The 123,772-nt window shown below is 34.7% G+C and overlaps 8 protein-coding genes and 1 non-coding gene across 12 annotated transcripts; 7 read left to right on the plus strand and 2 right to left on the minus strand.

Annotated features, from left to right (window-relative positions):
- Positions 1–6,693: 6,693 nt before the first annotated feature.
- On the minus strand, positions 6,694–7,628 carry LOC145572001 (uncharacterized). Its single transcript, XM_081631021.1, has one exon. The coding sequence runs from the start codon at positions 7,617–7,619 to the stop codon at positions 7,008–7,010; it is 612 nt and encodes a 203-aa protein (XP_081487147.1). The 5' UTR covers positions 7,620–7,628; the 3' UTR covers positions 6,694–7,007.
- A 5,266-nt stretch (positions 7,629–12,894) lies between these two features.
- On the minus strand, positions 12,895–34,369 carry LOC145572002 (sterol 3-beta-glucosyltransferase UGT80A2-like). Of its 2 annotated transcripts, none has more exons than XM_081631022.1 (14): positions 34,059–34,369; positions 30,884–31,065; positions 27,681–27,926; positions 26,331–26,442; positions 22,770–22,940; positions 21,940–22,003; positions 21,719–21,776; positions 21,446–21,623; positions 19,264–19,394; positions 14,796–14,898; positions 14,516–14,592; positions 14,351–14,398; positions 14,115–14,264; positions 12,895–13,257 (listed from the first exon to the last, which is right to left on the minus strand). In XM_081631022.1, exons 1-14 carry the CDS (start codon positions 34,177–34,179, stop codon positions 13,090–13,092), a joined length of 1,809 nt encoding a protein of 602 aa, XP_081487148.1. In that variant the 5' UTR covers positions 34,180–34,369; the 3' UTR covers positions 12,895–13,089. The 2 variants fall into 2 exon arrangements, with proteins under 2 accessions (XP_081487148.1, XP_081487149.1); XM_081631023.1 differs by having other exon boundaries at positions 27,681–27,909; positions 34,059–34,198.
- An 8,021-nt stretch (positions 34,370–42,390) lies between these two features.
- LOC145572003 (putative pectate lyase 4) lies at positions 42,391–46,304 on the plus strand. The gene is made up of 5 exons (XM_081631024.1): positions 42,391–42,863; positions 43,577–43,928; positions 44,344–44,554; positions 44,647–44,715; positions 45,692–46,304. Exons 1-5 carry the CDS (start codon positions 42,545–42,547, stop codon positions 45,926–45,928), a joined length of 1,188 nt encoding a protein of 395 aa, XP_081487150.1. The 5' UTR covers positions 42,391–42,544; the 3' UTR covers positions 45,929–46,304.
- A 4,854-nt stretch (positions 46,305–51,158) lies between these two features.
- Positions 51,159–61,131, plus strand: LOC145570333 (RAF-like serine/threonine-protein kinase 20). The gene is made up of 10 exons (XM_081629376.1): positions 51,159–51,293; positions 51,419–54,641; positions 54,751–54,837; positions 55,110–55,262; positions 55,434–55,597; positions 55,730–55,877; positions 58,650–58,772; positions 58,871–58,958; positions 60,521–60,695; positions 60,792–61,131. The coding sequence occupies exons 2-10, from the start codon at positions 51,936–51,938 to the stop codon at positions 60,811–60,813; spliced, it is 3,666 nt and encodes a 1,221-aa protein (XP_081485502.1). The 5' UTR covers positions 51,159–51,293; positions 51,419–51,935; the 3' UTR covers positions 60,814–61,131.
- Positions 61,132–62,524: 1,393 nt separating this feature from the next.
- LOC145572004 (3-ketoacyl CoA thiolase 1, peroxisomal-like) lies at positions 62,525–68,615 on the plus strand. 3 transcript variants are annotated; one of them, XR_014096666.1, is made up of 15 exons: positions 62,678–63,112; positions 64,130–64,206; positions 64,476–64,560; positions 64,648–64,774; positions 66,051–66,149; positions 66,273–66,340; positions 66,434–66,541; positions 66,641–66,718; positions 66,803–66,935; positions 67,032–67,128; positions 67,492–67,615; positions 67,704–67,812; positions 68,028–68,111; positions 68,232–68,387; positions 68,488–68,615. XR_014096666.1 is itself a non-coding variant. In XM_081631026.1 (14 exons), exons 2-14 carry the CDS (start codon positions 64,160–64,162, stop codon positions 68,309–68,311), a joined length of 1,239 nt encoding a protein of 412 aa, XP_081487152.1. In that variant the 5' UTR covers positions 62,525–62,648; positions 64,130–64,159; the 3' UTR covers positions 68,312–68,448. The 3 variants fall into 3 exon arrangements, 2 of the variants coding, with proteins under 2 accessions (XP_081487152.1, XP_081487151.1); XM_081631026.1 differs by lacking the exons at positions 62,678–63,112; positions 68,488–68,615 and adding an exon at positions 62,525–62,648 and having other exon boundaries at positions 68,232–68,448; XM_081631025.1 differs by lacking the exon at positions 68,488–68,615 and having other exon boundaries at positions 68,232–68,449.
- Positions 68,616–79,061: 10,446 nt separating this feature from the next.
- Positions 79,062–84,552, plus strand: LOC145570335 (uncharacterized). The gene is made up of 4 exons (XM_081629377.1): positions 79,062–79,253; positions 80,494–80,670; positions 82,973–84,143; positions 84,245–84,552. The coding sequence occupies exon 3, from the start codon at positions 82,983–82,985 to the stop codon at positions 84,123–84,125; it is 1,143 nt and encodes a 380-aa protein (XP_081485503.1). The 5' UTR covers positions 79,062–79,253; positions 80,494–80,670; positions 82,973–82,982; the 3' UTR covers positions 84,126–84,143; positions 84,245–84,552.
- Positions 84,553–89,756: 5,204 nt separating this feature from the next.
- On the plus strand, positions 89,757–92,400 carry LOC145572005 (uncharacterized). The gene is made up of 5 exons (XM_081631027.1): positions 89,757–90,357; positions 90,491–90,551; positions 90,671–91,197; positions 91,346–91,547; positions 92,084–92,400. The coding sequence occupies exons 1-5, from the start codon at positions 90,352–90,354 to the stop codon at positions 92,101–92,103; spliced, it is 816 nt and encodes a 271-aa protein (XP_081487153.1). The 5' UTR covers positions 89,757–90,351; the 3' UTR covers positions 92,104–92,400.
- Positions 92,401–108,248: 15,848 nt separating this feature from the next.
- LOC145573379 (small nucleolar RNA R71) lies at positions 108,249–108,354 on the plus strand. Its single transcript, XR_014097422.1, has one exon. It is a non-coding gene; the product is annotated as a small nucleolar RNA R71 (small nucleolar RNA).
- Positions 108,355–112,194: 3,840 nt separating this feature from the next.
- Positions 112,195–115,104, plus strand: LOC145570336 (uncharacterized). Its single transcript, XM_081629378.1, has 2 exons — positions 112,195–113,271; positions 114,700–115,104. Exon 1 carries the CDS (start codon positions 112,243–112,245, stop codon positions 113,269–113,271), a length of 1,029 nt encoding a protein of 342 aa, XP_081485504.1. The 5' UTR covers positions 112,195–112,242; the 3' UTR covers positions 114,700–115,104.
- The last annotated feature ends 8,668 nt before the right edge of the window (positions 115,105–123,772 follow it).

Genomic DNA, 123,772 nt, shown 5'->3' on the forward strand with positions numbered 1-123,772 from the left:
TACCGCATTTAGCTCTGGATTCACTACCTATTACTTGTATGGTGTGGAATGTTCAAGGTGCGGGGAGTCGGAATTTTATTTCTTCGCTTCGTGATTTAGTGCGTGCTAATCAACCTAATGTCATTGCTCTTGTGGAGACTCATATGGGAGGAGATCAAGCAACAAAAATTGCTGATTTATTGGGGTATTCTGGTCATACAAGAGTGGATGCAGTAGGATTTAGCGGTGGAATTTGGGTGTACTGGAAACCTGAGTTTGTCTCGTTAAGTCCAATTGCGCAACACAAACAGTACATTACTATGGAGATTTCAAGGGTTGGTGCAATTCCGTGGTACTTTACTGCAGTTTACGCTAGCCCAGACCCTGCTCAAAGGGTTCAATTGTGGGATGAACTTAAAGCTTTTGCAACTAATCACCATCATCCGTGGCTAATAGCTGGTGATTTTAATGACACTCGCTTTGCCTCTGAAAGAAATAAATCGTGCCAAGAGACTAACAGAAGATCAGCTCGTTTTAATTCTTGGATTGATGACATGGACCTCCTAGAGGTGGAATTCTCGGGTGCTGCTCACACTTGGGCGAGGGGTTTGACTCCAGAAACTCGGCAAAGTGGGAGGTTAGACAGGGCCTTGTGCAATGAAAATTGGGCTCTTCGATTTGAGAAGGCTTCTATGAAGCATTTGACGGCTGTACGTTCTGATCATTGCCCTTTATTCATCTCTCCTAACGGTTTTGTGCCTTTGCAAGCCTTGCATCGTCCCTTCAGATTCCAGGCTACTTGGCTTTCACATGAACACTTCAGTGAATTTATCTCTGCCAATTGGGATGCTAACAGTTCTCTCATGCCTGCCTTGAACAAATTATCTCATGACCTTCAAGCTTGGAATAGAGATGTTTTTGGTAATATATTTAAACAAAAACGAACAATTATTGCTCGACTGGGAGGTATTCAAAAATCACTTGCTGTTAAAGTTGACAGAGGGCTGCTGAAATTGGAAGCGCAACTTCGTAAGGAACTTGATGTTATCCTTGACAGAGAGGAGACTTTATGGTACCAGAAATCTCGCATTGATTGGATTAAGGACGGTGATCGGAATACCACATTTTTTCATTTGAGTACAATTGTCAGAAGATAGAAGAATAAAATCCTTGCCTTAAAGAATTCTGATGGTACTTGGCTTCATGATAAATGTGAAATACAGAATCACATAGTTGAGTATTTTACTAGCCTATTCACTGATGAAGGAGGCCCGAATGATTATGACTTACCACAAGATGTATTTCCGGAGCTTTTGCACCATGACTGGAATTTGCTCACAAAACCATATTCGAAGTTTGAGATTGATGCTGTGATCAAAGAGATGGGGGCTCTCAAAGCGCCGGGACCGGATGGTTTTCAAGCCCTTTTTATCAAAAAGATTGGGATTTAATCTCTTCTACAGTGTGCAAATCTCTTCTTCCCATTCTTGAAGGAAAAGGCATACCTTTGGATTTTAATGAGACCTTTATTGCTCTTTTACCCAAGGTGGATCAACCCGAGTTAGCCTCTTAATTTCGTCCAATTGGGCTTTGTAATGTAGCCTACAAGATTGTGACAGAGGTGATAGTTAATCGCTTGAAACCTGTTCTTCCGAACTTGATTTCCAACACCCAAGCAAGCTTTGTTCCAGGACGCCAGATCACTGACAACATTGTAATCATGCAAGAAGTCCTTCATACAATGAAGAGGAAACAAGGTGCTAAGGGTTATATGGCTATCAAGATTGACTTTGAAAAAGCTTACGATCGTCTTCGATGGATTTTTATAAGAGACACCCTGGTTGCCATGAATTTGCCGATTACTATGATTGATCTCATTATGGAGTGTGTAACCACAACTTCTCTTCGGGTTTTGTGGAATGGAGAACCTTCTCAACAATTCAAACCAAGTAGGGGTGTCCGTCAAGGTGATCCCTTATCACCCTACTTGTTTGTCATGTGTATGGAACGGTTCTATAAAGTCATCGAAGAGGCTATTTCTCTTGATTTATGGAAACCGATCCGAGCAAGTCGTGATGGTCCGATTTTGTCGAACCTTTTCTTTGCGGATGACATTGTCCTTTTTGCAGGGGCCAGTATCAACCAAGCTGAACTTGTGAGATCACGCTTAGCTCGATTTTGTGAGGCCTCTGGTCAAAAAGTAAGCTTACCTAAATCCCGAGTATTTTTCTCAAAAAATGTTTCTTTTTCTGATCAAGAAGCAATTGGTTCTGCTTTGGGGATGGAAGTAACTGATGATTTGGGAATGTATCTTGGGATGCCTACTCTCACTAGTAGAGTCACCAAAGAGACTTTCAGCCACCTATGTGAAAAAATTGACCGACGTCTTTGTGGATGGAAGTCTAAATATCTTTCACTTGCTGGCCGTTTGACTTTAGCAAAATCCACTCTGTCTTCAATGGCTTTCTATTCAATGCAATCAGCAAAAATACCCCGTTCAATCTGTGAGGACATCGACAAAAAAACTAGAAGATTTGTTTGGGGTGGCAATGAAGACACAAGAAAAGTTCATCTGCTGTCTTGGGAGTTACTGCAACGTACAAAAGAATTTGGTGGGGCTGGTTTAGTCTCGGCAAAACAGGCTAATGCAGCCTTTCTCACAAAGCTGGGCTGGCGCGTTTTGACAGAACCCAATGCTCTTTGGTCACGTGTTCTTAAAGCTAAATATTGTAGGGGTCGTTGTGATGTTGATATGTTCGAGTCTAAGCAGGGAAGTTCGAATGTTTGGGCTGGAATCACAGAAAATGCACACGTCTTGGGCAAGGGTATGAGGTCTGCTATTGGCAATGGATCGCACACCCTATTTTGGGATCACTTGTGGGCTACTGACAGACCCCTTAGTGATCTTGCTACAACCCCCATCCCTGAGGAGCTAGCTGGTGCTACGGTAGAGGAAATGTGGGAAATTAATCAAGGGTGGAAGTGGAATGTATTCGCTCCCTTTCTGGACTCAGACACTCTGAAATTAATTCAACACCACGAAGTTCGACCTGATCCTAATATAGGGGATTTAGTCTACTGGAAAGATGGTTCAAAAGGCCGATTCACTATTAAATCAGTCCTTAGTATCATGAGACACAAGACTGACTTTCTTGATGAAAAATGCTGGAGTTTAATTTGGAAAGCTCCCTTACAGCAGCGGATCAGAGCTTTTTTATGGCTAGCCTGTCATGATCGTCTTCTTGGTAACTTGAATCATTTCAAAAGGCACCTCACTGAAGATCCTAAATGCTTTATTTGTGGTCATTCGGAGGTTTTTTCCTCAGATTTTTTTAGCAAGCCTCTGAAGGAGTGGTTAACGCACAATTTACAAGATACAGGTAATGAAGATGATCAAGGGTGGCCAACCTTATTTGGTATTGTTTCTAGGTGGATTTGGAGATGGAGAAACTGCCATGTTTTTAACAGAAGTGATGAGATTCCAGTTGATATTAGGGCCTTCATTCGTATTAGAGTTTATGAAGCTTTCCGTAGTATGCAAACTCCAGGTCCTGATGACAGGTTGAAGCAGAAAAAGAGGCAGAGCTATGTGTCATGGCAGATTCCTAGCTTTGGCTGGTATGTTCTTAACAGTGATGGGGCAGCTAAAGGGAGTCCAGGATTAGCAGGGGGTGGTGCCTTGATCAGAGATCAAGACGGTAATTTTATTTCTGGATTCTCTGCAAAGTTTGGAAGGTGCACAACCTTTAGAGCTGAAGTGCTAGCCCTTACTCGTGGTCTTGAGTTAGCTAAAAATTTTCAGATTACACATCTTGAAGTTCAGTTAGACAACTTGGCTTGTGTGCAAATTTTGAGGCAGGGGAAGGCTCCTAATGGTGAAAGTGTTCATGAACTCACTAGATGCATCAACATGCTGAATGATGACAGTTGGGAGGTGAAGGTTACTCATGTATTTCGTGAAGCAAATCGCGCGGCGGATTGGTTGGCCAACCGCGGAGTCACTCAAGACACTGACTTTGATTTTCTTAATTTTATTCCTGTTTTTTCTTAATCGTATTTTAGAGGAGGATGCTCGAGGTGTGGCTTTCCCACGCCTAGTGCCTCCTTAGCTTGTGTTTGTTTTTCTGTTGCTTTCAGTTCTTTTTTCTTTGTATTTGGCTCTGCCTCTTTTGGATAGAAAAAAAAAATGAAGATCAGAAAAATAAAGAGAACAAATTCTTGACTTGGACAAATAATCCAAATTAAATAAATAACTCATCATACGAAAAGGATTTGAACCAAATAACCCATTTATCAATTATCTGCAAATTGTTTTATTTAGATTTTATATATTTACGTTATCAAGGCATATTATCATTATTTTATACAGTATTATTTTATATCATCAAACATTCTTGCGAACATAGAGTGAATATGAAAAGTGATACTTTGTAATTTTTTTAAAAAGTAAGAAAAATAAACATTAGGAAGCCCTAAATATAAAAAGTGATATACCCATTCCTTATTAGTACCAATATCATCCTCGAGTTTACGGTATGAAAGAATTGCCTTGTCTTTTGCTTCGTATTTGTTATATTGTCAAAGTGGTATACATTAAGCATATGTCAAATGTTAACAACGTCAGTCAATTTATAATTTATCATGTATGTCTATATTAATACCAATTAGAACCGCATTTGTGGTAACCAAACTAATATCTTATTATGATAGATCTTATCAACTCAAACTTAAAAGGTACCTTTATCCATGTTACAAATCAATAAATTTTTATAGTAAATCCATGATCAAAACTAGTTAAGTTTGATGCAAAAAGGCTAAACACAACTACTTTTCAAGGAAAAGTGGAGTAGTATTTTGAGAAAGGCAAAGGAGATACTCCACGAGCGACATATATACGCAATTAGTGTGATTGGTTAATACTTTTAGCTCACTTATGACTAATTATTGTATATTTGCTTCTTTGGTCCCAAGAAACCACATTTTGTTTAAGTAATTTCATTTTAAATTATATACTTCCTCCATTCTTTTATTATTGCACCACTTACCCTATAAAATTTCACAAATATTGCACCATTTTCTCTTAAGGAAAAAAATTATTTATGTTCACAATACAAATACCCAACGTACCTTTACTTTTTCACACTTACTTTTTAGTTTATCAATATGTCACATGGACAATTTTGCATTTTTAACTTTCTCTCTCTTACTTTTTTCACTACCAAAATACATGAGTGGAATTTTTTTTCTTACAAAAATACAAGCTTAATATAAGAGCCCTACCGCTCAAAGGGAGGAGGCACGTGACATAATTGATGGGCTAACAACTCTACAAAAGCAGACCATTTGGCCCATTCTAACCATTCATTTGCGTTTGCAGTAATTGGCCGGGCCTAATGGCTTGAACATTCATTAAGAGAAATTTATAACAAAGAAGACAAAGGTATTATGATAGTATTCCCTCTGTCTCTTCTTTAGATGCCTATTTCTCGCATTTATTACTCATATAATAAAAATAAGTAGGCATAAAGAGAAGTAGGTATCTAATAAAGGGACGAAGGGAGTACAAAATATTTCCTCTACACCTATACAGATACTGTAAAAGTCAAGCCGTTGTAAGCAAATATCTGAAGCCGTTGTAAGCAAATATCTGAGTTAAGCATAAGAGAAGGACTTCACTTTTTGATTTTTTCATCTTTAAGGACTTTCCACTTTTTTTCACCTTTGAAGACTCGTGGTTAACTTTCCGACAATTTAACTCAACTTTAACTCACCGAAGCAAATAAAATAAATAAATTAAAAAAAAAAAAACTTAGGTCCTTACTTAATTTCTATCAATATTATTTTATCAATTCTTTTTTTTTTTTGAATAGATTTTATCAATTCTTTATACATCACAAAGTATAAACATATATCATAATTAATTCATTATCATGCATAAATGTTAGTTCCTCAATCAGAAGTATTTCTTTCTCATTCTCTTAGGCAATTGCTCCACCGACTGATAATTGATTTTTTTTTCCCTTATTTTTTGGTTGATCGGTTTTTTATGGTGTATTATTCGATAAGGTTGATGATAGTTTTGTTTTTTATGGGTTGGATTTGATTGTTTTTGGGTTTATGTGGTTTCAGATTTAATGAAAGTTTATTTTACTACTTCCGTTTCTTATTATTTGTAATAAAGGGTTATTATGTTTGAGATATGTATAAATAATCCATTTTTTGTAAATAATAAGAAACTGAAAGAATTTTTTTTTTCTCATTTTATTTTTGGACAAAGAGACTTGATGAAAGTTTGGTAATTTGTGACACCTGTTTCGGGTTAGTACTGGATTTTGATTTGATGATTCTAGTTCAAAGTTGATTAAATTAAATGATATGATGTTTATTATTAAATTGGTAAATTAATAGAAATGGTTGCAATGGAGGAAGAGGAATTGTTCACACTTAAACTATTTAATTAAAAGTGAAAAAAAATATATAAAAAAATAAGAGGTGCTTAAAGGTGAAAAAAATGGAATGTTAGGTCCTAGAGTTTTGTTAACTTACTTATTAGTGATGTCAGAACTTTATGCTTAACTCACCTTGAGTTAACTTAACTCTATTTTGGTCGGAAATCAAAACTTAGGTCCTTAAAGGTGAAAAAAAAAGTGGGAGGTCCTTAAAGGTGAAAAAATCGAAAAGTAAAGTCCTTCCATTATACTTAACTCCAAATACCTAATAAACATAGAGCCTTATAATAATATTTCTTATTATGGATAATAATCATATTAATTGAATAGATTTATTACATGTAGTGTTTTGGCTTTTTCTTTTGCCTACAAAAAATCTTGGAAGAAATGTGAATTATAGTACCACCAAAAGTACAATCTTCTTTTAGCTCTAAAGCAAGCATAAAAAGATCCAATTTCATCATAACTCTTTTATTATTTAATTTCTCTCCCTTTGCCAAAATTGAAGGCTCCAAGCCTAGTCATAAACTAAAGTTCTAAAATTCTCAAAATACAAAGCCTCCAATTAACCTTAATTTTTTACAAATGCAAAGACAAATCAAGTTTCATTTCCATCTCTATATGACAATCTCTTCCAAAAGTCTCCATATTCTTTTTTAACACTTGCATTGAACTCATATTATTGGGCCCACCAAACCTCAACTCCCTTTGCCAATTCCCCATATTTTGCTCATGGGCTTCTCCGCAACATGATGAGTATGGATTAATTGGGCCACTCCCACCATTGCTATTATAAACCATCATATTAGGAAATCGAGTCGGCCCACCAGGCCCAAATGGGTCACAAAGTTGATTATTAGTAGGAAAATGAGACATGTTGGAAGCATGGGAGGCAATGTACATTGGTGGTGGGGGTGGGCTACTAAGGAGGGCCATATGGGGATGTTGCTGCTGGTGGTTGCCGGAAAACATTAGCGACGACATAGACGATGGTGGCGAGTACGCATTGAGGAGAGAAAATTCAGTTGCTCTCTTGGCTTTTCTTGCTGCAATCCTCTCCTTTTTGTGAGCATTTTGATGGCCTCCTAAAGCTTGTGAGCTATAGAATTTCCTTGAACAGAACATACAAGGGAATACTTTGGTCCTTTCTTCCATATTGTTGTTGATAGTTTCACACTCTTGTTTCTCCATATCTAAACAATTTTTTAAAATACAACTTAGTAAGATCATAAAGTATATGTAAAAGACATTCATATGTACCAAATTTGTGTGCTACAAGTCATAAATTATGTAAAACATAATCATATGTATTTTATGTACCATATTTGTGATACAGGAGTAACGTTAACATATTATGCACATCAAAACTTGAGACAAAAGTTAAAAGACTAGGTGATTTTTTCTTAAATAGTGGGGGATAGGGGTTTAAAGCAAATGCGTCTTATTTTCTATATTGTAACTCGAACTCTTCATTTCAACTTAATACATCAGAGTCCAACCTTCGGACATCCAAAATATCTGGTGCACCTGTTATAGCTTGTAATTCTAATGTAAAAGTATGAGCAACAAATCTACAACCAAAAATATATAAATCACATTCAATGCAACCATAATCCTTTTACTATTTTGGGTGCACTAGATATCAATCAACAAACCGTTTGCCACACATTTCATAATCCTTTCACTATTTTTTCAATGCAATCATTTTTAACTACATATTTGCTTCTACACTCACATATGTATGCTATGCAATTGTGTGGCTAATTTAATTACAACATAATAGTAATGATCAAATGTTCCATTTTCAAGATAAAGCTCTTGATAAGTTGAATTGTAACATCATGTGACACTTTTAGTCTTTTACCACAAAAGCACATACATCTATTTAATTAACATTGCTAAGCTACCTTACTAAATTCTAAACGTTAAGCAACATCTAACATTCTTTCCATGAACGCCTCTGCCCCATTAAAATTGTCCCATACCTTTTTGTCTGTTTTCTAAGAGTTGATTCTTTTGTGGTGCACATGGGTTGTTAATCGGGGAGGGGGGAATTTTCCATTTAAGGAATAGAGGCATACTCGAAAATATAAAGGGCAATGTTAGTGGGACAAAGCGAGTATGAGAATAAAAACAGTCACACATGCATAGACATACAACAAAATAAAATGAAAATTGATGAAAAAGTTGACAAAAAAAAGTAGAATTAGATAGATATATGAACCTGAAGATAAGAAGCAGGGGATCAGACTATAGTTAGTACAGAACAAGGCAAAAAAACCTCTGAACTCAGAATTACTAGGTGTAATATTAATGTTATGTAATGTAGCAGAAGAATTTAGAGAACAAAGGTTTGTAGTTTGTATAGTTTATGAATTGAAGGCAAGTAATTTCAATTTTTTTTGTTGTTGTATAAATAGGAAGTAAAAGGGGAAGGTGAAGTAAGTAGCAAAGCAAAAGAAGGGGATGAATGTATGGGCTTAGGAAACAGAAGAGATAAGACAGAGAGATGCATAGACAGTACACTCAAATGCAGTTGTTCTGCATGTCAGTCTCAGAAGAGATTGGTGGGTTGTAATGTTGAGAGTTGTGTCAACTGAATGTGTGCATGATATGAATTGGGAAATGGAATTTAGCTCTTTCTCTCTACTTTTTCTATCTCTCATCTCTTTTTAGTACTCAGGACACTAGTAGTCTGACATGCAAAGCAATGCTCGACTCATTTGGTAAGACTCTTTTTTACTATCGTGTATTCGTGTAAATGTTTGAATCTTATTAAGTAAAGGTACATGAAAGTGGAGATATTCATCACCTCTTTGGCTCTTCTCCATTTTATTAAGTATCTGACTTGTAAATAATAGACCTAAAAAAATCGTGGGTGTTGAAGCTTAAATTGGTTTATTATATAAATTAAAGAATAAAATACATATTAGATACAAAAAAAAAAAAATAAAGAAAAGAGTACACTAGTAGTCTGACATGCTATCTGTTTTACTTAACTTTGAGTTAATTTCTTTTGCAGGTGCATTCGATAGTGCATTAGTGCCCGCTTCTTCCTCCTTCCATGTCTTTACTTTAGTAGATTGGGTTTCCAACCATCACCTTGAAGAAAGGTATATTGACTTTGTCTTATTGAATTGAGTTTAGTTTTGTAAATGACTTTTTTATTGTAAAGGGAAATGATACATTATAACGGAGAGTGGCTTATAACTAAAGTTTTAAAAGTAGAATTGAAAGTTCCAACTTGACCAGATTCAAATTTATGGAATCTAATTGATCTGCAACCGATTGACCAGAACCAATGACATTCGATAATATAGTCGTCACATCTATATTATTCACACCAAAATTGACATAACATTTGAGTTGCCTCGAGAATTTGAGATTTGAACCAAATTATGTTTTGACTCAAGGTGAACCAACACTCAATGTGAGCCTAAATGTTAGAGTATTGAACTTAAACTTGACTCGAGGAGTACTAGCTAGAGTCTTGATTAAAGCTAAAACAATTTGCTATTGTACTTAAACAAACTCGAATTCAATCTATTGTATTAAATATCAATCTAAATCTAACTCAATATGCCAAGAATTTCAATTTTAACTTGACCTAGTAATGATTCAATTACAGTCGAATTTGAGGTGACCTAAAATCATATTAATTAATATTATAAAGTGTGTTAAAAAAAATGCAGACTTAAGGTCTAGACCATTAGACATATAGTTGGATATAAGGTATATCCAATCTTATTAGACCTAAACATTTGGAAGGGAATAGTAAAGAAAGCTCAACACTAAAGAAACCCTTAATTAAAAATGTTTGATTTCATAACCTCAAAGACACAAATAACAAACATTACCAAGTGAATTCACCAAATTTACTTGTTAGGGTAATTAGTTGACACAAATTTAGAGACCAATAAAATCACTATAGAATTATAGATGTTCTCGCAATTCTTCATGCATGTTAACTTAAACATTAAAGAAGACTGATTAGGCCATTATTGTGTACTCTTAGCAGACTCTTTTACGATCTAATTAAGGCTTAAATCATATGTATAAGATGCAACTGAATAAATTCTTATTGGATGCGTGCTCATTTTATCATATATGACTAGCGAGTTACTTTTGAATGGAACCATATGTCCATATATACCTCCCATTTGTAAGTGTTGAAAATCTTTTACTCCATAGCCCCTACTCAATTTCACTTCTCCACAAACTCTACCACAATTTTTTTTGACAATAACTAAAAAGGGTTGATAGTTGGTTAGACAATTGTCTGTCCATAAATATGGTATGAATGAAATGACCATATATATAGGAACATCAACTATTCCCAAGACATTAATTAATGAGTAACCAATCAAAAAGAGGGAGAAAAACCCAATTAAGAGTAGCTACTTAAAAAAGGGTGTTCAGATAATTTCAGAGCGTGTTGTTCAACGTCCAATATAGACCAAGATTGGATTTGAAGTGTACACTTGAACTTTCTTCTGCATCCATGCAACTGGATTCTGCTACGTCTGACCAATATTAACTACTTGAACAAGGGTTACTGATGAGCAGATGAGTATAAATAAATAGTTATGGGAAGATTCATACACTTGAATAGGTTAATTTAAAAAAACAACTTCTCCCATTCGTCTCAAGTTAAATACTCCATCCGTCCTCGATTTTTTATTCCGTAGAAATATTTCACTTTATTAAGTTTTGGTTGAGTGAAATTGATAAAAGAGAAAAACATAATTTTTATGAGAGTAAAGTATTTGTCCCTATGCACAATAATACTCTGTATTATGTAGCAAAAAAATGTAGTAAATTTTAAAGAGACAACTTCAAAAGAAAATTGAGACAAACAAAAAGAAACAAAGAGAGTACATATAGTCATACAAATACATTTTGTTACGTATACAATTTCATATTAATTGTAATATTATTAATATTTAACAATATTTTTTCTCTCCTATTCTCCGCCTAAAAATCAAGTTTGTACTTCATAAACTTAACGTGTGACAACTAAATTAAAACCGAACAAGTAATTTTAAAAAAATAATGTAATAATGTCACTTTTTTTTATTAGTTCACCGCCTATACAATGAATGTAGTTTGTCTTAATACTTTTTTTTTTTAGGTATAAAAATGGCAGATATACCCATGTTTACACCGTATGTCTTAGTCCACGTGGTAGTATATGATAGGTCCAAGTTAGAAGAATCAGCGGCTCTGTATTGTCACATTTATACCACTGAAATGGTTTGTCATAATGAAAGAGTAAATAAAACAACAAAAAACATAACAAAAATTCTCAGTTCGACAAGGACTAGCAAACTAGTCCACTAGTACCACATGAACAACCAGATTATTGACTTTGTTTTTCGGTGTCAATGAATACGAAAAAAGAGGAAAAACGTAGAAGAGTAAGATGAGTATATCAACAGTATACGAATAATAAGAATAAGGTTCATCGTCCGCTTCTTTAATTGTTTTTTAAGTAAGAAAATGTCCTATACACTAAGGGTCTGTTCTAATTTACTGAATTGAGCTGAACTGAATTGAACTGATTGGAGGTGAAATGAACTAAAATGTATTGTTTATGAAGGAAGGAAATTAGAAACTGAATTAAAAATCTGCAATTAAGTTAAAGAAAACAAACTCTAAAACTATAAACAAGTTTAAAGTTGAAAGATACAATACTTACCTATTACCACTCAAGTCAAACTTTATAAATATTTTGGTAGGTACGTAAAGACGAGCTTTTATCTGTCTAGTTTATGCTTTTCACCTTCACCTTTACCATATAACGGTACATATGCAAATGATAATACGAAGTACTAATTTTTAAATACTTGCAACACTTGTATTTACAAGAAAATTTAATAGAGTTGTGGAAAGTTATTAAAAGTGACATTTTGATTAGCAAGGAAAGGGTTTTTTTATTTAAATTTATTTTAAATACTCTGTAATTGTACTTTGTAGGAGAGGGAAGCAATTAAAAAATAAAAAATAAAAAATAGTGCAATTAGAGTTAAAAGAAAAAGAGAAACAATAAACAATTATTGTCCCATATCAATTAGGGATAATGTTGCAAAACTTAAAAGACTGTAAAAGACAAATGTTGCAAGCATCTAAACTCCTCATCGGAGTGAGATCTGTAAATGAAGTCGTGAACAAGACCGTATCATGACAAAATTTTGCAATTTCTTAATACCAACATTCCTCTTAATGTCCTCTTTCGACGAACAGGAAATGACAATTGACAACCTACGTGAGGGAAAAAAACTTTTGTATTTCCAAATTTTGCAACTAAATCACATTTCCAGCTTCGGCACAAAGAAACAGCAAAAGGACCTGATATTAATGAAACGTACGTTTATATGCCCCAATCTAAAAGGGTGAAAACAAACAGGCTATGAAAAAAAAATAAAAATAAAAATAAAAAAACATTCTCTAATCTTACACAAATAAATAAAATTTGAACAAGGAATAAATAGAAATTTACAGTTTACAGAAAGCGTGAAAAAATTTAATAAGCTTATATAAACAGCCAAACAGGCACTAACAATATCAACAACTTCACAGGACTTGCTCTCCTCTCTTCCCTCTGAGTAATGGTATTGATACATGGACAACTAAGTATACAAACAAAAAAGTCACCCGATACTCAAGCACAACCAAAGCAGCGACTTATCGAGAATGCACTGGATGCCTCAGGAGCTGAATCAGGATCAGCCTTTTTACGAGGAAGCTGCTTGAAAAAGGCCTTCACTGCTCCTGTTACACCATCTTCGTTTTCCATTGCCTTTGCAAGCTCAATTGCCCTCTCTTTCACCTGCATCGTTTATTACATAACTATTATCATACCAAAGCACCAGAAACTTATTTGACCAAATGCCACATGTTGCAGAGCAAGATTGACACTTTTTCTCAGCAGGTCCGTCATAAAAGAACTGTTAGAAGATTCCTACTATGCGCAACCCTAAGGGCCTTAAATTAAATTTTTTAAATGGTATTAATTTTGGAGCTTGTGATCGACCGGTGATACTAATGCTTTATTTGAAGCTTAATAATTTTATCTTTAGCTTGGCATTTTCAATAGTTTTTACACGAAAACAATTGATTGTGAGGATGCATCAAACACTTTTGACTCGGTGCATATAAAGCTCCCTAATTTTAACGGACCTTGAAGCTTTATATCAACCTATTTCTTATCAGGTTTTGAAGGCGTTCATCGTGTTGCATAAATACCAAATGTTCAAGAATGCTTCATACCAAGGAATACAAAACTACAATGAAAATGTACAAATATCAGATTTCACATTTACTATGTGAAAATCTACTTTAAAAGACTAAAGCAGCATCTGAACGTATAATACCAGGGGCAAAAGAGAGCTTCAATGGCTCACCAGGCCAATCATTAGGTATATAAAAAGTCTGGGATAGAGGACAGCAGCAAATTCCAAACAAACAGGAAAATGCTCATGAAACCTCTACAAGATGATGCAGCTCAATCATTTACATAACCTCCTCCTATTATAATACGGAGTATTGATTTAATTAATGAGTGAATAAGCATGGGCAACCTAATTATCAAAATGGCAAAATGTTGAGGAAAGTTCATACCAACAGCTACCATCCTAATGCAACAAGGAAAAGGAAAAAAAAATAGAAAACAATATTTCTGTATACCTGTGGATCCAGCATATACTTTATGGCATCAACCAACTTGTCGAGTGAGAACTCATCAATTAGAATGGGTGGAGGACCTACACCTCTAGCATGCACACGTTCACCCCAAAAAGGTTGGTCACCAAAAAATGGTATGATAGATGTAGGGCACTACATAAAGAAGAGCACATAATTAGGTATTAACGACAATCAAAAGGCATTATATTTATAGATGTACCGAAAGACAACCACATTACCGCAGCTTTGAGGCCTGCAGCTGTAGTCCCTGCACCACCATGATGCACCTAAAAGCAAATAACATAGATAAGAAAATTTATGGTTAATTTCAAGAAACCAAGTTTGTAGACTGGGATCTGATTATCACAAATACAGTAAAAGGTAAAAAGAATTTTGAGCCATACCACAGCTGCACAATGTGGAAACAGCCAATCATGTGGACAATTGTCTAGTAGGTATATAGATTCCTTAGCTTCAGCCACTGATATATAATTGACAAATTATATTAGTACTCGAATAACAGATTATAGAAAGTGGTAATAATGAAGACTACTCCAAATTATTGAAAGTGGTTATTAACAAATTATATTAGTACTCGAACAACAGATTATAGAAAGTGGTAATAATGAAGATTACTCCAGCACAGGACTACAGGAAAAGAGAAATGATGTAGAAACAACTCACAGTCACCCAGACCACCCCAGCCTTTGTTGATGATGCCCCTTTGTCCAGTAATTTCTAGTGCTTCAACAATTATTTCAGTCATTTTATGTGGCTCTTGTACAGGCTGGCACAATATAAAAACAGTCAGCATCAAGTACCAATGCTTTGCGTGAAACAACGTATCAAAAGTGCCTCAAGCAGAAGAGGTTGATGGTAGCTGGTCAATCGCAAAATTAAAATAAAAAACTCAAATATAGAAATAAATTAACCTTGAACACCTATTTGCTCTCATATTTCTCAGTGCTCATGGAATAGACTAATAGAGTAACAGATATTATCTTGAACACTGACATCCTCTCATACAACCCAAAGCCAATTGCCAATAGAAAACCATAAAAACAAACATCCTTTGTGACTTTATCGAAGTATTCAATCCCGCATTCCCCAATTCCAGTATAGATAAAATGGAAGGAAACAACAGAAGGCAAGAACACCCAAAAAAATCTTAATTAGGTTTAAGAAAAAGACCAAACCCACTGAAAAAAAGGCCTAAGTGATGGTTTATTCTAAAACAACTTGGTATAGATGCAGAAGATCGCTGAAGTAATGCGCTATCTCCTGGCTTATATTTTTCAAAATTCAGAGTATGAAACTATCAATTGAAAGTTTTGAAACTAAATCCCATGCACTTAACAAGTCTCCCCTCGCGTGAACCAATATACTGTCTCCAATGCACTACCAAGAAGCATAAAATTTAACAAGCCTTCAAAGGAGATCATCAGAAGCCCAAATTGGTTGACATATGGTGTCTTAAAGGGTGCAAAAACCAAACCAATCTATCAGGTCTAGTATCTGTTGTTAGCAATAGAAATAAGAAGACACAATGACAAACCATTAAAAAGGCCCTTAGTGAGGTTCCCATTTATAACCAGCTGACGATTAGTGAAAATTTTTCGCTAGAAAAAGTGTTAAAATTTCATAGCTTGTATTTCCAAAGTGGGACAATCAATTGAGACTCAGTAAACAGTTACCTTAGATAACAAAACACAAGATCAATTAATAACCTGAATTCAGTGAAGCCCCTTTCATATCATTATTTTCAGGCATACTAAGATTAATAAATCTATCAGGCATACTAAGATGAACAAATCTCTGGTAATATCTAGGCTCATCACCTCCCATCTGCCTAATTCAGATTTCCAACCCGTTAAGTGTCCTATCTCATGTCCGGCACATCATTGCTTTAAGATGATCATTCAAACTAAAAGGAGCTAAGATAGCTAAGCTGGTGGGGGTAACATAAGCCATATAATTCAGATACATGATGACACAAGTTTGAATTAATCTGTCATCTCCCCACTCTCAACACAAGCAACAGCTTTCTGCGGTCATGTTCAGGCTCATTCTCTAAACCATAATCTCACAACCGCCATTTAAGTGTCTCGTTGACTGCCAGCCACATCATTGCTTTTAGGTTGACCATTTTAGCTTAGTGGAGCTAGATAGCTAAGTAATGAGACGATAAAAGCAAGATAATTGAGATACAAGACTACACAAAAGGTATAATAAAGGATCCCACACACACACACACACACACACACAACGAGAAAAGAATTCAAAAGGAAACAAATAAATAAATAAAATTTATATAGAACCAATAAGGTAAGTAGAGAACATTTTCTATCCAAAACATTAGAGCTCTCTTCCTATTAATGCATTTACCCCAAGCTGTTTAGATCCCACCGCCTTTAACCTATAAGTCAATAATGCTACTCATCCAATTGCCAATTGATTTTAGCAGGTTTATTTTCATATCTTCTTTGATATTTAACATGTAATCATTAGGTTTGGCCGACTATTATTCTAGGCTTTCAATCCAGTGGCGAATGTCTAAATGATCTCTATTAGCTGTCTAGCCTCAATGAGGATGGTGCACTTTCCCTTTTAACTTTACAAGGACATTCACATGTGGTAGGTGGAGTTAAGACCCACATATTTGCCATGTTTAGTGAAAAGCTGAAAGCAAACCGTGTTAGCTGATTTTGACTAGTTGATTGTACATACTGATTATATTAACTGATTGTATAAAATCATTTTAGCTCATGTCGTGTGATGTGACAAAGTGTTTGGTAAATAGCTGATTGCTTAAAATTGTACATCACTCGCTGTCATAGGCCTAGGCCTACTAGCTGATTGTATAAAAATGTTTGGTAAATATCTGATTGCTTAAAATTGTTTAAATATGCAAAATGACCAACAAGGACATTGAATAAGTGGTTGAGGTATGGTGTTAGATGAAATAGGGGTTTAATTGTAATTTCACCTAATATACATGAATCAGCTGATGAAAAAGCTCCTCTAAGGAGCTTATTGAAACATGAACTTATTTGATGAAATATGCTCTTTGAATCAGCTCACCGCCAAACACCCCAATCAGCTTATTAAAGTGGCCAATGAACTAATATTGGTCAAATAAGCTAATTTTGCCCCAATACATACCTCCATTATATGAATGTGCACGTGACTCATCCTACATTTGGTTTTGGTAAAGAGGCGAGAGAATAACCACATTTTGTATCAAGGGGTTACTCCTCCATGTGCCAATTGGTTTTGGCTAATACCTCTCTTAGACTAGCCATTTATTTACCTATATGTAATAGATTGAGCTAAACCCTAAGTGGTCCATACCTACCACAGAAGAAGACAAGGATACAGACTCACTCAAGGGTGTGGCACTAACAACAATACACTACCAAGAAATGAGAAGGAAGGACGGCAAGACAAACTCAACAGCCAATTAGGGCATCTTTTTTCTTATGATGTGTATATAAGAAAGGGGAGGAAAAGAGAGAAGGCAAGCATTGTAGTGAGTAAAATCCTTGGAGAGTTGTGAGCTAAACTCACTGTGGAGAGTGATAGGCTAAACCTATCGTTGTAAAACCCTTGTTTCTTGTGAATGAAAGGTGCCATCTTTCTCCTCTAAGTTTACTGTTCCATTGATTTGCTGTGTGTGAGACTGTTATTTGCTTGAATCCATTACACTATACTGCTTTGCTGTTAGCCCACACGGCCACACCCATCATAAAAAGCAACTCAAACGTAATTCTCTCGTTTACTACCATCTTTTAGTTTTCCTACACTTAAAACATCCCACTTCCCACCAAAAAGTGAAAAACGGGAAAAGGTGATAAAATTAAATGCAACTCCCAAGTCCTCAGCAACTTCAATTTGCTATATTGATCATACTCCAAAACACATTTTTTTTTTAATTTTTTCAGCTTCTTCAGGCAACTTTTGACATACTTGGTACCTCTTTATTTGTGTTGAACCACATTCATCATGCCACTTGGTCCATTGTATCAATTAGAAGTTAATTTGATGGCTTCACTAAAAAGAAGCTAATGAATTCGCGTGACAAATAAACTCTAATTTTTATATTGCAGCATCATTCAATTCTAAAATCTAAACTAGCATTGACTTAAGAGTCTAACATCACAAATTTATCATTCCATAACATTTACTGTGAAACTATATTTTAGATATAAGCAACTGAAAGATTTACACAGCAGTCAGTAAGTATCAAATCATCAGATACTTTACCTGTTTAATTGAAAAATCAGATCTTTGTGTACAGTTTTAATCTAATTTCTTTTGAATACATCGGCTCTTCTCTAGCATACCTGAAGCAGAAAGCGTCCACAAAGGGATAACTGAGTTCAAACTAACACAATTTTAATATTCCATCAAGAACTTGGTCACATAACAAACTGATGATCTACAATGGTTTTTCTTATGAAGGCAATAGTTGTAGTAGGTATAAAACTCTCAAAACACAACCAAAGTTAGTGTTCACTTCTTCACCTCCCTCCTCTCTCTTGAAACCCAAGTCTTAATTGTTCATCATGATAGGGCTTCCATCATTTTTTACCAATGTTAATCCCCAATTTTTGTTGTTTATGTACTTTCTTAGATCTGCTGGCTACCATAATGTGTTTCTAAATAATTTCTCTCCATTAGTGAGGATTCTTTACTCTCATCTCTTGATGGGAGTTAGCCTTGTTCTTATTACAGTTATAAGTCTATAATTATAGTTGATTAGGTTTCTTGATAGGTTTCTTCATAAATAATCTATAACAGGCATTAGTTCTCCCACTATTCTAATCACATAAATCTCTATCGATGGAAGACTATACCTGATATGGATAATTGAATATCATGAAAATTTGTTGAGTTTAGAAATTTTATTCAAAGTTTAAGGACACCCTCCTTTTTTGTACCCACTTAGCTTTATCCTATTTTTAGCATACACATTTCACCATCTTACTCCTTTTCCACTACCGCTCTCCTATGTAAAGTGTCAATTTGTTTCCCTAGTTTTAGTTGGTTCTGAGATTGTTATACCCCTTGCACACACGCACACGCGCACACACACTCACACACAAAGAACAAAAAAAAATTGTAAACAGAATAGTAAGTGAGATGCACTTACAAGGCTGCCAAATCCAACATAAATAGGTTTTGGACCAGCATTAAGCCAATCTACGAGAGCCTGAGGAGGTTCGTAGTTTGATGCAAGATCAAGAAAACAAAATCCAACTACATCAACCTTGGGTCCCCAATCTGCAGGCACAGAACATGAATAAAGACAATGTACAGCATCAAAACAAATGAGAAAGCAAAACAAAAATCTTCAGATACTAGAAGAATCAATTTACCAATCATCACTAATGCATTACAGAACTAAGAAAGAGATTAAAAAGCAAAAAGCCAATGTGAAAAGAATTTGACTGACCACCAATATTCAAATATGGCAACATAGAAAGAAAGTAATACTCCTCAAAATTTATAATAATTCATGCTCTTTCGTCATACTACTTTTAAGTTTTAACAATACTAATTCGTAACAGTCAAATAGAGTTGTCAGGCAATATTGCTTTCCTAGACTTATCATATGGTCTTTAACAGCCAAACCCAAATCACTTTACAAAAGTAGGCTATCAATACTGCATTAGTTAAGGCCATGACATCCAAGATATATAATCCTAGCAACATTGACCCATATTTGGTCATTGAATTTGAATTACCGGAATTGTACCTATAACAAGTTAATCCAATATTACCTGCCTTGACTAATGCCTAGCATTTGACAACATAACCGATTATGACCTGAACCAAGATAAGTTGAATCTATCTTGCGCAACCTCAATCCCAAAAGTTTATTTCTTTTGTTTTCAAACATCTAAAATTCTAAATTGTAGTACCCGTGTGCACCTGTTAAGGATCCAATCAGAAACAAAAGTGTTTAGTCACCTGAATATGACCACAACCAACCCCAGTCCGATACCTGTTGAACAAGTCTAAGAAAGCAGCGACAGATGATACTTCCCATAGTTCCTGAATTTATTATGCCACTAAAAATAAGCTCCTATATTCACCAACCATAAAGCCATAAGAAGATGGTGGTACAATGGTACATGATTGTCATAATACTACTAGAAGCTCAACAGTAAGCTCATTTGAACGCTGATTAAGACGTCAAGGAAAAAACAAGGGAATAGGACACCAAAATATCAAGTCTCATATACCAGGTCATAGCAACAGACTTCAATGGATGACATAATCCCTCCATCCCAATTTACCTGTCACACCAAGCTTTGCACAAAGTTTTATGTGACAAATTGGCTTATCTATTACACTTTAATAGAAAAGTTGCTACGGCGGAAAATAATGGAGGAATTTTTATAATACCTCCATTTCTTATTATTTGCAACTTTGGAGGGTTGCACGGACTCCTAGGCAAAAAATTGTTTGTGAGCGTTAAATGGAGAGAGAAAGATAGAGATGCATGTGCAGAGGCGAGAAATGACAACTTAAAAAAGAAAAAAAAATATTGCAAATAATATGAAACGGACTAGTAGTATTAAAAGAGATAGTATTCGGGATCCTAACTTGTATTAGTGGGTTCATGCCATATAAAGAGATGAAATAATTAAATTGGCAAATGAAAAAGGAACTGTGATACTTAAATTGGGGTGGAGCGAGTACACAGCAACAAGAATAAAATCAGAATTTCTAATCCTCATAAATTAGATTGGCTACACAGATTTAGATGTCATCCACTCATCCTTATGAGGCTATCATGTGAGTTCTCCTTCTCAACTTAACTCTAGGTCCAATCCAATGCAATATTGTCCTGGATAGTGGAGAAGGGAAAAAAAATTCCTGTCCTTTTTAGCATCTTCCTTCTAAGTCATCTTTGTCTTCTGTAACTTTTTTATATATACTTAACTCTCCATTTCCCAAAACGGTATCTTTAGGAAATTAAAGACACTGAAGTATCTCTATGAAACTGGATATTACAAAGACAAATGAAGCTATCAAAAACGGTATACAAAGTTAGAGAGACAAAACTCCCTAAATCAATGGTAACAAATGAAGCAATGCAAAAGATAAAATAGAGGTAAGAGTATCCTCTACAAATTCAACACATTAAATTTGCACCCAAGCACTAAAAATTATAATATAACATATATACATTGCAAGGGGAGAAAGTTAAAAAGAGCACCCAATCAACATGAAGTAAAATTTTGATGGACTTTTACAGATTTAATGGATCAAATAGCATAGATAGTATCAAAGTTCTTAGCTACAAAAAGTCAAAGCAGTATCACCTTTAGGTTTAGGAACAAGATGAGGGCTCCAAATATATCCATGTGGAATATCAGATTCTGAACCTTGTGAACCACTCAAATATGTTACAGGGCGCAACTTCAGTTTCTTCTTTCTGACGTCATTTATCATGTCTCTAATGCCCAGCCAGATCATAGAGTCAACAATTTGATAAGAAAGCTGCAAAAATAGGACAAGATTAAGTGCTATGCAGTAACTACAAATATATATATATATATATATATGCAAGGATTGACTGCAAAGGTTGCACGCACTCTATATCCGGCAGGTTGCTTGACACGTGACAAAGGATGTGGAAATTCACTAGTCGGCCTAGTATTTTCCCAAAAAGAAAAAGATAATTGATTATAAGCATACATTAAGTAAATTTTGATAAGAGCAATAAAACGAAGACATGCATGAAAAAAAGTTCAAAGAATCACATACAAAGGTAAAACTGTATATATTAAGTTTTAATCACCCAAGAAAGACTTACGTCCAGGGCATGGTGAAAAATATGTGAATTGGTATTTTTAGTGCCTCAGCCACATGCGTATGCCCTGCAAATTACATGATCTCATCAGCTTGAAACTTAGGTCCGAAGCATTCACAATTACATAAACTAGTAAGTCCATACTTACTCATAATGCTGACTGTATATCAGGAAAAGAAATAGATCTTAAGAATAGACAATCATACACAAAATCACAATCCTATTTAAGTTCCCAATGCAAATTTAAAAATAAATAAATAAAAGTATTATTTTAATAAAGTCAAGTAACTCATCTGAGTCTAGCATTGATTTCCAAATAAATCTTCATCTTACTCAAAAAATTGTGTATTGCCTGACGGTTTCAATACAAACAACTGTTTATTAAAGAAATATAACCAAAAATGTATGAGCTCTTCTGACCTTGCAGCTATCTAACATCCAGACTTTAAGATTTCACCAATGACTCACGTTGCTCCTGCTATGATAACTGTAAGCCTAAAAGTATACCCCATGTAAAGAACATTCATATCTGGCTTAACGAGCCCAAGTTCTTTTTATTCTAGTCCGTCAAAGGAAAATAATTCAAGTTAAAGCCTTCTGGTCTATAATTACATTTATATCCCAGTATAGACATCCTCAAAAAGTAACACGCATGTCTCCCCTCAAATCTAGACACTCTGGAATTTCTCAATCTGAAACCTTTTTTTGGTGCTAAATGTAAACTAAACAAAATTTCAGGGTGCTAAAATCAAGACTAGTAAATTCAAACAGGAAAAATATAAAGGAAATCACCAAAATACAGAAAGAGCTAAACAAAGATAAAGTTGTCAGACCATAAGCTGGGGGATTAGCTATGATAGCATCCGCTTTGAAAGGAACATTGGAATCCATGTCAGGATCTTTACAAGCTGGGAGTAACGAGAATATAATTTCTTTCATCTGATTGCGCTGAATAGGTATCTCTGAAGGTCCAGAAGGCAAAAAGCCTTTATTTTTAACCATGTCTACACAAACAAATCAGCTAATTATAAGAACAATAATATTACATAAAAATCCAAACAAGAGTCAATATAGAAAAACAGAGCTAAATAATTGCTTGTACACACATGTATTATACCATTCAAAATCTCCAACACAAAGGGAACTTGATGCAATCTGTTTAGTAGCCAGCTTAATCAACCCCAACCCCAACCCCTTCCAAAAATAAATACGGAGTATTAAATTATTGACACATAATTCAGAGGAATGAGCCAATCTCCCAAGTCCAGGCCTCCGAACTTCAAAGCCCACACCACCACCCCACCCCCACACACAAAAAAAAAAAAAAAGGTGTAGAACCACCACCCCCCCACCCCTAACGCCATACAAACCAATCATGGGCCTCAACCATTAGCTTAAGCTTTTGGTTGAATTGGTCCTTTAACCAACCAAAGCCTTAAGATGATGGTTGAAGCACAGGATTTGTTTATATACAATATCACAACCAACTAAACAAGGGAGAGTGAGATTTGACATGACAAAAGAACAGGTTGCAAATTGATACTCTAACCGAAAAAAACAAATTGGCTCAAAGTTACTTGCGAATAATTTTAAAATGGAAATTAATAATCCCACTTTTATCATTTCTGCTCAAAACAATCCCCACCTTTTCGAAATCCGGAAACAATCCCACCTTTGACCCCCATATTCTCAAAACGAGTCTTTTATCGGATTATCAAGTTGTTAACTTGTTGATGAAGGTTAAATGCCACGTGTCTCCTTTTTTATTGGTACTATTTTAATTTTTTTAATAATTATAAAAAAATAAAAAACAATAATAATAAATTAAAAAAAAAAAAAAAAAACAGCCCCTCTTCCAGATCCATATTTACAGCACCCCCACCCCACCCTATGCCGCCGTGCCGAAGCACCTACTGCTGGAACACTCCCCTTCCCCGCCAAAAACACCCTCACCCTAATCCCACCTTTCCTCTTCCCCGATCCCCCCCTTCCCCCTTGTCGAATTTAGTATTCTCAGAAATTGTTTTGTAGATATTTTGTCGATTCTCGTAAACGACGGCGGCTGTCAGGGCACTTCCGAGTAATTGCTCCTTAAAATGCAACAAAATCAAAAGTGTTTTTATTGAATTTGTTAGCTTTAGATTAAAATTAAAAGTAATTTGATTTTTTTTTTAAAGGACGTAATTTGAACCTGGTTTTTAGATGAAGATGTGAGTGTGCTGAGTGAAAATTGGAACTTGAGCAAGAACGCCAATCATTGTGTTGTGGATTTCTATTGATTGTTGTTCAACAACAGTTTTTGCCGGTTTCGTAGATTGGGTTGGGTGGGGCGTCGGACCACGTGGGTTAGGTAGGGGGCTGTTGGACCACTTGGGGTGGGGGGGGGGGGGGGGGGGCTGGCGTTTCGCATTAGAGTATAAGGTTCTGGGTTGGGTCAGGTGGTAGTGACAATGTGTCATGATTTGGTGGTGTTGGTGAGGTGGTGGCTATGGAGGAGGTGGTGGCTATGGAGGAGGAGGTGGTTATGGAGTTTTTCAGTTGTCAAGGTAGGAGATGAAGGAGGAGAAAGATTGAAGAAAAAGAAAAAAAATAAAAAATTTACCTGTACAACAAGTTGAAGGTAAAAAGGATCATTTTAAGCAGATGGGGATCAAAGGTGAGATTGTTTCCAGATTTTAAAAAGGTGGGATTGTTTGAGCAAAAATGACAAAGGTGGGATTATTTTGAGTAAAAATGACAAAGGTGGGATTATTAGTTTCCATTTTTCCTAATTTTTATATATAATAATAAATTAACTGAGTTTGAATATTGTTAAGCCCATTTTAGTAAATGAGCTAAGTAATATGTTCGTTCCTATTATGTGCATAAACAACTCGAGCAACAAGATTGTTTGAAAGTTGTTTAGAATTTCAACAACAATTATTTGGAGCTTGTTAAATAAATTGCAAGTCATTTCTTCAATTATGTTTGAGGATAGCTTGTCCATTCAGCAAGCACTCCTTGTTAGTGCTGTTAACAATCTTAACATTTTTTTCTTATCAAAAAGTTATTTACATATATAATTGCAAGTCAATTTTTTATTTTCACCAGCAAATTAGTCATTTCATTTTAATATGTATACAAGATGTTAAGCAGCAATAGACATTACAAGGAGATTGTTGAAGCACACATGCAAATTCAAACTGACAATGATTAGCAAAGATACGCAAAACTTAGCCAAGGATACGCAAAATTCCTAAAAGAACCAAACAAGAACCTTTTTTAGCTTTACTGAAAGCCTTAACTTAACAAAATTAGTTTGAAGTTTGAACACAAACACGGTTAATCTCGTCTAGGCTCTTTCAAACTTATAATTCACAACCTTGCAAGTGAAGTAGATGAAGCAAGAAATGAAGATTGAAGCAAGTGATACCATCAGCACACCAAACAAAATGTTTCTATAAGGCAATTTCAAATGGGATCATAATAGAAACATCTAACCTACAAACACTTTCTATTCCTAAAAAGATAGGTTAGGTACACACATCATTCCCATAAGTCGTTCATACTTGAGGGGAAACCTTGCTCCTGGAGTAAAAACGGGGTAACATATACTAGGATTAGAGTAACCCATTAAGTCTGATTGGAATTGCATCAGAGGGTAAAACTCCAAATAGGCCATCACACAGGACCATAAGGGGAAACAATCAAACAATTACCTTAAATAACATCACATAAGGCCACAGGGGAAAAATAGCAACCCTAAATACCCATTAAGCAATTTCCTCACTTTCTCCTCATTATCATGATACCATCACCATCATTCTCACACTACCACCACCAAGAGAGGTACCACTACAGCACTACCCCACGTCCCCACATCACCACCACTGGTGCTTCTATGAAGCCCAACATGTCATGACCAATGTCACACACTCACACCACATCCTTCACACGATAAAACAAGCCCTTCACCAGCTGCTGCCGGAAAAGATCTCGGACTAACTTGCAGTAGATAAACTCTTGATGGAGTTTGTGACAGAACTTTGCCCCCTTCAGCAGACGATGCAACGTTCACAACTCCCTTTTCTCCACTGCAAGCAAGGCTCCAGTGGCTATTCACTCATATTGAGGATAGGGGAGATTCGGAGAAGAGTGAGTGGGAAGAGTGAAAGAGAATGTCAAGAGGGATAAAAATGACAATGATATTGATATCAAACTAGTGGAAATGGAAAATTTCTTCCCTAGAATAAAATTTTTTGAAATTATTTCCACTTTGAGCAACCCTACTGAAGGATCCACATATAACATATATGCACTACAGTAGAAATCATGCAATTAGAAATGTCACAAGAGGGGGAAGGGGGGAAATATAGTATAGAGCAAAGGAAGAAGAGCCGTAATTAGGTACATACACCCGGCAAGAACCTTTGGGTCACCACCTAAAGGAAAGAACTCCAGTCCAGATGTCAAAACGAAGTCCTTAAAATTAGCATGAGTGGCCAGTCTAACCCGATGGCCATAATCCTGCAAAGAGAAGCTTAACTAAGTCATATAGAACAGAGATTGTTCTTTATCATCTAATAGCCAGAAAATACAACCAACATACACTCTTTTGTGATAAGAGAAATTTATCAGACATATAGAAAAGAAAACAAACAGCTATAGAACAGCAAGTCAGCTACATAATTCTAAAAAAAGAGGGTAACACATAAGACATGTATAGTGACATCAGGATGACTTTATATAGAACATGATATAGCCATCACCTGATGATCCTCACACAGATGGGTGACTTATGGGAAATGAAATAACTCTAATAAATATGGAATGAGTTAGACCATCTTCTGTAAAAACAATATAATTAAATTCTAATAAAACTAACTACGAATAGCACCCTTGTTAGGAAACTAGCTATTAAGAGTATCGACTAATAGCTAACAGGGGATTTACATCATCCGTTCATTAATAAACACAACAATTGGACTTCTGCACTATTCAAATACTAGTTTTACCCACATTATTATACTTCCTCTGTTAAATATTAATTGCAACAAAAGGTGGATTATTTGTGAGATATAAAATATTCCTTTGTTGCAAATTAACAGAGGAAGTACTAAATTAAATAAAATGTCACTCCTTTGATCCCACATCAAAATAATTTGTACACTTTCCCTTTCATTTGTCCTAAATTAATTTTTACACTTCTATTTCAGAGGCCTTGTTATTAGCTTAATACATCTCTTTCCAATACCAAAAAGTTATGGGTTTACACCCTCTCACATATAATTAAAATAAATAAATAAAAAACCCACTATCTTCAATCACACCTATTTTTACAATTAAGTAATACTTCCTTCTCTCCATTTTACTTTAACATCAAGAGTTCCACGCTTGCCAATGCACAATATAAATTGTTATCTTTAGTTGCGTTATGAGAAAAATTATATAAATTAGATATTAATAAAGTAAAATTTGAGACGAATCCAACAAGATCCCACATGACTATATCACAATATGACATAAGAAAAGAGAGTATGAATAGTGAAAAATCCTATTAGTAAAATGGAGTGGGGGAAGTATATACTATCTCTTTTCACAATTTAATTTTTAATAAAATAACAATTGAAAACCAAATAATTAACAAAGAAATATTTTGACACCTCATCCATATAGCTACATAGAGAACTCATAGTACGAGCACACCAACAACAAACATAGAACAAACAACAAACATAGAACAGAGGAATGGATGTAATTCTGACCTGCAACTTCTTACCAATCGCAATGAAAGGCTGCACATCTCCTCGGGTACCAACTATTAGCATAACAATTTGAAGAGGTGGAATGTACTGAAGGTCTGTCGCATCAGGAGATTCTTCTTCATCAGCACATTCAGTATACAGATCAGTTGGTCCACCACCAAAAGTGTGAGAATCAACATCTCCTGTAACTTCAAACTCCACAGTCCCATCATCTTTTACCGTAGCAATCCTGTTCAACAATTGAAGCTGCAAAACTTTCAAGGTTACAATACAAGCCCCAGAATCAAAACCAATCGACAAGAAGTATATAAATTAACTTCAAACTCCTGAGAAAAGAATGCCCTACAGACGAACAACTATGAAAGCTCAATTAAAATAACAGTAGAACCAGGGATCAAATACAAGAAAAACAAAACTTAAAAATTAATGTTATTTTAGGTTAATGAATGTACGTTTAGGCTTTTGTAGTAGTTGCATTGATATTCTAAAATCTACAGCAACCAATGTCATTCCATTAGCATTTTAAAGTGCCCAATGATCTTGCGCAAGTGATCTGGCACTCTAAAGCAACACGAGTGGAGAATTATAAATTATTGGCTAAGATACCCCTACCCACCATCCCATAAATAGGAGCTAAATTGACAAGTGATGTGATATGGAGGAATCTGAAAAAAATCGGATACTCATTTGAGCGGAAAATCTAGCACATACCAAAATAGAGGCAGAAAATTTATGAACTTCCACACTAACCATTCTGTGATCCTTTCCATTGCTTTCAATAATTCCAAAATCTAGAAGGGCTCGTTAAGGGAAACTCCTCAAAACCTCATTACATTACTTTTTTTTATAGCTAACTATTAAGTGTACAATCCAGCATAATTAGAAACTGCATATGCATGCCCCTTCCACCTTAAGTAGCAAACATAGCCTTCGTGTACAATGACTCAATGTCAAAGTTTCTTGAAATCGTGAAAATAAATTTCAAGATGTTCAAGATATTCATCTAAAATTCAAAACTCTAATAAGTTTTACTTGATATAATCAGAATATCTGTAAGGGGTTCCATGAGTCAGATCGCCAACCCCAATTAATAGATCACATCACATTTCACAAAACTCATCTGAAAGCTAAAAGTTCTCATGACTCTTTTGCACGAGCAACTACATCTCTAGTACAATCTATACTAACATATTAAAAGGCGTTCCTAAAAACGTCTATACGCCACGTAGACCCCTTTATTTCACTACATCACTTACTCAACTCTTTATTATGCCACATCATCCACTCAACTCCTCAATATGCCACGTCATCCACACAACCAACAATACTCCATGTTGTCTCAAGTAAATTGAAAAAAATATATGGATGAAAAGGTTCGATCACTTGACCTCTTACAAGAAAGATTATTGTTTAACCAACTAGGCTAATTGTCAATTATGCTTTAACCTTGCATAATAAATAATATTATACTACAAAGTATTGAAGACAGACACAAACTACATACAAACTATTCAATGCTCTTTAAAATTAGCAGTTGCATAGCGCCCGGGCTACTCACTAGTTACATATTAGAAAGAGGAACAGCGGGCAAGAGAAGGAGAAGTTTATCTTTTCTAGTTGGATTATATTGGTCTTGAAGAGTCCAGATTTGAGACGTTAGCTGCATTTGTTAATTCTCCTTTCTCCCACTGCTTCATTACTATTTACACAGTGTTTTTCTTAATCAACTAGGCTTGCTAGTTTCCCAAGATCTCAATAATATAAGTCCAAATTTATACATTTTTTAAATGCTTTAAGAACATAATGACGAGCTCATACTCATTATTGAGTACCTGCTTGTCCAATATGTGTCTGCAAGGCAAGTTGAGGAATCTAAACAAACAAGTTGCTAGCAAAGCTGGTTACAATTGGCTAAAGGTGGCTACTCAGAAGGTTCTTGGGATTTCACTGTTTTGGAATAGCTACAATAACCTAATAACTGAAGACTCACTCCTTTTTACAAATAGTAAACAGTTCACTGTGTGAAAAGTACTAAAGAAGACCTTATTAGACAATTCAACATTTGTTATTTTAATATTATTATACTCACTCTGTATTTGTAGCTGTAAAGACCGTGTTATTGTTAACTTTACTAGCGTTAGCATGCATTAATTTTTGAAGTGGGCTGCTAGAAGCCTAGAATAATAAAGGCTTCCAAAATTCAAGAGATAAGTAATATATGCTGCCAGTGAGACCTCTGTCTACCTAAACTAGATGAGCCAAGAACAGACAATGAAGCATTGTGGTCAGTTCGTTGTTTTGCTGAGGAATTTGAAAGACCAATTCAAGCAAATGACGTCTACGAATGGGTCAGCTAAGGAATTAAAGTGGCTTAGTACTTAGTACTTTTAAGCTGCAGATTTTTCTTTTCCTTTGGCTTGTATATGTTTAGAATTAGTTTTTGACTCTCAGGTATGGCAGTGGATTACTAGAGGTCAGGGTGGTGTTTTCCTGCGGGAGACTTCGGGCTCATCATCAGTTAAGTCTCAAGTGTCTTCTTTCTTAAGAGGACTGCCCAACTTTGTGTAGGATTTTTTTACATTAAAAAGGGGTTGTTCACTTGCAAAAGATAATCCTGGTTTTCTAATGCTTAATTTATTATAGCCATATTACAAAGAGCATTGATCCAATTTCAGCTAATCTCACATCCATGACTGCATGACAGATGACTTGATAGATCATTTGGCATTGTGAGATAAAAAAAACATATTAGGAAAACTCGCAACATCACTTCAAAGATTAGCATCTGAATCACCAACCTCAAAAATAGACGTTCTACACAGAAAAGATAAGCATGAAAATAGCAGTATTCACAGATTCACAACAACAGACTAAACAAATTATTACACAAAACTATAAACACAGTACACATGGCAAGTCCAGACCATCCTTCAGGGATGCACTTTGTCCTTGTTTGTATTGAAAAGAAGAAAGCTTCATTAAACCAATGAGCTTTAAAATTGAAATTATAAGGAACCAATCCACTTTAAAAAACCTATCTCATTTATATTTACATCCCATTACCGAATCTACTAGATCCACCACTACATACAAGCCTGAACCAACTAGTCACCTGACTTCCCAGTGAAATGGTTATGAACAATTAGCATAAAGATACAAACAGATAGCAAATTGCAAGAAGGATCACAGATTGAATATTATACCTTTTGCTGGACAGGAATGTTGTTATCAAAAATTTGTGCCGCTTCTGAAGCGAGTATATTTCTAGGTTGTTGCCTCTCAGTTTTTGATCTTTCCAACTTAGGAGGGAGCACATCAGGCTCTAGTTTACCACATTGTGTCTTTTCTGCCGGTAAAGTGTTCACTCTAGAAAAACTCCTGCCAGCTAACCAAACCAGCAAAAATACAATCATCAGAATAAGCTCACACAAGAAAGATAGTGTAGTGTCAATCAGAAATGGTAGTAATAACAAATCTTTCAAATATGAAAACAATGCAACAGATAACTACACCAAGATGTTTGATAGATATAAATCATATCTATTATCTTCTTTGTTTCTTGTCCTTGTGACAGGTCTGAGTGTTTTGACACCAAATCCGTGTGGTGTGCACTAAATTATTTGGGGACAAGAGCGCAAGCCGCACAAGCGGAGTTTGATGGCACTCTTGCTTATTGGCGACAAGAGTGGAGTTGAAGGTCGTTCAGGGTCTCTAGGGAACTTATTTGTTTTGGGGAGCTTTACCAATAGAAGCCTAGACAAAAACACAAGTATTCACTGGTATCAAACCCTTGTAAAGTACTTCCATCCAAATCATTCTCGATAAGAATTTTTTCCACAACCCTAAAGGCCTTAACCTAGACTTAAGCACCTTATTTTCTCAATTGTACCATAAACCCTTGATTTATCCTCTATAGGTACTATCCTTTTAAAATAATTGAGAATCTTGGAAAGTCTAATGCTGTAATAAAAATACTATTACTTCCCCCTAATACCCGTATATATTAATGTGCTGCTCAATCATACCTTTTTCAAAAAGGTAAAAAACCTTGATTTAAATATAAAAAAAAAAATAGGTGAAACCCTTATAATGGAGAGATACTAATAGGTTATATACACATATTTTGGTTTTAAATTTTCTTTTGCTCCTCCAATTGTCCTAATGACAGGTTTTACAAATAATTCTTCATGACAATAAATATCCCATCCCAAATTACTAAAGACACAAGATACTCTTTTCCTAATAGTTTCCAATCTCTATATTTAAACACACATAGCACCACATAAAGTTTTACACTTTTGACATTAGTTATAAATTCAGCGCAAAGAAAAATGTAAAGATTGGACGATGGTTTTGTTTAGTGGCTATAAAGTGGAGTGCTTTTAGAAGTTGTTATTGAAGTGAGCACTTTAAAGATCACATTGACAGAGTAGAATATTTAATATGGTGCATTAGTGTTTTAGAATTTTATGGTGTGTAGCATTTTTTAAACATCCACATGGCGGCCTTGTAGTCTTGACACAGTTTATAAGATGACTTGTCCTTGTACTTTTTTTATACGAGCAAAGGGCTAATTAGTGTCAAGTGTCAACTCCTTCAACAATTACAATCTTTCCTTAATGACCATCAAGAAGGTATTTGATGGCTCACTGGTATAAGATTTCTTTTTTAACGGTGTGCCCCTTTGATGGTAAGAATTCCAATTCTTTATACGATTAATTAGTGTCAACTCCTTCAGAAATTACAATCATTCCTTAACGACCATCAAGATGATATTAGATGGCTCATTGAGTCATTGGTAAAAGATTTCTTTTTTCACGGCGTGCCACTTTGATAGTAAATTCCAAAATCTTTCATCGTTAATCTTCAGTCACCTCTTAAGATTGTAACAAGCGTAAGTGGTTATATGCAAAAGAAGAATGAGAGTGCAAGCTATGTTTAATTTGCAAAACTAAATCAATGCAATTTAATTACAAAGTTAGTAACAAACATTCAGTAAGTAACAGATATTATCATAAAGGTGTTGGTGCCATGTGGATTTGAATTAATAAAAAATGCCCAGCGCATAAAAAATATAAAGTTGGAAACACCCCGTAGAATAATACAGAATAATGTAATAACACCCCGTCAAAAAATTAAAAAGAGTTTAAAATGTCTTCAAAATTATCTTGATCTAGAGCTTACCCTATAAATCAAAAACTCTACAAGACTAAGTAGGTTCATTCACCTTCTTAATGTGTAGCACTTACAACCCATTTGGTAGGTAGCCAAGCGTGATGTAATGGGAATGAATTTGTAGGTAAAATGTTAAGGAAAATCACAATTCATTCCCATGGTAATGCAGTAGCTCACCCCAAATGGACCAATTTCTTTAGAAATTTTCATTCCCGCCTAATTGGCTAATACCTCCTCCCAAGTGGTAATGAACAAAAAAATGAACAAAACACATGTTTGAGGATGAAATTGCATTACTATGGGGATTTGTTAAACTCCTTCCTAAGTTACCTTTAAAATTCATTTCCATTACCAAAATACCACCATTTATTACCAGCAACCAAATGGACCTTTTTTTTTATTGGGGTTGCAAAATTGACCAAGGTTAGTGGAGGTGGATTATCTTAAAGTTAAGATTGTAAGAGAGGTAGTCATGGATACTTCATGTATAAAGCTAGGGTAAAAAACTTTGATTCTCTTAGGAGAGGTGGCTTCATAGATTCCGGATTCCTACCTTAATTGAATTCGATAGCTACAATAAGTTTGTAGAAGAAAGATGATTTTTGTTGACCGCCAAAATGCAAATTATCACATGATTTGGGGTGATTAAGCCTACTAGTACACTATACACCCGTTCAGTACAAGTTTATGTGCAATCCTTAAGTTCCATATCATGCACACTAAACACCTTGAAAAAATCGATCACATTGTCACCATGGAAAGATAATGACAAATTTCTCAATTGCAAATAAAGTCAAAAACAAGCTTGTTCTTAGACTTTGAACAAACCAATAATTCATGTAAACTTTGTTTTTTTAACTTTCTCTTCAAACACATTAAATTAACACAAATCATAAATGTTATGAAGTCAAACTGAAGAAAAATCAACAAATTGCAATCTAAAATTATATCATGAGGTATCAAAATTACCTGGCCACGTTTTGTTGCTTAAAAACAAATTGCACATTATTAAACAATATGCCAAAAAATTAACAACTCACAACTATCAAGTAAAAACAAAACAAAAATCATCAAAATCAAAACAAAACAATGAAACCTAATTGCAATTTTTGATTAACTTAATGTTCGCGATACAATTTCTAATCAATTAAACAACAAATTAAGCAGAAAATGAAGTTAAAATTAGAAAGTTGAATTAATTACCAGAGGAATCCCCATTGTTGCTACTATTACTTCCAGAATGTTCGAAACTACTTCCTCCAGCAATATCAAACTTAACTTCATCTTGATTCATCGCCGTCTTCTTCGGCGAATCAGCCTCCATCGCCGCCGATAAACCACCGGCGAAGTTAAAGTTTCCGACCGTTTTCTCTCTCCTACTTCTAGAATGTTCTTCGGAAGATATTTGGAGGTTAAGCTGAAAACTCCATTGTTGAATTGAGGAAAAAGAGAAGAGGAGGAGCACGTTTTGAAGGTGAAGGGATGTAAGTGTGTAATGCGGGGGAGAGATTCTGGAGAGAATCTATGAGGGGTAAAATGGGAAATTTGTAATAAGAGGGGAATGATCGAGTGTGGGAAGTTTTTCGTGGAGTTGGGGGTGAAGGTGATTGGTTGGTTAAGAGGAACGGTGTGCACGTGGCTGATGTGGGGGACTGAGTCACTTGGGTAGTTGGGTTTGTGACAGACTGACAGTGGAGTGGTACTTTAGGATTAATGCTGGGCATGGGCCGTGCCGGGCCTACCGTGGGCCGTGCCTAGGCGGGCCATGAACAGTGTCGTGCCGGGCCGTGCCGGCCCACGGTGGAGGCGGCCGTGCCGGCCTTAAAGCTTCCCCTGTCCACGGCACGGCACGGCCCACCGTGCCGGTCGTGCCGTGTCGGGCCGCCCGTCGTGCCGGCCCACGGCTTACCCTTTTTTCTTTTTCTTTTTTAAAAAAAACTTTAAAAAAACTTGAATTTTTTTTATGAAAGAAAAAATTGAATTGAATAATTATACAATTTAATATTTGAATTTAATAATTATTAAATTTTTTATGGAGTTAAGTTATATTAAATATTGTTTAAATTATATTAATATTTATTGTTCATTCATAATTTACTATATATCATATTATTCATATAACTATATAAGTATTAGACAAAAATTAAATAACAATATAACATATTCCATAAAATTAAAAGTTGAAAAAATTCATTCATAAAAATTTATTAAGTAAAAGATAATATGAAGTACAAGTGTACAACTAACAATAATTGATGAATAACTTATTTTGTTATTTTATTATACGGCTAATGTTAATAGAGTACATAGCCAACATAGGAAATACTAACATTTTCACTAATTAATAGAGTACATAGGAAATACTAGAATTTTCGCTAATTAATATTAATTCTCGAGTTGTTGGTAATCTTCAATCAAGGTCTTCATTATCTTCTTCGTCTTCATCTTCGGCTTCATGTTCACTAGCTAATGCGGAGGAGCTAGTTGAACCAGAACGATCGGAACCATCGATGTTGTCGTTGGCCGTAAAAGTACGATCTTGGATGTGTTCTTGGGCATCCATCCAATCCTTCAAGCAAACACACATTTCTAGTGTTTCGGGCAACAAACTTGTTCTTCTATCGTCTAGAACCCTTCCCGAAGCACTAAAAGCTCGTTCGGAGGCAACGGAGGAGGCTTGGATGCTGAAAATATCACGTGCCATTGCCGCCAAAATTGGATGCTTTGTGCTTTGGGATTTCCACCAATCTAGGATGTCCATCCCCAACCTCGAATCTTCGTCCAAGCCTTTCATGAAGTCGTAGTTTAAGTACATTTGCAACTCCGAAACATCGCTTTGTGTTCGCCTTGATGATGATCCACTACCTGAAAACTTAGATAACATGTTAGCAGCTTGGGCCGCCAAACTTTTGCCCGTTTTACTTACGCTTTTGGATGTTTGAGAAGGGGCAAAATGAGTGACGGTTCCATATTTAGATTCATAAACTCTATATAACTCAAAAAATTTATCTTTCACATGATTTTTATATTCTTCGGCACCATCACCGAGTTGCATGCAATCATAGTAAATATCAATTAGCATAAATGTGCCATCATACTTTGATCTAGGATCTAAAATAGAAGCAAACATATAAACCATAGGAAGCTTAGTGTAATATTTACGCCATTTAGCCTCCATTTGTGGAACATAATCATTGTAATCTTGTTGTGATCGATGTTGAGAAAGAAGTTGAGCAAATAAACATGCATTTTGAAGGAAAGAATGAATGCAAGGAACATAAACAGAAGAAAAACAGTGAGTCATACTATATAATAATTGTAAAAATTGCATATATTTTTCACAATTATCCCAATCGGAGTCTGCTATCATGAATTGTGGATACTTATTATTGTAAAACAATGAAAATGGAACTCTATACGAAATTGCCTGACTCAACATGTCATAGGTGGAGTTCCACCTAGTTGGACAATCCGTTTTTATTCTAATAGGCTTTATCTTATTTTGCTTAAGATATCGCCTCCATTCCTGATACCTACTGCTAGAAGACATAATAGACAAAACAGCATTTCGAATTTTGGAATAGTATGGACCAATTGCTTCTTGTCCATCCTTAACACACAAGTTTAAAACATGACAAATGCATCTAATATGTAATGCATCTCCATCCATTATGACATTATGCAAGTTTGGTTTAATTAGATTAGCACTAGCTGTCATGGATGTTGCATTATCAAACGTCATGGACATGATTTTGTCCCTAAGACAATATTCATCAAGAGCACTCATAATACAATTAGAAATATTAAAGGCCGTATGGGGGTATTCAAGCATTTTGAAATAAATAATACGTTTTTGCAATAACCATTCACTATCAACCCAATGACAAGTAACACACAAATAATGTAAACCATAACCACCATCCCATGCATCAGAAGTTATAGAAACTCTTGAAGTAAGAGTTTTAAGTTCTTCAATTAATTTCATTTTGTATTCTAAGTAAGTTTTCATGGCAGCTGTTTTAACGGTTTTTCGGGAGATTTTTTTGTGTTGGGGTTGTAGTGCTCGTTTAATGTAATTGTTAAACGGATCACTTTCAGCAAAAAGAAAAGGTTGTTCGGCTTGGACTATCATTCTCCCAAGTTCATCCCTATCCCTCTCATAATTGTAAGTGAAGCCATAAGGATGGAATTGAGAAATTTTTGGTTGAGTTGGGTCAGTACTAGGGGCACCACATTTTTCACTGTGTCGGTTTAGGTGCCCCGTACCGCCTTTGGCTGGAGCCGAATAAACATTACCACAAGTTTTACACTTGGCTTTTTCACCATCTTTACTTAACAAGAAATATTGCCAACATTTACTCTTTCGGTTTTTCAAAAGGGTCATTTCTTCTTCGGTGTACCATTCAATGAATGGGTTATCAGATGGGGGAATAGTATTTTGGACGGATGGGTCACTAGAGCCGGCAGGTTGTGTGTTGCTTGCTTGAGTTGTTTGATAGTTAAATTCAAAAGGCATATCATGTGCGGAGGCATAATAAGGTGGAGATTGGGTCCTTTGCCATGGTTGGAATGCCCCTTGTTGATCTAATCCGGTGGGAAAACCGGTAGAAAACCCGGGGTGGGTGGGATTGGCCATTGTAGGGATTTGCATAGTAGGGATTTGCATTGTAGGGAGGGGCATAGAAGAGTCTTCCAATGATCGTTTAGATTTGGCTTTTTTAGAGGAGGATTGGTTCGGGTTTGATGTCATGATTAATTAAGTTTATTAACTAATAAATAATAATTAACAACAATATTAACAATTATAACAAATTAACAATTATAAGTTTATAACACTAACAAAGTAACAAATTATAACAAATTATAACAATTAACAAGTATAAGTATAACTAGTAATACTAACAAATTAATAACAATATTAATAACAAATTAACAAGTAAACAACAATTAAAATAATATTAATAATAACAAGATAAAGATAAGAAAGATCTTACAACCGTGCTTCAAAGCTTTCCACTAAACCGAAACCCAATTTTTTTTCTTAATTATTACTTAATTAGTAATTTAGTATAAGAGAATAAGAGATTAAGAAATATTAAGAGATTATAATTTATAAATTATAATATATGAGAATAAGAGAGTAAAAGAATGAGATGAGAAGATGAGTTGTGGAAAGAATTGGAAGTTGAGGGTGGTATTTATAGGTGAAAATAGAGCCGTTTATAGCCGTTGGAGGGAAATAGAGCTGCTGCCAACTAGCCGTTACCCACGGGCCGTGCTGCGGGTCGTGCCGGCGGGCCATTTCACGGGCTCGTGCCGGGCCGTGCCATTTTTTGTTTTTTTTAACGCAGCCCGCACGAGGCACGAGGGGCGTGCCGCCGGGCCGGGCCGGGCCACTCAGCGGGCCGTGCCGTGCCGGGCCATCCTCGGGCCGTGCCCGGGCCGCCCGCGTGCTGACCCGGCCCATGCCCAGCTCTATTTAGGATTTTTAGGTGGTGGTCTTGGTACAATACAATGACTACGGTGTACACGTGTGACTTGTCCGAAACAATAGGGTGAGGTTTTGAAGGAACGCAAAATTGATTTGGCATTGGTGGTGAGTTGGTGACACCGTAGTGGCTCAGTTTGTGGGGAGGTTGTGCCCTCGAAAGGGCCCTCCGGCAGGGTGATCCCTTATCCCCCTATTTGTCAGGGATGATTAGTAAGGCAATGTTGGAACGTCAGCTTCATGGAGTTAGTACAAGTTGGAAAGGGTCAGATATTTCTCACCCTTTTTTTGCGGACGACATTTACTCTTTTATTTGCCAGAAGAAACCAATAGGAATGCGGAAAGATAATTGAGTTGCTTCCAGTCATCTTTAATTATGATAAATCCGAGGTTTTTTTGTAACAAAGGGGTGTGTCTATCGTAACATAATGAGTCAATTGGACTTCTAAATATAAGAATAGTTGAGGAACATGGGAAGTACTTTAGCATTCCCACTATCATTGAAAGCTCCAAAAAAAGATGTTCCTTTAAACTTGTTAAATGTAATTAAATATTTTCTAATTGAGAACAAAATGGAGTGAATTTTTCAAAAACTTGATACATAATTACTTATGCTTGTTTACCTTTTCCCTATCCCTCGCCTCCCTTTCCTTTCCCTCTTTGGCTCCTTTTCCTTCTCATCCCTTTTCCTTTCACTATTGTTATCCAAACATAGTTTTAGTTTGACTTATACCAAATCTCATATCATCATTTGCATATATTTCCTCATTATTATTACCTACTGAAATGTTAATAAGAATATCTTTTATCATGAATGATGACGTTTAGCTATGTTTGCATCTAAGCCTTGAATGATTTGGGGTTTATTAGGTATTTTGTTTGTATGGTCGACTATTATGTTAGTTGTTACGTAATGGAAATTAATTTTGTATGATTGATTAAGCATGCTCTAACCCAACATTTTTTTTTTTTTTTTTGAAAAAGGTAAGTAGAAATAAACACTAGAAAGCCCTCCTCACGAGGGGAATTCCTAATGTATCAGAAGAAATAATAAAAAAAAAACAAACTAGAGTTATTACAAACATCAATATCCATAGTACTACACACTAAGGGCCTGTTCACTTCAACTTAATTTCAGTTCAGTTCAGTAAATGTGAACAGGCCCTAAATGACCTACATTAGCTATCTAATCCGCTGCACGATTTGCTTCTCGGTAGACGTGCTGGACACTCCAATTGCGAAATTGAAAAAGATTAAAACGAGTGTCTTCGATAATATGTTCGATCTGCCAAGGTACAGCCCAAATGCCTTTTATTGAGTTGATGACTAATAGGTTATCACCTTCAATTTCAATGTCCTGAATGCCACATTGAAGAGCTAGTTGGACTCATTTATGAAGAGTCGTACCTCCACTACATGGTAAGTTTTTTTTTTTTTTCTTTTTCTTTCTTTCTTTTTTTCCTTTGATAATACTTGTATAAATTTACTCCCATTATTATCCAGTTGTTTGAAAAAAGGTACTCCGTAACAACTTTAATTTACAAATACATATTATTTAATAAAATATATTATTGAGATGCTCACGAGTTAATCGTGTCAGCTTAGAGCTTGCTCAACTCGAGCTCATTATTTTTTCGAATTGGGGTCGAGTTCTAGACGAATTTTGACCAAGTTTTGACTAAGTCGAGTTGGAGTTGCTCAAGTCGATTAGCAACCCTAGGCAAAAATTCCAAAAGAAAAATATAATTCCAATTTTGACAAATTAAACAATCCCAAGCTTGCTACATTTGTCACTTGAATGAACTAATCATGTTATAACTCTAGTTTTATTAACAAATACTAGTATATGTTTAAAGTGAAAAAATAATAAAGTTTGATCATAAAATTCAAACTTCAGCTTTTTTTTTTCCCTTCTAATTAATAATGGCTTGCGTCACTATTCACAAATTTTATTTTAATTATTTTAGGCGAGTTAGTTTAGAGCATCTCCAATGGTTCAATTATAAGGACTTGCTTGCAATTTAAATAAAGTTCCTAGCTACATGCTTACCATTGGAGAATAAAAAATTGAGCAACATGCTAGCAATTGTAGCCCAACCAAGCTACATGCTTGATTGAAAAAGAGACAAATAATCTCCATTCATATTGGAACATGTGTATAATTATCTATTATTTTTTTAAAACTTTATTTTTTTGCAAACTACAATATGTTGTGGCTTACCATTGAAACAAGTTGTTGCTTAAAAAGTGTTGTAGCTTAGAAATTTATGTGGAAAAGCAAGCTACAAAGCATTGTAGCTTGCCATTGGAGATGCTCTTATTCAATAAGGGTGCTCAGTATACAACACTAGTCACACATCATGCCTATTAATTACTTTAAGTTTTTTTATTTTTATTTTTATTTATTTTTTCGCCTGAAAATATAATAGTTCATCCACATCTCAACCTACCACGCCAATATTTGAAAATGATGTTTCACTAATATATACTCCCTCTATTTCTATTTAATTGCACTACTTTAACTTTGATACTATTCGCACGCATCTTTTTGACCAATATTCATGGTTTATGCATAAGATTAGATATAATGTACGAGTACCGATTAAAATTGTATCAATGCATGGTTTTCAAATATCAATTTTTTTTTTTTATAATTTACAATTACATAGTACTGATAATCAAAAATATCATTGATCAAAATTTCACATTAGCAAAATGTGTTATTAAAATGAGGCACTTAAATAAAAAGGTAAATTCTCAAAGGTAACCACCAACTTTTATTTTTTCTCAGTGGTAAAGTCTAAAATTTATTATTTTTGATGGTAATCACGAACTAATATTACTTAGCAAATAGTAACCTAAGTTAGACAATTTGCTACTTCCTTAACTATAGTTTAGCTATTGAAATGCAAAAAGACACAATTACCCTAAAAAATGACCGCCCTCACCCTTCCCCCTAATTTTCTTCCTTTCTCTTTCCTCCCTCCAACATCAATGGCAGCAAACAATGAATCCAGACGTCAATTAGAAAAGAAAAACACCCACATCCAAATTTTCTTCCTTTCTCTTTCTTACTTCCAAATCAATTGATTCCAAACCCTAACCCTAGAATCAAACCCCCAAATTCTCAATTTTACCCACCTGAAATTTCTCGAAGACCTCCATGAACGCGAAGCTTCAATCTCAGAACTTGAGTCCAAGAAGAAATTCGACATTCCCGAGGTCGACAAACATCTAGATGAATCCTGGCCATTGTCGGATGTGGGTGTTTTCAAAGAGGTGGGCGTTTTCTAGGTGGAGAAAGGGAGGAGGAAAGGGAGAAGGATAAGGAGTAGTTCGGGCGGTGGTCTCTACTGCGACGGTTCAGGTGAGTGACGCTAATGGCTTGGTAGTTAGGGCAGCGCGGAGGAGAGTTAAAGATATAAGGGGGAGAGAGAAGTGAAACAACAGTCTCGTACTGTTATATCGGCGGCAATTAATAACCGGTAATTAGTTCCGGTGACAACCTGCGACTCACTTTTGATGATTTTGACAATTTCCGAGGTGAGAATTGGATTGTTCGTTGTGTTTCGCAACCCCGAGGACAGCACCGATACATTTTTTGACGGCGGATACGGCGGAGATCACAGCGAGGAGAGAGAAAACGAAGAGGAGAATGTTGTAGTTCGATTATCGACATTATTATCTGGATTTTAGGATTTTTTTTTTTAATAATGTGAAGGGTACTAATGTAAAATCATAGTTACTTAACCAAGATTAACCTTGGTTAATTGTTTAATGATGTTTTATTTTCATTAATGTTACCATTTGCTAAGTAATATTAGTTTGTGATTACCATTGAAAATTAAAAGTTTTAGTCTTTACCACTGAGAAAAAATAAAAGTTGCTGGTTACTAGAGAGAATTTCTCAAATAAAAATAGAGGGAGAGTATCCTAGAACCCTACCACACAACCGAGTGGGCAATAACCTGAAACGGCTCAAAGCTCTAACGTCCTACGTAGTATATTCCTTCCTTTGATGTTCCAATATTCTTGTATACCGACATTTCTCACAACCCCACCCAAAACATCTCCATTATCAAAGCAGAAAGAAACCGATTAATTAAAAGCCAAAACAAGAGTTTTTTCCACAATTAAACCCCAACATTAAAATGGTCATTTCATAAACTCCTCCCAAAATTAATTAATTAATTTTGATTAAATGGGTAACTCCCACTTTAACAGTCGCAAAAACCGTCATCATCATCATCATCATCATCATCATCAACAACAGGTGGAACAATCTTCTTCATCAATTCCTCCCACTTCAAATCCCAACTATTTATACCCACCTCCACCTCCCAACTATCCATATCCGTACAATCCTCAACCTCAATCTTATTCTTCTTCAATGGCGCTTACCTTGCCTTACTCCCATGTCGACTCCTGCTTACGCGCTCTCGCTCAACAAGCTCAGGGTTTCGGTCGATTTTCCGTTGGCGGCCTTCACGGTCCCCTTTTCCTTGTCACCACCCTCTCCGGTTCGTCTTCGTCTTTCTTAACAATTTTCATACCATTTTCGAATTTCATTGGAAAAGTTGCATTTCGTACTTTCGTCTTCGTTTTTATTTTGTTTAGTTGCCGCTTTAGGGCTGCATATATCATTTTCTTATCGAACTGGGATGCGTGTTTTAAGATTTTGTTTTGTTTAGATAGCGCTTAGGGCTGCATATATCATTTTCCTCACCGAATTGGGCTGCCTGTGTTACTAAAAGTAATGAATTATGGATTTTAATTGCAATATGAATGTTATAAAACGGGCAAATTACTAATGTCATTTTTGGTTTGTTCTCTGCTTAGTAATTAAGCCTTTTTGTCGTTTTGTTTTTATTTCCTCATTTTATGTTTATTTTCAATGTTTCTATTTAGTTGCAACGCTTGCCAATGCATAATTTAAGCATTGATAAAGAAAAGTTGATATTTTGAAAGTATATATTGTCGAATCTAACAAGATTCTCTCGACTATATTTTTAGTTTAGTAGAATTCATTAAAGACAATCAAAGCATAGTGTCTGAATACTGAAATACTGAATAGTGTAAAAGTTGGAAACGTTGCAGTAAAAATAAACGTAAGAAATAACCTCTTTTGAGAGCTATATAAGATGATTTGTGTGGACTATCTTGTTACTATGAATTTGAGAATTGTTGTGATGAATTGATACGGAGTAGTAATGTGGCTGTTGTGTTGGTGTAGATGATGGACCAGGGTCGCTAAGGGAAGCGTGTCGAAAGAAGGAACCACTCTGGATTGTATTTGAAGTTTCAGGTACCATTGAGCTGAAGTCGTACTTGAATGTATCGTCTTATAAGACGATAGATGGACGTGGGCGAAGGATTAAGTTCACAGGGAAAGGGTTAAGGCTCAAGGAGTGTGAGCATGTGATTATATGCAATCTTGAGTTTGAAGGTGGGAGGGGACATGATGTAGATGGGATTCAGATTAAGCCAAATTCTAAGCATATATGGATTGATCGCTGCACCTTGCGTGATTATGATGATGGTCTCATTGATATCACCAGGCAGAGTACTGATATCACTATTTCTAGGTCAGTCACTAGATCTTGGAACTTATTCTACCTGAATTTTATATGATTGCAAGATCATTTAACTGTTCATTTCTTCCAATTTTATAGAGGTATTTGCTTGCTTCGTATAATGTTTAATATGGAATACCTTGGAGCTCATCATAACTATTGTTTTTGCTGATTAGTTTAATTTTAGTGAAGTGTTTATAGTTTACAGAAAGACCAAGTGTAGTTTTGGAATTGTATTTGCATTATTTTAGTTGAATTCCTGATAAAGTGACTATTTTTTTGTTGCCCAAGAACATCTGTTCATTCTTTTGGGGAGGGAGTAATATGCTTAGCTATAGTTGGAGCAGATCTTTCTCTTTTGTTGCCCAAGAACATCTGTTCATTATTTTAGTTGAATTCTTGATAAAGTGACTCTTTTGTTCCACAGGTGTCATTTCTCTCAGCATGACAAAACAATGCTCATTGGAGCAGATCCATCCCATGTTGATGATAGATGCATTCGGGTGACTATTCACCACTGTTTCTTTGATGGAACCCGACAAAGGCATCCTCGTGTAAGATATGGGAAGGTTCATCTTTACAACAATTACACCAGGGGTTGGGGTATTTATGCTGTCTGTGCCAGTGTAGAATCTCAGGTTCTGAGCTACAACCTTAAAATCAGCTTCTTTCTTGTAGAATTTAGTTTACATGTGTAATAGCTTAACTTATAAAACTACTCTGTGCCCAGATATATTCTCAGTGCAACATTTATGAAGCTGATAAGAAGAAAACAGCTTTTCTGTACTACACAGAGAAGGTAATATATTCCTATTGTCTCCTGCTTTACATGATCTGCATAATATGTACTGTACTTAATTAGTACTTTGTAGTTTCTATTGGGCTTTGCTGATTTTTTGTATCTGTTCGTGTTTATTGATGTTGGATCCCCACACAACCATCTATAATAATGATCCGTTTCATTGCATCAGGGCTGAAAATTGTAATCAGTATAATTGCTTCACTCAGGAATGGAGGTTGTAAGTGAACAAAGAGTATTGTTGGTAGAACCTATGGATAAGGTTTTGGTAATCCATATCTTAGGTTATATTGGCCTTCCAAAAAAGCATAGTATGTAGTACTGATGATTAAATTTGGTTTATATATGCAAGTTTGACGTTTGATTCAATTGTCACGTTTGGATGGATTGAATCTGGGTGGAGGAGCATTTGATTGGGCAGGGTTGGGGACTAGGGTCAGTGGTGACTCTCTGGATTTTACCTCATCTATATTGTCGGTACCTTTCAAGATCCACGATAAACTTTTTTGAGTAAATTTGTTTCCTTTGACAGCTACACCTGAATTAAATACCAGTAGTTTTCTTTCGGCAGATTTTTAGGGGATTGAGAATCTTAAATATACACGATTGCACACAGATGCATTTCACATGCTTAACAGTGTGCTTCATAGTGTGTACATTATCTTCTGTATTGAATGCTAAGGTTCAACTATAAATTTAGAACCGGCAGGCTAGCTCTTGTTACACACCTGCGATAATATATGTGCATTTGCTGAGATGTTGTCTGTCATTTCTCGAGGGATTTATCCTATATGCACCATTATGTTGCTGAACAATAGTTTCTAGGGGTGCTTTGATACTTGTGCATAACATTTGAGTGAATAAAGAAATTTAGTTCCCAGTTCACATGCAGATGCATTTTTATGGAATTACTCGTAACTAATAGTGATTATTATTGATCATTTCTGTCAATTTACCAGCTTGCCTTCTGATGCAGGCTGCTGATAAAGAACAAGAAGCAACTGGGAGCATAATCTCTGAAGGAGACCTCTTTTTAAATGGAGCTGTATCAGGAGTAAAGCCATTGGCGAATGAAGAGACTGTGTTTCATCCTAGCGAGTTTTACAATGACTGGACAATGGAACCACCTACTGAATCCCTTAAACATATTCTCCAGCATTGTACAGGATGGCAGAATATTCCTCGCTTGCCTGAAAATCTCTCTGATGCTTAGTCACAAGATTACACTGTGCAGCAATATGAACAACCAGAACTTTACCATTCTTCTATATATTATATATACACATACACAGGGAGATTAGTCATCATTTGGATATTATGAAGTAGATAGATAGTTCAGTATTTATAAATTCTGCGATATGATTCAACCAATAATAGTGTTCATTTGCTGCAAATTAGAAATGCTGTTAAATAAAAAAAACTTGTTCTTGCCATCGCTGTTGTCATGTGAGTCTTGTACCCCAGCCTGAACTGTATGCAAATCTTCTGTGGACTGTGGGGTTATCTCCCTTTTCCTTTTCCTTTTTGTAGACCAGAGATGATTGAATAGTGAACTAATTATTAAACTATTAGATAAGATGCTAATATGTTTGATCCTTGCACCATGGACTGTCGGCATCTCCGTTTGATTTCGATATGATATGATATGATGCACATTATTTGCCTTTGTGTAAAGTCCGATTTGCATTACTGTGGGATCTTTCGTTTATTCGATAAGGAATGATAATGAGGAAACCAAATCTACTACTACGTACACTAGACGAAATTGGAAAAAGCTAAAGGATTCCTCTTTGATAATGAGATGAATTGTAGTAAACAGAAAATTAGCGTTCAGCTAAGAATTTGAAGATAGTATCATTAAAATATTTCTTTCTCGTGTTTAAAAGTGATTTCTTATTATATAATTAGTATATTGTTTTATAATTTAATAAAATTACTCATATTATGTATTGGTAGATAATAAATAACATTGTAGAGAAAGAGAAAGTTTATAGTCTTTTAAAAACGATTTTGAAAGATATTCATGTCATATATGCATGCTCGAAACTTATTTAGAAAAGAAAACTCATAAATACAGACCAAGATCCAAGAGAATATAGTAGCCTTGCAAAACAACTCCAAAAAGAAGTTAGTTTAATCAAATCTTGTCTCTAAACATAATTGGATTTCTAATGTCGACTACAAAATCTGAGATAAGAGACATATTCGACTAAATCAGTCTCTAAAAAGTGTTTGGTTGAAAGAGAATTTAAATATAGTTTTGAATCTAAACAGTTAAATTTGTCAAAGCCAATAATACGAGCTTCTTGGTGAGTGGGGTTTGTGGCAGTTGAAGGGAATTGAGGGTCTGTTCTCATTGACTGAACTGAACTGAATTGAACTTATTAGAGCTGAACTGAACTGAATTGAACTTATTAGAGCTGAACTGAACTGAAATGAATATTTTATAAGAGAAAGAAATTAGGAGCTGAACTAAACTGAACTGAACTTGTTAGAGCTGAACTAAACTGAACTTATTAGAGCTGAACTGAAAATAATCGTATGAGAAGAGGCCCTGAGTCCATTGAATTTTCAACCTTAAAGTTGATCAAATATATTTCAAACTACATTTACTTTATTACCATGTTTGTACAAACTAATACTTCAATTCGTAACATGTTGTGTATATGTCCTTATTAATCATTTTATACAATAAAGTAGTTATCAATTAACAAGTATTTACAAATTACAACACATTTTCATTAGAAAATCAGCTAGTCAAAGTAGTTCAATTCATACAATTAGTTAGTCAAATCAATTAATCCAATTAATTAGTTTAAACAAATCATACACACAAGACACAAGTGACAAGTGACAACTAACTTCTCAATGCCAAACTAGGCTAGATTTTAAAGTTCTTACCACTTTTTTTTTTTTTTTTTTTTTTTTTTTTTTTTTTTTTTTTGGCAAATCCGTTGTATATTCATTCTTTCATATACTTTATCCACCTATTGCTTTGCACTCATCCGTCAAACCTTTAACACTCTATTCATCATTGTTTATTTTATCTACCTTTTAAAAATCACTCATTGCATTAACACTCTCTCTTTAATCCGTCTCATTATTTGTGTGCAAATAGTAATGTTTCGAAAATGAAGATTATATAACAAATTTATATATACAAACCTTTGTACTAGCTACTAGCTAGCATATATTAATCCATATTATAATATTTGATGTCGAGATGTGAGCATTTTCCTCTAAAAAGGAGTGGAGGAAATCATAGATGGGTTCATTGAATTTTGTAAGGAAGTAAAACACAACAATCAAAATGGAGTAAGTATGCATGTCATTTTGTGTTTTGGCACTCCCCATAACTTTGATACCCCAACTTGTATTAATTCTTCTTCTACTACTTGAGAATTACGTAGTGGGATCTTCATGTGTATAGATATGTGAGGGGCCACCAACAATGCTACGTTTAGGGAGGTTTCACTAGGACGTGCCTTTGAGTTGGCTTCTAAACTGCCAAACTTTGCCGACATTGGCGAAATTAACCATTTTTTAAAAAATTTTAACTATTTTTTTAGACTAATAATATGTGGTTAACCATTTTTTAAGAGTAATTAAATTGAAAGGGGTTATGCCGGTTATTTGTTAATCAGTTGAGCTTGTTCACGTACATAAAAACATAGTCGATGATTCTCTCATTCCTCTCTCTTATCCTTTTCTTCCTTAATTAATATTTCTTTTATTAAAGAAATTCATTCATCTCCCTATAATGGGATTGGGTCTCCTTATGGTGAAATAGTTGATTGTTAGGGTAGTTCTTCAAACTCCTTTGAGAATTATAATGTGCCATGCCTTATAAAAGAGTGTATATGTTTTGCATTGGAAATAATTCATTGATAAATATCTGTAGAGGACTGGAGGGTTGCAAAATTTATCAAATATTCAAATGCATTAAGATAATCTGCATGAGAATCATTTTCATTGTTGTAATATATTGTTAGACGTACAATCTCTTCAAACTAATGTATTTTTTTTGGTTTTTAATACTTGCGACAATTCTTTTTTTTTTTTTTTTTTTTTTTTACGTTCACTAACGCATTATTTCAATTGTAAAAATCTTTTTTTTTAAAGGTTGTTAATATCTTTAATTACAAGTGTGTAAAAACTGATATTATGAAAGTATAAATCGAGATGAGTCTATAACAACATTCCACTTGACTATATATTGCTTAACCTAAATCACCAAATTTAATTAAAGCGAGATGTGAATAGTGTTAAATTTAAACTGTTGCAAGTAAAAATAAACTGTAAAAGTATATTCCAACAATATGTGCAACCACATGTATCACAATGCAACTCAATAACTATAGTTTTAATAAAGGAAACTTTTGTTTGATTCAATCATCAATTTATATGATAGAATAGATGCCCATAGTTAAAGATGGCTCTAGTCGATGCCGGGTTGTGCCTTGTGCCAGGTTCACGTGTTTTGGGGTTAGTTAGGCCTGGCGTATGACTCGGCTTACGAGTTTCATGTCAGGACAAAGTTTTCAAAAGGTTGGCCCGTACACAGCCCGGAGCCCAGGACCACGTGCCATCGTGCCGGGCTTACGTGCCTAAGCAAAATTGGATTTATCTTAACATGCTTTGTCGTGTCGGGTTCGGTCGGGCCATGTCTTATCATGCTTCTCTCAAATAAAGGCGGCCCATGGCCCACACATACAATTCCGTGCCAAGCTATGCTTTTTTCGTGCCCCTGCCACGCTTTTTTTTTTTTTTTGTGCTAGGCTGTGCCAAGCTTCGGGCCGACCCGACCCAATGCCATCTTTACCCATAGTAGATTTCATAGGGATCTTTGTTAAAAAATTAGATTTTAGTCAAAAAAAAATTGTTATAGTACATATTCTATTGCCTTTTATTAATTCAATGTTAATGTTAATTACCTCCTTAGTTTTATAACCAAATTTCAAATGACATCTTAACTACGGAATATAATTTAAAAAGTTTAAGTTGAAGTTTTGAAACAATTGCTAATGCAAATGACATCATCGTTGGTCTACTTGTCAATTTGTCATCTAGTCAGATATTCTTCCAAACTCATTGAAATTTAATGCGATGTTGTTAACTCAAAATTTTCCTTTTAGAACACATATTTCCTTTGTTTTTATTATTATTATTTTTTTTTTTTTTATTTTATTTTATAGTTGCAACACTTTTCTTTTTATGTTTGTCGATGCATATTTTCAATCGTTAATATCTTTAATTACCAATATGTAAAAATTATAAACATTTAATATTAAAATTGTATAAACCGAGACAAATTTAACAAGATCTCACATGAGTTTTTAGTCAAAGTGAAACATATAAATAGTGTAAAAGTCAAATTGTTATAAGTATTAACTTATTTGGACTTATCATGCTTGAAAGCAAACTATAACCTTTTGTTAATTTGCCTTAAACCAAATTTATCTAGACATTGTTATATACATAGGATTAAATTACACTCAAATGTATTTGCAAATCAACTTGCTAGTCATATTAAACATAATAACTAGTGAGTGACCCCGGGCGTTGCCCCAAGTTGCTACTGTTGTAGACATACAATCGATAATTTTTTTAAAAGGCTTTTCAAAACTGCAATTGTCATTGTCAAACCAAAATTGAGTTATTCTTTAAATATAGTTTTTTTTTTAATTTTTATTTTTAATTGAACCTTGTGGCTTGCACTTATATGAATTTTTTTCCATACAAATACCATAGTTAATATTGGCTTAGATGGTTAAATAGTCATATGTGTTATAGGAGGTTGAGGGTTCGAACCTCCTTATCCTTATGCCAAAACTAATAATGACGTCATTATTTTTTTTCTCCTGCTCCGTACATTTTATACATATTATATGAATTGGGGTTTCCACTCTTTACTAATTTCTCAATTTATTAAATTTTGATTAAATTATTTGTACTACGTACATATTACACAAAAAAAAAAAACTAAAAAATTATAGTTAAAATCGTAAAATAATGTTAAAATCGTACATCGCACGAGTCTAATCTAGTAAATAAATAACCAAAAAACCAAGAGAGTTAGGGCCAATGGAAGATATTTAATTAAGTGTCTTGAAAAGGAATGATAATGGCGGCAAAAAAGCCATACTCCCTTCATTATTAATTTTTTTTTCTCATTTTTTTTTTTTTCATTTCATAAATTCATAAATTTTAGTTTTAATTTTAATTTACTAACTTACCTATTTAGTGCAACAAATGTCACTTTCACCGCGTTTGTCCCCCTTAAAATTTTATTTTCCTTTTCACCAAAATATATTTCTCTTAATTTTTTTTATTAATATTAATCAACTAATTAATTAATTAATTAATTACCCCCATAAAAAACCTTAAATTTTGATATTTTTATTTTATTATGCTATCATTAATAAATAGAAAAAACAACTATACAAAAAAGCCTTTTTCCTTTCTCCCTCCTCTTTCACTTTCTCTCTCCTCCCCCCCTCTCTCTCTTGCCCCGGTGTTGATGCCGCCAAAATCTCGACAATGTCGCCGTCCGATGACTTCAATTGATCATTTCAATCGTAAGCTACGCTTTTTCCCTTTTTACCTCTCCTTTTTCATCATTTTCATTTTTTTGATTAATGTTTTTTCCTCTTTTTTTAATTAGATGATCTAATTCGAATTTCAAATTTCTGTTCAATTTCAGGTAAAAAAGAAAAGTACAAAAACAATTTATGATCGGTTGAAATTTTGATTTCTCTCATGATTAGTGAGAGAGAGGTAGTAATTTTTGTTGATCTTGTCATAATTTTTAATTAATCGTTTTCGATTGATTGAATTTGAGCGAATTTTGGATTTTGATATGATAAGAGAAATTGGGTTTTTTTTTTTTTTTTTTTTTTTTTTTTTTTTTTTGTAGTTATATATTGATTATTAGGTTTGATTTTAATGTTGTATATAGATTTTAAAATCGTTGAGTATACTTTTGTTACTAGGTGAATAATTGGTGGGTTGATTTCTGGGTAGCATATTATATATACTGGAGTAGTTGTTTATATATATTTATCTATATATATATAGTAGTATATAAATATAATTTTTTGGATTGGCGAAAGAGGAAGCGAAATTTGGATTCGAGTATGAGCGTTTGATGATTTAATTGGGTTGGTGTTGTGGAGTTTGAAGGGGGTAGTTGTTAAGTTGCTCAATTTTTGGGTGTAGATATGAGGGGAAATGTGCATGTACCCTTGGATCAAGGGTTTGAAAATGAGTCGACTGTAGGTGTTGCGAATAGCAGATTACGAGGGGGAAATACTGTAAATACTAGTAATTATGTGTCTGTACAGACGGGAGAGGAATTCTCTTCTGAGTTTATTCGTGATCGTTTAACTCCGAAGGTGGTTCCTCCTGGGTTACCGATGGTTCAGAATCAAGAGATAAGGGATGGATTTAACAATGAGCATGATCGTCAAATGGGTTATGAAGATCTTGCTAGAATCCTTGGAATTCGTAGAGTGGATTCTGAATGTAGTTCTGAGGTGTCTGAGTTTGCCTCTGCACAAGGGTGTCCTCCAGAGGTTGATCATTGGACTCGTGCTGAAAGAAGATGTCACATAGATGACAGTGCTAATGGCCAAGGGGTATGGGAGGACACTGGTGTTTTGAATTTTGATCAAGGCAATCTTGGAGCTAGAGTACCACCCATTACTATTCCTCATTCTCCTCATTCATACAACCCTTGCGATGTAGGGTCCTCTGATGGCTCTCAACCTGGAAAATTGAGGATTCTCTGCAGTTTTGGTGGTAAAATTTTGCCCAGGCCAATTGATGGGAAACTTAGATATGTAGGGGGAGAGACACGCATGATTTCTATTAAGAAGAATATCTCATGGGAAGAACTTATATATAAGACTTCTGGCATTTGCAATCAACCACATAGTATCAAATACCAGCTACCAGGTGAAGATCTTGATGCGCTCATATCAGTGTCTTCCAATGAGGATCTCCAAAATATGATGGAGGAGTATCAAGGGATTGAGAAGTCTTGTGGATCTCAAAGACTTCGGATTTTTTTGATCCCTGCAAGTGAAACTGAAATTCGCAGTTCAGGCACTTTACCGCAGGCCAGTCCTGATTACGAATATGTTGTTGCTGTCAATGGTATAGTGGACTGTAGCCCCCGGAAAGCCTCTGGTGAGCAACTAATCATCGAATCAAACAAATCAGGTGCTACATTAGACCGTATTCCAAGTTCTTGTGGTGATTCACCTTCATCTGTTCATCGTTTGGAAATCAAGGATGGTTCTACCTCCTCACAAGGGGCACATGTTACAATGGATTTCTTCAACAATACCAGGTCACCTGTTCAGTCTCCTTCGTTATCTACCAGACCCGCTCAGTCTGGTAATGCGAAGAGTGGTGGCGTGCAATGGTATGAGGATAGCTTATGGAAACACAGTGGCGAAAGCAATAGTTCTTTTGTTCAAACCCAACTACCATCTGATAGTGTATCTGGCAAACCAAGTGTTCCTGGACAAGAGATTATTCCTGAAGCACAATTGAGAAGCGGGGATTTTATCATTCCTGTTACTGATGGTAACCAGAATCATTATGGCAGTCAACCATCTCTGGCTTCGGGCAGAGCTGCTCATCATGAGAGGTATATGTCACAAGTTGATTCTAGAGCCTTCATGCTGGGATCAGCTGACTCAATGGACTCTTATCATGGTATGATTCATGCATATTCAGATTCCCAGCTGCAACAGTATGGGGAGAAGTCCTCGTACTGTTCACAAGAGGGAATAAGCCCATCTTCTTCATTGCACTTTGCTAATCCTGCAACATCTTCCCAAGCATTTTCTTCTCCCCTTCAAGAAAAGGTCTTACCATTGCAAGAGAATGTCCATATTGTCAAGCCTGAAGTACAGAATCAGCTGATGGATCTGGAACCTACTGAGTCCCGTAAAAGAGATGATCTCCCAATTCCACATTATTCAAAGCCTCTGGGCTGCAATTCATATATTGAAGGCACTAGCAATAATGTAAATGATAAGTACCATATGGGCGCTGAAGATCAAGGTATTCTGAATCCACTTATGCAGAATCCTTATAATTCTAATCCTCTTGGTCACCAGATGACAAACAGGGTTTTAAGCTCTGAAACTCAGTTTCACCAGGGTACAACTGATCAAAATGTGTTCCTTAGTAACCCTGTGGAGAACAAGTTGGTGAATGGTAACTGTTTTCATATTAATGCTGATGCACAAGTGCCTCAAGTACACCAGCCGGTGCCAATGTCCACCTGTGATGCAATTACAGCATCAGAGGGTTTTCCCAAGCGCCAGCCTGATTGTCAACTGGAAAGCACTTCATCTGTTATTGTCAATATCCATGATGTTGGTGAGGCTCTTCATAGTAATTTTACTGGAGAATTCACTGGTGAAGCTTTAGGGAGATCTTCGAGCACTATAGTGCAGTCTCATGGGCATAATCGAGAGATTGATCTGCTTTCTGGTTTGTCAGATGATTCGTTTTTGTCTCTTGGAAAGCAGGCTGTTGCATCCCCATCTTCAGCTCGTAATGTTGACTTTCAATTTGACATGAATTCAACAAAAGTGGCTGCTTATGGAGGGGAGAATGTTTTCCAGCCTGACAATAGCCATCCAATAGAGAAGTTTGAGAAGCTGGAACACCGTAATGGCAATGGTGTGACATTGTCTAATGACATTGGTCGAGTAGAACCCTTGAATATGCATAAGCAAAATCACCTTGAGCCTCTGGTTGTTATTGGAGATGCTTGCAATTATATGCCCAAAGAAGTTGCTTTTCCCTCTGTGCCTCCTCCTGCAGTGGATGTTTTCTCTAATGTTAGCTCAGAAGAGCCAAGTGTGGCAGGCGGCGACGGCATTGGTGCAGAACTTGGCTCTGAGGTACTAAATCGTTATACAGTTTGTCTTGTCTGGTTATTCTTTTTTTTTTTTTTCTTTTTTTCTTTTTTTTCTTTTTAACTGGAGTTGACTGAAATATTTGCATACCTAGGATTCTAAAACTGCTGGCTTGCATAAGGATGACTCTGTCATTGATGCTGTGATGGCTGAAATAGAAGCTGGCATCTACGGATTGCAGGTGTTCTATTTTTGTCTTGCCTTGACTTATTATGTTCTTGTTGAGTTGTAATAAGATATTGTTTGGATGCCATTTTCCTCTTGGTTTGAATATCACATGAACTTGCTTGCTCAGTTTATATGTTCATCCTGTTTTGATTTTTGCTTAATGTTGCTGTACTACTTCATTTTCTTTTTAACTACATATAAACTGGGTAAAAGTTACTGAATGCATGCAAGTATTTCTGCCTCTTTTGTATGCTGTTTGATTGATAGATTATAGTTGATACACAGATCATTAAGAATGCTGATCTTGAAGAATTGAGAGAATTAGGATCTGGTACTTATGGGACTGTTTATCATGGAAAATGGAGAGGATCAGATGTTGCTATCAAGAGAATAAAAAAGAGTTGCTTTTCAGGAAGATCATCTGAGCAAGAGCGGTTGGTAAGTTTATTTGTAATAAACTCAACTTCTTTTTACTTGGACACCAAGAATATGTTAGGGAAGGCAAGAAAATGCAAAGGATTATTTTGGTACAAATTCTATTAATGTAGACATTGTAGTGTTTTGTGGCTGTGACTATTATATATGAATCGTGATTTTCATTCTTGTCAGACCAGGGACTTTTGGAGGGAAGCACAAATACTTTCAAAACTTCATCATCCAAATGTAGTTGCATTCTATGGGGTAGTTCCTGATGGTGCTGGAGGTACCTTGGCAACTGTGACAGAGTTCATGGTAAATGGTTCACTCAGGAATGTCCTAGTCAAGAAGGACCGGTAATATCTGAATTCGATTGCTGTGCTCTAATTATACACATATAAATACAATACTTGTATCATGACTCCCCTCTCTCTCCCTCTTTGTTTTACTTTATCTTATTTTTTGGTTTTTGGAAACCTGGTTGACAGATCTCTTGATCGTCGGAGAAAACTCATTATTGCCATGGATGCAGCTTTTGGGATGGAATACCTGCACTCAAAAAATATTGTTCATTTTGATTTAAAATGTGACAATTTGCTTGTTAACATGAGGGACCCACAACGACCTATTTGTAAGGTACACAGTCTGCACTATGTATATGTTTTGTTATACGTCCTCCATTTTTTTTAGTTGCAACATTTGCAAAAACACGGAATCGTAGGTAGTTTTTGGAGATGAGAGAGATAGAGAGAGAAAAGGGAACCAATGTGATATGTAGAGAGATAGAGAGAATTAATTTAATAAAAAGGAAAGTGATGCATCTAATTTGAAACTTCCTTATTTAGAGATGCATCTAAAAAGAAACTAAGGAAGGTGATGTGATTTTATCAAAAAAATATAGCTGTGTTTCAAGTATTGCTGTTAGTAGAGCACATTACAAATACACTGAGCATGGTTCTGTATTATTAGAGTTATATGAACTCTCAAATGAAATCAATTTTTTTGTTAAACCTTGGATATTGGGTAGGAGAGCCTTTATCAAATGTAATTTTAATTTGAGTAACTATTTTATTTTAAGTTTACGACCTCTCTCTCTCTCTCTCTCTCTCTCTCTCTCTCTCTCTCTCTGATGCCTGAATCTTTACTTGCTTCCTTCATCTGATGCCTGAATATTAGACCTATTTCTGCACTCTCCTGTGTCTTTCTCATTGTTTTGGAAGAGTCCTCCTTTCCCTTTTGCAAAATCCTCAAAATGCTACAGTTATTCTTAAGGGAGATTTTTTATTTTTTTATTTTTTTATTTTATTTATTTTTTTATTTTTTTTATGTGAATGTTCGTGTGAAGCATTAATACTAACTATAAAACAGAGGCTAGGATTGGTTGATTCATCAAGACCTTGTAAAAATGAACTGATCCGAATAACCCAACACATACCTAACCATATCTGAAACTTGAATCGTAACTGTCCAGCTCCAGTTATCGTTGAAATTGTTTAATTCCCTCCGTTCTTTAATGTTCTACCCACTTGGCTTTTGGATAGTCTCTAATGTGTATTTATTTTTTACAATAAACTAGTGACTAGTTCGGCAGGTTGCTACTTTTGTAGTCGTGTGACTGATACGTTTTTAAGGCTTTTCAAAAACATTAATAGACATTTGTCAAACCAGAAGTCGTAATTTATGTGTCTGCTTTCTCCTGTTATATTTTTTTAACACCATTGTCTAACCAGACGTCGTAGTTATTTCAATTATATACATTTATTTTCATGTTTATAACATGGTTGATGATTGGCGTAGATGGTTAAACAATCATCCTTCTTATAAGAGGTTGGGTGTTCAAATCTCCCCGGCCTCATGTAGTCATGTTTTTATATGGAATTATGTTGATTGAGTGGTGATGTGGTGTAATGAGAGGTTGAGTAGGTGACGTGGTGTAATGCAAGAAGATACTGGGTGACGTGGCATAGTGAGAGGATGAGTAGGTGACGTGGCATGATGAACAAGAGTTTACATGGCACATTAACGTTTTTAGGAACGCCTTTTAATAGATTAGTATAGATATCTTTACCTATGTACTTGTGAAAATTTTGAAACGTAAATATCTTGAAAATTTAATCTAAGACAAATCTTATAAGATCTCACACACTTATGTTTTTTCTTGTATATAAGTAAATAAAGTAATGTGATACGGTCATTTAAAAAAAAAAATTTATTTTTGACTACATGGGTAGTAAGTAGGTAGAACATTAAGGAATGGAGTGTAGATTCGTTAGCTACACTGCTTGAATTGACTTGTCTCATTAGGCAAAACTGACTGATTCAAACTGACATGAACTTAACCCAAATTGAGCAATCAGCAATCCGAATTTAACCTCAATTTTACTTTACATTTGCCGAGCTTATGGTGAGTCATGTTCACATGTTTTTCTTTATTGTCATTTGGAGTTGTTATTTCTGGAGAAGGCTTTGACAGTGTATGATGAGGCTTGGGTAAATACTAATGTATAATTTTGGTAACTCGTTTTGCGAGTTTGGTGGTTAGGAGAAGAAGTTGCTTGGGTGTAATACTGTGATGGCTATTTTGTGGAGCATCTGGCGATGGAGGAATTAATGAAATGGCAGTTGTTTTGGTAAAAACACATTGTTAGCTTCTTTATGGGCTAAGGCAGCTGGGTTTTTAGGGGTGTTTTTTTTAGGGGAGATACCAAATTGGGCTAATCTGTAGTTTTTGTCCTTTTACGATATGAGGATACCTTGTCTTCTTAATGTGCTTCAGTTTTTGCAGTATTTATAAATAATTTTTCTTTGAAAGAAAGCCTCTCTTCTCTGCTCTCTCAGCCTCTCTCTCTCTCTGGTCTTTATTTGTGATTGGTAGTTAGAAGTGTCCATACAAGGTCAAGTGTTGGGTATTGATCCATACCCGTACGCTCTCTGTGTTATGTCGACATAGGTGTGGCAGCCACATATGCCAAGTTGCTGTACATAGATTGTTGGTGAACATATTATGTTTGGTTGCATACGCCAAATGGTTAATTGCTATCATGACAACACCATGTCTTTCATAAAAAAGAAGTGAAAGAAAGGTATAATTGAGGAGTGTAATTTTTCTGTGCTCTTTAAGGCCCGCATGTGAAGTAATTTTAATTTACATCACCAGGTTGGAATGACCCGCATAATAAACATGTACACAACAGCCCTGTGCACTTAGCATCCAAAGATTAATCAAAGAAAGTAAAGACAACTATTCAATGAAAAAGTTCCAGCCAGGGGGGGGGGGGGGGGGTTGGTCAGGGAAGTTGTTTTTACCGTATTGTTTGGTGTTGGGAATATTGGAAAGTCCCTGAATGTTACTCCATTACTTTTCTTTGGAAATTCCAACAGTGTACTAATTGATTAACAACTGTGTAGGTTGGGGATTTTGGATTGTCAAGGATCAAGCGTAATACATTGGTTTCTGGTGGTGTTCGGGGAACACTTCCATGGATGGCACCAGAATTGTTGAATGGCAGCAGCACCAAGGTTTCTGAGAAGGTTTGAGGAACCCCTATTTTTTATTTTTTTATTTTTTTTTTCTTCCTGTAAATTCTGTAATTCAAGCTAATTGATGAGAATATTATGGGCATTGGCAGGTTGATGTCTTCTCCTTTGGCATTGCAATGTGGGAGATCTTGACTGGCGAGGAGCCCTATGCAAACATGCACTGTGGTGCAATCATAGGTAAATAATTCCTGGTTAGAGATTAGCATTATTTTCTCGACAAAGGTTTTGATATTACATTAATTTCTGATTCTGTTTTGATGTATTTACACCATTTTAGGGTTGACTTCCAAGTCTTCTTAGTTGAAAGTTTTCTAAAACTTTATTGCATATGAAAAGAGCTGATATATACCTTGAATTAACCTGTGAAAAGGCTTATTGTCCTTTGGAGGTCTCCTCCTATGTATTTATGGACATTTTGTCCCTTGATTAATGCACTTGTTTGAATCCCCCACTCAATAAAGAAAATAAAAAAAGTACAATTTTTTTCTTTTCATTTTAGCAGATGTGGCTACTTGATGTACAATATGAAGTGGGGGTATCAAGTGCACTAATAAGTTTGTCTGTGTCTCATTACTTCCATTCTCTATCAGCAAAACCAAACCTTTTAAAAGTCACTGGCTTCTTCTAGCCTCATTTGTTTAAGGCATATATTCTGTCCATACCTAATGACTTAGTGTCTCTAGGGGCCAAATTGCTATTAAAGCATCTTCATTTCCTATGCATGCTCATTGCAGAGAGCTATTGGTAATCTGCTTCAAAAGAGAGTTTTTGTATTAATATATATATATTTTTTTCCATATAGTTTTGTAATTCCAGGATCCAGTTCCTGCGTTTCTTTGAAGGCAGCATGCTTATTGTCATTCAGTTATTGTGGAGCCTAGATGATAGTGAACTTGTGATCAAGTCATTAGTTGAAATTTGTGTAACCTTTATTGATTGTAAGAGGAGGAGGAGTAAGATTTTTGTGGATGACTATACGGAATAATCACTTTTGGTTCATGTAGATGACCCCACTTCTGGGATTAAGGCTTTGATTGATTGATTTTTTATCATTAATTATTTAAATGACTAGGTAATTGAATCAACTGGCTTGGGGTGTTCAAACTAGAAATTGCAACATCACGGGGTGGGGCGAAGAAAATAGGAAACCTATAGAGGATAAATGAATAACTTTTGATGTTTGAAAAGTTTGCATAGTGTGTTACCAAATAGATTATTAGTTATCTCATTGCCTAGATGGTCTACTTCCACTTCATATGTTACTTTTCCCATCATTTCCTTTTTACGATTAGTTGAAAGGAATAAGAAAATTAGTGGCTAACTTCTGTTTGGAAATAGTAGGTTAAAGAAGACAAGCTACTGAACCCTTAAAGTGAGACATATAAAGTACTAATTTTCTGCTCTTTACCTGTTGAATCATGCTGTTGTTTTACTGAAGAAGATAGTTGACACAATTGAGAGGCACATGATAGTATGTAGACATTTTATAACATGCAATTGTGCAAATGGAAAATTAGCAGCCTGAGGCTCTGAAGCAGATTCTTGGATTTGTTTGCTGAACCAGTCATTAAGCTTATTGAGAAACTAGCAGTCTAATACTATTAGCTTAGCGTTGATTGGCAAGTATTTGATTTGGTTTATTTTTGCTTTTTTTTTTTAGTCTTTATTTTCTTCGTCATTTTACTTGCTCCAATTTAGTGGTTGATACTTGTGGGCCTGTTTGGTGAAATTCAATGCAGGAGGTATTTTAAAGAACACTCTCCGACCCCCAATTCCAGAGCGCTGTGACCCTGAGTGGAGGACTTTGATGGAACAATGTTGGTCTATTGAGCCTGATGCAAGACCTACATTTACAGAGGTTACAAATAGGCTGCGCTCTATGTCTGCAGCTCTTCCATCAAAGGAACATACAAGGTAAGAGGAAAAAGTACATTTAATATGTTTTCTTCGTTAATTGATTGATTATATTATCTCATTATGTAATTCTAACATTGCTTCGATATCTTTCAGAACTCTCTCAGGTAGAGGATAGATCCGGTGAATCAAGCAAGGAAAACTTTTGTCTCTTCACTTTTTGTTAATGCTGTAATTTTCCTACCAATTTTTCTTTTGTGCATATTCTGTGACTTCTGTTTAGGCAATATTTTTTCATTCTTTTGATATAAGATCACAGTATATAGCTGGGCTTATGCCGTACAATGGTTGGTCTACCATGAAATTTTTGCTGAACAAAAATATCTGTATATAAACCTTATACGGAGTAAGCTCTAATGAGTTTGTTGAGTTGAGATAATGATCAATGGTGGCATTATAGTATGCCCTTTATAAAAATCAGTGTATTTTACTACTACTTGGCCCGATAAATTTTGTACTACGACCGTTCAATTGAAATACGGCAATTCTAACATTTTATACATTTCTCTATTTTCACTTTTTTTTTTTTTTTTTTTTTTTTTTTTTTTTTTTTAAAAAAAAAAAAAATTTTTATGAGGGATTTAAAGAGTGGTTTCACAATGTTTTGTCAAATTTTCTTTGTGCCTTCACTTTTTAAAATATCTCAATATAGTACTCCTTTAACGGTTTTAGTCTTTTATAGCCTTATAGGCGTCTATCTCCTTGTGGTTTTAGAGGTCTCTCAATTATAGTATGCCCTCTGTAAAAATCAGTGTATTTTACTCCTTAATTATGCACAACAAAAAAAATACTCCTTAATAGGAGTTAAATGTGAAATCTATATCTATACTTATATATTAAAAAACGTTCTTAAAAACGTTTATGGGTCATATTATTACAATAGAATACATATAAAGAGATTTGAACTCCTAATCTCATGGAATTACAACATATGTCTTACCATCTTAACTACTCCCCTCGTCCCTTATTTATATGCCTATTTCTCTTTATTATGCGAGTAATAAATGTTAGAAATAAGAATGTAAATAAGGGATGGAGGGAGTACCAATAATTTATGGCTTTATGCTCTATTCTTCCACATAAATGTATTTACATGTAGAATACAAAATTGCACCCAAACTCAAAAACAAAGAGACATATTATTCTTTATATTCTTTTCAATATTCAACATTACATTCTAAATAATTAATACTTCAAACACTATTAAAAAAAAAATTACTCAAAGTAACATCCCGGGACAACGCCCGGGTGACACACTAGTTAAGGATAAAAAGTAGAACACCGAGTCAATACACAATAAATCTAAAAGACGAGTTTCCATGCCGAACCAACTAATGCTCAATGTACATGTTGCCTGATTGATATTTTTAATTATACTTTTGTAAAGATTATGAAAAGCGAATGTATCAATGTATATTGAGACGAATTGAGTGTGTAAATAGTATTTTGGTATAAAATTTTCAATCTTTCTTTTTTTTTAATATTTATATTGCTAAAAGTGTTTTAAATGAAAAATTTGAACATACAATCTCAAGCTTTAACACTACATGCTGACCATTAAAATACTTGTACTTCATTTTTATTTTTGCAAATAAAATATTGTAAGGTAGTGAATGACAATATGAGGAAAAAATAAAATTAAATTAAGAGAAGATCGAATCGTGAATTAAACTATTATTGCAAATTTTATGTCACGATTGGGACATAACCCGGATCCAAATAGGCAAATACTAGTGTTGCAATTAAAAAACAAACACCAACATGAAATTATTCAAAGTAAATCAAAAAAAATTATTTTAAAAAGACCAAGAAAACCAAGTTTGTCCTTTCCATCTATTACAAAATTAAATCAAATCACTTCAATAACAAATTCATCAAGGCCCCAATTGGCCAATCCAAGAGCTTCATGTTCACATTCACCAACTTTTCATCTGAGCAACAACATGAAATACAGTAAGATTGTCAACTTCAATAACAATTTCATTGGGTCAACGTCAATTTCCATTCTTTTTCTTGCACATCAATAGCTCAACACTTTCTTCTCAATTTCTTTGTAAACTTCGCCTAATTTCCCAATAATGAAAAATAAATCAACAAAAACTAGAAAAATGTGCCTGTAATCTCTCTCTCTTTACCCACTAAAATTCATATCTTTATTGGTGGGTCATTTCAGTAATACAATTTTCATATCTTTATTATTGGTGGGTCAATTTAATATTAACCAATTTTCATTTTTGCCATGTTTATATATAATGGGTATTCAATAATTATACAAGTACATAATTATCACATTTATATTAAGAATAAGAGAGAGAATTTAGAGAAATAGAGAGATGGAGAAGGCGATTAACAGGCAGAGAGTGCTTCTACAACACCTTAATCCCATTTCTCCAAAACCCCATAATTCTACTATTTCTGTAAGTGTTTATTTTAATTATGAATACATTTGTGTTATCAATGTGTAGCGTAAATAATTTTATGCACAACGATTGAGATTATACACGCGAGAGCATGTTTTCGTGTTCTTCTTGTTACACTTGCATGGTCTTTTAACAATCATATTTATAAGTTTTGTTTTCATGGGCTTGATTGAATTTGTTGTTATTGGGTTATAAAGTTGAATTTTTTTGCTGTTTGTGCTATTACTTATAGGAGAATTAGAAAAATGAAGTTATTTTTGCCATTAGTTTTAGAATGTCTGAATTTTGTTGTCACATTGTACCGACCTCTTATAATTAACTACGGGAATGACATGATTTTACAAAATCTCTTTTTGTTACTCATTAATTTGATTTTAAGTATTGAAAGATTAAAAAGGCAATCATCAATCATTCCAGAGTACTACTAGCTTAGTTGGTAAAATTGACGAAGTACTGTAAATCTCAACTAGGTTAGTTGGTTAAAGTTTAGAAGCGGTACCCAAGGCAAGAAATTGAATTTCGTCTACGTCAACAGAAAGAAAAAAAAAAAAAAAAAAAAAAAAAAAAAAAAAGTGGAGTACATGATTAGAGTCAAAGTTTATGTTGTTTTTAAACCATATTTATATTCTCATGATAGTTGTCATTTTGGTTGGATAGAAGGATTACAGTCAGGGTTTGCATAACTGCATGAAACATTCTGTAGTTAATGACTTCAGGGATGTTGAAAGCTGCTAAACAAAAAATTTGTTCCAAGTGTTTTTAAGTTTTTGTGAATTTGCTAATAAAAATTAGCATAGTTGATTTGAGTATGTTTTCTAAAGCTCCATGTACATAGCCAAACTTGTGATACTATGATTGAAACACAATAAAAAGTTGCCTATTTGATAGTAACAGGGTGAACTTATTTTCTTAATTCCGGTTGATTTGATGTGTTTGCATCAATCCCTCTATTGAGAACTTAAATTAACTTGATTACGTTTTGTTTTTACCTTGGGTGGATGATCTATGAACTAGCCTTTGGTTTGCTCTTCTGGAGATGGAGGGATGTATCCAGTAAATGCTGCTTTCGGAGATGATATAGTTATTGTTGCGTAAGTAAACCTATCATTGGTCTTGGTTGTTGGTGAAAAATGTATCACATTATTCACATATGTTGCCTGTTTATATAACTTAAGGTTTTTGATGCATATATGATCATCTTTTTGTACGGGAATGTTTGATGGTGCAAGAACTTAAAAATTTCAGTTCGAGCGTAGGCTTTATTTTGCAGAATGCACCATTAGAAAAATTATGGCCGAAAGGTTGTCTATTTCTTTCTTCTGTTATTAGGAAGAAACTTACACTTCATGTCACTGAACAGTGCTTGTCGAACTGCAATCTGTAAAGCAAAACGTGGTGGTTTCAAGGACACACCTGCAGATGATCTACTCGCTCCTGTTCTAAAGGTATACTACTTATAATTATAGAAAAACCTTGTTGAGATCAAATTTTGTGAAGGATTTCTGACCATAAGCTGTCAAAATTCACTACAGGGATTGATAGAGAAGACGAGAGTAAACCCAGGTGAGGTAGGGGACATTGTGGTGGGTACAGTTTTGGCCCCAGGTTCTGAAAGAGCTATAGAATGCCGGATGGCAGCATTCTATGCCGGTTATCCAGGTTAGTACATTAAAATGCTTGCCTTCTGAGGTTTTGTTTCGCCTCCTTATTGCATGTCAACCAAAAACTATTTTGCAAACAGTCTCAGTTTCTACTTTTGCTGAAAAAACCTTTTTCTGCTCGGAAAACACTTTAGACCTCTGAATTTCTGAGATGACCAGAAAAAAAAAAAAAAATTAATTTGAAGAAAAATATACAAGGCCTTTAAGACTGTCTTGAATTCCAAATTGACATCTGAAAAACATGATACCTCTGACCTGTCTTCCCTGTACACCTTCCTGTAATCGACTCGAAGAACAGCAGGTTTTCCTCAACAAATGCACAAAGTTAATAGTAGAAAGAGTTGAACTCTGATCAGTATTGCTGAAAGGTTTCTTACAAAATTGGTAGGTTTAGTTTACCACTCTCCACTAGTGACTTGAGATCACAACTCCCGTAAGGATTCACTCCAAAAAACTCTGCCTGCCTCTTCCTTTCCCCTCTCTCTCTATTTACAATAAAACTGAAGACTATTGACTTAATAATACTAGCCCCTCTATAGGTTAGTTTATTATACTTCCCTACAGTTACAAATCATCTTGTATAACCAAAAAATTTGCATCGTTTCATGTGCATACCATAGGTTATTATTGTACATCCTCAAGACATTCCATCTCCAAGCTATATTTTGCACGTCCAAAAAGTTGTCATATACACCCATAAGCTGAATCCTTCATTCATTATGTTTTTCATGAACATGCACAAGTTGAGAGAAAATGCAAGATTACATTATAATTGGTTAATAATTAATACAATTCTATTATGTGGTAAATCGTGGGTCATATAGCCCAATTTATCAAAGAACCTTTAGTTTATACAAGGGTTTGGCTCGAGACAAGAGCTGGTAGTTTAGGGATGATCTAAACTGGGGTTATTGAAAGGAACTTAACTCTTAACTGAATAGAACTCAAAAAACTGTGTGAGGGAAAACACACAGAACTAGCTTGTGTATCCTTAGTCCTCTGATTTGTTCTCTTACCATTTCAAGTTTTTTTTGGGATGGAGAGACTACTAAAAATTAAAAGGGTATCTCAAAATAATATTTGTTGTCAGGTCAGGACATAATGACAACGGACACCATATTATTACTTGTATACTACAACAATAACAAAGGCATAATCCCAGAAGGATTTGGGTCGGATAACATGAACCGTCATTTGAAACTGTCTTTAATGAGAATTGTGATGGAAGTTAATTATAGTTTCGGATTGTTAAAGCTCTTTAGTTTTTGTTACAGACACAGTGCCCATCAGAACTGTGAACAGGCAATGTTCGTCTGGTCTTCAAGCAGTTGCTGATGTTGCTGCCTGCATAAAGGCAGGATATTATGACATAGGTCAGTATGAAACATTTAACCTTTTGTGGTATGGAACATCTAATTTGTTGTTGAATCTCATCCTGCCTTGATGTGATTGTAATCTTCTGCAGTATGAAACATTTTTTTGTTATATGCCTACAGGGATAGGAGCTGGAGTGGAGTCAATGACAATTGATCGTGTCGATAGGCCTCGTCATATCAACCCAAAAGTACGTTTCGATATTAATTTTTCGGCACATTAGGTAATTATGAAGCACAGCTGAATTTGCTAGGTATAAAAGTCTTGGAAATCTATTTTACAGGTAGAAATATTTATGCAAGCAAGAGATTGCCTTCTTCCTATGGGTATAACCTCAGAGAATGTTGCACAAAGTTATGGTGTGACGCGGCAAGATCAAGATCAGGCAGCTGTAAGTTCCATTCATCAATTCATGCATGCTTTAAGCTTGTTGCATCTTTTAAAAGACAAAAATTTCAATTATTAATGTAACTTATTTTATGTGTAACAGGTGGAATCTCATAGACGAGCTGCAGCAGCCGCTGCATCTGGAAAATTCAAAGAAGAGATTGTACCAGTTTCAACCAAGGTAGTAAGTATGTAATAGAGATGAAGCTTCTTTGTCTTTCGAGACAATGTGTTTAGTTGCTTATTTGTTTATTCTATTGTCTAGATTGTGGATCCAAAAACTGGAGAAGAAAAACATGCAACTATTTCTCTTGATGATGGAATTCGGGCAAGCTCTAACATGGTAGATTTGGCAAACCTGAAGCCTGCTTTTATAAAGGATGGCACCTCAACAGCTGGTATGTGAGATTGGACCTTATGTAGGGGTCAATTATGGATGAAGTAAATTGTGATTTTACGATTTTAACCTGATTTGTTGTTGCCATTTTCTTAAGGTAATTCTAGCCAGGTGAGTGATGGAGCTGGAGCAGTCCTCCTCATGAAGAGGAGTTTAGCAACAAAAAAAGGGCTTCCAATTCTTGGCGTGTTTAGGTAAGTTCATTTCTAAACCGTCTATGGAAGCTAAACAAAAATGCACTGTTTGATGGAATGGCGGAAAAATTATACCAGTTATTGTAATTTTTCAATGCATACAAGTATTACATATTGTTGTGCGAAACTTGTAGTATCTTACTGCTGGTAATTCTTGTAAATTATTCCCTTTGCATTGTCAACCCTTTCCATCTGAATTTCTTATTGCTAAAAGCTGAGCAAACGTACTACCTATGAAGTTGACAGAAGATATCCTTCTCATCAGTTCACCCATGTAAACTAAATCAGAAATAACAATGTATCTTATTGGATGCATGTTTGAAATTTCTAGTTCCTGATTTTCGGTTCTATCCTGTGTTTTAGGAGCTTTGCTGCTGTTGGTGTGGATCCTGCTGTTATGGGGATTGGCCCAGCTTTTGCTATTCCTGCTGCTGTGAAATCTGCCGGGCTAAAGCTCAACGATATCAATCTATTTGAGATAAATGAGGTTTGCCCTCTGAACAAGCTGCCTCATATTTTTCGGTTGGTGACTTCAATACCATTTCTCAAATTTGAAAAACCCATTTTCAATGCAGGCCTTTGCATCACAGTATGTTTACTGTTGTAAAAAGCTGAACCTCGATCCAGCGAAAGTTAATGTTAATGGAGGAGCAATAGCTCTTGGACATCCTTTGGGAGCTACAGGTATGCATTTGAGTGAGTTAGGCTCTGTTTGGGGGGTTTTTTTTTGGGGGGGGGGGGGGGGGTGGATTAACATTGTAAAATCCGGTTATCAGCAAAAATCTAAGGATTTTAGTGCGTGAAATTAGTTTTAATCTGTAAAAATAAGGTAGACAAGAACAAGGCCTTGATGATTAGGTGTATTGTTGTACTCAGTTCCTACTTTGCTCTTTTTTCAGGTGCCCGGTGTGTAGCTACTTTACTTCATGAGATGAAACGTCGAGGAAGGGATTGCCGTTTTGGAGTCATTTCCATGTGCATAGGTCTCTCTCTCTCTCTCAACACTTCATGTGTGCAACCTAAAAGCTAATTTAATTTTGTAAAGATGAAGCCACTAAAATAACCTCAAATTCTCTCTCATAAATTGTGTACTGAACTTACAGGTAGTGGCATGGGTGCTGCAGCTGTTTTTGAAAGAGGTGATCATGCTGACGAATTAACTAACACCCGTGTTAATTGCTAAATGTTTTAGTACGCAGCATAAGACCTTTCTCACTCTGCCTTCCTTCAAAAGTTATGAACAATCTGCCTATTTGAGAGTAATAAAACTCAGCTAAGATTTATTTTCTACATTATACTACTTAGATGAGTATATTTTTTAAATAAAGCTTAGTCCAAGTTTTTTCAAATATGTTACAGATCTTGGCATCTTGCCTCTACTGGACTGGTATCTATACAGCAATCATCAATCCTGTATTAGAGGAGTTGCTGTTAACAAAATACTCCATTCATTCTTCTACAGTAAAGTTATTACTTCCACCCGACACTTATATTAAGAAAATTAAGAGTAACGATTTTTTTAACAAGAAAATACAAGTTTCTCAACATGAAAATACTCTGTTTTTTCATAAATTTCAACCGTTTGAATCAGGAATATGGTTGATTTACGTTGGAAATATATGTTATTGAAATATTCAACACTTGAGAAACCACGGTATACTTTTTACTTAGTATAGTTTTAGTACGGAGTAGTAAGATAATATCTAAGTCATTGTATCAATCTGCTACTGAGCATGAATTAATGATTACTCAACTATATGTGAAAAAAAAATGTATCATTAGTGTTCTTAATAACTGTTAGTAGTTTTGGGATTTACAAACAATATAAAAATCTATCGTCGGATCTTGTTTTGAACCATTCACCACCCCAAACTCCTTCCCTAAAAATAAACACCAATGCCTCTTTTCTTAGCAACGCATAGGAAATTGGTTGTGCCCTGTATATGGAGGGACGGGACAACAAAGGCTCGTGGATCCAAGGACACTACAAGATATAAGATCAAAGAGGGCGATTTAGATTTGTATATCCAAATCTCGCCCTTTTTAGACTTGCTGGGCAATAAAGACTTTTTCACCCTCTTTGCGTATGGTCAGAGAGGTAATTATTTTTGCCCTCTTTGACTATAATCAAGGAGGGCAAATGTTTTTCCCTTTTTGATTGTAACAAGCAGGCGACTATTTTGTTTGACCTCTAAAACATCTCAAGAGCAATAGTTATTTTCGCCCTCTTAGGTTTAATTCAAGCACGGGAACTTAAACAATTCGCCCTCTTTGCCCAAAATTAAGATGACATTATATAATAAACTCGCCCTCATTATCCTTTTTAAACTAAATCTAAGATAGCGAATTTATCATCTAAACCTGGAATTAATAAGCATTTAAAAGTATGACAATGTCTTGAAACCCAAATATACTAAATAGTACTCCCTCTATCCCTTAATTAGATTCCTACTTCTAGCATTTATTCCTCATTTGTCATTAGCTTGGGTTGATATAGTTACATTAGAACTAGATGTGGCATTCGATTCATTGACTTGATGCTCATCTTCACGCTGACTTTCAAGCTCTGCTTCAACTTCCTATGAAAACAATTCAAGTGTGAAATGATATTACAATACATATGTAACCTATAGTACACATCTCGAGTTCTTAAGGTACAACATCTAAACATCAAGTTAATTAGGGAGCATAAGTTTGAAATTCAGATCGTGATGTTAGTATGTAAACTCAATCCTACAAGAACGATCAAATTTCAGCTACTTCGATGAGAAGAGAAATAGGCCAGAAGTTCAATTGAGGAAAATTCAGATAACTTCAGAATTTCTTCAAGAAAAGATTAGAAAGCTAAACACATACAATATTATCAAGCATATGACTTCATATATATTCTACTACTATTACAATTCTGTAAGTTGGTTACAGCCTTCCTTTGAAGCCTTGGATGTGCATGCATCCAAGATACAACTTAATGGTAAAAACTTAATAACTTGAAATACCTTTGGGCTTTTAGAAAACTTTAACTCATCCTACACTTAATTAATAAAAGTTTGCCTAAATCAATATTCGGTTCAAAACTTAATGGGCTATGGTTTTGTTAGAAAGAATAGTCTACATGTGATTGCTAGTTCAAATTAGGGATGACAATGGGGCAGGTCGGATGCAGAGGATGGTACCTCCATACTCATACCCACCTAAAAATCTTATACTCATCCCCGCTTCACCAACCGTGGCTAGGGGTGTGCAAAAAAGGACCGAGGCCCGGAAATCAGACCGGAATTGGACCGGACCGTTGGCTTCTGGGTCGGTCTTCAGTCCTCACATTTTATTAATTCCGGATTTTCGGTCCGATCCAGGTAAAAGTTGGAATATTCTCGGCTAGATCGGAATGGACAGGAAAATGTATTTTCTTATTATTTAGGTGAAAAATTTATATTTTATGTTGAAATTTCTAAAAAATTTAGGTATAAAACTTGTAATTTATAAATTCTAGGTGCAAAATAGGAAAGCACGCAAACAAAAACAAGACGTTAAAAAATAATGTATATATAAAAATATTAAAATGCAAAAAAAAAAAAAAAAAAAAAAGAGTATAAATGGTCCATTCTGGTCCAAAACCAGTCCGGATCGGAATAAACAGGTCTAGACCGGAACTCGAACCGGTTGATTACGGTCTGGTCTCGGTCCTCAAAAAATGGTGATTCCGGGTTTCGGTCCATTTTAGTCCAGTTTGGTTTTGGACCGGTGCACAGCCCTACCTGTGGCAGGTACAATATCCACATATCCACCCCGCTGGGTACAAGATAGGATCCATCCTCGCCACATCACCCACTTGGATATACATACCCATCCCATACCCGCCCAAAACCATCCCAAACCCATAGTCATGATGTTGTATTGTATCATATTAATGACAATTATATCAAATTAGGTTAAAAAATATAGGACTCTTACGGTTTGGACGGATTAGGCCTTAGGAGGTATAAAGTTTCATAAATTCTAAAATCTTCTAAAGGTAATATGGGGCGTAGGGATGTCAATGGGGCTGGTCAAGTAGGAGACCCGCCTCATCCCCGGCCCAATTGGGTGGGGATTGGTCTTGGTTTGGCAGGTGGTGGAGCGGGAATGGAGATAAAAATCATACCCGCCATGGGTGATGGGGCGGGGATGGATTTTACATTGTACCCGCCCCATTCCCGCCCCACCCTACCCGCCCCACTTTGTACCCGCCTCACCCCCACCTTACACCCACATCTAAATATTTTTTAAAACAAAATTATATATTTTTATATTATTTTATAAAAAAAATATGTAAATTAAAATAGTAGATATAATAATTGTAATACACTAATATTATAACTAAAAGAGTGTGTAATACTTCTTAAAAAAAAAAAAGAGTGTGTAATATTAACAATAATTTTTTTCTTTAATCTATATTAATTATGTTGAATTGTGTATTGGAAGGTGGGAATTAGGTGGGTCTTAGGTGGGGATAAAGTGGGGATGGATATCCAAGTGGGGGTTGACGAGGATGATTTTGAAATGTACTCGCCGGGGCGGGATGGGGATGAATTTTGGACCCGCCGCGGGGATGGGGATGGAGATGAAAATTTTTGGTGGGAATGGGGATGGGAAGGCCAACATCCGCCCCGCCCCATGACGAGTACATTGCATATTTTGTACCCATCCCCGCCCCACTGAGAGTGGGGATGGGGCGAGTCTTCCATTTAATCCACCCACTGCCATCCCTAGTTCAAACCATAGTTTTCATGAAAAAGAATGAATTTAATTTTATTTGCCATTTAACGTCAATACTCCTTAACTTACTCGATTCCTTGATCTTAACCAACTATCCACTAACTCGATTCCTTGATTTTAACCAACTATAAGTGACCTTAAGTGATATCGTTAGACAACACCTCAATTAAAAGCTGTTAACAATTATTTTATTTTATATAATTCAAACCCAAGAAAATTAGATTGAATACCTAAGATCAATCCTTTACCTTCCTTTTAAATAACCCATAAAATTAGCCTATTATAAATTCTTATATGTGGCTAGCCCACAGTGTGTGGTCAGCCATAACGGGGGTTAATTCGTTAAGGTTATAGGAATTACTCGATCAGTATTCGGGGGTTACTTTATTAGTGTTATAGAAGTTATTTCGTTAGTGTTATAGGATTACTCTATTATTGTTACAGGGGTTACTTGATTAGTGTTTTATGGGTTACTTTAAGCGGTTATATGGTGTGGTCAGTCGCACACGAGATTTGCTGTTAACCTATAATTACATCAGACTCCAACCCAACAAAAAAGACAAGTTCAATCCCTAAATCTATCTATATACTATATACTAAAATAATCACCAAAGGGGACACTTGGCACAATTTTGTAAAAAAATTTCCCTCCAAAATGCTATTTATTTAATTTTAAAAAAAAAAAATTCTTTTAATAAATTATATATATATATATATATATATATATATATATATATATATATATATATATATATATATATATATATATATATATATGCAACACATAAGAATTTAAATGATATGCATTAATAAATTCAAATTTAAAAAAAATTATTATTCATTTAATTTCAATTAACTCTATTTCAATTGACTATTATTATTAATAAATCTTTATAAATCCCGTGCATTGCACGGGGCCATAAACTAGTATATATATACTAAAATAACAACCGTTGATGTCATCATTGTCTACGTGTCACTTTTTTATTTAATTTTTTCCCTCCAAAATACAATGATGATGTCATATATTTTTTTTTTCCTTTTTAAGCTACCCTATTTAACATAGCTTTGAAAATATATTCTATTTAATTTTAAAATTTTAAATTTTGGGTTTTCTACACATCTATCTATCTATATCTGTAACTAATACTAAAGTAGCAACCGCTAACGTCATCTTCTTTCCAAACTGTACACTTGTCACTTTATCATGCAAAATTTTCCCGCCTAAATCAATAATTGATGTCATTAATTTTTTATTTTTATTTTTATTGTTTTTATGGAAACTTTCGTCTTTGAATTTGGCCAATTAAATGGACATATGGCTAATTTTAAATCTACATAATTAATTGTACTACGTATTAAGCAATATTGGAGAAGTCTCCAAGCCACCTTCTCCCAAACTGTGTTCTTTCCTGTTTCCAACACCTTCCTCCTCTCTCACTCCATTATCAAGTTAAAAAAAATTATCTACTACGTATATATGGCATTAACTTCAATCCATTTATTTTTAATAAGAATTATCATTTATGTAATTAAGAAAAGTAACAACTAAATTTAATTATATTTTATTCTGCAATTCATTCTAATTAGTTTTTAATACGAATTATGTATGATTGATTTTAATTCTTTTTAAAATATTTTGCAGGCTAGGGGTTCATTAACTTACAGTTCTCCACTTTCTAAAGTTGTTGAGGTATGCTTTAAATTACAATTCTTAATTTATTTTTCCATTTTTGATAATTGTCTTTGCTAACTTTAAGAACGTTCATCAATCTTCCATATGGTCGATTTTCGGATTCACATATCATCTTAGACCCCGTTCTTTAGAGCTGCTCTGCTCTACTAAAATATGCTTTGCTCTGCTTTAATCTGCTCTGCTTTGCTCTGCCCTGCTCTCTGCTTAAAAATAATACTTAATATTGAATTATTATAATAATAATTAATATTTAATAATAATAGTAATAAATAATTAATATTGAATTATTATTATAATAATAATAATTAATATTTAATAATAATAATAATAAATAATTAATATTTAAAAATAATATTATTAAAAATTGATATTTAATAATCACAACAATAAATAATTAATATTTAATAATAATATTATTAAAAATTAATATTTAATAATAATAATAAATAAATAAATAATATTTAATAATAATATTATTAAAAATTAATATTTAATAATAAATAATTAATATTAATAATTAATAATTAAAATAATAATTAATATTGAATTATAATAATAATAATAATAATAATAATAGTAAAAATAATAATGATAATAATATTTTCTCAAAAAAAAAATAATGACAATAATATTAATAATAATAATAATAATTGATTTTTTACAATATAAATTAATATTTAAAGATAATAACTAATATTTAAATATAATACTAATTATAAATTTTTAATAATAATAATAAATATAATAATTTTTAATATTTAATAATAATAATAAAAATAATAAATATTATTTAATAATTATTGTAATAATAATTAATATTTAATAATCTATTAACAATTACTAAATAGAAGTTGCTGACATCACTGTTGTCCACGTGTCGCTTTTTCAATAAAAATTTTCCCGCCTAAATGCAATGATGATGTCATCATTCCCTTTTTTTTTGGAAAGCTACCATATTTAACATTTTTGAAATTTAAACATTGGAAGCTTCTACATTACAACTAAAATCTATCAATTTATCGTAGGAAATTAAAACAATTTTTAATAGCACACTAATAAATGACCTCCTACATTGAACTATGAATTAGACAACGTTGAGCAGATACTATATTATAATTTTGATTAAAATAAAAAATTTTAAAATTACAAAATATACGTGATTCTTATTTATATTCATGTATACTAGCGATTTATTTTTAAAATGTACAAATTAAAAATAGGCATCATATAAACCGTGCATCGCACGGGTTCTAACCTAGTATTAATAATAATGCGATAATATTAATAGTAGTAGTAGTAGTAGTAGTAGTAGTAGTAGTAGTAGCAGTAGTAGTAGTAATAATAATAATAGTAGTAATAATAGTAGTAGTAGTAGTAATAGTAGTAATAATAATAATAATAATAATAAATAAATAAATAATAGTAGTAATAATAGTAAAAATAATAACGATAATAATATTTTCTCAAAAAAAATAATGACAATAATATTAATAATAATACTTATTATTAATAATAATAATAATTTATTTTTTATAATATAAATTAATATTTAAAGATAATAACTAATATTTAAATATAATACTAATTATTAATTTTTAATAACAATAATAAAAATAATAATAATTAATTTTTAATAATAATAATAATAAAAATAATAATTAAATAATATTTAATAATTATTATAATAATATTAATTAAATAATATTTAATAATTATTATAATAATAATAATTAATATTTAATAATAATATTAATAATTATAATAATAATGCGATAATATTAATAATAGTAATAGTAGTAGTAGTAGTAGTAGTAGTATAATAATAATAATAATAATAATAATAATAATAATAATAATAATAATAATAATAATAATAATAATAATAATAATGAAATCTGCTCAGCTCTGCTCAGCTCGGCTCTGATCTGCTCTGCTTCAATCTGCTATTGAAATCTGCTCTGCTCTGCCTAGAAGCTCAAAAGAACAGGGTCTTAGTCCTTTTTTTCAAAAAAAAATACATAGGTTTGATTATTTGGTGCTGAATATGGGTCTACAATTCTATTGTTTTTTCGGTACTCACGAGGAAATCTTCATTTCATAATAGATCGATGTTGCAGGCCTGCCAAAACTTTTAAGAAGATTGCTTCCATTTCTGTTCAATTAACAAGATGATTTATTATTCAATTTTTTATTATTTATTTTTCTTATGAATCAATAATCAATAACTATATATATTATTATATATACTAAAAGACACACCAGCAACAACACGTGTCAATTTCTGGTGTGTCTTTAGTTTTTTTTTTTTTAAATAATTTTTTTTATTTAAGAAAGTTATTTTGAAAAAAGTTTGTTTTTGTCAACAAATATATACGAGCAATTATCTTTCTTATGTTGATATACAATTAATAACTACGAAGTAATAAGAAAATTAATAATCATTTGTAAAACAATGTAATTATGATGGAATATTTTTAAGAATAGAATTTCGATTAAATATACATTAACAGATTTGCAAAAAAATTAATTTATATTTTTCTATATAGAACTCACTATACTATAAAAATTGAGAAATATCAAAATTATAAATTAATTTAATACATAAATGGACTGCATTCTTCTTATTTATTTCTTTTATTAAATAGTCCAAAACTTTTTGACGCATTAAATAGTCCAACATAATACGCTCTTTTCCATTTCATTAAACCGTAGGAAAAAATAATTGTGACTCTCTTAATTAAAAATAACATTGAATACAGAGTAATTAATTTATTTAAAAAAACATATAGTGTAATTAAAAAGCCGTGCGTGACACGGGACCTAATCTAGTACTATACTAAAAGAGAAGCGCCTCAATGCGAGCCTGACAAATGTCGCTATATGATTCTCTATCTTATATAATTTTTTTAACGTTTATGCTTCCATATAAAAATAAGAATATTCTAAGTATCTTATTCTAAATGGTATCTTATTCTAAATGACTACATAAAATATTATGGAAAAACAAATATAATATCATATTTAATTAGTAAAGTCTAGCATAGTGATAATGGTAAATGGTCAGAGCATAATTTTGTTAGTAATATTATGATAGCATAGCACCCGTGCATAAATATACTTCCTTAATTAGTAAACTACTATGCCACTTATTATAGTAAACATATTTCTTAATTCTCTTAAAAGTTTACTTCCTTAATTCTATTAGTAATATTATGGTAACATAGGACTCGTGCTATCGTGTATATATATACTTCCTTAATTACTAATACCTTAATTAGTAAAATGCAATTTCATATCTTATTTGTAAAGTCTAGAAATATTATGGTAACATGATACAAGCATCTATATAAATAATGATTTACATAAATTAGTCAAACGTAATATTTTGTCACATAATTGGTACAAAAATACGACAAAAATAAATTATAGTTAACATGTAAAATCAAATCATAATATTCAAATAATAAAATAAGATACAATATTTTTTGTATTATCATCTATGTAATACGTTAGGTTAATATAAGTAATAGTCTTAGTCATATAAGTCTTTACAATTTTCATTTTAAGGTCATATCATTTATACATGTTAATATATTGTTATTCATTATGGCATGCACTATATATCTGACCTCACCCCTCTTAAAAAATCATGGAGAATAAGAGTATGAATTGTGAGGCAATATGGTACCAACCTAAATATTCCAATCCAAAAAAATTAGCTCATTTGAGTCAATTTTAGTTGATGGAAAGGTACACCATAATAGTTTCAAAATAATTTTCGTCTTTTTAGACGTGTTTACTTTATAAGTTATATTGCAAAATTGATTTTGATATGATAATGTTTAAACGCATGAATCTAATTTAATTTAAAATACAAGGAACTATCAAAAAATCACTCATTTAACCAATTTGAAGGTCTGGTGAAAGCGGGCACTTCCCGTATTATCTCTAGCTTCGAAGTGATTAATAATACTGGCAAACATTTGACTACTAACCAAGTCAATAAAAGTGAACTTTAGGACTATTGTCAAGGATTGTGATTTGTAAAGATGTACAACTTCCTCGATCAACATGGATTTGATTTTAGTAGGTATGACCGTACGATACATATTATATCGATTTATTAACGTTTTTATATAAATTGTATTTTTTAAAAAACTATCAACTAATAATTTTTGAGCTAGAAGACTCGGAGCAAGGAATTCAAATCAACCTATAATACTTGACATTATTAATTGTTAATGTATATCATATACAATATCTGTTTTAATGTGGACTAACAATGTTAGATTAGAAAGAACCTTTTAAAATTAAATTATGTACGTCAAGATAGTGTGCAGTGTAATCGATCTATTCGACTAAGGGCCTATTCACATTTAATGAGCTGCATAACTGAACTGAACTGACTGGAGCTTAATTGAACTGAACTAAATAGAGCTGAAATGAATATTTTAAGACTATACTATACAATCTATTAACTATTACTAAAATAAAACGTTGCTGACATCATCTCTCCTCAAAACGGTATACGTGTTGCTTTCTTATGAAATTTTTTCCCGCCTAAAACCATTGATGATGTCATTTTTTTATGATACTTTTTTTTTTAATTTAAAATGATTTTTTTTTTAATTTTGTGTGTGATACTTCGTAAACAAGCAATTCTTTCAACAACTTTAATCTAGAACATCGGAGTATAATAAATTGAATAACAAATGTATTCCTTTCTTTTGATTTTAAATCTATCATTCCCTCTCCTCAATTCCTTAACACTAATATTCAAATGTTCAGAAATTTCCTGAATATTAAAATTGTATTCCTTTCAATAAATCTCCTCCCAATGAATTTATGACAAAATTGAACAGATTTATTATATACTCCCTCTGTTTTTAAATACTTGCTCCATTTCTCCATGCGCGGAGTTTTAGGAGAAATTAGAGAAAATAATTAAATATAAAGGTAGTGGGGTTAGTGGAAGATAAATTGAAGGAAAGGGAATCTAAAAGTAATAAAATTGGGTCCCATTAGTTGAGAAAAATGAATTAAATATTATAAAAACTTTTCAAATAAGGAAATGGATCGAGTATTTAAAAACGGCCGTAAAAAGAAAGTGGAGCAAGTATTTAAAAACGGAGGGAGTATATGAGTTTTACACTATAATTAAAATATAATTTACGATTTATTAAAATATAATCTAATTAAAATATAATCTAGTATTATACTATTTAGTTATTTACGAGTTGTTAACAATAATTAATAATATAATTTAATTGAAATTTCTTAATTAAATATGAAAATTATACACTTTCGAAAATTGTATATTTATATTTATGTAGAAATTAGTTAGAAAAAATGAGAAAGTTATTTTCTTTTAATACGTATTAAAAGTTTATAATTCAATTATTATTTTAAAACGTGTATCGTACGGGGTTAATCTAGTAAGAGTAATGAATTACACAACAAGTAGGCTCTCGATAAACTTTCTCTTTCTTTCTTTATTTTTTGATGCTGTGTAAATAATTTAATCAGAAAAAATTCTAACACGTTTGATTCAATTTTTCATCATCATCCTCTTATGTCGGCATTATTACGCCACTGAAATTCAACCCCATTTCTGATCGTTTAATCAATCCTTCAATCTTTTTTCAGCCAAATCGAATAGAGATAACCGATTATTGTAAAAATCTTTAGCCTTTTTTCTTTAAATCTTGCAGTTTAATTCATGTTTTCTTCATTTCGTGATTAATTTGTTGTGGTTTTATATATCTGCTTGGTTTTTTATGCGGTTGATTAACTTGAATTTGATCAATTTCGGAAAATGAACTTTGATTTATGTTTAGGGGATTAGGGTTAGGGTTAGGGTTAGGGTTTGGTGATTAATTTTAGTTGTTGGGTTGAATCTGTTATAATGTATTCAATTGTCTGATAATTGGTGTTATGAGTGTTTTTTAGATGAATTTAATTTTTTTTAGGGTTAGGGTTTGGTGATTAATTTTAGTTGTTGGGTTGAATCTGTTATAATGTATTCAATTGTCTGATAATTGGTGTTATGAGTGTTTTTTAGATGAATTTAATTTTTTTTTTTTGTTGCATGTTTTTACTGGAAGTTTGTTTGGGAAGAAGAAATTTCATTTTTGAGAAATTGGGTTTTCGTGTGAATTAAATTTGGAACAGAAATGTAGACAATTTTCTGATGGAGGATGATGTAGAACTCTTAATAGTATTGCTTGATTGGTACACTTTAGGTTTTAGCCGTAAGATTAAAGCTGACTTTGGACCGAAATCGAGTTCATTCTTGATGAGGTTAATTAGGATGCTCCAATTGTTACAAAAGATTTGGATAAAGTATGGGATTACACTTTTAGAGCATAGATTATGTGATTTGGGAGCCCTGTAGTGCACTTTACATTGAGTCGAGGTTGGGCAATTATCCTGACTCCTGAGTGCTATATTAAGGTTGAATCTGATGTATTCTGCATTAATTCGAGGTTGGGTAATTGTTTTGGTAGCTGTTTTAAGTCTGAATCTAGTACATTTTGATAGATTATGTAATAATCTAGAGTATATTGTATTGTAGGCTTATACATCATAGTGTATCATGTTATTATTTTTTTGATGGCTGTTTTAATGCTGAAGTGTGCTGTGTCTTTTTTTTTCTTCTTGATTTTCTGTGGAAAGCATTTGATGTTCTGGTTACCAGTTCCTGCTTTTATTGTGTGGTCACCTTCATCATTTTAAAATAGTTGTTGGAGATTCTTATTTCTATATGTAGTTTTAAATGTGTGGAATGTCATGCTTTGATTGTATGGTTTCCTTTTTTTGAAAATTTGATAGTTCGAATTCAATGCAGCCTGAAAATGTCCATGAATTTGTTCTGCATTATTAACTATCAAGAGATCATCTGATTCACTGTCCAGGCACTCTTTCACCAAGACTTGTAGATTAAGCTTATAAATTTACACAGATTGGAGCATTGCATGAGGGATTTCCTTTCTTTTACTTTGTGTTGCATACTGTAAGCGTGGCATTATCATTCACTGTCAAACATTCAGGAGCGTCAAGTTCAGAAAATTTCTTCTCAAATCCTTTATTTGGTAAGTGTCACTTGTGGTTAATTGTAATTTGTAACTGGGGTCAATGTGATTTACTTAATTGTAATTGCATATTGTCTTGCTTGAAGCCATTGCTTGTAAAATATATGATCTTTCATTTAGTTGCTAGTCTTTTTCTTAAGTTTCTGTTTACTTTGAGACAATAGTTGACATCTTTAATTAAATTTTTTTGTAGTTGAATCTCTTCACTTTTTTGTTTTGGTATAAGCTTTTATCTTTCCGGTGGTCATCTGCCTCTTTCTTTTTGGTTTGGTTGCAGTATGCAAACTTCTATGCTTGTCATCTATGTTACTGGTCTCAGGTTCAGGTACTTTTGTAGATCATGGTCACATGTCAAAGTGTTGGATTCAGTTTTTTATTTTTTTATTTTTTTTATAGAAAATTCTATGTTTTTGGTATAAATGTAATAGCTATGCATTTATTAGAATGTTGAGGATTTGGCATAGTTGATCTATGAAATATAGTTTGTTAGCTGTACCAGTTAGGCAGTCAACTTTCTAGATTGTGCTGTCTATCTTATGAGGCATTGTCTACCTTCAATATGAAGAGCCTTTTTTAGAAGAGGTTAGTGTTATTATTTTTATGGAAAAAAAAATGCATAAGTTAACAGGTAATTGGAGAATTATTTTTGCTTATTGGATTTCAAGTAACTACTAAGTGGATTGCTGTAATTTTAGTACTGTCTGATGGAGTCCACTGTAAAAAACAATTACTAGGAAAGGCTGATATGGGTATGACAGTAAAATGTTTTTTGTCGCTTCAGTGTTGGTGATTGCATAGGCTGCCCATTTTGATTGTAGAATATAATTAGCAGATCTGTGGATAGATTTGTGAGTGCATTGGGGACAGATGATCTTTAGTTTAGACTCTCTCTACTTCTTTGTGCTGATGTATTGACGTATTGTGGATTGCTGTGATGTACCCATGTCAGCCATGTGTACATCATGCTCACCCTTCTTTTGTACTCCAAGTGGACACAGTGCTCGTTCCTTTGTCTATGTATTCTCCTTTTTCTAGACTTGTTGATTTGCCTGTTTGCTATTTACATCTTCACTAGAGTCATTTGTGGACGCTTATAATAGCATTAAGGACTCAAGGTGATGGATGTGGGAAAGCTTAGGGATGTAATATATAGCTCATGCTGTTACTTTTGACTTTTGAGGATGTTAAATTTTTAGTTTAGCCTTTGATAGGAGCTTGGAAGCATAAAGGAAAGCTGGAACTTTTTTATATCTTATATCTGTTAGGTTGTCTGACCTGTACTTGTAGAATGGTAGTTGGGTATGTGCTAGCAGAAATTGTCCTGTAGACCTATATGCATTTATTTGCCTGTACAGTTGCAACTTATTCTTTCTGGGTTGATCTAGAGTATTCTGATTCTTGGGGAACTATATAGACCAAGGTAATGGCGAATATATTTTATTTTTCTTTCTAGTGTATGTGCTTTCTGTTATATAGTAATATAATGCTTGTGTATTCCTGAGAATATAATTGCCTGTTGGAAGGCTTGGTTAGGATTGTGTTTAGTTCAACAAGTACAAATTGAAATTTGTGAGATTGGATTACCTCAACAAATTAAGCCTATTGTTTGATAGATCTTGTTTACGCTATCAAACTATTATTTTACTTTAGTTTACCTAGGATTGGGTGATGATGATGGTTATAGAGAATACTCCTAAAGGCTGATAATACACGTTCTATATGTGTGCTCCCAAGACTTTGAATTTTCTACCCAATTTGTTAGTCTACTAGGCTTTCTTACCACTTCACTTGATTTCTATTGAACCGAAACTATTTTTACCAATTAAAACTGATTTTACTGATTAAAAATTATGTATAGTAATTTTTTTTTTTTTTTTTTTTTTGAATGAATAAAATATACTTTACTGAATATTAATTTTGTAAGATGAATGACTTAATCAAACTTGTTCTTAGGTAAAAGACTTTGTTATAACTTTATAATCATATGTGCTGCTTTTACCCTGTTCTAGGTCGAAGCTTGAGTGTCTTGGGTGTCTTTTTTTTTTTTTTTTGGGAGAGAGAGGGGGGGGGGGGGGGGGGGGGATGTATGAAAGGTAAGTTGATGAGTGTTTTGGGTTTTACATACTTGCAGTCTGAAAGACTTGTCATGTACATCGTTGCTCTTACTGGTTCTGATATCCGAAAATTTGAAGTGTCAGGATATCTTCCACAATCCAATAAATTATTTATATCTTCTCTAAGAAGTTCTTTGATTGTCTTAACTTTGGAAAGATCTCTAATATGTTCTTATGAGATACTTCAGTGCATAGAAGATGGCCGGTAAGAAAAGAAGCATGTCCTTGGATGCAGATGTGTGTGATGTGCAAAAGGAATGGGATGCAGCATTGTGCCCCATCTGCATGGAACATCCTCATAATGCAGTTCTTCTTTTGTGCACCTCACATGCAAAAGGCTGTAGATCTTATGTCTGTGATACAAGTTACAGGCATTCAAATTGCCTGGATCGGTATAGGAAACTCAAGACAGACTCCAACACCAATTCACCAGATACCTCACTCGATCCTACAACCCTCCAGGATTCAAGCCTGGTTTCTGACCCTCAATTAACCCCATTGTTTGGGAATGAGTTACCTGTGCCTCATAGGGCCCACAACAGAGGCAATAGAGTCACGTCAACTAGAAGGTCCAGTGATTCTGCTGATTATGATATTGAACAAGAGGCTATAGGAAGACAAAATTTCGAATCTTTGAGGGATAGGTTGGAACATGATGAACTGGCAAAAAAGTCAAATTTAAAATGCCCTCTATGTAGGGGAGATGTATTAGGGGTGACAGTTGTAGAAGAGGCTCGTAATCATTTAAATTTGAAGTCTCGGAGTTGTACTCGAGAATCATGCACAGTTGTAGGTAACTATCGTGAGTTGCGCAGGCACGCAAGGCGTGATCATCCCAGAGTTCGACCTGCTGAAATTGATCCATCAAGACAGCGAGCTTGGAGACACTTGGAGCATCAGAGAGAACATGATGACATTGTTAGTGCTATCCGATCAGCTATGCCAGGGGCTGTTGTGCTCGGTGATTATGTGATAGATTACAATGATAGAGATAGGCCACCAGTTGAAAGGGAGAGGACATCATCAGATGCTAGTGGGCGGTTGTTTACTACCTTGTTTTTCTTCCAGATGCTTGGATCTATGCAATCCTTGGCAGGGCCAAGGAGTCGTTCTCGGCCATGGACAAGGCATAGACGCTCGTCAGGGGGTTCATCCCGGCAAAGGTACCTTTGGGGGGAGAATCTTCTGGGCCTACAAGATGAAGATGGTGATGGTGATGATAGCTTTACAGACGATGATGAGATGAATGTGTTTGCGGATGAGGCGGAGCCAGGCACTTCATCCGCTCCAAGACAGCGACGTCGTTTAACCCAATCAGGGTTTAGGAGAGACCGCTTATGAAATACTAATCTTGAATGGGTAATGAGATATGGGGGAACTTCTCTTACAATTTATTGTGCTTAATACCTTCTTTGCTTTATCTTGATAATGTGTATGCAATCAATTTTTGTTATGTGCAGAACCTTCATCTACCAGCATAATGATAACTGGTCATTAGTCAGAAGGGCAGTAGTCTCAAGCGATTTGCACTGAAGGTAGCATCATGTTCGCAGTTGGAGATTGCCAGGCTCAAATTAACTCTGCTGTGTGTAGCTCTTCATTTCTTCATGTTTTAGTGGCCTGTCAAATTTAGTGAGCTTATTTTAAGCTTGCTGTTGTAAATTTAGGTTTCTCAGGTCAGGAACATTTCAAATTTCAATTTGAATCACCCATGTATAGTTTGCATATTTACATTTAAGAAAACTGCCATCTTCTTTTCCAAGAAAAATCTCTTTATCTTTCAACAATTCATGCATTCTTTCGTGGTCCGACTTGCTACGTAAATGGAATGTACTTGATCACAATGCTTTCTAGATGACTGTGTACTAGAATGCATGAATTGTTGTTGATGAGCCACTATGTGTTACACTTTTACTGACCTATCGTACATAGACCCTCCATGCGTGTTACTAGGTCAAGACCTCATCGGCCACTTGCAAATATGTCCACAACAGTATTGTGGCAATCATTTAGGAGATTGTTAATTATACTACCTCAGTTAATTATTATGTGCAACTTTGGGGTATTATTTGTGAGATATAAAATATTTTAAAGTTGTACATAATAATTAACGAAGGTAGTATATCCCCTTTCTAGTTTGTCTTATTATATGAGGTCATGCCTGTTACTTTATTCTAACAAGGTTATCAATTTGCTTTTGGACTAATATAGGACACTTTAATAAGATTTATAATTTTACTTTTGCACTAAGCCACTAATGGAGTGTTACTAAGTGAGTAACAGCAACTCCAATGGTTGTAGCTACGCACTTGCTTGCAATATTAAATAATCTCTAGCTACTAGCTTAACCATTGGAGCTAGAAAATGCAATTAGCTTGAAAGCTAATTTGCTTGGAAAAAACTTTCTAAAACAAAACAAATTAGATTAAACAAAATAAAATTTTTTAACATAAATTAAGGAGGTGTAGTCCATTTAAATAGTAAGTTATTAAATAGACATTGGAGCTAAAATGACAATTAGATTAAAAGCTTATGTGACATGACAAGCTAATTTGACTATTAGTTTGTTATTGGAGTTGTTCTAAGAGCACAAATTTTCAACCACGTCAACTCAAATTAACTGAATTCGTTTACACAGAATTGTGAAATATAATTTTGCTTGTGTTTCTATTTTTCATACCAAAACCTAGATCAACTATGATTATGATGAACCAACGAAGAGTAACAAGTTATGGAGTAGAAAAGATTGAGTGGTCCCTATATTGAAGAACCACCCTAATAAGTAATGATCAATTGAACGAGGGAATAATTGAGCTTGAAACATGATCTTGTGATCTTCATAAAACTTATAAATCACTTGAATATGTTACAAAGATTAAACTACTAGAATCTTGATCTAACTGATAAAAAGATTGCAGAAAAATATAATCCATTCAATTAATATAGACCACATGCGTAAATAATAGTACTAGAGGTTTTAATTTTCAAATAATGTGAGCCACTTTTAATTTAGTGTTAATCCGACTAAAGCACTAAACATACTCTATACTTCTTAGGTTTTATTTTTATTTATTTATTTTTAAATATTATTATTACGTAGTATATAGGTTTTAATTTTCAAATAATGTGAGCCACTTTTACTTTAGTGTTAATCCAACTAAACATACTCTATACTTCTTATGTTCTATTTTTATTTATTTATTTATTTTTAAATATTATTATTACATAGTATATATATTTGTAAGTTACAACACGTCTTTTTGGCACGTTATTTGAGAAAGTGATTAGAAAAAGTTAATAGATGGATTAGGCTATAAAATTTAAATCATACATAGTAACAATTTAATAGTTCTTCTTATCAATGATTAAGTTTTTTCAATTAATTTGTCCATTTACCTAGTTTAATACGAGTATCTTTTTTAAAGTAACTGTTAAAATACCAAAGTATACCTTGATACTCCGTGTTTTAGTATTATTCAATAAGCGTAAGACTTGCTTATTGAACCTAATTATTATTAAATTAATATTATTGTTATTGATATTGATAATGAAAACTTTGTGTTACAAATGTTTACGAGATATTATTAATTGATTTTTTCTAAATTTTGTTTTACTAAATTAGGCTATAATCTTAGTTTAAAAAAGGGGCTATAATCAATCAAATCCAAGATTTTTTTTTTATACAATTTAGATCTACTTTTGCAAAATCAAAAGATTAAGATGTATGCACCTTTAGCTATAAATTTAAACATTAAGATGTATGTAACTTTAGCTCTAAATTTCCAACAAAAGTAGAAAATGCTTGGAGAAATTAAAGGAACGTGAGGGGAAAGGATGATAGTGTGATGATACTAAGTATCAATCAAGCATTGAAATAACGCATTATTTTGCTATGCATTATTGAATTAATCCTTTGTATCAAATGTCTCCTAAGAGACGAATTAATACTTTGTATATGTGTATTATTATCATAATTTTTTTTTGACGGGTGTGTATTATTGTTTTAATTGCATGAATTATAATTTTTTTTTTGAAGAAAATTATAATTTAATTATATAACAACTTAACAAGTCATCATATATATCATAAACTTTTTGCATCAAAAAATATATATATCATAAACTTAAATGTGTGTTGTTCTCTTCCCTCAATTCCATCAACCCATATAATTTTTGGAATTTTGAGTTTGTCAATGAATGTTTTTAGTAAAAGTTAGAATTTATTATCAATTTCATGATTTAACCACAATTTTTTATTTGGCCTACAACATCAAAAGTAGATGAAAAACATCAACATAAAGATGATTGAGAAAAAAAAACTAAAATATATTGGATAAAAACTTATTCAATCGATTGGATTTCAAGACATAAAGTCCTTTCATTAATTTCTTTCCAATCAAGCACAAAGAACATGCATTAAAAAAAATTAAAAATCACACCACCGTCCATATACAAATATACTACAATAACATAAATGAAGAACAATTAGTCTTGCATCTCTTTGTTGTTAGCGCAGTGAAAATCATGTTATTTCTTCCAAATTCCCCTAAAATGGGGACATCTTCCTATATTCCCTCTCTTTCTAGATCAAGTTTGACCATTAAGATTAGGCCACATCTCCCACGTATATCTAATGATGAGAATAGAGACACATCACCCCACATGTACGTGTGTCCTTAGAATATTTTGATTAGGAAATTTCAGTGAACCTCTAACACGAACATAAAGGTCGCCACTGGAAGATAATTAAGGTCCAGTTATCTTCAGCCTAATTTCAGTTTGGTTAGTTCAGTTCACCTTCAATCAGTTCTTAATTTTCTTCTCTCGTAAATAATTTATTTCAGCTCTATTTAATTTAGTTCAGTTCAGCTCTAATCAGTTCACTTCAGTTCACTAAATCATAACATGCCCTTACTGCTTGTTTGCCTGACATGAAAATTAAATTTTCACATAATGTTGTTTGGATGATGTTATTGATCTCTTATATAGAGTATGAATGATTAACATTTATTATTAGACTTCTGTTTGTTCTGGCAGAAAACATTTTCTAAGAAACTAATTAAATTAACATAAAATTATGATTGTGATTAGTAGTTGATTGGTAGGTTTCTCACTCCCATGTGAGCATATACGGTGGTTTAGCTAGTTTAATTTATGACCCACTTGGGATCTAACAACCCATTTTGCCAACATTATTTTCATTACCAAATAAAATATCTTTTTTTCTTACAAGCTCAACCATCAACAATTAGCAATTGAATTTAATTTGATGAATTTATAGCTTTGAGAAGGATTGAGAGGGAGAGCAATTGCTTAGTATAGTTCTTTGTGGACTATAAGTTTGCTACTTATGTACACAAGTATATAGTGGATTAAGATGAGGTCCATAATTCATGTACTATATCAAAGATATGAAATTATGGACCATTATTACGAGAATTGAATACTTGGGAGAAGGATTGAGTGGGAATGGGAATGCAAGTGCCTGCTATTGCATGTAATTCTTTGTGTAGTGGCTAATGATAAGGATCTTGTCATTTAAAACACGTATATTATGTTTTGAGAAAGAGTACATATGTACTTGAGAATATATGCTTCAAATATACGACCGACATTTATTTTATTTTTATTTTTAAAAATAAATCAATTTATTAACAAATGAAATCTAAATTTAACAAATACATTAAAAAAAATATCAAACAATGGTTCTTCATCAAACCTATGACGGTTGAATAAATCTTGTACCAAACAAAAAAAAAAAAAAAAAAAAGAAGAAAAAAGAGTTCCTTTTACGGAGTAGTTTTCTTCTATTTGGTTAGCAAAGGGTTGAAAAACCTCTTTTGATAAATAGTTGCCTTTGCCCCAAGTTTGACCTTTCTCTTTTTTTTTTTTTTTTTTTTTTTTTTTTTTGGACGAAGGAATGGCAATACAAAAAGAAACTTTAAAATTGATTTTATAAGATTGTTCATATTGGAATGACCATAGGAGAAAATAGAAGGTAAAAAAAGATATACAAATATATTATAGATATTATTAGATCGAAGATAATTATTAACTAGTGTCTAGTGATCTAGTTATGTTGTGCATGAATTATTACAAAGAATGAAAGAATTTAATTATGTAATGCAGTTGATGGATGGATTTCAATTCTCGTGAACCTTAAACGGCAATTAGTCTTTAGTCCTACTATCTCTCAAGTGATAATTATGGGAGGCAACAAATTAAAGTCATATGGAGTATCTAGTATAAACACTAATTATCATCACCTAAAAAAAGTCATGTGGGTTATCAAACCGGAAAAATAAAAATCACATGGATTGTTTTTTTCTGAAAAATGGTCGTTTTTTTTTCTTTTTTTTTTTTCTTAATGGTAATGGAAAAATGTTAGATTCACCGAATTTTTTTCTAATTATTTATTACAGTATAATACTACAACCGTATTTGGTTTAAAAGATGACAAATAAAAAGTCCGATATAACTTAATTTTGCCCTTATGACTTTATTAGAAACACATCTTGATCAGTTTTGAATCTTGATCCTTGATATAACAAGAACGCAACACATAAAACTCGTGTTTCATTTTAGCTAACTTTTTATAATTTATACAATATAATAGTTAAATGCTTTCTAAAACACCCATAAGGTCATAATTAATACAATCTAATTGGTTGATTAACTTGAATCTTGCTCCTTTCACTAAAATAAACCTACATACTATAGCTAGCAAAGATATGTAGCATACTAGCATTAACTTATTGTGCACTAAATGCATTGATTGATCATTTCACGGATAAATAACCTGCACCCATCTTTTTCTTACTAATTTCATTCTATTGTTTGATTGATACTCATTAACCAAATGTATCCCACAACTCTACACCCCCTAAGAAAATGACCCTTACGGTATCTCAAATTCTCAATTATGAAAAATACTACATTCATTGATGGTTTGGCGGACTGAAATTTAGTTAATATCAATTTCAAGTACGTGGCACAAAAGATTGCCATGCACCAATACCACTCAAAAAAAATCTAAACTTTCGATCTGATCTTAAGTTATGAATCTCTAAAGATCAAGCTTTATACTAATTGCAACTGATTTGGAGTACATAACCTAACAAGTGATAACTAATTCCGAACTAATGAGAAAGTAGTACGTGAGTTTCCGGTACTATATAATACTACCCTTCCACATTATATGCAAAATTGAATCACAAGGCCAACCAGCCCCCACTCTATGCCAAGTTGTCTCCCTTTCCTAACACTTTCCCTTAGATTTTCCAGTTTCCACTATAATTAAACTCTCTTGAATTGTCTTCTTCTTCTTCCAAGATTTGCAACTACTTAGACAAGAATCTTTTTTGCTACACAAGTCACAAAGACAGCACAGATAGATCTCCTTTGTGCTGTCCAGTTGACCCAAAAAAAAAAAAAAAAAAAAAAAAAAAAAAAAAAAAAAAAAAGAAGAAGAAAAGAAAAAATCCAAATTATTAAGATTAAAAAATTAATCTGATTTCTTCAAAAATTAGCAAGGAAAGTCTGCTAGTATATAAGGCACATTCATTGCCATGCAGGTGAACTTTGCAGTACTTTTTGATGATCCCATCAAAATTCCTTTCTTTTTTGTCACACTAATTATTTAATTAGTACTAACACATAATAATTAGGCTTTTCTAATCCTACAATTAACACATTAATATATAACAGGTTCTTCAGTGGTTATTCAAGGTAGCACATGATCAAAAACAGGCTGATCTCTCCAATCAGGGTATAGTAACATACATAAACTGACCTTAAACGACACATTCGATCGAGTTCTAATGATTTATCGCGCTTATTTGTATATGTATATTCATAAACAGCATTTGTTTTCCTGATGTTTTGCAGTAAGGGATCAATCAAAAGAGGTAGTTTCTTACAAGAGAAAAAGAGATCTTAACCAGGTTCGAAAACCCGAAGAAACGTCCTTAGACTGTAAGAACTTGAGGTACATAGGTTTGTTACTTAGGAGAGGTAACTCAAGAACATATTTTTCTAGGACACTTAATCAGAATAGATTAAGCAGCCTTAGCCCGAGGCTAACACAGCAACAACGACGTTATATTTTATCAATGAAGATGAAGGAAGATCTGATTCGCGGTCTTGGGAAAAATAATCAGAAGGCGGATCTAAATTCTCATGTTGGAAATAAGGTCTTGCCAATTAGTGATTCGACGAATTCATCATCATCATCAACAACAACAACAAGCAGCAATGCAGATGATCAGAAGCGGCATTGTAGACAGTCTGATCAGAAGAAAGACAGATCAAATAAAGGAGATGGTAATAAAAATAAGACGATTTCGAGGATGAAGGAGCTTCTGAGATGGGCTGCTGCTGCTAAATCTGAAAAAGGAGGGAAATTCGGAAAAAAGGTATGACAAAATGCGTATGTGCATAGGCAGATATTTTTTTCTTTTTTTTTAACTGTCGTGATTCAGATTTAGTTGTCATGTCACTAGTTTAAGTTACATTATTAACGTGACTTTTTTTTTTTTTTTTTTTTTTTTTCCGGCTGTTAAGGTGATGCACTTTAGGAATAAATCAGCAACGGTAAAATCAGGAGGTTTTGATGATGAAATAACAAATGAATCTCCAAAGATTAGTATAGCATGGGAAGTACAGAGTTGTTCCACTACTTGTTCTGCAGCTTCAGCTCCTCCTTCGATTAAGTACGACGAATGTGCTCGTAAGACAGGGAGTTGGATCACAACAGATGATGAATGTAAGCTCTCTTTCTGTCTGATGTTATGAACTTTGATCCTAGATTTAATTTACTTGTATTTTTCAAGTATATTTGAATTAATTGATGGTAAGTAAATTGAATATAATGTTCACCTATGATGAGGCTAAGACAGGATGAATTGTCAATGTATAAAGAAAATACAGTCAATCGAATAATTATTATATACTTGAATAGGGATTTCATGCTTTAGATTCGTTAGAACTTGTAAATACCAAAATCACTTGAATCATATGTTTTATGTGTTGTGTTGATGATAAAGGCATATACTTCGTATAACTTTGTATGTTACCTAGTAAAAATAACTTTAAAAATTATAAATAATGAGACTTGGGAAATTCGAATATGTGACTTATCGTACCCAAAATTTGATTATAAATCGACTTTATACCAATTCATTTTCAGGAAATGGAGCCTTCTTTTCATTCAAACTAATAATTGTACTAATTCCTTCCTCCCCTTGTGGTTTGATAGGTAATATGTGCCTTATTTTGTTCTTCTTTCCTTTGTTTGGACAGTTGTTGTGCTAGAGCTATGAAGAGCGGACAAAAGAGGCAAATCGAGTATTAGCTTAAATAAGATCAAAGGTTATTCAATGCCCGAAAAAAAAAAAAAAACACTAAATATAAGGGGTAATTTAGTGACTAAAATGTACTACTCGTACTAGTTTTTGTTATATTTTGCTAGATGGATGTTGTACATTATCAATTGTCTATATATTGTAGACTATCACCCAAGATTATGAAGACATTTAAATGTATATGACTTGATCTTTAAGGGAATAAGACAAGTTGCGCTCTCACTTCTTCCTCCGTACCATATACTAGCCAGAGGTAGAAAGCTTCCTCCGTTTTTTCCCTCTATAATTATAACAATTTGACTTTTTTCATATTAACATATTTTACAATGACTAACTATTTAATACTTTCGGTATTCACATATTTTACTTTAACTAACTATTTAACAGTTTTAGCATTCACATATAAAATTTGCATTTGGTTAAACTAGTATGTTAGTAATCAAATGAATTTGAACATAATTGTAGCTGTGTTCAGTAATTAAATCAGGTTGAACACTATTGACGTCAGATCTTAATACACACAAGCTAAGAAATGAATGCAAGACGTGCATAATACTTAATGTCAAAGTTGAACAACGGAAGCTGAGCAATGAATTAAAACAGTAAAGAACACCAGATTTAAGGCCTTCATCGCACTGTCCGCAGAGTTCGTGCTTGGGCAAAAACTAGAACTAATGCATTAGAATAGAAGAATTTACAGAGAGAATTTCTAGAGGGAGAAAGATGAGAGAGAAAGAGTAATTGAGTGAATTGTGAAAAATAGCTCTATTTATTACAAGTGGTTGTAACTATCTACTTAACAAACTTAATTCTCCTCCAGCTATATTCTATTATGATTGAGCCTCACACCTTTTGCGTGTTGTTGCCAGCTTGGTATCCACCTGGCCTTTCTCCATTAACATCTTCATTACCAATATATCTAACACCCCCACTCAAACTTGGCATGCTGTTAATCATTCCAAGTTTGGTACACAACTCATTGAACTGTGCTGATGGCATAACCTTTGTGAACACATCTGCAATCTGAGCTGTAGTTGGTATGTAAGTTATCTGCAAAAGACCTTCAATCACCTTGTCTCTTGTGAAATGGACATCAATCTCGATGTGCTTTGTCCTTTCATGGTGTACAGGATTTTTGGCAATGTGTATGGCACTCTGATTGTCACAGTGTAAAGTGACAGGTTTCAAATCTTGTATCCCAAACTCTTCTAGCACTCTTACTAACCAGGTTACTTCACTTGCTGCTACTGACATAGCTTTATATTCTGCCTCTGAAGGACTTTTTGACACTATGCCCTGCTTCTTTGATTTCCAACTTATAGGTGATCTTCCTAACAGCATAACATAGCCTGAGATTGACCTCCTGCTATCCAGGCAGACTCCCCAATCAGAGTCTGAATAGGCTTGTAATATCAGCTTGTCTGCACCTTTTAGCAAAATTCCTTGTTCCTGAGTTCCATTGATGTATCTCAGAGTATGATGCAGAGCTTTGTAATGTGGCATTCTTGGTTCTTATAAAAATTGACTTAGATGTTGTACTATGAAACACAAATCTGGCCTTGTATGTGTGAGAAAATTTAGTTTCCCAATTAAGCATCTGTATCTGCTTGGATCTTTATACACTTCCCCTTCTTCTGAGTCAAGTTTTAAGTTTACAGGTAGAGGTGTTACTGCAGTCTTATCCTCATCAATTCCTGCTTCTTGTAACAACTCCCTTGTGAACTTGTTTTGTGTCATAGTAATTCCATTAGTCAGGTATCCAACTTCTATCCCAAGAAAGTAACTCAGAATCCCCAAGTCTTTGATGCTGAACACTGCATCCAAATGTCTTTTTAACTCTAGTATCTCTTTTTTATTGCTTCCGGTGGCAATCATATCATCCACATATACAGCCACTATAGTGATTAAAGCATTCTCTTTCTTTATGAATAGAGAATAATCATCCTTGGACTGCACATAACCCAAGCCTCTCAATTCCCCCACTAACTTGGCAAACCATTGTCTAGAAGCTTGTTTGAGGCCATACAATGATTTGACAAGTTTGCAAACGTTATGCTCAGGGTTATGATATCCTTCAGGAGCAACCATGTAAACTTCCTCATATAAATCACCATGCAAGAATGCATTGTTAACATCTAGTTGATGCACATCCCAGCCCTTACTAGCAGCAATAGTAAGAATACATCTAATTGTTGCCATCTTAATCACAGGAGAAAAAGTTTCATCATAGTCTGTCCCCCACTTTTGATTATACCCCTTAGCCACTAATCTGGCCTTAAACCTCTCAACAGTCCCATCAGCCTTGAACTTGATCCTAAAGACCCATTTACATCCAATGGCCTTCTTTCCAGCAGGTAGAGTCACCATAATCCAAGTTTTATTTCTCTCCAAAGCTGCCAATTCTTTATTCATTGCCTCAATCCACCTATTATCCTTCACAGCCTCATTATAGGATATAGGTTCCTTTAAAACCTCTGTAGAAGCTATTAGACTATGAATAGAAGAAGAAATATCATCAAATCTGACCAAGCCACACCAGTGTAAAGGAGGAGAAGAATCACTGATATTACAAATGAAGGTATCAAAGTGAGAGGGAAATTTTGTAGGTCTAGTACTTTTTCTGACAGTAGAAGGAACAATAGGATCAATCTGAGGAAAGAAGTTAGAGGTGTCCAGGGAAGAAGTAGAATCAGAATTGGGAGAGGAGTGGAAAGAATCTGTGAGAGGTGAATGATATGGATTGGAAGAGGAAGGTGGTGATTGAGGTGGAGAAGTTTGCCTGATTATGACAGGTATTGAGTCATAAGGAAATGAGGTGAAGTCAGTTGCTATAGGAAGAAAGAATTTTGGTTGTTCTGTATGGGTGTAATGGTAAGGGAAATGTTGTTCATGAAAAACAACATCCCTGGATACATGAATTTTTAATGTATCAAGGTTTAAGACCTTGTAACCCTTTTGAGAGGTTGAATATCCAACAAAAACATGAGGTTCTGCCCTTGACTCAAATTTAGTCCTGTGCTGATTTGGAGTAGAAACAAAACAAAGGCACCCAAAAACTCTCAAGTAACTAAGGGCAGGAGGATGACCAAATAATTTCTCATAGGGTGAACAATTTTCAAGAATCTGTAATGGCATCCTATTAATGAGATGTACAGCACAGAGAACACATTCCCCCCAAAACTGAATTGGCAACTTAGCTTGGAAAAATAAAGCCCTTGAAGTCTCAAGCAAATGCTTATGTTTTCTCTCCACCACACCATTTTGCTGAGGTGTGTCTACACAGCTGGTTTGATGGTACATACCCTTCTTAAGATAGAACTTCTTTAACTCTCCTTCACTCAACTCAAGAGAATTATCACTCCTAACACCCTTAATAGTAGTATGAAACTGATTTTCCACAAAGAAGACAAAGTTCTTGAAAACTTTGACAACATTAGACTTATAATGCATCAAGAAAATCCAAGTCATTCTACTAAAATCATCAACATGGTGAGGAAAATTTTACAACCATTGTAAGTGGGATCCGGATTTGGTCCCCAAATATCAATATGCAACAAGTCAAAAATAGCTTTAGACTTGATAAAACTCACAGGAAAAGAGTTTCTAGATTGTCTGACAGCAGGACATATCTGACATAAACAATCTAAGTCACTAGCCTTATTACAAAAATCAGAAACTATGTAATGAAGTCTATTAACAGGTAAGTGACCCATTCTAAGATGCCATAATTTGGCCTTATTAGACTCACTACTATTTACAACCAAAGAAGTAGTGTTAGCTACCAGAGTAGATGAATCAAGCTTCTTATGAAGAACAGAATCCTCTAAGCAGTACAGGCCATTCTTGAGATTACCAAGAAGAGTTGGCTTCATTGAAGAGCCCTGAATGTAACATTCAGAATTAGTAAAAGTGGCATGACAATTGAGGTCTTTGCATAGTTTAGGTATAGAGATCATATTATACCTAAACTCAGGAACAAGCAACACATTATACAAAGTTATGTGTTTATTCAAGTTAATAGACCCTGAGTGTGTGACAACAATTCTTTTACCATTTGGAATGGTTATAAGGTTCTCAGGACCATTAAATTCAGTCAAGGTGTCAAACAGATTCCTATCATAACACATGTGATCGGTTGCACCACTATCCAAAATCCAATTAGCACATAGAGAAGAGGTGAGGCAGAATTTACCTGCAACATGTGCTGACTTGTTGTTCATAGCAGAATCAACAGAAGAAGAAGAAGCCTGAGTAGGAGTATTCACTTGAGCCATTTGAAACTCCATGTACTTCTTGTACTGAGCCCCAGAGAGAGTGATTTCATCAGATTGGTCAATACACTCATTATGTTCACCAAAATCTGCATTAGCAGCCACCTTCTTCCCTTTATCAAACTGATTTCCCGGGGGATATCGTTTGAGCTTGTAGCATCTCTGAATGCTATGCCCTGGGACTTTACAATGATCACAGTAATAGTTAATCCTCCTTTGATCATGATTCCTGGAGTTCTGATCATAAGTTCTGTAACTCTGATAATTCTACTTACTCCTGTCCTGATCATAGTATCTTCTGTTGTTAACAACAAAAGCCATAGGCTCAGTAGAAGAGATAGTTGATTGATAGAGTTGTTTATGCTTTTCTTCCTGCATAAGGAGTCTGTATGCATAAGAGATGTTAGGCAAAGGATTATGTAGCAAGATGCTGCCCCGAACCACCTCAAAACCATCATTTAACTTCATTAGAAACTCAACTAGCCTCCTGTCCTGTTGAGATTTCAGTAATCTCTGAGTAATTTGACAAGCACAATTAGTACAATTGCACACAGGAATAGGATCAATCGCATCAAGTTGATCCCAAAGCATTTTGATCTGAGTATAGTAGTGTGAGATACTATCAGTCCCTTGTTTAACTTCCTGTAGAGCCTGCTGTAAGGAATATAACATAGCACCAGAAGACTGACCAAATCGCTCCTCCAGATTTAGCCATATTTCCCTTGATGTACCAAAATATAGCACACTTCTAGCTATATCTTGCTCCAGTACACCTAGCAACCAAGAAATGATCATATTGTTGCACCTCTCCCAAGCATGATAGGTATCATCAGTTACAACAGGTTTAATCAAGTTACCATCAACGAAACCGAGTTTGTTTTTGGCAGACAGACTAATTAACATCGATCGTTTCCAATCACCATAAGAATTTCCATCAAACTTGAAATTCACAAGTTTCTGACCAGGACTATCAGACGGATGAAGGTAAAAAGGAGAAGTAGGATTTTGAGAAGGATCAACAGAAGTTCCCATGACGAAATTGAAATGAAGAACAGCTTGAGTAGAATATGATCAATAATCAACAAATTGATCAATAACGATGCAGAAATCGCACAAAAATTCGCCAGAAATCACCAAATCACCAGAAATTAATCGAGCAAAATAGAATCGAATCAACGAAGACTCAGACGAACAAATCGAGCAAATGCGAGCAAATATGAACAAAAGAACAACGATCGAGCTAAAAAGATGCAGATTACAGACAAAATCACCAAGAATCGTAAAGAACTTTGAGGAAAAACTAATCAATCGCAAAATACCTCAAATGAAGCAGAGAAGAAGATCCAACAAAAATAAATCCAAGATCGTCACCGTATTTGCTCTGATACCATGTCAAAGTTGAACAACGGAAGCTGAGCAATGAATTAAAACAGTAAAGAACACCAGATTTAAGGCCTTCATCGCACTGTCCGCAGAGTTCGTGCTTGGGAAAAAACTAGAACTAATGCATTAGAATAGAAAAATTTACAGAGAGAATTTCTAGAGGGAGAAAGATGAGAGAGAAAGAGTAATTGAGTGAATTGTGAAAAATAGCTCTAATAGCTCTATTTATTACAAGTGGTTGTAACTATCTACTTAACAAACTTAATTCTCCTCCAGCTATATTCTGTTATGATTGAGCCTCACACCTTTTGCGTGTTGTTGCCAGCTTGGTATCCACCTGGCATTTCTCCATCAGCATCTTCATTACCAATATACCTAACACTTAAGCTAAGATAGATTAATTTTAATTTACAAAGTAAAATTTTTTCGTAGTCCAAAATAATATTGTTAGAAAGTCTTGTTGCATATATTGAGCCTTTAAAGTTAAAACAACAACAACAAAGGTATGGAACCAAGGAAACATGTGGTTATTGTTCGTTCTAGAGGTAACCTGACAACCCGTATCCAAGATCCACAAAAACCTTATCGTCCAACTAAGCACATACACAGATAATGAGGATTAGCTAACCCCGGGGTGAGTCCGGGGATAACCACTCCGATAATAAAGTTAGAAGTTGTTTAAGAAAATGAATAAAGGAAGAGAGAGAGAGATAGAGTATTTTTTATTACCTCTAAATGAAGGATTAAATTGCTTATTTATAGAGAGTTCAACTGCCTGCATGTCATGCAAATAACATAGACGCCAATCATCTCATGCCACGTGGTGTATATAGAGCGATCGCACTTCATGCCGTTATAAACAATTACCGATAGATCTGTAGTTGTAACCCGACCCATGCCTAAAAGATTTGATATCGGCACTTTTATGTACCTTATCAATATCTACCCATACATTTATTAATTAATCTAATAATCAAAGGTCAACAAAACTTTTATTAAATCGTTATGAAATCTGTTATGAAATTAAAATTTATTAAACCGTTAATGAAATTAAAACTTAGGGTCTTGCTAACGAGCGCCCCCAAGGCGTTGGATAAGCATTTAAAATATTGCCTAAAATGGTATTAATTTGGGAAAATATGACAAAATCACGTGTCGATCGGTGTAATTAATGTTCATTTTAATTTAATCTTTCTACTTTTAGCTAGCTTATCCAACGCCCCCGGGGCGTTCGTTAGCTTTTGCCTAAAATTTATTTGATATGTTACTATCTCTGTTATTATCTAAATCAGTATTTAGTTTTATGGTCTTTGTTTCGAATAACTTATTAAACTATGAATACTACACCGAATGGATGCATTTGGTATGTACGATTATATACTTCCTTTGTTTTTTTTTATTTAAATATTGTGTCACTTATTGTAGACACCCATTTGTGTCTCCCCAAAACCAAACCCAGTGATGAATGCCTTGCACGTTGTGTTATTATCGAATTAGGTGAAAGTGGTTCGAAAGTCAAGTGTTGCGGTTTAGTTTTAATTAAATTCTTCTCTCTCTGTTTTTGAAAATGACCTTATTTATTTGAAAACGTCTATTTCAGTTTATTTTGGTCCATGATAAGGGTCCAATAATGGTGTAGATGGATGGGGCTCGAAAAGACCTTTCCAACGATATATTATAAGCCCAATTCCGATGAATAATGAGGAAGTTATGGCCAAAATACTAAACTAGGCCCAAACCGGATTTTACCTACGACCCAATGATCATGAGGAGGGTCCAAAGGTTTAATCCTATTCCTAAACTAATTAGGATTGATTAGAATCTTCTATAAGTTTCTAAAATATCTTAATTATCCTTTTTTGAAAAGATAAGATCATGGAATTTGATTTGAATTAAACTTTCCTTTTTTAAAAACTTTCCTAATTCTATTCGGATTTAAAGATGTTCAAAGATAGTCAGATATTATTTTCGTGCCTCATAATTTTTATCCAAATTTTATATGGTTGGATAGATCTTGAAATTATCTTTCCAATGATATATTATAATAATAAATCCGAGCTATAACGAAAAAGATATTAAAGATATACGAAACTCTATCCAAAACTGACACCCTTTTACTATTTCGTCCATATCTTTTTATCTACAAAAGATTTTAATTTGATTCTAATTGCATTAGAAAGTAGACTTCAAGAGCTTTCCAACGACATATTATATGACTTATTTGGAATTCTAGATCAAAAGATATGATAAAAACAAAATTCGCAAAAACTGTCTCTGTCGCCAAACGACAGTTTTGTCGCCTCGCGACAGGATAAATTTCTGGCGACAAGGTCGGTTTGTTAGCGACAGAGTGGAGTTTTATTCCTTATCAAATTCTATGATTTTCCGGACTTTTTCCTTATAAATAGGGTCTCAAACCTCCGTTTTTATTCATGATCTCTCATCAACTCTCATCTATTCTTCCAATCAATTCTCTCTATTCTCTCATCAAGAATTACTTAATTCTTATTTTTCTCTCTCTTTCTAAACTACCTTTTTTTCAAAACACAATATTCCGCATTCACAAGACTTAGAGTCTCTTAGCCAAGTTCGAAGTTGCCTTCGCCCTAGACGTGAAAGGTTGATAATTTCTGAGGGTTTGGTCCAAAACTAGTCTAAACTTTATTTAATTTGATTATTCTTTAATTCTTTAATTATTGTTTATTATTTTCATTGAAGTTTACTAGCTTGTGTATTTTGTTATTAGAAAGAGGTACGAGGCTTCAAAGTAAGTAGATTAGCTTACTCTCTATTTCTTTCACAATGTAGATTGCATGCTTATTATTGTTAATTCCTGGTATCATGTTAGGATGCTTTTACTGCTTCCTAGTATCATGTTAGGATGTTATTATTGCTTTCTAGTATCATGTTTAGGATGCCTCTTATCTTTCTAATATCATGTTAGTGCCATGTTAGGTTTAAAGCTTTGTTCTTTATTGTTTAGTGACATGCTAGGGTTTGTTATTAATCTTGTTAGTATCATGCCTAGGATCTTGCTATTATTATTAAGCTATATTATGCCTTGTCATGCTATTATCATCGTTATTATTATTTATTGATTATTATTTATATATTATTGTTATTGCTTGATCACACCTTTTATGATTGTTAAAGGGAATTTGTACTTGAAATCACGCTTAATAAGATAATTATTAATTTGGTTTAGGCTAATGTGATTTTAACTCAAGTGATCGCCAATAATAGTCTTATTTGTGCATTAATATTCAACCAACATAGATTAAACAGGGTAGGTTTAATATAATGTTTGTATGTTATTCGAAAAGCGCACATGAATACGAGCAGAACAAAGTAGAGGCCTATTTTATAGGGCGGGTCTTTTCTTTTGTAGATTGGATTCGTACCCTCATCCCCGGACCCTGTTTGGTTCAAGACCTTATGGAGTAGTTGATGGTCCTTTTGGATTGTCTTTTGGGTTTACAAGTTCCTACTCTTTTTGCTCTTTGTCTTTCCCTTTGGAACGCCACCGTACTTTAGTGTATGATCACAGTGGGGTTCAAGTTTGGGGTTATCGTAATGCTTGAAATATTCCTTACACTTACTTATACAAATATTGCACTATATCTATATTATATTATTATAAACTGATAAAAACAATCCCAATTTTAGGCTATTTGTTTTTAATAATCCCAACTTTAAATTATTTTTAAATAATTTGAACCTTGAGGGTCATCCGCTTTCATTAGTCCCAACCAATCAATAATCTGTTGTAACAAGTTATGATGACACGTGTCAACAAGTGGCCCAAAAAAAAAAAAGAAAAAAATGAATATAAAAACCCTCTATATCCCATGCCAACCATCATCTCCATCCCCATCCACCACCACTGGCCACGCCCTCCCCACAACCACTACCACCAATCACCACCCTACATTCCCCTGTCACTGTCACTGAACAACTTCCCCTTTCCTTTCCTTACCACTGAAACCACCCTACTCCACTTCCCCCATCATCGAAAACCATTATACTCTACTTCCCCCATCACTAAAAGTACTTTCCTAACCTCCCCCCACCATCGAAGCCCTTCCCCGCCATCGAAACCTTTCTCCTCCCCTTTCCTACAACCGAAACCTCCCTCCTCCTTATCCCCTACCACCAATTCGAAGTGGAGAGATAAATTAAAGAGATGCGAGAAGGAAAGAGAGAGATGGAAAAAAAGGATCATCGGCGCTTGGGTGCAAAATAGAAAAAAAAGTTTGGTGAAAAGGGAAAGGGGAAACCAGGTGGACATGGTGGTGGTTGCTTAAAAGGGTGGTCAGAGCTTCAAAGGGGAAAAAATAATAATAAACAAATTACCTTTTCAATCAGTTATTTATGACCAACGAAAACAAATGATCTTCAAAATTCAGATTATATTTAAAAAAAGATCTTGCTAACGAACGCCCCCGGGGCGTTAGATAAGCATTTAAAATATTACTTAAAATGGTGTTAATTTGGGAAAGCATGACAAAATCACGCATCGATCGGTGTAATTAATGTTAATTTTAATTTAATCTTTCTACTTTTAGCCAGCTTATCCAATGCCCCCGCGACATTCGTTAGCTTTTGCCATTTAAAAATAATCAAAAGTTGAGATTACTGAAAGCAAATAATGAAAGGGAAAGGGGAAGCCAGGTGGACATGGTGGTGGTTGCTTAAAAGGGTGGTCAGAGCTTCAAAGGGGGTCAAACTACGAAAAAATAATAATAAACAAATTACCTTTTCAATCGGTCATTTAGGACCAACAAAAACAAATGACCTTCAATATTCGGATTATATTTAAAAATAATTAAAAGTTGAGATTATTTTTCCCTATTTTTCCTAAAAATTGACAAGTCAAGTTTAGGGTAAAAAATACCCTAACACGTGGCCTAATCATGGGCGACACAAATTCGTATAAAAAGATGACACGTGTCAAACATAAAAAGCACCTGAAATGAGAGAAAATTGCCTCCTTACATCAGGAGGCCCAAATCCCGAAAAAGCCGCAAAATGGCGCCCCTAACACGACACATGCCCTCACCTGATTGCGCCGCCAATCAGGGCACATTATTCTAGGTCATTAACCCTAAAGGGGCACACTTTCCCACATCTATAAATACTCTAATTATTTATGGTGGGAGGAATGGATTGAGACATATTATTCAAAGAGCACTGAACGGAAGAAGCTCTGCATTTTGATCAATTTCGATAATACGCTGGTTGATATGATTGATTGGTGTGATTACGCAAAGTATGATCGTGAGTATATGGGCGAATCTGGTGTTCAACGGGATCTAAAAGAAGGGCAATTACATGTGCTATTCTACCCTCTGAAATCAACAGTTAAACTCAGACCTTACATTCGAAGTTTTCTGGAGGTATTACGACCCAGTTATGACATAGTTATGTACTCCAAACACTCTCCTAAGTATGTAGATGTCATGCGCAGGCTTCTTGATCGAGACGGTGCTAACTACTTTAAGATGATCTGCCTCCAAAACTCGAATTCTTTATCGGAGCTTGAGCCTTATTTGTCAAACCCAGAAATGTTGATCATCCTTGATGATACTGAAAAAGGTTGGGAGAAGTATTCCGATAATCTGATTAAAGTTGCCCCATATGCTTATTTTACTCGGGTCAAGATGACCAAACCTGTTCACTTGTCTTGGACTCGATTGAAGGGAGATGAATGCGAACAGGGTGGGGAGCTTTACCGGATTCGAAGCCGCTTGGGGAGCATTCGTAATATCTTTTACAGACCTGACTATGATTATCAAGATGTACGCCAAATTATGCACAAAATGCGCTCTAACCAATCTATTCATAATTTTCGAAGCTGTCATGTATGAACATAGGTAGTATATTTTCATTTTCTGTTTCAGAATTTGTGATATGGATTGTTCTTTTAATTGTGATATGGATTGTTCTTTTATCCTTTTCGATTAATTGATTTCATTTCATGTGATTATAATGCTTTATAAGAATTTGGGTTGATGTTGTTAGTTATAATATACCATGTGTTTTTACTTTTTCAAGGAGATGAAGAAGAGGGATTGTGAGATTGATGTGGTTACTTACACTACTTTAATTCATGGGTTTGGGGTTTTAGGGGAGGTTTCAAATACTACGAGGTTGTTTGATGAGATGTGGAAGAAGGGGTTCTTTTAAATTTTGCGACTTATGATGCTTTGATCCATACTATTGAGATAATGTGATTGTTTTGTTTGAGGAGGTGGGGATGAAGGGGTATGTAGCTAATTCTGTGACTTATAATTTTTTTATTGGAGGGTTGTGTCACGTAGGGGAGATGGATAGGGCAATGGAGTTTGTTGAGTTGATGAAGAATGATGGATGTCATCCCAATGTTCAAACTTGTAATATGTTGATTAGGTACTATTGTGATGCTGGGGATATTGAGCAGAGGATGTTTTTTGATTTGATGGAGTCTTGGAGGTGCTTGCCAAATAAAGATACTTACAATATCTTGATAGGTTCCACTTTTGTGAGGAAGGAATCGGAGGTCTTGGTTGTCGCAGGTAGGCTGGTGATTGAGATGGTGGAAAGAGGGTTTCTTCCTACAAAGTTTATCTACAATCGTGTTCTGAATGGGCTTTTGGTGACAGGATACCTAGATTTTGCTAGAGAGATTCTGCAATTGCAAAGTAAACGTGGATCCCTTCCTCGGCACTTTAAATTATGAAAGCATATTGGATGAATTTGTAGATTGCAGATTGCTGAAGTCCATCCTGTCTCAGAGGGCTCTTCAGATGGTTTGAATTGGATGGTGTTAGCCCTGTTAGAGTGTTAGGTGTGGTGAGTTGGATATATGGCCAAGGATATTGGTATGCAGATGGATGATGACAAAACTCCAGAACAGAAGTTTTGTTTATTCTGATCATAGTTATAGACATCTCAATTTGGGGGGCTTTTTGATACATTAAGAGTTTCTCAAGGAAATGATTGAACTATTCCTTACTTAATCCTATAATCTCTGTTCCATAATGCTAGCTGGGACTTACTCCTGCTTCATCTGATGTTACATTCCATTGGTGCAGTGTCATGGTGGCTGTCTACTGTTTCAAACTCTTGAAGCGTGACAGCAAACTGGACAATATTGAATCACTTGGCACTATGTGCTCTCGTTCCAGATATTTCAATATTTACTACTTCGTACTTCGATTACAAATACTTAATTACGAAGTGTCACTTTGTAACAGGAACTTTTCCATTGCACAAAACTTGTTTGCAAAAAACTTGTTTTCAAATATTCACTTTGTAACAGGAACTTTTCCATTGCACAAAACTTGTTTGCAAATATCATACTTCGTATAACTTATTAATTGTACATGTGTAATTTAATAAACTAGCGGCTTCTTTTAGCCTCTAACTCAAAATTTTTGTTTGCTCAAATGTTGCTTAGATGAGGTAGATCAGTATATATAGCACATTAGTACCTTTTTGATCCCTTGATGTATATGCCAGTTTCTAGAGGTGCACAATGGTGTTTTTTAAGTTGCCTTCAGAGTTCAGAGTAAATTGTAGGATTTATATAAGGTTCAGAAACACGATAATCATTTATATAAGGTTCAGGATCACGATAATCTTTATACAGGGTTGTGTCACGATGGAAGATGGATTGAGGGGACAGAAAACTGGACAGTATTGAGTTACTTGGCACTGTGTGCCCTTGTTTCAGAAATTTTAATGTTTACTGCTTTGATTACATATACTACGTATTATAGCACATTAGTATATATAGCACTTGGCACTGAACAAAATTTTTGTTTGCTCAAATGTTGCTTAGATGAGGTTGATCAGTATATATAGCACATTAGTACTTCGTATTATTATTATGTATAGAATATAGATTTTGTTATCGAGATATTTGTTTTTATATGTTGGAGTATGCAAAAAGTAAAATAAGGCTAGCATTTTATACAATTGGCTTTAATGTTAAGTCTGAAAGAACAAGAAAATAAGTAAGCCAGAATGAACCACAGGATTTACTTCCTTCCAAAAGAATAATCCGAGTTTAGAATGCCTTGATCGTATCAATCATGGTAATTCAATTAATAACAATAACAGGTTATTGGACAGTCTACTATGTAATCGTGTAAAAATCTAATAATGTGATATGTAAATGACCCCAAAAAAACCAAAGGGTGGACACTTAATTTGAGATTTCCATGTCAGCTGATGTAGAAAACTCGAGATTTGAGATCGAAGAACAGAGGAACTATCATGTATGGATGTATGTGTCAGACTGAATGTAATAGGAAGGGAGAGGGATGAATGGAGGAAGCTTGGTTCTTTATATTCGAAAATTTCTAGTGAGATGTATATGATCTAAGGTAAGACGTAAACCATATGTATTGACAGACGCATTGGCTGCTCTAAATCCTCCACTGTAAGTTGGAGAAGCATCATAGGCAATCTGTTTCAGGAGAACTCTCCCAACTTCTTCAATATTCAGTTAGCTCTATTAATTTTCTTCAATATGCTAATTGGTGATAATTTTTGTGTTTGTTTACATTTGTCAAGAGTAGTAGGAAAAGCATGCTGGATGGAAAAATGTTGTCATGCATTCAAGATAATTGCGATACCCAATTTCACCGTTGCACCTAATGCATAATCTGCAATCCAGAGCATTAACCACAAGTCAGCAGACGGATTTCAAGATAGGGGATGTACATAAAACATGCATTTCAAAATTTGGGATGTCCATAAGTTTGAATCAAGTTGTATTTAACTAAGATCCCACATAAATATAATTTCCTTGACTATAAAATATTAAACTTATTCAAAATAGAATATGTAGATGCATAGGTCATAGTGATGTAAGGAAAGAAATCAAGATAGAAAAGCTATTTGAAAGCAAATTCCTACTCGCTTCCCCACTCTCTTTCCTTCTCCCTCACTCGATTTTTCTATCTTTTCCTCCATAGATCTATGCTTCCTCCTGATAACCCTAACATTCTCTATCCCCGTCTCTTGAATTTCTTCCCTCTCTTATCTCTTTGTTCCTCTTTCCTTGGCAATTATTATATTACTTATTTCATAGCTTTGATACACTTAGTAGATCCTTATCCTAATTCCTACTTGTTCTCCCATGCTAAAGATAGAAAAGGCACTGAATATCCCTGGTATTATATAATATAGACTTATTAAAGCAGCAATTGCAAACTACTCCATAAATTTTAATTGTTGTAATATGCTTTGGACACTATCATCAATAAAAGTTAACAAAATTTGCTTTATCAAGGAAATATAGTAGGGATTATATACAAAACCAATACTTAAACTCACGTCATTAACAAAAATAAAAGATCAGTGAATCAGTGATGTTGAGTATAAGGCCACGCTCATCTTCACTAAGAAAAAAATCTATGGGTCAATTACATAGAATAACACATCTATATGTCTGATCATATCTGGGTTTTCTTTGACTCAAGATCTTATAATTATTAAAGGTATTAGGAAGGGGAAAAGCAGGAGGAAAAAAAAACAAGAGGCTTGAGAATGGAATACTACTTGAAGGGATCTACTGATACCACACATACGCAGAGAGCCAGAGAAACCAAGTCTAAAAGTTCTTACAGGAATATTGTTTAATTACTAGCAAGAGCAAATCAAAATATCATTCCAATGAAATCTAGACTTCTAGGACAAGGCCCTACGGAGTTACATGATGCAAAATGTGGCTGGGATGTAAATGAAACACAGACTCAAGACCAGAATCCCAAGTACAATCATACTAGAGTTACTTGATTAATGACCTCTTAGGCTTGTTGTCTTTAATTTCTTCTTCAATTCAGCTGCAAGTAGTCACCATAATACCATCATCAAGAGCCATTATTAATAGCTCTTGAGGAGCCCCCGCTCCTTCAGGTACCTGAAACTTCTGTTTTGTACGGAGCAGGAGGAGCGGGCGTGCGCTGAGGTTGGAGCGCCCGCTCCTCATTGACCTGAAGCATTTGGTTTTCATCATTGGGCTAGGAATGGGCGTGCAGCTCTTGAGGAGCGCCGGCTCCCAGCTGTTGACAACATTTTTGTTTTTGTTTTCTTTGCTCCTTTTTGCCCCAATATATCAAGCCACAAGAACATAAGTTCAATCAATATGTAGCCAAAATCAGATATTACCAACTCTCTTCTTTATTTTCTCACTCACTCAATTTTTTTTTATTTTTTTTCTTTTTCTTTTTTTACCCGGGTTGCCTCCCGAAAGCGTTTCTTTAACGTCAATAGCTTGACGACCTCCGCACTCAGGAGGTAAGATTACATTGTAGTGATTCAACCAAACCAACATGAGCACCTTCATATTAAATCTTGAGGCGATGCCCATTGACTTGATAAGATCTCATTCCATCCAAGTTAGTCTTTCCTTGTGGGCTCAAGCCCCCATAGAAAATTTAAAGCACTTGGTATGTCAGAATGCCATGATGAGGACACTACCGTTGATATTCTTTATATCTTTCCCATGCCTCGTATATGGTTTCACTAGCCTTTTGACGGAAACCTTGGATCTATGCCCTTGCTTCGGCCGTCTTCTTTTGAGAGTAGAATCTCCCTAAGAAGGCCGTGGTGACCTCGTCCCAAGTTCTCAAGGAGTTATGCCTTACCTCCTTCTCAAGCCATTCAAGAGCCCTTCTTATCAAGGAGAAAGGAAATAGCTTTAGTCTCACAAATTCTTGAGTTACCCCATTTACCTTGATCGTGTTGCAATATTTTTCTAACTCGTTCAAGTGTGCAAGAGGGCTCTCATGTTTTGCTCCACTAAATTGCCTCCTTTCAATCAAATTTATCATTGCGGGCCGAATTTCGAAATCATTGGCTTGAGTAACGGGCGGAGCAATGCCACTTGAAGCTCTATAAGCTCCCGGAGTTCCCAACTCCTTTAAAGGTCTTTGAGGTGGTGGATCCGCGTCACCCATTTGATCTTGTTCCTCCTCGAAATCAACCTCCCTAGTTGGGGATGTAGTTAATGGCCTAGAACCGGCTCTCCTTCTCCTCCTATAAGTTTGCTCAATCTCGGGATCGTAAGGCACCAAAATCCTGTTATGAGTTCTGCGCATACACTCTCAACAATTGCAATTAGTAACAAGGCTACAAGTGTAGCCAAAAAGAAACACACTCTTTTTGAATTTTTGTTGTTTTATGGTGAACTAGACTCAAGTAATCAATTAGCAATCAACAACACCGTTCCCCGACAACGGCGCCAATTTGATGGGCGTTAGAACGGTCGCACATTCCACACTCAATCAAACACACTTATAAACAAACATCCTACAAACCAAGCATAATGATAAGTAGGGCTGTTCACCGGTCCAAAACCGGACTGGACCTGAATGGATCGAGACCTGAATAGTTTTTTTATACTAAAACACAATTTTACCGGGTTTCAGGTCCAGACCTGAAAACCCCGGGTTTGGACCTGATCCGGACCGGGACCAGAAACCTTGAATTTTAAGGATCGGGACCAGACCTGAATCTACAGGTCCGGGTCAGGCTCGGTCCCAACAGGTCCGGATTAGGTCGGTTTTCAGGTCCGGTCCTGTTTATGTACACCCCTAATGATAAGTAAGAGTTCGGTCCACAAAGAACGGGATATGGTTGTTAATGATCTTAATTAACACTTAAGCTAATTCGAAGTCTATGGTGAATTGGGGTTCATCAGATAGACAAACAAACTATGATTCTAATTCAATGGATTAAAGACACTAGGGAATGAGATCCACTCAACCAAGGCAATTAGGCAAACAGGGAGTAGAATAGACAAGGTATAGCAAGGACTATATGTAAAATCAACCTCATGCAATTAGAAAACAACTCACATTACCAAACTTAGATTCCTCATTAGTTTAGCAATAAAAGATGCATGATCAAATTACAATAAGTAATGACATACTCAATTCACATTTCCATGTCAAACTAAGCATATCATGCTATCAAGCTCCTAAGTCGAGGGTAGCTAATCCTATCATGAAGAACTAACAAGCAATCTCATACAATCAATTCAATTGCAATACAAACATCAATACTTCTCCCACATTTGCATAACTAACCCAAAAGGTTGAGCTTCACCCAACCCCTAGCAAGAAGACTACTCACAACTCATATTAATCAACATGCAAACAAGTATTAAGGTTCTAGCTATTTCAATAATTACTAGGCTACTGTTGTCCAAGTTACAAATGAGCTAAAGGGAAAGTATTTATACTCCCCGAACACATAAGTTAATCCGTCAAGAAAGAACAGATTCCCAGCTAGGAGTGCCCGCTCCTGGGTCTTGCACGCCCTTTCCAGCCTGCTTCAGAAGAAAGTCAGAATTCAAAACATCGGGGAGGAGCACCCGCTCTAGAGGCTTTGCACGCACGCTCCCCTATTCCTCAGCACATGACAGAATCAAGCTTCAAGGGGAGGAGCGCCCGCTCCAAGGAGGGTGCACGCCCGCTCATCCCTGCTTCACCTTAAGGCAGATTGTATTGGAGCAGCTAGGAGCGCCCGCTCGCTCCTCACAGGTTTGGATTTGGGCAGAATGTGGCTTAAGTTGAGGAGCGCCTGCTCCAGGAGAGTGGAGGAGCGGGCTCTCCTTTCTCAAGTTCCTTGCCTTGAACACGTTCCATGCTTAGAATGCTTGTCAAAATGAGTCATAAAACCTGCAAACACAAGGACAAACACAAACAAAAGGGGGACAAGGCTGAGACACAACTTTTATATTCAGAAACGGGTTAGAAAAAGGGGAAAGGATAGTAAAACCGGGGTAAATTCACCACAATAAGTGGTCAAATAAACCACTTATCAACTACCAATTCCGTAGGAAAAAAAAAACTAAGACAATTCAATTAGTAATAAAGGGCTCATTTACTAATGTAATTTGAATAGTATTTTAAGTTATTACTATTTTTATAATTTTATTTTATTAATTGAAAAATAAATGAATATTACTCCACATAATTATATAATAGAGTTAGATTCATTCATTTTCCATCTCCCCTAGAAAAAAAATTAAAATTTTCTTGTCATACCTTATATTTCAGTAGCTACAAATCCTACAATCTGATACGAAGTATATATTTTACCCGTCGTATTCACCAAAATCTATTATTATTATTATTATTATTATTATTATTATTATTAATAATAATAATAATAATAATAATAATAATAATAATAATAATTTAGCATAAATTTTACTTGGAATTTTATTTTATTTCTTAGATGTATATTTTTTTTTATCTAAGTTAAGTTATTTTACTTTAGGTTTGTATATTAAACATTTGAAAACTATATATTTAATTAAAATTACATTAGATAGTAGTCTAAAATTACATACCTATAATGGAAAATATTAATTACAAAAATGAAAAGTATACGAATCAAAATAATTACAATCATATTATATAATTTGGTGAATTTTTTTATGTATAACTTATAATAGGTAATTACTGGCATTGGCTAAGAAAAAGGAAAAAAAAAAAAAAAAAAGAAAGGGATTTTGGAAGGAAAAAACAACACCAGGAAATAACACGTGTCATTCCCGGTGTTTGTTATTGATAAGAGGAATATACTTGTGATTATAGCTAAATGGGCATCTCTAGTTAGAATTTGTTATATGTTGTTTTAATGGAAAGCAATAGGTGTATTATAATGGGGGTCGATTTCTAGGTTCTCGGGGGAAGATTTCTGGGCTTTTGTGGGTGGGTGGTGGTCAGGTTTTTGGGGTCAATTTATGCGTTTTCAGGGATGGATTTTTTGGTTTTTGTGGGTGGGTTATACGGTGGTGGTCGTGGTCAGTCACTAATCACGACGGGTTGGGTTATGTGGTTGTAGTGGTGCTGGTCTTGACGGGTTGGATGGTGGTGTTCAAGATGGGTTTGGGTTGGTGGTAAGATCATAGAGTGATTTAATTAATTTTTTTAAAGAAAAATTTTAGTGTTATACGTTGTTCATTTCACCTTATTTTTGCTGAACTAAAATTAATTTTGTTGAACTGAAATTATTTTTGATGAATTAAAATTATTTTTTACTGAATTTATATTATATTTCTTCTTTAAAGTTAATGTTTTGTCTTGAATTGAAATTAATTTTATTAAACTGAATTTATTTTTACTGGAAATTATTTTTATAAGATAAAGTGAACACGGCCTTTATTATGTTTGCCTTAATATTACCTAACATCCCTTATAAAAGTTTTTTCATTGGAGTGCGTAATTTGTTTCAAACTTGCACATACAAAATTAACGGATGTTTGGGCCCAAAAAAAAATAGATGACCAGGCCAGGATTATAATGTTTGGGCCCCAAAAAAAAAAAAAAAAAAAAAAAAAAAAACAGAGTACATATAAAAGCTGGTGAACCCTAGGCTAGGGGCGGCGATAGAAAGAAGAGGAGAGGAGAGGAGAGGAAGTGGAGAAAGAGAGAAAAAAATGGTGCAGGTACTAGTTAGTGCAAGGAACAGAGAATTAAAAAAGGAGAAAGATGAAAAAGGTGAAAAAGTAGTGTATTGGAGAATGGAATTCCACAGGGTGGATCTGAAAGGAGAAGAAGATGAAAATATAGAGATAGAGCGTGATTGGCTTCCCTCTTTTTGGTGTCGATGCGCCACGGGTAGTATGTTCAATTTGGGGCCATTTGTGTATCTTATCGGGAGTTTGCTTCAGAGAAATGATGATGATGATATACCATCGGGCCCACCACCGCTTATACCATATCCATACGATAGGGGCGGATTAATGATCGATATCAGAAGAGGAGGTGTGTGGCGGACTGCTCCGATCCCAATCAACTACAGTTTCACCCCGGTCTGCGCTCTCTGTGATTGGGGAGAAGGTGATTGTCAGATCTACAGCTTCGGGACGGTCCTTACATCTGTAGAGGTTTTTGATCCCGCTGTTGCTGCCTGGAAGGTGCTGCCCCCACCTCCCTCGGATATTATAGGCAGTGACGTATCTAAGCCCGCGGTCGCGGATCCTTCCAGGCGCCGCTTTCTTGTCCACCTGTCCAGCCGTGATCGTGGTTTATATGCCTTCTATCCCGAGGATTGTCGCTGGGAAAGTCTAAGTCTTTATGTTGATTGCTGGGGTCAGGTCGTTGCTGGTGTTGTTGATGACTTTCTTTTTCTTTACTTATTCGAGTTTCCTAATCTTTTAAAGGTCTTTGATTTAGCCACCAGAACTTGGCTTGCCGTCGTTTGGGATCAACGCCCCAACAATCGTATACACTTTGATTTTGCTAGATTTACTTTCGATGCCTTGTTTCCCCTCGGCCCTCACACCCTTTGCTTGGCGGGTTTCACCCGTGACTACTCTAATACAGCTAATGTCAACATCGACTTCCTCAAGTTTACCTTTTCCCGCTGCCCCACCCGTCCTGCTACCCTTATTCTTACTCCCCTTGCTTTCTCTTCCCTTCAACTCCCCAACACTTGTCATGCCTTAAATTTCCTCCCTATTTAGGTAACCATTTCAATTCAATGACTTTGTTTTTTTTTTTTTTTTTTTTTTTTTTTTTATTTCACTATGATATGTCCCTTCTAGACAAATTTTCTTTAATTTTAATTTTTTTGAAATGCCATGTTTTGTTTGAAAATTTATTGATGGGCTGGATCTTGGATGCCATGTTATTTTTAATACCAAGTATTATTATTATATATATGCTTGACGAACTTAGCTCTTCTTCACGTGTATGATGATATTGTTTCTTTTCTTAGTGATAAGAATATTATATGCTTGAGATTATATAGAAAAGGGTATTGTTGGATTCTAATAGGTATGTTTAATCTGAGTTACATAGCTATTATATCTTATATCACCAAATTTATGTGTGTAATTATCTTATATCGTTATTATACCCTTGTCTGTAATTTAATTTTATCAGAGTTGACTGTTGTTTATCTTGCAGTTCTTATAGAACTTGTGTACATATTCAATGCTAATGATAGAAATGAAGATAGTATGGACATTGCCTAATGATTTTGGTTTGTCCATTATTTTTGGGAAAAGTAGAGGATTTTATTAGAAGTTTTTTTAATTGTATTTTTGGAGGTTAAATTACATGGCATGAAAATTGCTTAATGAGTTTATTAAAGAGGGAGGGATTTTGGCATTAGGGAGGATTTACTTTAATGACATTCTCAAAAAGCAAAGTCTAGGATAATTTATTTATTTTACTGGAAATGTCATGAATGTGGCTTTGCTGTACTTTAATTCACACATTTATGTATTGCTATTGGGAATCGGCAAGCTACTATATATGAGGAAAGTTAGGGTTGCCTTTAGAAGTTTTGGATTTGATGCAGATTTGTGTTTGGTTTTAGGAATTGAAAAGTTGTGGAGTAATGTTCGTTCTCATGGCAATTATGTGGTGTGTTATAAAATCCCTGGTGTTTTCACAATTGTCTTTTATCTTTTGATTTAATTAATGTGAGATAGTGGGATGAGGTCTCCGTCTCCTATATAGTGTTCTTATGGGATATGGAGGCTAGGCTAGGGCTTTAAGAGCTACTCAGGTTGGTGAGGTTAAGAGAAATTGAGTTAGTTTGTAATCTTTGTTTTCAAGTTGCAAGGAAGCTTGTCCTTGTTGTTCGTGATCCTTTATTTTTCTTCAATCTGCTTATATATATATGTTGTTTTTCGGCAGCTGTTAATTTGCTGCATGCGTTCCTTTTTTTTTTTCCTTTAATTTTGTACGCAACTGTAATATACTGATTTGGTTTAAACACACTACTGCAGTGATTGCTTGTTGGGGACAGCCTACCCATGCCATTAAATAGACCTGTGTTTGAAGATGTTTACTCTTAATTTTTTTTTTTTTTTGTTTTTAGTTATTTGTCTTCTTCTCTTGCATCAGTTATCACCTTAATAACTGCTATATTATCTGTGCAGCATGAAATCATTGGAACCAGTAGAGGGAGGCTAGTGGAAGATATTCTCCTTTCCTGAACAATCACCTGGATCTCCTTGGCTTCATCAAAAAGATTGGAGATTGTTTTCAGATCAGTTGCTGAAAAGTAGACAGAACCAGGTAGGAAAGTGCCTGATGAATGAAAGCTGGTCCCTTGTATTATTATAAGATGGCTGCAATTTCAAGTTTGCCTTTGAATCTCTTGTATTTTATCAATTATTATCTTATGCGCTACTACTCATATACTTATGAAAACCTAAAATTTATGCTTTGCTTTGTGTTGTACTAATATTGAAGATGTGCTCTTTCTGAGAAGTAAGAGTTAGAATTTTTTAATTTTGAGTTTGTTTAGTGGTTATGCTTGCGTAATTTAATTTGTATGTCCATATTCTTGTGTTGATTGGGAAATTCTCGAGGGAGAGGACGGGATGGATACTGAAGAGCATTGTCCTCATGAGGCCTATGTTTGGTTACAGCCTAAAAGTTTGAAATTTGCTACCACTCAGAAAGTGAATCATGCTCAATATTCTTCCTATTGTAGTGCTGTAATTTCTGATGGGCATAGTTGTCTTAGCCTATATGATGAACACTCTCTTTAATCCACTAGCCATAGCCTAATTGATTAATTTGATTCTTGTGTTAGAATCCCCCTCTTATCTTGTTACTTGTGGTAACTGGTAAAAAGGTTTTTTTTCCTCATTCTTGTTAATTGACTTTTTGATTTAATTTTGGGAATGTTGGTTCTTGACGTCTTGATTTTACTGTGTGGAGTTGGCTGTTGGGGTGCTTATACAAGATTTTCAACTTTTTTTTAACTTGTGCTGGTAATGATCATCTTAATGCAGTATATGACTGCTAATTGCCTAACTGCATATAATTTCATTATTTTGCAATGGGGTGTGTAGTATATGTTCATCTGAGAATAATATTGCAATCTCTTGTATATATTCTTTGTGACTTCTTTTACAAACTTTAAAGCCCCCAAGGAAAATAAACCATCGATGCTGGTGCCACTTTGCTGCTGAATAATTGATGCTGTCAGATAATAAGTGACATTAATGTCACTTTTAAGCGGTGTTTTTTTATTTTTAGGGTTATTTTAGGAAAAATTGTCAGAAATTACTGTCCTAATAGGAGGAATCCTCATGGTATATAATAAGTGTATTTTGGGTATTTCATATATTATACCAACATGTCTTTGTTGGTATCAAAACTATACCAACAAAGACATGTTGGTATCACTTACTGCTTGTTTGGATACACTATCAGGAAGGAAGAGAAGGGGAGGGGAGGGAAGAAGAAATTGAACCTTCCTTGTTTGGATAAAGGAAAAGAAAGGAGTTGATTCACCATTTTTTATTGATTCTTTAATCTGTGAGTTGCTTGCAATCAACATTATACTAAATTTTAAAAAATTATATTGTAGTTATTTTTATTATAATTTAACCTGATAAAAAAAAATATTGATAAATGTCATTAAAATCAAGCAAAAACAGATAATTTAATATCTCATGCTATTCCAAAAAAAAAAAAATGTACATTAATCTTAAATATCAAATTGATTTTCAAACAGATTTTCCAGAATTGATTTTCAAACAAAAATCAAAGAACTATATATATAAAAAAATGAATTGAAAGTTTAGATTAATGTACATTGTTTTGGTGGCAGTTTCGAAGGTCATGAATAGTGCAGACCGCGAATGCTTGATCTTGCTTGTAGTTTATTGAGCAAGCTTTTAAAATTTTCAATGACCATGATGAGCCGCGAGTAATTCTTCAAACTTAACAACTTGTTTGGATACAGTTTTATGAGGGAAGGGGAGGGAAGAGAAGGGGATGGGAGGGAGGAAAAGATTCACCTCCCTTGTTTGGATAGAGGAGAAAAGAAAGGGGTGGGAGGGAAAATAACCTCCAGCAACCTCGTGTTCCTTCTCTACATTCAACAATCAAACCAAAAAGCCCTTGATTTTCTTCTTTTTCCTAATTATCTTCCTTGATTAGCGTATGATTCCTTTATATCTTCGATTTAATCATGGCGAATTTACGCAGTTCGTAAATTCTAGTAAAATTTAGACTTTGGAACAATAATTGATTGAATGAGAATCAAAGAGCCTGGCGAAAGCGGTAGAGAATGAGTTTACTCGAAATCTGGAAGCCATTGATTACGACGACATTTACAATGGTTAATTGGTGGTGGTAGAAAAGTGAAATTAGGGTTAGGAAATTGGGGGAAATATGCGTAAGAATTCCAATTTCACCAATTTGAGGAAAGAGAAAATTTAAGTTTTTTTTAATAAAATAAAAAGGTTAAAGTTGTCTTTTTTACAAAAAAAAAACAGTTTGTATATTTTATTATCCTTTTAAATCTGTTGTGTGTAATGTATTTTCTTTCCAGGTCTTTTCAACTTTGGAAAGGTTTTATTCTTAAGCAATTATTGAAATATCCCCAAATCTTTTCCTTCCATTTCCTTCCCCTTCATAATTTACTACCCAAACAAAGGAAATTGTATCCCTCCCTTTCCTTTCTCTTCCTTTCCCCCCAAACCCCTCTATCCAAACAAGCTATAAGGGAATTATTGAATCAACTTTATTTTGTTGTTATGAGAAATACCTTGATTGGCAAGCCAATCTACAGCTCGATTCGCTTCTCTGTAGATATGGTGGACTTCAACTCTCCATTTAGGGTCTTCGAGGAGCTTCTTGCAGCGTCTGATGATGTGAACACCTTCCCCTTCATTAGAAGCCTCAGTATTGTTCATAGCTAATACCACTGCTTGATTATCTAGTTGCACCTGTAACATTACAGCTCCCATACGATCTGCTAGCTCTATCCTATATTCCATAGCTCCAAGTTCTGCCATGAATGTCGTACAAGCACCCAAGTTCATTGAGAAAGCATATCTCATTTTCCCTGTACAATCACGGAGGATACCTCCACCACCAGCTAGCCCAGGTGCGCCTTTTGCCGCTCCATCTGTGTTAAGAGCTAAACAACCATAAGGAGAAGCCTGCCACTTTATGTACACTTCCTTTCTTGCACTCAAACTCAGAGTTGCAGTACTTGTATCCTCGCCAAGAACTCGCCAGGTTTCTTCAAACCTTGCCAAGAGAAACTTGCCAACATCTATAGGAATATCATTAGTGCTCCCAAAGACAACACTATTCCTCCACTTCCATATCCACCACACAACAATAGCAAAGTATGTAGGCCAAATTTCAGGGGAAAGATCATTTCGAACCTGTACCTTTATATTGCGCACAATCCACTGCTTGAGAGACCCTTGCCTAAAGTTTCTCGTGCTTGCTGGACCCCCTGCATGCCTCCAAACATCTCTTGCTGCCTTACAATCACGCAAGACATGAAGAATGGTCTCCTCCTGGCCACAAGTTTTGCACCAAGGATCAGATGCAATGCTACGCTTCACTCTATTGGCATTTGTTAAAACCTTGTCATGAAGTACAAGCCATAAGAAGACTCGTACTCTTTGTTGAACTCTTAGCTTCCAAACAAGCTCCCAACTTCCATCCTTCATTTCGGGTTGATCCCTATGGATAATCTTGAAGACATATTTGATGGTGAACTTGCATCAATTAACTTGAGGGTAGCTGCAGGAAGTAAATCCGCAAAAAGTTCCCACTTCCACCCTTCATTTTGATCCCACAGCTCTTCCACCTTAGCTCCATTTATATTCTTAGGTATTGCTGCAATAGCTTGCTTACGCAAAGGGGTAGAAGTAACCCATTGATGATCCCAAAAAAGGGTGGAGCTCCCATCATTTACAGCAATTCGAGCACCTTGATTTATGAATTTTTCAGCTTCAGAAATCCCCTTCCACACATTTGACATGCTTGCCTTTCCTTCGAACATGTTTAAATCACATCGTCCCTTACAATACTTAGCTCGAAGTACCCTCGACCAAAGAGCATTGGGTTCCAACATCATGTGCCATCCTAATTTTGCCAAAAAAGCATCATTAGTTTTCCTCGCACTGCGGATGCCAATCCCACCTTGTTCTCTGGGAAGTTGGAGGCAATCCCACGACAGGAGATGAATTTTCCTATGATCTTCATTCTCTCCCCATATGAACCTTCGAGTTTTTTTGTCTAATTCATCGCAAATGGTTCTTGGGAGCTTGGCAGTTTGCATAGCAGAGGAACTCATAGTGTTAAGGGTGGATTTTGCTAGCGTTATTATTCTACCAACAAGAGATAGGTGCTTAGTTTTCCACCCAGCCAACTTTCTGTCCATTTTTTCGCAAAGATAGGCAAAAGTGCTTCTTGTTACTCTGTTGGTGAAGGTTGGCATACCAAGGTAAGTACCCAAATCCTATGTACTTTCAATATTCAGAGCTTCACTAACATTTTGTGCAACATCATCCTTCATATTTTTCGAGAAATATACTCTCGATTTTGAAAAACTGACTTTCTGACCTGAGGCACCACCAAATCTATCAAGGCAACTCTTAACGATCATGGCTTGCTCTACACTAGCTTCCGCAAATAAGATATCGTCAGCAAAACAGAGATTTGAGAGCTTTGGTCCATGTCGACTCGCATAAATTGGCTTCCAATTGTTGCCTATAATTGATTCTTCAATAATATGGTTAAGCCGCTACATACATAGCTCAAAAATATACGGAGAGAGGGGATCCCCTTGCCGTATACCTCTTCCCGGATTAAAAGCTTGGGTAGGTTCACCGTTCCATAGCACACGCATAGAATAGTAGTTACCTGTATTGCTTGTTTTGAATTGGGGTTACTTGCATAGTATATTAGGTGTTTCCTGTATTACTTGTTTTCACAATAGGGGTTACTTGGATACTACATTAGGGGTACTTTTTATAGGGGTTACTTTTATATTTAAGAGGATTACTTGCATGTGTAATAGAGGTTACTTGAATAGTATACTGGGTGTTGCATGTTTTCAATTAGGGTTACTTGCATAGTATAGTAGGTGTTACCTGTATATTAGCGGTTACTTGTTTTCTAGTGGCGGTTACTTGAACAGTATATTGGGTATTACTTGTATTCAATAGATGATTACTTATAAAAACAGATGATTGTTACCTGGTAATTCATTGTTGTTACGGTTATCTATACCCAGATTCATTAATGAATCACCTATTTGTTCGATCTCCATAGATTCTTGTGAACCTGGAAAAATTTCTAATATAGGTTGAAAATTTTCTGTTTCTTCAAGTGGAAATTTTTTTGATCCTTCAGCCATGAAAGCTTCGAGTTTAAAGATCTGGAAGAAAAAATTCTACACTATACCCCTCAAGTGTTGGCTTTTCCAAGGTGTGCCCCTCACTTTGAAAATTTCCACGCTGTAGCCTGTAGGTCCCACAATTGATTACGTTGTAGCACTGCCGTTATCCTTCCGTTACAACTTTCCGTTAGTTTTGTTTATCCAACAAAGTAACGTTGTAATGGGTTAATTTTGGTGGGAAAGTTTCCCTCCACAAGCACAGTACTTGACCTTTCTCCTTATATAACCCTTCTTCTTCTTCTCTGTTTTCGATTTTCTTCAGCCAAAGGTAGATTTTTTTTTGTGTTTTTTTTTTGCGAAATTCTCACGCATGCACCATGTCCAGTTCTCGTTCTTCTTTTCAATCTAAATAGAGCTGTGCGCTTCAGTTCTTGCCTCCACGCTGCTGTTGCAATCTTCCGAAATTAGCGAAGATCAAGATATCATCTACCAATCGCAATCCGGGGAAAGCGTTCTTTAAGTGTAATGATTGTGGTTTCTTCAAATGGCTGGATGAATGTGATATTCAATGACTGGGCAGTATGTAGACCAGTGATGTTGCACATGTTTTAGAGAAATTAGGTGATTTGATTAGTTACCTTAAGGATGCAGTTAAAATAGGGGTTTTTATGTATATCACATTGTTGGTGATTATCTTGATTAAACTTGGGTGATTTGATAGGATTGATGCAGTAGGTAAAAAATCTCAGCTTTATTATGTAACAACATTTGAAGTTATCTTGTATGAGGTTTGTTGTTGTTATATCTAAGAAATATTTATGGTTGATTGTCAAATTATGCGCATCTTTTATATTATACAATCTAATTAAGATGAGATAATTGAAGGAGTACGATTCCATAGCATAAGATAACATCAGGTTAATAATTATAACTCCAGCAGAATTAGTGAATTACATAATAATCACTCCAACAGAATTACATAATTGAAGGAGTACCAAAAAATTATCACTCCAACAGAATTACATAATTGAAGAAGTACCAAAAAATTATCACTCCAACAGAATTATATAATAATCAATTCCAAAAAATTAACCTCTTCCCTACTTAATTTGCTAACAATTATCCCCAACAAAAAGAAACCAATTATATGCAAAAGACCATATCACTTTGGTAAAAATCAGAGCTTGGACAGCCTGTTTAATATTTTCCTTCTTTTTGGGATGATGTAGCCTTCCTCATTGTTTGTTGCTGCTGTAGTGGTAAGTTCAGGTTGAGTAGAAGCTTCTCCATGGAATGTTGCTTGTCTGCTTCTGGTTCTTGTATTGGTGGTTGAAGGCACAGGTTGGCTTGAGCAGGCTCTGGGAACATGTGGTGAGGCAGATGCTTGACTGACCATCATATCAATGAAGTTCCCATCATCTCCATCTTGTGAGCTAGGTTGCCTTGAGCTCTTTCTTGTGGTGGCAGCTTCTTTGGTCTTGAACAAACCTGATTTCTCTTGTATCTCCTTCTTAGTAAGTCCACCCTTACAAGTCAAAGTGTTATGTCCAAACTGCTTACACTTCCCACATTGGACAGTGGAGCTCCTCTTGCCTTTTCTTTGTTCACCCTCCTCTCTCCTCCTGTTCCTAGAGGGTCTGCCAACACTCCATTTCATAGTTGGGGGGATTAGTTTAAGTACATCTAGGTCAGACCAGTGTTATGGATCAGGTATGGGCAAGATATTTCCTTTGTAAGTTGCCTTGTACCTAGAAACAGAGTACCATTCACTAACAAAATCCAAAGGCTCTTTCCCAGCATGAAGTATAGCTCTTACTCCATGCCTACAAGGAATTCCTTCAATTTGCCACCTACCACAGACACAACTTTTAGTGTTCAGGGAAACAGGTAGCATGCTTCTACCATCTGATATCTCAAACTCTCCCCTCCCTGATGGATATGCATGGCAGAGTCTTGACTCCCTTCTTACAGCTCTAACTCTTTCCCTTATGTTTGGACAAACTCCCTCATCCTTCCATTGCTCTGATAGTTGTTGACTTGTAGCATGTCTCACCATAGCAATTCTTCTGACACCTGCACACATGCACAAAAGTTACTTGAACATGCCAAATTGAATCCAAATTGCAGTGAGTTAAAGTAAGTGGTAAAATTACACCTTCTAGTAAAGTTAAAATGGGGTATGTCCTGTCAACTCCTATGGTGCTGTTGAAGCTCTCCACAAAGTTGTTGGTGTTCTCATCACAGCACAAGTTTGGGTCAAACTTGAATTTTGTCCATCTCTCAAGTGGGCCTAGGTCTTTGAACCATTTGACTGCTCCAAGTCCTGCTGCTTTCTGAACTTGCTGGAGAGCTTTTTTGAAACTAAATGCTGAAAAAGCATTAGTCACAGCCCAGAAGAGTTTGTGCTTCACCACACCAGGATATTCAGTCTTGAAGTTCTTGCATAAATGCCTTGCACAATACCTTCTGTCACAAGTTGGCCACACTTGATCCAATGCTGGATCAATTCCCTATACATAAACAAAAAAAGGAAAGTTAGTACACAATTATCACAGTAATGGTAAAATAGAAAGGAGAGTTAGTAGCAACACCTTTTGCCTATCACTCATAATTGTCCAATCATCTCTTCATGTCTGAGTGAGTATGTTCTTCAAATGAGTACAGAACCAACTCCAGCTACTTTTATTCTCTGAGTCAACCACTGCTACTGCAACAGGGAATATCTCATTATTCCCATCCAATGAGACAGCAGAGAGTAGCACTCCACCATAGTTTCCTTTCAAGTGGCAACCAGCCACACCAACTAAGCCCCTACAACCATTTATGACCCCATTGAACTGAGCAGCAAAACTTATGAATATGCATTTGAATTGAAGAGCTCTCTCAGGTTGCTGTAGAGTTTTCCACAAGCAAAAGGCTATAGAACCTTGGTTTCTGTCCTTTATCATCTCACAATAACCAACTAGCTGCCCATAGGAATCATCATGTCCACCTTGTATCATCTCCATAGCCAAACCCTTCATCTTGTATAAGCTTGAATGTGCCATTCTCACACCAAATTTCTCCCAGAGCAGGTTATTAAGTGTTTTACCTCTAACGTCAGGTGTAGCCCTTATATCTTCTACCAGTTTCTGAGCTGCCAGGCACAAGTAACCATTGGATTGTTAACCATGTTCAAATCACAAGAATGGCCACTCTTTATGCTTTTTATAGCCCAAGTACAACCATCAATCAGCACACTTGCATGAATTCTCCATCTACATCTACTATCAGCACATTCAGCTGTGTATCTGTCTTGCTCTGACCTCCTTACAACCAAGCTAAATCCCTCCTGCACACAGTAATCTCTAAGGGCATCCTTGAAATGGTCCCTATCAACAAACAATTGCCAAGGTTTTAACCTAATCATTCCCAGTTGTGCATCATCAAATAACTCCCCATTCTTGTACAACTTACTCACATAGTCACCTGCATCTTCATACACAGCCTCATTGCACCTAAATGGCTCCCAATTACCATCAACAAAATTCTGATTTAGCAAATCTATAGGGTTCTCTTCATCTAAACCTTCCTGATCATCTTCACTAATACCATCTTCCTCATCATCCTCTACTGGTGGTTGATACTCACCATCAGAGTCACTCCCTGAACCAGTATCCTCCTCAGAACCACTCCTTGACTCAATCTGTCCATATTGAACATCTACTTCTACAACCCTCCTCCTAGGCCTAGTCCTAATACTATCACCTTCAGTGGCAGTAGGTTGTGCAGACTGGGTTGATTGGATTGGTACACCCTTGTACCTAGCAGTGGAATGTGTCATTTTCCTACCATGAGGAAATAGT

The sequence above is a fragment of the Chenopodium album genome, chromosome 12 (genome assembly GCF_948465745.1).
Source record: "Chenopodium album chromosome 12, dcCheAlbu1.1, whole genome shotgun sequence".
Taxonomy (NCBI): domain Eukaryota; kingdom Viridiplantae; phylum Streptophyta; class Magnoliopsida; order Caryophyllales; family Amaranthaceae; genus Chenopodium; species Chenopodium album.

Coding starts and splice junctions, on each gene's coding strand:
- LOC145572001 (XM_081631021.1), bottom strand. CDS start 7,619: ATGGAGAAACAAGAGTGTGAAACTATCAACAACAATATGGAAGAAAGG.
- LOC145572002 (XM_081631022.1), bottom strand. CDS start 34,179: ATGGAGGCTGATTCGCCGAAGAAGACGGCGATGAATCAAGATGAAGTT. Junction 31,066..34,058: donor CAACAATGGGGATTCCTCTG/GTAATTAATTCA, acceptor TGGTTTGGTTAG/CTGGCAGGAGTTTTTCTAGA. Junction 14,593..14,795: donor CTGGGGTGGTCTGGGTGACT/GTGAGTTGTTTC, acceptor ATTATATATCAG/TGGCTGAAGCTAAGGAATCT.
- LOC145572003 (XM_081631024.1), top strand. CDS start 42,545: ATGGGTAACTCCCACTTTAACAGTCGCAAAAACCGTCATCATCATCAT. Junction 42,864..43,576: donor CCTTGTCACCACCCTCTCCG/GTTCGTCTTCGT, acceptor GTGTTGGTGTAG/ATGATGGACCAGGGTCGCTA. Junction 43,929..44,343: donor ACTGATATCACTATTTCTAG/GTCAGTCACTAG, acceptor TTTGTTCCACAG/GTGTCATTTCTCTCAGCATG.
- LOC145570333 (XM_081629376.1), top strand. CDS start 51,936: ATGAGGGGAAATGTGCATGTACCCTTGGATCAAGGGTTTGAAAATGAG. Junction 55,263..55,433: donor CATCTGAGCAAGAGCGGTTG/GTAAGTTTATTT, acceptor CATTCTTGTCAG/ACCAGGGACTTTTGGAGGGA. Junction 55,878..58,649: donor CACAACGACCTATTTGTAAG/GTACACAGTCTG, acceptor ACAACTGTGTAG/GTTGGGGATTTTGGATTGTC.
- LOC145572004 (XM_081631025.1), top strand. CDS start 63,029: ATGGAGAAGGCGATTAACAGGCAGAGAGTGCTTCTACAACACCTTAAT. Junction 64,207..64,475: donor GATGATATAGTTATTGTTGC/GTAAGTAAACCT, acceptor GTCACTGAACAG/TGCTTGTCGAACTGCAATCT. Junction 66,341..66,433: donor CTCGTCATATCAACCCAAAA/GTACGTTTCGAT, acceptor TCTATTTTACAG/GTAGAAATATTTATGCAAGC.
- LOC145570335 (XM_081629377.1), top strand. CDS start 82,983: ATGGCCGGTAAGAAAAGAAGCATGTCCTTGGATGCAGATGTGTGTGAT.
- LOC145572005 (XM_081631027.1), top strand. Junction 90,552..90,670: donor GGCTGATCTCTCCAATCAGG/GTATAGTAACAT, acceptor GATGTTTTGCAG/TAAGGGATCAATCAAAAGAG. Junction 91,548..92,083: donor GATCACAACAGATGATGAAT/GTAAGCTCTCTT, acceptor TTGTTTGGACAG/TTGTTGTGCTAGAGCTATGA.
- LOC145570336 (XM_081629378.1), top strand. CDS start 112,243: ATGGTGCAGGTACTAGTTAGTGCAAGGAACAGAGAATTAAAAAAGGAG.